General features: G+C 45.1%; 1 protein-coding gene across 1 annotated transcript; it reads left to right on the forward strand.

Moving 5' to 3' along the window:
* Nucleotides 1–13,841: 13,841 nt before the first annotated feature.
* SYNM (synemin) lies at nucleotides 13,842–104,148 on the forward strand. Its single transcript, XM_085644515.1, has 4 exons — nucleotides 13,842–14,788; nucleotides 39,874–39,998; nucleotides 67,848–67,921; nucleotides 98,022–104,148. The coding sequence occupies exons 1-4, from the start codon at nucleotides 13,988–13,990 to the stop codon at nucleotides 102,278–102,280; spliced, it is 5,259 nt and encodes a 1,752-aa protein (XP_085500641.1). The 5' UTR covers nucleotides 13,842–13,987; the 3' UTR covers nucleotides 102,281–104,148.
* The last annotated feature ends 40,031 nt before the right edge of the window (nucleotides 104,149–144,179 follow it).

The raw sequence follows: 144,179 nt of genomic DNA on the forward strand, positions 1-144,179 counted from the left end.
GTTATACAGAGTAGTCAAAATCAGAAACATTCTAAGTCTTAAATGAGCCGCAAAATCATAAAGAAATTAAAAAGCATCCTTAGAAAGAAATTCTACAAATATTTCTGTTCCAGCCTTCGTTGCCCCCACAGAACTTTTCAATGTCTGTGACGGTGCCGGTATCCAACCCCAGTGCGCTCTCCTACAGTAATCACGGGGGTTCCCTTGTCACCTCATCTCTGGCCTCCCGCACATCATTGAGAGACACAAGCATGCTCTCCCGCAGCAGGCATCCATGCACAGAAATGTTACATCTCCCTCTACTCCTCAGAGACCTCCAAGTACAGGCAACGCAGGTAAAGGGTGTATGTAACCTTCATGTCCCCATAATGTTGTTCAGTCTTTTTTCATAAATGTATTGTGACTTGCATATTCATGTGACTGTGGGCTCCATTGTAATAGGAATAATGTCCTCGGCCGTCACCTACCCAGCTGGACATCCAGGCGCGGTGCGTCCATTGGGGCGTTGGGGCGTTGCCCCCCCCGCACCTGCCCGCGCCCGCAGCTCTCTCCTCGGTGTCTCTGAACTTAGTTTACTTAAGTTCAGAGACGCCGAGGGTGGGGAGAACTGACAATGCATGTCAGTCAGCATGACGTCGGACCGTGGGCGGTCCGGCGTCATGTTGACTGACATGCATTGTCAGACAAGCCAGGGAAAGGCAGCACTGCAGCACAAGGGCGCATGAGTGGGCATGGAGAGCTAATTTTTAGCCCGTGCCCAGTCATGCGTACTTGTGTTTTTACTGCCTTGCGCATGCCCATTAATGTTAATATTAATGTTAGTGGAGATTTATAAAGCGCACGTACGCCGATTGGCTTCATGGCGCTAGAGAACAGATTAACAGAGAGGCAGGAGCTAGCCCTGTGTAAACAGCCAGGTTTTCAGGAGTTTCCTAAACAAGAGGAGGTCAGTACAGGATCGAACTTCAAGAGGGAAGGAGTTCCACAGTTTGGGGGCAAGAGTGGCAAACCTGCGTCCTCCAAGCCCCTCGGTCTCCTAATGGGCAGGCGGCGGGCGTAGCGTAAGCTGTGCCCCCAGCCAATCCTGGTGCTGCAGCAGCGCCAGGATTGGCTGAGGGATTGCCGCTCCAGTGCTGACGTGGTGTTCCGGTTTGAAGGGGGCAGAGGTGCCAACGCGGACCAGGAGCAGAGGCGGTCAGGTAAGTTTTTGTTTTAATTTTATTCAGTTCTCCCGCTGCTGGCAGCTGCCTCCCCCCCTCCTTTGTTCTCCCTCTTCCCTCTCTGTCTCGCTCCACACTTCACAAGACATCGGTTCTCGCCATTATCTGAGGGGACATTGTTAATATGAAATGGCCGCACCGCATGAAATAGATGTCCAGCAAATGCCCTCTGACCCGGAAGAGCCAGGCGTTTACCTCAGTGACCAGTCCTCCTGCTCACATTAGAGCCTGGGGTTGTCGATGTACTTCTTTGGCATTAGAAGTCAGTAAGATTGAAAAAATGTATTAAAATAGATTCGAACAGATTTAACGCCCTGAATAATTCCAGACAACTAAAGTAACTTTAAGGTAACCTGCCACACAAACTGTAAAACGCCTCAAGTGGGAGTAACATTCCCACCCAGCTAATTTATTATAGGCAGTATTGTACAGGATGAGTGAAAGGGGTGGCATGTGCAGGGAATGTGAATAGGTTGCTTGCCAGCATGCCCTGTAAAAGAATCGTCCCTTCATGCCGGCATTAACTCTACCTATCCGCCCCCATACCCCAGGGCAGCTTCCTACAGAAGACCGTCTGTGAGGTTATTTCCTGGGGCATTTTAGCGTTCCCTGCTGACATCGGAGGTCCGCTCGACCCATACAGTGCTGGGAAGGTGGTGACTGGCACACTGGCAGAATAGAGATGCCACACAGTCGACTGTGCCAGGGGGCACCTTGGGGGCTAGGGGTGTGGACAGGGAGGAGGACCCTGGGAGGGGTGCAGGGGTGTGGACAGGGATCTCTGGTATCCCTTCGGCAGCTCTCAGTTAAAAGGGAAGCACAAAGGATGTGTTTACAAAATGAATAAACTTCTAAGTGGGGCCCGGAAGGTTCTGCGCCTGGAATCCTTGGAGGCGCTGGCTCGGCGCTCCCTGCTTCCCGCCGTGGGAGAACCCACGGCTGGTTCTGTTTATTAACCCTTTGAGTGCCACGCCCTTTCCCCCTCCTGTGCCGGGCGTTGCATTAGCGGGCGGGGTTCATGACGAGATGGTCTCGTCATGGGCACCGAGCAACCGTGCTCCATGACGAGACCATCTCGTCATGGGCACAGAAGAGGTTAATGAGCAGCTCAGTGAGGACACGCAGAAGGCCGTGTGTCTTAAATGTCTGCAACTCTTCTGGTACTTCTGTGACTCTAGTAGCCCCACAAATGCCTTGGTAACCCCTGCTGCCCCTGTTCTGGAGTTCTAAGGCACCCCCAGCAGCAGCCACCCCCCACACGCCTGAATACCCTCACGGGTGTCCAGCAGCGCTATACAAATCAATATTGAGTGATCAATGTCCAGGCTTCAGTGCACGCGTTCTCGTGTAAGGGGTTGCCTGTTGGCTTCATGTGGGGAGTTGAACCGCGTGACACGAAGGGACACATCTCTCCAAAGCGTGCACTATGAGCCGGGTGAATGACCATGCAGTGGAATATAATCATAACTTGAAGGAACGGAACCTGCGCCCTAGTGCCAGCTTCAGGGCTTGATTTTTTTCCATCAATTGAATAGAAGAGAGCCTAATATGAGAAATTGTTTTTTGTTTTTTTTTTAAATAAAGATCAGATACATGATCAGGTCCGCAGTGCAGTACCACAATCATTTTACGCCTCACCACTTTCAGATGTCACCAGCCGCCCCTGCGGATATCGGACATTGTTTTCCTCGTCTCCCCGTTATGTTTCCTACCTACATCCCTTACCCCTGTTTACCATTCCCCTCTACCTGTCACTCGCCACAAGACGTTTGTCTTGGCTATGCTACGCGCTATTAAGTCACATTTCTGTGTAATCTCATGTTTTCCTCCTATGTCTATACTTGGCTCCTGTAACTGATGTAATTTTGCTACCTGTAACTCGCTGATCCTCATGTAAAGCGCTTTGATACCTCCGGGTCTAGCCAGCGCTATATACAACTTTTCAAATAAACCAATAAATAAATATTTAAAATTCGGACGGTATCCCTGGTTAAATGTGAAAATCTTCCGTCTCACCTCGTAAAATAAAGGGGTTCTTATACACATTTCTTGCATAATAAATTAAGAACAGAGCAGGTTCATGGTGGCATGATAACAGGTGAAATTTTTTGGTAAATTAGAATAAACCACGTCAATGTTTCCGTTGCTTTTATAGTGGGTGGGTGTATTTTGCATTTATACAAACAACTTTATTTTGCTATCCAGTTTTTACACTGTTTTCAGTTCACTGCAGACTTATTTGGACACTCGTCCGGATTCACACACATGTTTATTTCCCCTTTGATTTCTAAAGTCGGCCATGAACGTTTTCAAATCTCCTGGAAGATGCACTCTCATCACTTGCTGTAGTTTTTCAAATAACTTGGCGAATGACGTGCAGTGTTATGTATTTGGCACAAAGCCCTCTGCAACGATAAACAGACGTTCGCTAAAGGAAACTGTGTCCCTTCACTCCATCAGTCTATAAATCACATTGTATTGCTGTTGCCTGTCCCCGTGTGCTGGCTGTCTCAACCAGGTCTCGTGCGCTTCCATACTGCATTCCACATTAGTGCACAGGGATGGCTTGGATCCGGGGATATACAGAATGACTTTTTAAACAATCTTGTATCCCAGGCTAATGAGAAAGTGGTTCCAGAACTCTGTAGAAGCATGTGGAATGTTCTGCATGACGACATTGGGAGGAGAGAAATCTTAGAAGAGTATAAACCGGCTGAAAGTTTGAAGTGGAAAATGCAACACCTTATTAACCAGGTGGTAACAAAATCATGCCTGAAATGTCTGTAATCTTGTATTTCTGGCTTGTTATTTCTAGTTTTTTAGGTCTCGCCTGACCCAGCGCATGCGCTGGTCTGGCGAGACTTATTGAGAGGGCTCTAAAAAGTGCTACTAGGCCAGCCTAGAGCTACAGTGCATGTGCGCGGGTGCGCACGCTGCGCTTTACCGCGATTACTTTCACTTTCGCGGCCGCAGGGCCGCTTTGATGTTTGATCGTGATCGCGATTACTTTCACTTTTGCGGCCGCACGGCCGCATGGCATAGCCAATAGGTCTCGCTTTTGGGACCTTATAAGTATTTAGTTATGCAACTGTTGCATGGCTAAACACTTATAAGGTCCCAAAGGCGGGACCTATTGGCTATGCCAATGCTTGTTTCCTCTCCTTCAGTGTTTCACAATCTGGTATATCATGACATAAAGTGTAATGTGGTGTTCGCCGTGCATTTTTACAGGGCCGGATAGGGAACAGAGGGTTACCCTAGAAAATATTGTTATGTCAGCGCCATATTGCGCTGCGGAAGTTCAGTGCGCAAGCCAGGCTGTTTTCGTGAGTATTTTGGGGTATTCAGCACCTGAACAGTTCCGGATTAAACTCTGTAGAGGCCCCTGGGCAGTCGAAATTTCACTTAGCTTCACTTCACTTAGCTTCTTTTTTTGTGAGTGCCTTCAAAGGTACTGACAGAGTCGCTAGATGGGGGATGAAGCGGCCACAGTAATTTGCCATCCCAAGGAAGCCTCTCATTTCTGTCTGATTTTGCCGGATCGCCGCGGCTCTGTTCGCCTCCACCTGCAACCCCTGCTTCGAGAATTTGTATCCGAAAAACTCCTCATTGGCGTAAAATTGACACTTGTCTCGGTGTAGTGTTAATCCTTGATCCATCAGGCGTTGAAGTGTTGCTCGCAGACGCTCGTGGTGTTCCTCAAGAGACTTGGAGAAGATCAGCACATCATCGCTCACTTTCAGCACTCCTACCAAGCCAGATAGCGCTCCTCGAATAGCGTCCTGAAATACTTCTGCTGCAGACGATACCCCAAAACTGAGCCTCTTGAACCGTTTCAGTCCTACATGTGTGGAGAATGTGGTTTTGTAACGGCTGGCTTCATCCAGCATGAGTTGGTGGTAGCCAGAGTTAAGATCCACTTTGGAAAACCATTGGGCTCCGTTGATGTCGGCCACTATTTCATCTATTGTCGGGGTAATGTATCTTTCTCTCCTGATCGCTGTATTTGGCAGTCTCATATCCACACACAATCAAATCACCCCTGGCAGCTTTGGGTTCGGAGCAATGACGAGTGTGGATACCCACGGAGTGGGACCGGACACCTTCTCTATTACCCCCGCTTTCTCCAGCTTCTCCAGTTCTGCTTCCACTAGTGGCCGGAGATGAAAAGGCACTCTACGATGTCTCAGTGCCACTGGTTTGACAGATTTATCTATATGCAGTTTCACCTTGACACCTTTCAGGCAGCCTAGCCCTTGGAAGAGACTCTGGAATTCACCCATGATCTTGTCAGCGTGAGATTGGTGTATTTGTTTGGCATACATCACTAGACCGAAGTCCTCGGCCGAGTGACAGCCCAACAGCATTCCTGCATTGTCCTTGGTCACATCAAATCTGGTAGTGGCTGACCGGTCCCCATGAGTGACCTCTACTTCATTCATGCCCTGTAGCGGGATAGGGGTGTCTCCCCCATAAGTGAAGATTCTCGCTTTGGTGCCTTGTAGCATTGGCTTGGGGTTGAGTCGCTCATATTATTCTGCATCCAAAATGTTACTAAGGCCCCCGTGTCTATTAGGGCTGTGACTTCATTATCCCCAATCCGTATCTGACACATCGGCGGCGGTCTCTTGCAGGATGTTTACCGTCTGGTGTAGGCAACGACAAACACTTCATCATCTTCATCGTCTTCGGTTATTCTCCTCTGTTGCAGTTGGCTCTCTTCTTCCTCCTCCTCATTCGCCCCGTGTTCAGCTTGCCTGTTAGCTCCGAACCTCTTTGGCTTGTTGCTTTGAGCCAACCCTTTGGTTGTATCTCTGCATACCTTCGCAAAGTGTCCAAACTTTCCACACTTGAGGCACTCCTTGCCGTGTGCCAGGCATCCCCAGGCAGGATGATTCTTGAGACCGCAACTGCCACACCCCGACTGCTCGAGCGGCTCACTGCGCCTCCTCTGCCTCGGCTGGGACCTTTCCGAAGGGCGTCCACCGCCTCCTCTTTTACTGCCGTGACCCCCTGGGCACTCCCACTGGACCTTCTCGCCAATGCAGACTCCATCTCCAATGGCATGGTGAGCAAAAAAACAATGGATTTAGGCCCAGATCCCTGTACTGGGGTGAATGTATGACATTGTTCTGCATTCTGTCCATCAATTGTTGTTTTTGCATTTGTCACCCCGAGTGGGAAGGGTATGCTCAGACGTGAGTCCCTTGCTCTCCATGCCACTGGAATCAAGCTATCCTGGCTGACGAGGGCTGAAAGCCCGAAACCGGTCCTAGGATGCTTGTTTCCAGTCCAGGGAGGACCTGGCTTGGCAGTTCGGGCTGGACTGTTCCCATGGGGCACAGGGTCAAGACTGATTTGCATATGGCTGGGTTCAAACTGGAATGGCATGGTGAGCAAAAAAACGATGGATTTAGGCCCAGATCACTGTACTGGGGTGAATGTATGACATTGTTCTGCATTCTGTCTATCAATTGTTGTTTTTGCATTTGTCACCCCGAGTGGGAAGGGTATGCTCAGACGTGAGTCCCTTGCTCTCCATGCCACTGGAATCAAGCTATCCTGGCTGACGAGGGCTGAAAGCCCGAAACCGGTCCTAGGATGCTTGTTTCCAGTCCAGGGAGGACCTGGCTTGGCAGTTCGGGCTGGACTGTTCCCATGGGGCACAGGGTCAAGACTGATTTGCATATGGCTGGGTTCAAACTGGAATGGCATGGTGAGCAAAAAAACGATTGATTTAGGCCCAGATCCCTGTACTGGGGTGAATGTATGACATTGTTCTGCATTCTGTCCATCAATTGTTGTTTTTGCATTTGTCACCCCGAGTGGGAAGGGTATGCTCAGACGTGAGTCCCTTGCTCTCCATGCCACTGGAATCAAGCTATCCTGGCTGACGAGGGCTGAAAGCCCGAAACCGGTCCTAGGATGCTTGTTTCCAGTCCAGGGAGGACCTGGCTTGGCAGTTCGGGCTGGACTGTTCCCATGGGGCACAGGGTCAAGACTGATTTGCATATGGCTGGGTTCAAACTGGAATGGCATGGTGAGCAAAAAAACGATGGATTTAGGCCCAGATCCCTGTACTGGGGTGAATGTATGACATTGTTCTGCATTCTGTCCATCAATTGTTGTTTTTGCATTTGTCACCCCGAGTGGGAAGGGTATGCTCAGACGTGAGTCCCTTGCTCTCCATGCCACTGGAATCAAGCCATCCTGGCTGACGAGGGCTGAAAGCCCGAAACCGGTCCTAGGATGCTTGTTTCCAGTCCAGGGAGGACCTGGCTTGGCAGTTCGGGCTGGACTGTTCCCATGGGGCACAGGGTCAAGACTGATTTGCATATGGCTGGGTTCAAACTGGAATGGCATGGTGAGCAAAAAAACGATGGATTTAGGCCCAGATCCCTGTACTGGGGTGAATGTATGACATTGTTCTGCATTCTGTCCATCAATTGTTATTTTTGCATTTGTCACCCCGAGTGGGAAGGGTATACTCAGACGTGAGTCCCTTGCTCTCCATGCCACTGGAATCAAGCTATCCTGGCTGACGAGGGCTGAAAGCCCACAACCGGTCCTAGGATGCTTGTTTCCAGTCCAGGAAGGACCTGGCTTGGCAGTTCGGGCTGGACTGTTCCCATGGGGCACAGGGTCAAGACTGATTTGCATATGGCTGGGTTCAAACTGGAATGGCATGGTGAGCAAAAAAACGATGGATTTAGCCCCAGATCCCTGTACTGGGGTGAATGTATGACATTGTTCTGCATTCTGTCCATCAATTGTTGTTTTTGCATTTGTCACCCCGAGTGGGAAGGGTATGCTCAGACGTGAGTCCCTTGCTCTCCATGCCACTTGAATCAAGCTATCCTGGCTGACGAGGGCTGAAAGCCCGAAACCGGTCCTAGGATGCTTGTTTCCAGTCCAGGGAGGACCTGGCTTGGCAGTTCGGGCTGGACTGTTCCCATGGGGCACAGGGTCAAGACTGATTTGCATATGGCTGGGTTCAAACTGGAATGGCATGGTGAGCAAAAAAACGATGGATTTAGGCCCAGATCCCTGTACTGGGGTGAATGTATGACATTGTTCTACATTCTGTCCATCAATTGTTGTTTTTGCATCCATCTCCCCGGCACGTGCATCGGCTAACTTGTGAGACCTTCCTAGAATGAGTATGTCATCTAGGGATGCCTTAGGATGAGTTTTCTCAGGTCCGACGACTTACAGCCCTGTATGAGTTGCGCCCTAATTTCTAGCTGTTTGACGATGCCCGTACAGGAACTGGCGAGCTTTCGCAGTCACGCATAAAAAATGTCGACTGACTCTTCTTCCTTTTGCTTCGCTTGGCGTAGTTTAAAGTGTTCAAAGTCAGGGTTGACTTGCGGGTCAAAGTATCTGTCCAAGGCCCTCACGGCTTTGTCGTAGTCATTTCTGTCCCATATGCAGCATGGTGGACCTCTTGACAGCCGTATTTGTTTCTCTGACCGCAATGAAATAATTCTCCAGTTGCCCAATCCATTTACGCCAGCGCAGCGCCACTGTAGCCGGGTCTGCCAATCGGCTGAATGGTGGTAAAGAGTTGAGGATGGTGCGCAGACCTGTGTTGAGGGGTGAATTAGACCCTTGTGTGGTGGTTACAGGCCACTGAAACACTGTCTGTCTAAAAGTAATGAACATGGATGTGCAACAAAGGTCTCACATTGAAGTGGCACTTTTATTCATCAAGTCATTAGCACAGCAGAAAATATATTCATCAATTCATTAGTATTAGGACTATTTAAAAGTACAATAGCAATTAGTCAGAAATAGCAACACAAAAATACATATTTGTAACGCTCTAATGCCTAGAAGGTAAACCCTTAAATGAGAAAATTAACCATGCAAGAATTTACAATTTCAAAGTATATTTAAATGCAATGAAAGGGTGAAATGTCATGGTCCTGGGGCACTGAACCAGGGCAGCTTAATTTGAGGGGGTGCTTCTGAAAAACTATGACAAAATAGACGTGTAAACGATAGAGAAAAATAGCTTTCTGATTTATATGAAAGAAGAACCCTTTTTAAGATTCAATAATGAGCCTGGGAGTCTTAGCAATGTCTTGGCATTTAAAGACACATTTCTGGAGTGAAGAACAAACTCATGCAATGCAAATATATTTTAAATCAATGGAAATACTTTCAAAATGCAAAGTACACTTGACTGCAATGCTAGGAATGCACACATTAAGTTAGGAGGAACAAACATTATTGCTTTGCAATTGCAATAATGTTTTAGAATAAGGGCAATGCAGAGGAGAGAGAAAGAGACAATTTCAAAGTACAATAAGCAATTAGAGCTTCAGCCAAAGATGCTTAGATAGAGGGCTGAAGGAGACCACACAGGCGTCAGCGGTCCAAGGGGTCACTGCAGCGTACCCCGCTGCAGTGACCCCTTCGAATGGACTGAGGAGCAGATTCTTATACTCTTTCAATGATGAACCATTGACCACAAAATGACGACATTATCAGGTGTCTTTGACCTATAGGACATGACTCATTTTGGTCACTTCTCGGAAATATTTAAGAAAACAGAAGTGCCACCCACGCTACAAAAAGTTTCTCCAAAGGTCACAGGATGTTTGACCATGAATCATAATGAAAATGAACATCTATTGACCAGGATTTGCGTCACTTCAGGGAAACTTTTATAGGAAAGCGGAACATTTAGGAAGATATATGTTGCATGTCTTAGTTACATTAAAGCTAGCAACAGATACAACAATATGAAAGATGACAGTTGGCAAGTGGCCCCAACCATCAGGTATTGCGTGATGTCTCTTTTAGCTCGGGTAGTTCCCTATTCTTGCGGTTTTGCTTTTCTTGTGGTATCTATGTGGGTGTAAGAGAAGAAGAGCACATCGAGGGTGCAGGGGCCCCGGGGGAGCTGGGCTTCGCTGAGGAGATGTTGTGTGAGAGAGACACTTTGAGGCCTATTCATAGAAAGAGAACAACTGGGACAGTTTGGGCAACTTAACAGATTCCTTTTATGCTATCTGGTGGGGGCTTATCAGGGTCTCATGCCTCAGGTGTGGGCAGAATTGGCCTGGGGTACTATATGATAAAAAATAGACTCTGCTTCACCTGGCTCCGCCACCACATGATTCCCTCTCTCTACCTGTTGAGACCTTGCGCCTCGACTCTGCACTTTCTCCACAGGCGCCCTCCTGTGCTGATACCACCAGGTATTGCTGCTGAAGCTGGCTGAGCTGCAGTCTTGACGGACTCCCCTCTGCTCTGATCCACCACTCCTGCCCTGTGTGTGTGCCTCCCACTCCGGGCTTCTATCTTGCTTCCACACACACTGTTTCTCTCCTTGTGTCTGCTCTCAGGCTTCTGTGTGCCACTGCTCCCTTTAACAGGAATCAAGGCTTCATCCGCCTCCTTCCTGGTGTTCCTCCTGTCCCTGCCGGCTGCACGTGGACTCACCACTGCTCCCCAGGTCCTCCATCCCGGCCCCAGGCCATAAATTTGTGCTCGCCAACTTCAGCGCCTCCTCCCAGATGTGCACGCAGGCCTTGGGAGCCAGCCGCTACTCTCCGCAGGCCCTCACCATGCTCCGCTAAGGTTCTGTACGCCATTGGGAGACGCGTGGACGCGCACTCACCCGCAGTTCCAGCACACGCTCCCTTCGACCTCGGCTCTGGTCTCACCGCACACCAGCAGGGGATCGATGCTTCCCCGCCTGCCGCATTCATGCCTCGTGTCGAACCGCCGCCCCCGGCAGCATCCGGCGCCACGCGGCGAACTCCACTCCGCCAACCACACGAGGTGCACAGGGTGCACCCAGCGGTGATCTTTCCGCCTCGTCGCCAATGTAGCGGGGTGGGGAGACAATACCTCGGGGGGGGGCAACTCGGGCCTATTGCAGGGACGCGCTAATAACGGAACACCACTCCAAGTACTTTTTACAGTCCATCAGCCACTAGCGCTGACGTCACCATTTATTTATACCTCCTGGTCCGCGCCTGGCCCAGGAGGGTGAAAGTGTAACATTGTATGGGACATGCCGGGTGGCTCACTACATCCAGCTGCCTGCACATAATTTGTGAAATATCAAGTCCAGAACTGTGGGTACCTTTCCTCCTCAGCTGGTGCACTCTGGACACTCTCTGGGCTTGCAGAGACCGCGTAGGTGCAGAAAGACATTTACCCATCAGCCTTCCATTCCAGCCTTCCATGTTGCAGCCTTATGTTTCTTTATAAGTCCTTAAGTTGACATGTTTTGCTGCTGACGCTGTGACTAGAGTGGCCTGCTCTGTGACCATTGCCTTCAAGGAGACTTTGGCTCCATTACCCTGCAGATAAACTTAAGGGTAACAAGCCTGGGTGTAAACTGAAGACCCACCCATGAATGAAATATGTGCAAAATAAGTCACCACATGTCCTAAGTCCATTTTTCACCATTTTAGGGGCGCGGTAAGAGCAGCACTGGAGCATAGAGTATGAGGGGTTGTCTTTGTCATTAATCCTTTTTTCTTCCAGTGACTTGAGTGCAGTTACAGTCAGGATAGACCCAGACAATAGTTTGTTTTATGGCGCTAAAACAGATCACAAACCAGTTTGTAGTGCTGCTATCAAGCGTCCAGATTAAATATGAGGAAAAAGCCAGGTGGGCAGGTCTGTGGCTCCCCCTTGTGGTTCTTCTGAGTCTTTGCTGATCTTGTTGCTCATTCCATCTAAGAGTTCAAGATGAAGAGAAGCGCCATGATGTTGAGCACTCGTGCTGGACTTGCCAGTAGGGGCCACACCTCTGTCTTTACTGCAATGTTACTCTCTGTTTTCATCTCATCAGAAGAAATGGCATGTGTGCTCGGATAAAACGGAGTCACATATATATGTGTGGCTTGTAGCTAGCAGAAACTACAAGCTACAAGCCACAGTAGATGCGTTTGTAAACAAACATTTTGCTATGAAATGCGTAGACTGGTTCAATGTGTAATTAATGGGTGTTCTAGGCAAGCAAATATGTTGGACAGATAGTCACGCCAATCCATTGCTTGCTGCATATAATGTTGTTCATGTGCTGCACACATATATGAATGCTTTTGTATTGATGAATAGCATATTACATTTCTGACATTAGTCTTCCTCTGTGAATACAGTATTATATGGAATAAAATACCCCCAAATGTATATAATAAAAAACAGGCCACCTAGCTGTTCATGACTTCATAGGAGTACTCAGCCTGGGTCTCGTGTTTCTATACATTCATGCAGTTCATTGAAGGCATCCAACGTTAATTAAATACATATATTACTTAAGTAGTCTTCTGAAATATGTTACTATTAGAAGTTTATTTTATAACTCTTAGAATAATTTAGCAATGTCACCTTTCGATATTGCTCACATTCTACACACCCACTCGCCAGCTCTGTTTCGCCAGCCTCGCCCTCGCCACCGTCCCACACATCCGCCAAGCCACCGCCGGAGGAAGATCCTTCTCCTACCTGGCGGCCAAGACATGGAACTCCCTCCCCACCTACCTACGGCTGACCCAGGACCTCCTCTCCTTCAGGACACAGCTCAAGACCTGGCTGTTTGAGCAATAGCGGCTCCTACCCCCCCCCCCCCAGCGCCTTGAGACCCTTGCGGGTGAGTAGTGCGCTTTACAAATCTGTTGATTGATTGATTGATTGATTGATTGCTTACAAATAAATCGGTCTTTTTAGATTGCTCCTTTGAGCCTATTGTCCAGTCCAGTTATTCTGTTGGAGAGCAATTTCCTTTCAGCCAGAAGGCGCCGCAGTGCCAGCTGCCATCTTGTCATTGAGGAGGTCAACAAGAGGTGCCTTCCTGCACTCAGGGACAGCTGCGATACATGGGTTGTTGGGTAGGGGGATCCCAGAAGCCTGAAATGCTCACTAATCAAATCAATCACTCTATTCTTACATCCTACATGGCTCTCTGTACATCGCTGCACTGAAATAGACATCTAAATAGAATACAGAAACAAGGAACAGTTCAGACGTAGCCCACATCATCACATCCCTCAAACAGCACCTTGTCTGGAATCAGCAGGGGTTTATGTCAGAATTTTTGCATTTGACATAAATATTGCGTCCTAAGTATAGTTTACAAACATATTGCTTCACTGTGTGCATACTTTCTGTTATCAGCGCAATATTTTGTAGGCGAAATTTAGGGCACGATATTTCTACTGACGGTGTTTTGACGACCACATTCTGGAACCCAAGCCCCCTCAGGCACCCGGCCTGAATAGCTATTCTTGCAAACGTTTGGTCAAAGTAACATTATAGTTATAAAAAACGACCAGTCCGCGATGTTTTTGGTTTCGTCCGCATCATGGTCATCTATTCGGTTTTCAGTTTCAGGCTTTTTTAGTTAGACAACTTATTTTAAGCGCTGAACGATAGCTCAGGTTGCAGTCTATGGAAATATATATATTGTGATGCCATTATGTAAAAAAATATGAATCTTCCTAATTTAAAATTCAGCTTCCTCTTTTCGCTCGGTATCCCTCAGGGCTCCAGTAGAGGGCAGTGTCTCCTTGTCCTAACTGAGGATGGAATCTGTCCCTGCTGATGAGAAGGAGGCCTGGTGCCAAGCACACTCCTCCTCGTATAACTTTTTCCAGTGATTATTATTCCAAACTTGGTGGCGGGTGCAGGCGAAGGCATCAGTGCTGGCGAGTGGTGCAGCAGAAGCAGCACAACTGCCGCACCAGCTCTTCTGAGCAGAAAGAGCAGCCTGCCTGTCTTCCTCCTGGAAAGACCTAGCCATGTTCCACTCCAGAGCGGTGGTGATGGACGAGCAGGCCGTGCAGCTGCAGGAGCTCAACAGCCGCCTGGGGGTCTACCTCTCCAGGGTCCGGCAGCTGGAGCAGGAGAACCAGGTCCTGGTGGACGAGATCCACAGCCTGCGGCTGGACCGCGAGGTGGAGTGGAAAAGGGGCTACGAGGCCGAGATCTCGCAGCTGCGCCGGCAGGTGGAGGAGCTGACCCTGGAGAAGTCCCGCGCCGAGATAGAGCGGGACAGCCTCTGGCAGGAATTCCAGCTGCTGCAGCTCCTGTGCGGGGAGGTCCAGGCCATCCGCAAGGAGCTGGACCTGGAGCTGGCCCGCCACCGCGCCGACCTCCAGCAGGCCGAGGACGGCTGCCGGGCGCTGGAGGAGCTGCTCCTCCGGCTGCAGGTGGAGCACCGGGCCCTCGCCGAGGCCTGCGAGCACGAGGTGTCCGAGCTGAGAGGCGGGGTGCTCGGCCTCACCGTGCAGCTGGTGAGGAGGGAGCACCGCGCCGCCCCGAGCCTGACCCTGCAGGAGGTGGAGAGCTATGCCGTGCAGGTCTCCGAGTCCTGGAAGGAAACCTTCCGGCAGTACCAGCTCAAGGTGGAGGAGCTGGAGGACATGATAGGAGCGAGCGGGGAGAGCCTGGCAGGCGTGGAGGAGGAGAAGAGGCTGCACGTCCTGGAGATAGGGGAACTTCGGAGGGAGGCGGCGCAGCTGGACAGGATCCGCCAGGCCCTGGAGGAAGAGCTGAGGAACATGCAGGGGAAGTTCCTTGTGGAGGTGGAAGAGTACCAGGTCTGTAGTTATGGGCAGATTGTGGCATGGCTGCCTTCCATGCAATGCCACCCAGCCGATGCACCTGCCCTCTTTTCCTCGCACATTTATTCCACGATTAGGGAAATGCAATCTAAGCCAGTCTTGTTATTCCTGGCAAGATGTCACCCAAATCTCTCAGTTGAAGTCATGAGAATTAGCGAGCCCATAGCAATGAAACTGCCCCTTTCCAGTGTAATTCATCTTCTGGCACTGTTCTGGTTCCGTTCCAGTTCTAGCACACTTCCTGTTCAGCTCCGGTTCTGGCACTGGTTCTATTGCAGTTCTGGTCCTGCTCTCGGCCTGGCAGTGTTTTAGCTGTCTCCCAGGGGTCCAACAAGGATCCTGTTCTCTGACGGTGCTGGCCCTGTTGGCCTGGCTGCTTTATTTGTAGACCCCATTAGAGGTCATTTACGGCCATGGCACTGTGGTGGCTTTATTCAAATTCTGCCATTGTGTGTTATGTTCTAGTTTCTAAAAAGTGGCCATGTTTGCAAATCGTGGCAGTTTTGAACTCGTAAAGACATGCTGTATAGGTGCTATGCAAGGCATGGAAGACTGCATGGATATGTGCTTGCTGCAGACAATGTTCCGTTGTAATATCAAGGAAATCAACAGTAAAAATCGTCCAACCAGAACAAACTGGGCCACAAACACCCAAAACACTGGCCCACACACGGGCCTGTCAGTCCGGCCACGGGGCTCTGCCTGATTTCCCAGTAGGCCAGTTCTACTCTGCCTAGTCCTCCCATTCTGAAGCTCGTTCGGTTCTGGTCCAGTTCTGTTACTGCTCCAGGTCTCTCCCAGGACTACGGCTCTTTTGGTTCTGTTCCAGTTCTATCCTTATTTAGGTTCTATTCCAGTCTTGGCCCAGTTCCTATCTGTTAATGCCCCACCTGTTTCCAGGATGGCGCCAGTCTATTTATGTTCCCATTACATTTTTGTTCTGGTTCTATCACTTTGTGGCCCCGGTTCTTGTACATCTTCTGGGTCCTCCTATCAGTTTCTGGGCCTCTTCTGATTCTGTTTTATTTCTGCACTGATCACGTTTTGTTTCACTTCGATTATTGTCCTGGTTCTGTTCAATTTCTAGCACAGCTCTGTGTTTGTGTATTTCTGACACTAGTTATGGTTCTTATTCAACTCCAATTTTGTTGTTATTCGGTTTGTTTCCATCTGGTTCTGTGGTGGTTGTGCGCTTGCTTTGTTATTGCCCAGGTTCACTTCCATTTATATCATCTTTCTGTTTTGCTGTCATTTCTAGTGCTGTTATGTTACCTGCCCAGTTCTCTCCCAGTTTGTTCTGGATCAGTTCTGTCTGACTCAGTCATTGAACTGCTGTCTAGTCTGGTATAGGAATACTTTTTTCTCTCAATTAAATCATGCAACTTGACATGTAAACGTAACTGACTCTACATGCTTTTCACTCACCTCCAAGCGAGACTCCTTAACCATAACCCTACACCTGTACCTGTAACTCTCCCCAAAAATGACCCTGAGCTTCAAACTAACCATTATTCTAAACACGGATTAAGGGTTTTCCCTTACCCTATCCCAAGTTCTAAGGAGCAATCACTTGCCTCACCCCATATCGTAGTGTTAACCCATGCAACTATCCTTAACTTCAGACGGTTTCTAGTCCTTACCCATCTCTTAAACCTAAAATATTCTGTCTCTATCCTCTTCCATTCTGGTACCTTTACTCTAATATTGTCTGGTTTTTCCCCAAAAATTTCAAATGATTTAGTTTTTCTTCTTTTGTGTGTTCTTACTTTTTTGATTGGCACTTTTTTCTCCCTTTTTATCTGAAAGGGGGGAGATTCCGTTCATATTTAGTTTTTGTCCTGGCTGTGTTCCATTTCTAATAACTTTCTGTTTTTTTTCAGTTCTGTTCTCTTTTATACTCCAGTTCTGGTGATGTCTGCTTCCATTTTCATCGCTTTTTCTGGTTCTGTTCCATTCCCATTACTCTTCTGGGTTTGCTTCGGTTCTGTCTCTCTCCCGGTTATATGCTGCAGTTCTGAGCTGGATGTTTTCTATAGGACATTCATTCGCCCTTTTCTCCCTAATAATACCGATTGCCACAGGCTTGGCATTCCTTTGGCAGTCTCGTCACAGAGGCCATGACCTTCTTGGCATCATAGTCTGAACTCTCTCAAACACCTGCATATATTTGAAGTTCTCTTTTTGATCGCCAGAAGTTCTAACTAAAGAGGAGGATTTCAAGCCTCTGAGCCCCTTTAGTGAACCCAAACTTCACTCCCTGAATTCTCCTCGGTTTAAGCATTCAGGTTTCATTGCATTACAAGAAGACTCATTACTGTACCGTGAAACTACAACTTTAGGGTGTGGACTTAAAGTGGCTATTATACAGGTAGGAAGTGGCTCTACGTCTGATTCGCATGCATTGTTACATCGTTTACAAAGACAGTTCCAGTGAGCAAATAGTGGATTTATTCACTTGGGATCTGTGTTCTAATCCGGGCATCTGCACTTGACCAACAGGTGTGACCCTGGGCTAATTATTTAATCTTCTGTTGTTATTTGGCCTCTAGTTTGCCAAAGGTGGAATCTCTTAGAAACAGGATGGCCCCAGAATTAACCATGAGAAAAACAAAAAGGTTATTTAAGTGTTCCTTCCATAAGTTATTAGCGTTTTACTGCGCTGCGCATTACATAAGAATGTGGCATTAACATTTCCATATATAGAAATGTTTATGTGTAAAATTAGAATCAACTATGTTTTTATCTCCCCCTACGAAACCTTAACAAAGTCTTTTATCTGTCGCTCCCTGTTATTTCGATCATGATTATGTTATATGTACCTATTTACAATAGGCGATAGATAGACCATCGTTGTACATCGAAAAGAGCCATGACATGCCACACCATGCTGCTTAAAGCAGCACGAACTATTTACAAAACACCACACACAGTTCCGAAAAACCACACCCTGGATTCCTGTCTTACATCCAGCAATGTCCAGCACACACAAACAGACACCTCAATAACAATAACCTACAAATGCGTGCGTCACTTGCACTCCCCAGGCTTTATGCCCCAAACATCAAATCATACATCAGCCGATCCATGAACGAGGTATACTCCCCGAGCCAGAACAGGGCCACAACTCCAAAGACAACAAATCGCCACACGCGGAATGAGTCTCCAGTTTCCACGGTAAGCTCAGTAACAGGTGGAAAGCCACCATCCTGCAGAAAGCACCACAGAGTCAGGCCAGCGACAGCGTGCTAAACAAACACAAAACAGTTAGTGACGGTGTCTATTCACGCTTTCCCAAAAAAGCAGAATGTTGGGAGGCACACTTAAAGCGAAAACTATTTCTGTCTCTTATGAACCACGAATGTGTCATTTGTAGCAAGGCCGGGCAGATTGGGAAGATGTGCGAGAGCCCAGAGGGTTTGGGGATTTTGGAGATGGGAAGTTGTGTGTTTATTTTGTGGTATCAGCAGTTCGCCGTGTGACCATGTGACTCCTTGTCGTAGCTACACACGTGTTTCCAGTTTTCAAATCATTGTATCAGTTTGTGATAGGCCCATGGGCTCACGTTAACTACACCAAAACTATCAAGTTCGGAATGCGCAGGTGGGTGACGTGGGGTGATTGGGTGAACCCAGCGTTAGTGAGCCGAGAATGGGTACTGGATGGCACTCAGTGGTACTCTCCATGTTACGCCTCCCTGAAATCGGAAGCTGTGCTTTACACAAGATGGCTGCTCACTGCTCAACACATTTTAAATGCTTAGCATGTTCTCCCATAGACCATCCACCTCTCATAACAAAATATTTTGACGAGATTTCTATTTCATTTTAAGCAATTAATTAATAAGTGATTCCACGCAACATTTTGTCACCCCCTAGATCTTCGGATGCATCTAACCAAAGCTAAAGGTTATATAGGACTATGTCACCAACGTTCCTGAATACTGACTACAAATGATATTACCACCCAACTGAAAACGACTCATTGGGCGGCCCCATCAGGATTTGCACATTGTGCCTTGCAGAATGTCTATCATACCTTTTTTCAAACCAACTCACTAGCCCAGGTTTTCAAACCATCTCCGGGGTTCCTCCGCCCGCCCTCTAGCTAAGTTCCTGGATACCCTTAAGGGTGATTAGTGCGCTATGCAAATCGGCATAATATAATGACCTTTTCGCTGATACTTTTAATTCAATGCAACATCTCCCAGTAAATCATCGCATGTGTTGAGGGCCATAGATAGACTTCACAGACCCCACCGAAGAACACCATTATTGTGCCTGTTCTGCAAGTGGAACCATGATTCTCCTCTCTGAAGTGGGGCTGGTCCTTCCCAGGCCCGAGATGGAGCTAGGACCTCGCGGCACTACATGCCCCAATGGCACACTTCCACTGGCTCCTGGTACGTTGAGAAACATCTGGAGCAGGGGGCTATTTCAGAGGCACTGCAAAAAGACAGAAACTGACGAAGAGCGAAGGGCTCACTGAATGTGAGTGATGAGCCAAAGGCTGTCACGTAACTTGTGATCTAGAACGCTAATTTGCATCTTGTGACACTTTTTTACATCTTATGATTCTAATTTATGTCTTGTGACTCTAATTTGCATCTCAGGGACAAGAACACCACAGAACGCTTCCTGGTTAATGCTGTCAAAAGTCACTGGCAGATCCTCGAGACTTTGCAAAGTATCGTTTACACATTTTCTGAAAAGGGCAGATCTAAATTGGCAGAGTAAATATTGCGGTACTTTGTCTGCAATATAGTACGTGTGCGGTGAATTTAATAACTACACTTGAACCATATAGGTCTTATTACCATTCCATAGTGCTGTAAATACCATATGTTAATAATACACAATTTAATTGTATTGTTCATACAGTTCTGTAGTGAGGCTGTCCAGTGTGGGGGCTATTCTATCACCACTGGCCATTGAGGTAACAGCGGTTTATTGTCTTCAGTGGAGAAAGGCATATGGGTTGGCTTCTGACTACTCCATCTCTCCACACTAGTATCAATTGTTTCCGATGGTTGCGGCTGGCTTTGCCGCATCAGAAGTATTAGTGAGCGATCAGTGAACGTTGCGAGGAGCAACTTTGTATTTTGTATTCAACACATTAGGATTGACAATATTAGCCAAAGGTCTACACAAGATCTTGAATCGGGGACTGAGGAACAGTATGCGGAGTGTTTTTCGTAGGGGTGTCGATTTCACAATGTATAGATAACGTCATTATTTTGCATTATTTGCAAATTGTGAGGGGAATATTGGAGTCTGCACAGATCTGTCTAGATGTACATTTAGAAGATCATTTAAACCACTCCCCCATATTGTGTGAGATATTAGTAGTTCATTACGTTTTTATGGACAATGTCAAAGAAGTCAAGGGGGGGAGGGGGTGTATCTGGACCATGTATATTCGCAATGGCTCTCTCCACTGGCGAATCTGCCAAAAGTACATGTGATCCTTTTCTGGGTTTTAAAATTAAGTTATTTTTTTACAGATTAAGGTTACCACACTTCTAGAATGGTCATTGTGGGAGGAATATTCCCCGCGGGCTTCCCACTTTTCAGCATATGAAGTTTGTGTTCCAGGGTGTAAGTGTGTCTTGTAACATCGCCATATCAGTGTTATGTGCCTTGTAAAGAGTTGCTTTATCATCCGGGTATTATTAAGTCAGCAACCATTCTAATTTAGGAGTCTAAACCTAGCCTTGGAGTTCCCCGTGGGCCAGCCCCAGTACCTTTATCGCCTACAATGTCGGGTCGTGTTTAGAGTGGAAGTTGATACTCTGTTGTGTGTAGGTTGCCGAGTTTGCCAAGAAGATGTTGCAGTCTTTGTGGAACTATTGACGCTTCTTGCTCCCCTCAAGAAAACTCCAAATGCCAATGATAGTCCCTCCTAACTTTAACCAGAGGTGGCATGGAGACGAGTGTCAAAACCAACCCTCCACCATTTACTGTGTGCTGCATGCGTGAGAGGCCGAGCGTGCCAGCTTAGATGGTGAATCTGAAATGTTTCAGCCTAAGAGGGTTAGCCGTGATAATACTTCATTAATATAACTGTCATTTACCAGTCTATTGAGTCTCTGCTGCGATTGGAATGTTCACCAGTTAGCTGATGTTTATATTTAGATTGCATATAAAAACCTAGTAACTTAGGTAGTCATTTGCTTAAGCAGTACCAAACTTGTGTACACAGGGTGTGTGCTGGAGGTGGAGGAGAGTGCTCCAGATGGCCATTCATTAGTAGTGAATCAGTCACTCCTTTTATGAAGGCCAGGCTTCTTTTAGTCTCCACAGCCACATTTGTACCTCCAAGTCGCCATTCTTCGCTGACTCTGGGGTGGGGTTTACTATGATCAAGTTGAAGTCTTTCTTGTGGAAGGCTATTTTCCCATATGGGGTCATTCTTCCACATTGTGGGCTCAACCCAAAGCCCACTTTCAAGCAATCTTTGAAGATTGGGTTTTGTAGTTTAAGTCCCCTTCGTCAATTGGTTGGTACAAAGTCACAATTGGTGGAGGGGAAGTATGTGTTGTAGGGGTGTACTCTGGGCCTTTAGTTCACATCCCCCGCCCACCACATTTTATCAGAATATCTACTCACCTTTACTGTTGCGGCGGCAGTGGAGGTGCAGAGGTGGGTGTCATGGGTTATTTCTGTCTAGGACTGGTGTTCTGGTATTTGTGTTGAATTTAGATGCAGTGCGCACAAAGAGGAGGGATCTGTCACATTGGCTGCCACCACTCTCAGAGCTCGAGCAGTCTGAGATTTGCAGCCTTTCTTGAAAGAAACTTAGCTGGTTTTATTTTATTCCTCTTTCCTTCTCTCTTACCTTGTTAAGGTCTCAAATTGTTAAGGTCTCTTATTGGAATACTTCTAGCCAAGTTCTCGAGCTCACTTGCAGCGTCTTCTGTGCACCGTGTTATCAAGTTATCCTGAGGTATGCCTGGTGTGTGCTCATCTCCACTAATCGGTCGCTTTTCAGCATCTTATCTGTGGAAGGTCTGGGTGCATGGAGTGTCTCTCCACTTTAGCCCTTACCATCTGTTTCGCTGTGTCCACAGTCCGTCTGAAGCTCATCACAGTGTTCTCTGTCTTAGCAAATGTCTCATCCCAGTGTTTCTGCGCATTCCAAACTTCAGTTTGTCTGCACCACGTCAGCAATGTATTTCATCATAGACATGCCAGTCCATGTGATAGCAAATTCAAAACCAACTCCTGGGCTTATGGTGTCTACGTCTATGACTCCATCTTGCTCCATGGCACTCTGCCCCCCCCCAGAGAAAAGTAGATTAAAGCTGGCCTAACAGAGTGATGTTACTTCACAAGAGGATAAGGAGAGTCCACACACTTCTCGGCCTTCTCAGCAGTGGTACAACACGTTTAACAATGGAGGACTGACAACATTGCTTCTCAGAAGCAAACAGGCACTCTGAAATTGTGTCTATTCTGTGGTAGGGCAGCATATTAATATCTAATTTATACAAATGCCCATGGTATTTTACCTGGAATCACTCATGATCAGAAGGCCATATTCAAAGTTTATACTTTTGTTGTAAACAATTGGTCCTTACTGAGCTGGAATTCTTTCACATATTCCTTATTCTTAAGCCAGTTTTCAATCTTTTTAAGACAGATCCAGCCAACGTGTTTCGTCCCCATATAGGGACTTTATCAGGGCAGCAAGTGTCTGTCTCTTAGTTAAACTTCCCATTGTCCGGTATTCAATTCCAATCGAATTGTATTAGTACAAAATGGCTCGTACGTCGGGCAAAGAAACGTTTACATTTTCCATTGGTCCCGTTGTAACGGATCACCCTGAAACGTTTGATGCGCAAACTAGTCAAAATGTAGCACCTTTTTGGAAAGTTTTGTCAAACAATGCCAAAGTTATTAGCAACACAAAAAAAGCTTTCCCTATGGAACGACTTAACAAGCTATAAATACCTAGTGGCGACCCCAAAGGCCCTGCAGCTGTAGCTGTAAGGTATTTTCCAATGTGGAGTAATTTTAAGTTAATAAAGCCTTTTGTTATTTACATAAGTGTTGACAACTGTGCCCGATGGCCATTAATCAAAACACTAATTATATTAGTTGTTTGGGATGATTTTTTATTGATCGGTAGCTCCTAATACAGAAAAGGTTGGAGACCCCTGATTTAGACAATTATCTTTTTACAATGCCTTATGGTAGTAGGTATCAGGTTGCAGATGAGGCTCAGCAGTAGAGAAAGGAGCCATGGTTTCCATCCCCTAATGCAAAATAACCATTGGCAAAGCCAATAGGCCAGGCATTGCCAAGCTGTTGCAATGGTTATTGTCTTTATTAACAAGAATGTGCCACAAAAAGAAAAAAAGAAAAATTTGGCCACCTAAACATGGCTGCTGTATGAGGCTTGCATTAAAAATGTAAATTAAAAAAGATTCACTGATGTTTTATAAGAGATTTTTTTTTTATAGAAAACCTTTCAGTCTCGACATGCATTTTATTATTACCATTTGTGAAGGAGTCAAGAATAAATCACCAGCTAACCAAGCACTCAAATTGCATGCCGCTGCAATGTCACCTGCACATTTTATGACTTTGAAGAGGAGATAGAAATATATCACCATCTAACTGGGAACTTGAAGTGCAGACAAAATAACTAGTCGCTATTTAAAGGTAAAATAAAAAAAAATAACTACAATTTAAAAGCACACTTGGACCAAGGTTTATCACTGAGAGGAAGGAACAATTTTTAGGTGTATGTGAACAATATGCACAGGCCTTGTGCAGTCACTCAAAGTATAGAGAGCCGGTGTGTAAAGTGACCCCTATTCCCTATTGATGTATTATGCACTGGGTGGAAGCAATATGTGAATGCAGTTAAACTGACCAATGGATGAACCCGCTGACAAAAAAAACCTTTATGGATGTATATAATGCATGGAATTTATCGAAAAATGATAATCTTCCTAAAGAGCTTAGGCTGTCTCAAAGGCCAGTCCTAAAAACTAGCTAGAAAATGGCCAGTCAGTATCTTTTTAAACAACAGTCATGTTAGGGAATTATTTGCTGAAGAAACCAAATGGGGAAATATTCTACAGAAACTATAAGACACAACTTTTAATCCCACAATTGAAACAACCATTGTTTTCTTACAAAGCATTGGGAAATTCCCTGTAGTGCTCTTTTCCCCTTGAGCAAACAAACAATCCAACGAAAGTGGTTCCAACTTATTATGGAACATCCACTCTTGTTCCAGAACAACCTTCTACCGTGGGCATTGGCCAGCCATAGTGAGTGGGCAAGATCCAAGTGCATAGAGGCAGCTCAGCTGACAGTATGAGCCACATGAAAAGGGCACTCTCTGCTTCTATCGGATTTATACGCTGCAGATCTCGCGTACATCATGGGCTGCTTATAGGCCATAGTATGCCAGCTTTGTATGGCGGGCTCGCCTTCTCATCATGGAAAAGGTGGTATCTATTGTCCCTGTTTAGTTACTGGGCTAAAGTCCAAGTGCTGAGAGGCAGGTCACCTCACAGTGGGCGCTACTTGAAAAGTGCACTCTCCTGAATGTATCTGACTTTAATGTTGTACCTTGACTACAACACAAAGCGGCAATAGGCCCTAGGAGCTGTGCAGTATGGCATGTTTTGTGTTGCGGGTTTACGCTGTGAACATAGGGAAGGTGGTATATGGTGGGTCTCTATAGTTAGTTACCGGGCTAAAGTCCAAGTGCTGAGAGGCGGCTCAGTTCAGAGTGTGCAGTGCATGAAAAGTACACTCTCTGCTTGTATCTGATGTCTATGCTGCGTGTCTCCGTCACAGCACGGGCTGATGATAGGCCATAAAGAGGTGTGCGCCATGACACGGACATTTTTCATTGGGGCACTTAGGATTAGCCACGGGTTTCCTCTTCGAGACAATTTATATATAATTTGTGTTTCTTTAAAAGAAATCTCTACCTCGGTCTGTCTTTGGTGCTTAAGAGTTCTTGTGGATGTAGTCTGCCCTGCAGTGCGCCTCTGCAACGCATGCGGCAAGAATTACGTCTGACGAATTGCAAATGAGAACAACAGAGATCATGGCTGTACTCAGAAAGTCCATCTGGGCACACTGAGGCGGTGTAATGGGGCGCATTATATACCACTGTGCACAGCTCGAGTCGAGGCATGTTTAGAATGCAGCGTTCACATGTGTTACACAATCTCACACCTATTATTCTGGAGGAAGTAGGCATGATTAAAAGGTTGTTTGCCATTCGTCCATCTTAAGAACGTGGACGGTAATAGGTGTGGTGCCAGTCGGACATTTCCTGCCATCTGGCTTTCTATTCTAAGTCTAAAATGGAAGCAGAGCAGCCGATGGATGCGTAAGAGTTCAACCCAAGCACGAGGAATGGAGGAAGGCGCTTGGAGATCCGTTTCAGGAGAACAGTGGCCAGCACAAATCCTAAAAAAGTGTGAAGTCAGGCTTTAAACACAGTGCAACCCATGGGAGACTTTGTTTTTACGGACCCTGTATTGTGTGTGTGTCTGATAAATGAAGCCTAATTTGACGGAGTTACATGAAATCTCTCCAGAAAGCAGACATGCAACTGAGTTTGAGGATCGGTTTTTTGCAATCTTTTACAAAGCGACCAATAAATAATGCAGCAAGACAATCAGATTGGGACTCAGTGCATTTTAGGAACACGTAAGTGTAATCAGTGATGAGTTTTAGATTGCTCGCACTCCACACATGTGCCACCTAAACCAACAAGGCCGAACTACCTCAGCACTTCATTGAAAATTCAAGATTGGAAAGCTGACAAAAGGGGCCGAGCAGAGGGATTATAGCGCCTAAACAGGTTCGTGAGGACCAGAGGTCACTATTATGAACTGAACCAGGAGCCAAGCACAGCAAGTTCAACCTTATACTTGCATGGATTGCCAATCAGTAGATGCTTTTACAAGCCTTTATTGCCTCAATAAAAACCCTTCTTTTTTCAGAGTGCTCATGTTTGTTGGAGAATTGGAGGGGAAAAGGCAAAGTAACCCTCCAGGATGAGGGCCGTTAGCTTACTCAACTCGGTCTGAACACCAGGACCTGTCTGAGTTTCAAGCCTAGAGATCTGCATCCCCGGGTACCTCCCATCGATTTAGATAGGGAGGGTTCCAGTTCATCCTCCACTGAAAAATATATTGGAATAGTGAGGCGGTACAAGTCATAGACCACATAGGACACCATTTCTGATTTCCCCCAGTTCCTAAGTTGGGGAATGTGGAAGATTTGTTTCCTCAATGTGACAGGCCACCTGTAAGTTGAAGGACATGATTTTTCGAAAGTGGACATTTGTGGAGCACTCTAACTTTCCCAAATTCCCGCAAAGGAAGTTGGTGTTGGAGAATTAAGAGGATATTCTTCCACATTCTGTTAAAATTGGTCCCGTTTTGGGAAACCATGATCGTCCATACTTGCTAACAGCTTGGTGCTCGGAGCTGTAACCTATACTACGTATTCAACACAGTTTTTTTGTCAAAGACTTTTGAGACTTATGTTCTGCCATGGAGGAAGGAGAAACCTTTTATGATCTTTTGGTGCATATGGAGCAGAAAGAAAGGTTCCTTTCAGATGTTTCCCGTAATGTAGCAAGATCATCTGCTACTATTTCAGGGACCCCAGTTTTGTCCAGCAGGAATCTCTGGATGAGGGTCTGGAAAGCTGACACGACAGAGAAATCTTCTTTATTAAATATATATTTTGAAGGTTAACAGCTCTTTGGAGATCAACTTGATGTAATGGTAATACACGTTTTCAGAGAAGAGAAGGCATACCTTTGTATATAAAGACACGTTTTTGAATGATTATTCCAGCAGAGATTGGAACCGGAATTGATACCACTAGTTGGTCGATAGATGTCTGGTAGAGGATTCTAATTAAAAAGGACCCAAACCCTCACCCATCCACCTAGGTGGCATTCTACATTACTGGCCTGCCCCTCAGTCAAAACTCCCATATGGCAGTTCGAGTGGACTCTCTCAGTTGGTAGGAATGTAGATTTATTCCTAAAACCAGTGTTTGCAAAATACCGATGAAGAATGTGGGAGGCCTGGAATAATGCCCTCAGTCAAATCTTTTGGTAGGATACGGCCATTTCTATTCGACATTGAAAATCTCTGTTCAAGGGGTTGGGACAAAACCAAGTGCCACTTTGAGTACAATAGGTTGAATATTAGTCAGGACCTAGTCTGTCATGTTAATCCCTACATTTAGATCCTGCTGGTGCTGGGCTGCGATTCCTTCCACTTACTCTTCAGCACTATTTGTGTGTCTTCTTTTCTACCTGTTCTGTTACCCCACTGGACTTTTGTTGTGGCTTTTTGTTTTTCTTTGGCTTGTCTACAGGCTCTTACTAAAAAAGGAGGTCATCAATGTGGGAGTTGCATCCTGGGTATGGGAGTATAAGGTCCTGGACAGTACCAGAAATGATTCATTTAAGGATATTGGGGACCATACAAATGTGGTTGTCCTGTGAAGTCCTCCCCTGCCACTACGGTTTCGGTCACCTGAACTGAATGGCCAGTACTGAGGGGTGGGTTGTCTCTGTTGACTTCTTTTTGAGGATTTGATTGATTGACATTTGTGACATAAGGGTGTGTTTTCTCATGGAACATCTGACATAAAAATCTCTTCTTCTCAAAAAGATTTAAGCCTAAGAAATCAATGAAGAAGACGCATTATTTTGGACAGACAGGAGTACCTAAGCAGCAGTCCTGACTATTGTCCAGACGATGCTGATCCATGTGCTGTGGGAGGAAGGATGCAGAGGCTTGTCGCCAATTGTGAAAAAGATGTAGTGGTTCATTGGGCACCAAACATTATCAAGAGAAGATATTGAATGTACTTCAACCCTTTTCCTCCAGATTCGAGAGCCATGCCTACTCCCACTCCAAGGAATGTTTCAAAGCTCAAAGCATTGTGGAAAGGAGGATTTTTGTTATCAAGGAAATGTGCCACAATTTCGGTATCTCCAGGGAGTAAAAAGGGCTTATTTGATTGTATTTCTGCTCGAGAAATCTTCAGAGGGATTTCGGCCATTATTGGATTTGAAAAGTGTGAATACTTTGGTGTCGACAATACACTTTGTGATGGAGTCTTTGGAGAAGATCATCACAGTTGTTAAGCAACAGGAGTATCTGGCTACGTTAGAATCATAAGATCCTTATCTCCATATTGAGATCAATGCAGATGCTTGAGGTTTGCAGTGAATCTTGTCCATTTCCAGATCAGATTGCTTAGTTCGGGTTGAACTCAGCTCCCAGATTATTCAACAAAGTCCCTGCTCCCCTGGTAGCATTTCTCCACAAGGAAATAATTCTTCCTAATCCATATCTAGATGACTGGCTTCTTCATTCTGCATCAAAAGAGCAGTTATTAAGGAATATGAAAAGGGTCATGCTGTTCTTTAGAGAGCAAAAGTTCTGAATAAGCATGGAAAAGTAACATCTATTCACATTTCATTGGAACGATATGTTAAAAATATATACAAGATAACCTTACCAGAGAAGAGGATAATCAAGATTCCAACTCATGCCAGGAATTTGCTCTCTCCATCCTCGTCAAAGGCAAGAGTAGGATTGCGAGTACAAGGGGACATAGTAGGAACTGTATTTGTAGTCCCTTGGGCCAAGCTCCATTTACAGCAAATTATGAGGCACATTCTAACTCACTGAAATACTATGTCCCAGTACTACGACCTGGAGATTCCTTTAACACCCCTTAATAAACAAGCACTGAAGTAGTGGCTGACCCCTCTCAACTTGCTGAAAGAAATCCTTTTAAGCATCTCCAGTATGGGCAATTGTGGCGACAGATCCCAGTGGCCTAGGTTGGGATGCCTGGATGAAGGATCATGTTTAAGGCTACTAGGTCACATTATCAGAGAACTCTCTCTTCCGACTGGAGAGAACTGGAAGTGATTTGTCTATCTGTGATGGGATTTTCTGCTCTTCTAAATGGGAAAGATGTGCTGATTAGAACAGACAACATGATTGCAAAGACATATATCAACGGACATGGGGGCGTGGTGCCATTTAAATCTCTATCCATGATCTCAGAACAGATTTTCTGCTGGGCAGAGAAGAACATCATCTCCATTTCAACTATCCACATTCAGGGAGGGATGAACAAGCATTTAGATTCACTAAGCAGGAACTTTCCTTCATCACAGAGTTTTTGTCTGACTCCAACAGTATTTTCTAATCTTTGTCAGGTTTGAGGGAGTTCTCTTCTGGATCTTTTTGCCAGCCAGGAGAATGTTCTTTTGCCAAGGTTTTGTTCGAGGGAAAAAAATATAGGGAGCTTGTGGGGTGAGATAAATAATACTCTACTGCCCATGTCTTTAGAGGCTCTTATACACCTTTCCCCCAATCCACTTGAATTTGAGGTTTCTGCTTCAGACGAGGAGAGAGAGGATCATTAGTGATAATTGCTCCATCTTGGCCCCACCCGTCGTAAAATCTTCTGATTTCAATGTGCATGAGTTGGATTGATTTGATTTGATTTATGTATTTGTATAGCACGACGAATGCCCATGGCGCTAAAAAACAGTAGATTGCAAGGTACTGGCGGGAATCCAGGAAGATCAGTTGTTAAAGAGCCAGGTTTTTAGTGCCTTTCTGAAGGACCAGAGTGATGGGCTGCTCTTTATGGAAATGGGGAGCTGGTTCCAGATCTTAACTGTCCCTAACAGAAAGCTTCTGCCACCCCAGCAGGCCTTCTTATATTTAGGTGTCTGCAGAAGTTTTGTATGGACTGATCTTAGGCTTCTGGCCGCTGCATATCATTTCAGGTGTGTCCTCAGAAAGTGCGGCCCTATACCCTGTAAAGCTTTGAGGGCCAGACATTGAGATTTAAACTCACTCCTTTTTTTCATCGGGAGCCAATGGAGAGCTCTTAAACCGTGAGAGACAGATTTAAACCTAGGGATGTCTAGTATCAATCTGGCAGCGGCGTTCTGCAGACGCTGCAGTCTTAGTAGATGCTGGTATTGAATTCCCAGGAATAGTGCATTCCCATAGCCCAATCTTGAAAGGGCCAATGCTGTGATCAGAGTTTTAATTGCATCGGGAGGAATGAATGGGTGAATTTTTTTAATAATTTTTAGAATAAACCAGATAGTGGAGAAGAGCTTGTTAATCTGATTACTAAATGTTAATTTGTCATCGAAGATGACTCCAAGGTTTTTAACGTTGGGCACTAGGGTAGGACAATCTCCCAGATCGGCAGGCCACCACCTGGGTGACCAAATACTTGTGACGGCGCCCAGCAGCAAGACTTCGGTCTTTCCACTGTTCAATTTCAAGCAGTTAGACTGCATCCATTGGTTGACTTGTGACATACAGCTATTAAATCGGTCGGCGGTCTCCTCCACGTTGCTTGAGACTGATACCACCAACTGTGTGTCGTCTGCGTAAGAGATGACCGAAAACCCAGACTGCCGTATAATCGAAGCAAGAGGAGCCACATATACATTAAATAACTTAGGGCTCAGAGACGAGCCCTGAGGCACCCCGCAAGGCAGTTTGAAAGGCTTGGATGAGAAGGCTCCCAATTCAAAGGAGAAGGTTCTGTTGGCAAGGTAGGACAATAACAGTGAGAGGGCAGAATCTCGAATCCCCAACTCCGCTAGTCTACCGGCTAATATTTTGTGGTTCACCGTATCAAAGGCTGTCAATAGGTCTAACAGAATTAAGGCAGCCTTGCCCCCTGAGTCCAGTATTGTCTTAAGTTCTTCTGCTGCCATAACCAAAGCTGTCTCCGTTCCATGTCCTTCCCGAAACCCATATTGTGAGTGATCCAAAAGATTTTGCGAGGAAATATGTACTATAAGTTGTGCGTTGAGAAGTTTCTCAAGTACTTTTGCGGGGAACGGGTTCCTAGAAATAGGACGATAGCTGCTGGGGTCATTATGATCGAGGTTTTTCTTTTTAACAGAGGAAGAAGTAAAGTTATTTTCCAAGAGTCTGGAAAGATGCCTGCCTGAATTATGCTATTGAACACCAAACTTAGGGATTCACTTAATAATTCTCGAAACAAATGGAATACTTTTGGAGGGCAGGGGTTTGTTGGGCCTCCTGATCTAGCGGTTTTTACCACCTGACTGATTTGTTCTGGTGTGGGGTAGGAGAAGGAGAAAGCTGGAATGGTGGCCGTAGGATCTAAAGCTTTCGGAGAAATCTTAGCGACTGAGCTGGCACTGTCCCTAAAGGAATTGTACACCATCTCAACCTTATCTATCAATGACTGACCCAGTAGATAGCAAAATTTGGCACTACTTTCTGTCTGAGTCGTTACCGGTAATTTAGCTAAGTTCTTAGCTATGGAAAAAAGCTCCCTGCAGGAATTCCCTGCCTCACAGATCTTTGCCGTAAAGTATTTACATTTTTCCTCTACAATCATTTTCTTGTAGGCTGCCAAAGCTTGTGAATACTTGGCTTTCTCCTACAGACCGTACTTTACTCTCCATTTTCTTTCAAGCCTCCTACATACTTGTTTTTGGGCTCTGAGCATATCTGTGAACCACGGTTCAGATGGACTTTTACGCCGAGAGCGACAACCCTTTGTCGGTGCTAAGGTGTCCACTGCTGATTTAATCCAAGAGGATAACCTATGGAGAGAGGTGTTAATATCTGCTGTAAGGTCTGGGGTGGTGCTTGACAGTAGCGATTGTAGGGTCAATATTGTCCCAGTGTCGACGGGTGACCGAGACCGGTGTGTTTACAACTATCGGGGAATTCTGGTCTGCATTTAAAGTAAACAATATCGCTTTATGGTCAGACCAGGGAACCGGAATCACTTCTAATACTTTAAACGATGAATTTGAAGTGAAAATCCTATCTAGGGTATGTCCAGCAGCTTGGGTGTTGTGCTTGATAATTTGCAGTAATGAGAAATTAGCCATTGAGTCGACCAATAAAGCTGTGTCACGATCGGCCAACTTTCCTAGGTGATAGTTAAAGTCTCCTAGTATCGTGAAATCAGATACCTCTAGACTAAATTCGAGGAAGGGACTGATAGTATTTAAGAAGGAGGTCCGTGCTCCTGGTGGCCTATATAGAAGTAGGCCTTTTAGGGTCAATCAATCAATCAGGGGTTTATAGAGCGCGCTACTCACCCGTGAGGGTCTCAAGGCGCTGGGGGTGGGGGTGGAGCAGCTCCGGATCAGTCGAAGAGCCAGGTCTTGAGGTCCTTACTGAACATGTGCAGGGTCGGGAGTGTATGATGTTCACAGGGAGCTCGTTCCAGGTCTTGGCCGCGATGTAGGAGAAGGCTCTCCCGCCTGCTCTGTTGCTGCGGATGCGGGGGACCTCTTCCAGGGCGAGGTCGGCGGAGCGGAGGTTTCCTCTTGGGTACGTGGAAGGATAATCTCTCTTTGAGGTATTTGGGTCCGGAGTTGTTGAGGGATTTGTAGGCGTGGGTGAGGATTTTGAAAGTGGTCCTCTTCTTGATGGGTTGCCAGTGGAGGTCTCGTAGGTGTTGGGTCATTTGTGTTGTGGCGCGGTGTCCCGAAGATGAGTCTGGCTGCGGCGTTCTGGATGGTTTGGAGTTTGTGTAGAAGGGTTCTGTTGATTCCGGCATATAGGGCGTTGCCGTAATCCAGTCTGCATGAGTGCGTGAGTGACGGTCTTTCTGCAGTCGGGAAGGGATCCATTTGAAGGTCTTACGGAGGATGCGCAGGCAGTTGAAACTGGTGGAGGCGACGGCGTTGATCTGGCGGTTCATGGAGAGGGAAGAGTCGAGGATGATACCAGGTTTCGTACGTGGTCTGTAGGAGTGGGTGGATTCCTGAGGGCGGTGGGCCACCAGGTGTTGTCCCAGGCAGAGGTGCAGGGTCCGAGTGTGTGTAATTGTTACTCAAAGAGATCTGAAATGTTAAGGTTTCACAATCTTGTGAAGTTCCGGCTGGGGATCCCGTCGCAGGTGTGTCTTCTCTAAGGATGATAGATAATCCACCCCCCTGTTTCTTAACTCTATCTGCTCTGATGATAGTATATCCCGCTGGTAGTGCTAATGCCAGATCAGGGTCTGACGGCCCATCCACCCAAGGCTAGGTCTAGGTTATGTATGCTAATCAATTTAGCAACCTCTGTATTGTGTTTCAGCAAAGACCGTGTATTAATCAACATAGCCCGAAAGGTTTTGGATGCTTTTTTGTGTGATGGTTTTTGTAGGGGGCAAGAGCCTTAACTTAAACTCAGCTGTAACTCACAGTGTGGGCACTGCTTTGGCTCCTTTTGAAAGTCTATTTGTGGGCAACCAGTGTTACTAAAGTTTATATTCAGCCCAAATATTTCATCCCTTGTGAAGGAAATAGACTTTGTTTTGTGGGGAAAATAAACAAGGGTTCTGGCACTAGGCGCGGTCCTGGCACGGACAGCGTGCCGGCGGTGCGCCCGCTGGGCGCGTCCGCTCTATCATCGGGCTTTGTAGAGTGTGCGTCGGCAAAGACTAGCCGGCTCACTTGAACAGCCCGGAAGTAGGATAAATAGTCAGAAGCCTAGAGAGACGCCTTCCGTTCAAATGGCACTTGCCACAATGGACCAGGGCGAAAATGGGAGAGCAAGGAGCAGGAATGTCAGTAGCCAAGGACGTGGGAACCGACCAAGCCCCTGGTAACAGCCTAACTCCCAATAGCTGTACGTTAGAGGTGAGGTGAGCAATGTACAGTGAGAAATGGTATATAAAATGTTTTTTTAAAGCACACAGAGAGTATAAAATGCGATTAAAAAAATCTAAAACAATCTAGTAGCTACACGCAGGTTAGGTAACAGGATAATGTGCGGGAGCGGCAGCAACCGAGGCAGACCTTACCGCTTCTGTGCTACCAACAGTTCCTTCCCCTCTAGCCTTTCCATTATTCCATTGGGATATTCTGGATAAGCTGCTCTTAGCGGCTTTGAGGTTGAATGTTTAGGACTTATAAACAAGGGTCTTTCTGATCAGTTAGTTTTGACAGTACAAGCTTCCAGAAAGAATTGCACTTTGAAATCTTACTCTCACTATTGGATTTCCTTTAGGAAGAATAGTGCCGCTGGCGTCCAGCCTGACGTGGCTTCTCCAGGCTGCCACGAGTGGGCAGTACGCGCAACGGCACAAGTGACCTTCAGAGCGGGGAAGGCTGGCAAGCTGCCGCTCTCCCTGTCTAAACTTACCTTTAGGCAGCTGGCCCGCCGGTGGATGTCCCACGCCTCCATTCTTCCATCCGAGAGTGCCTTGCTGGCGGCAGTCTATTAGCACATCTCATTCCTGGGGAATTCTGGTTGCCAGAATTCCCTCTACAGAATTATATCCTGCCCCATCTAAGATGGCCTCTTTGCCTTCTTCTTCACATACCATTTTTTTCCAAATCCTAAATGGCGACTCCCGTTTTTGATGTACTTTCCTGTTTTCCATAGTATGTAAAGGAGCGTGTCCTTTCTCATTTGTGTCTCACGGCTTCCTAGTGTTGGGTGTGTTTTCATGCTCCCGATTCCTTTCCTGGTGCTCCTTCTTGAAGGAATTATCTGCTGTGCGCCCCCTAGTGTTGGCGACATCGTGGTCACCCTTTTCTCTGGCAGATAAGAGCAGCCAAGGCTGGGGCCTTTCAGTCTCCTCGTTGCTGACATCCTCCAGACTAGCGTTGAGATCCTGACAGGAAGAGGTGCATTTCTAGAGGACTGAACTCTTTAACAGCTAACGATGCAGATTTTGTCATTTCCATTGGATCGTTTTCAGTTGGGCCACAAAGTTACACTACTCAAAGTTCACAGAGCCTTGTGGAGTATTCCAGATGCAGATGGGTTGGTCTGTCACATTTTTTAAGGTTTTTGAAATCTAAGACCATCCTGTAAATAATTTGTTCCTAGCTAGGATATTTGTTTACTCTTGGGTGTCTTTAAAGGTTTACCTTTTAAGTGTTTGAAATTTATGGACCTTAAGTTCTTGATGTTAGAAACTTTTATTTTGGGTGGCAAGCAGGCATTACAGGATTATGCAGAGCCTTGAGTTGAATTAGATTTTCTGTGCAAATGGGGTTAAATAGTTTATTTAATAATTTCTTGACTGCATATATTCTTAAATCGTCCTTGTGCTTACTTTGGTACATTGCACAACATAAGAAATCATGTCAGGCAGAGATGATGAGGTTATGTAAGGAATGATACGAGGGAGCAGGACTCAGAGTAGTGCAATTAACGATAAGTAGCTGAGACATTACGCATTTAGAGCTTTTGGGGTGCCTTTTATTCTGACTTGCACCACACACTGCTACTTCAGTACTGAGACCTAAACAGGTCTCAAAATGCACCTGCATCCCAATTTTGATAATGGAGCTCCCATAGTCCATCTTTATTCTAAGTGCCCCCATCGTTCTCCTGAGACATCCTCAGAGCTCTCATGGTGTGCCTCCATCTGAACCTGTCTGATGCGCCTCTGCCAATGTCCTAGCGTGCATTATCCACTAATATCCATGTACAGAGAAATTCACCCAGGGCTCGATTCACAAAGATGTTTCAGTGATGTACTCCTGCAGTACTCCTGAATTCCAGGAGGAAGTCAGGAGTGCTACAAGAGGGAGTCGTGCCTACTCATACACCAGTCTTTGTGAAGCATGCTCAAAGTTCTCACAATGCTTCTGACCTGAGCCTGCACTTTTCTTTCAACTTATTCAGCAGAGAGATCACAGAGGTCTTATGTTTGTCATTCTTTAAAAGGGTGAGAGGTCGTGGATGCCGTACATGGGCTTTTTAATGCCATCGGGGAATGTAGCAGATATGCATTCTGAGAGGAGTGCTGGAGAACAAGATGGCAGACATGGGTATGTGGAGGTTTAATGTATTTGCGGTGAGGAATTTAGATATGGATATTCTTTGGAAGGGTGGAGGTGACAACGTTCTGGGTCGGGTGTATGTTTCACGGCAAAGAAGGAGGTTTAGTATTAATATTTTTTGACGAATAAGGACTTGCTTGAATACCTGATACCAGGTGTGTGTGTGTTGGTGTTTGGGGACATCCAGATACCAGATATGGATTGGGGTGTATTTTGTGTGGTGGCAGCGTGCCTCGTGTGAGGCTTCCTTGGAGAGCTGGTTGCACTTTTTAGAAGCGGGCGTGTGTTTTTGTGGAAGGGACATGACAATTGACATGGGTAGATTTGCCAGTTAACATTGACTGACAGCCACACAAAGTCCAGTCCTAGGCTTATGTTTAAATAAGCATCAATTAGCTAGTTATTTCCTTAATCCTTTTCAACTGAACCAAATGGGCCAATGTACCTGATAATGTATTCATTGGTAAAGAAGGATGGACACGATAGTTGGTTTCCTGGTGAAATAGGGCCACAGAGTAACCCAAAGTGTGGGTGTATTCAGATGTGAGCTGTAAAATGTCTTTTCAGCAGTCTGTGCTGCAATATTTTGGGGAACCTTGATTGTATTAGCATTCTGTCTTTGAAAGAACATCACACTTTAATGTGCAAACTGAAAAACGATAATAAACCCCAAAAAAGAATTACATATATATAAATGATGTATAGACTTTAATTATAAAGGTATGAATGATCCCAATATAAAAGAATCAATTTATGAAAAACTCCAAGTCCCTGAGCACTATGTATAATACGGCTCCAGATCTGCATTTTAGTGATTAATGAAGTTCTGCAATAGGCTGAAAATGAAGCAAAACTCTGAGCGGCTCCCGAAATCCCAATTGTCCCTCTGAAAAGTTATACCAAATAAACTCATAGATGCGATGATTGTAGCTAAAAGGAAGAATCTATCCACCGTAACGTGCAGTCGTAAGAGTGACATTCTGTAAGACTGCAAGAATACACACTTTTACCATGGAATGAGTACAAGCAAAAGCAGTGATTTACGTCATCATTTTGAACATGTCTTTGTCACCCAATCAACTACAACTCTTAAAGCTACTCAACAGAAATGAACGCTCATTTCTATGTTTCTCTAGGCAGTGGGATGTGGGTAGCCTGGACTACTAGAATTATGTGGCAAAGGAGCACAAAATTAAGTAGCAGCATTGACTAAAGGAAACACAAATTATGCGGCATCAAAATGCAAGCAGTGTTGCATGCTATGCAATTCAAGGCCACTTATTCGTCACATTTTGTGCGTTATTTTTCAGCTACTTTGATGCTTTAATGTACATTGATACAAAAGGGTCTGCAATTCTATTAAAAAGCCTATGCTTCTTATACCACATCCAGCAGATCCTTATTCTGCAACAGTTAATGATTTTGTTTTCAAAAGAAACATAGAAACGCTATTATATTAACTGTTCTTTCTATGCCTTACAGAAGAATATCTTGTGGAAAACATTTACAATGTTGTGCTCCCCAGAAAGACAGCTTATATGTGCACACATCTTGTAATACAAATAGTGCATTTTCTGTTCTTTGCATCCAACTGTGCACACTGTGTAGCCCTGGGAAACACCACTAATAAGAATTAGCCCCACAAGGACACTATTTTACATTTTATTTTTATTGTAAACATATGTAACTAGGAGGCATTCAAGGTTTAGACAACGAACTTTAAAAATACATACGCGTATCTGATTGTCCTCTTGATGTAAGTGCCTGTGATGTAAACATGAAGTTGCATGAAGTGTCGCACAATTATTTTCAGTACAAAAAAGAAATGCTTTTTTTTGCTTTATTCTGGTTTATGGTTACATATGTATGAATGTAATTTTCTGCTAAAAAGCATTTCCCCAGTGCATAAGTGGGTGATGTTAGCATCATCTTGGCAAATTTATCGTCTCTGTAATGCCTATGCACAGCAATCAAAAGCTGACCGGTTAAACTTTCCAAAGTATATATGTCCAACACTGCACAGTGTATTCACCTCTTATAATAACTTTTCATTTGTTTGAACTGTAATGAAGTTCAAGGTGATGTAGAAACATGCTGGACCAGCTGAACAAACATGACCCTCTTTTGAATTGTGGGAAGCATGGGACATAGATTCTGAGGCTGAGACTGGTTATTACGTTCGTGCGTATTTTCGCAGAGCCCTGACGAAATTTAGTTAACACAGGCGTAATTTCGGTAATTTTATGTTAGCTTATTACCCAAAAATCCAGAAAGTTATGCTACTACAGAACTTCACATAATTAAGCACCATTTACAGCTGAAATTTAGTATGAGTATACTGGTGCTACACAAAAGACCAGAACATGAACAGCTGCTGTTTGGAGAGGTCGTGTTTTTTGCGCTATTTCTGCGTGAAATGCGCCCTCGCATACAAAATGGAAGGGAGGAAGTAATTCACTCTAAAATATAGCACCAAATGCCGGTTTTAAAATTGTGTAATTATGTGCAATTTTGTGTATTGGTTCAGACATTTAGCGTAATTTCACAAAACAAAATTGTGCGCATCCGAAATTTTCACCTACTTAAAAATATATTTTTCTTTTCAAAATGCAATTGTACTGACTTAAATAAATAAATAAATCTATAAATATATTTATATATACATGTATACACATGCATATATATTATGGATATGCAGATGTGCAGATATATGCTATTCATTACCATAATGAGTATGGGAAGGGGCATCATAACTCACAAAAGCGTTTTTGGAGAAAAAAAATATATTTAAAGTAAATGATAATTAAGAGCGTGCAGTTAACTCTCTCTCTCTCTCTCTCATGATCCCACCTCTACTCCATCAACAATGGTAATAAGCGTATGCAACTCTCAAAGCATCTGTAGGCAGAGACTTTCCAAGGGGCATGTCATTCAAGGAGGCAATATAAAATTATCGCCGCTTTAGCGTCCGTTTTCGGACAAAAAGCGACAATAATGTTATCGCCTAATCAGCAAGGTCACGCTATCGCGTGAATCCTTGCATTATCGCCTGTTTACTGAACGCCCAGCTTTGCAGCTCTAATGAGATGCAAAGTGGGCGTTCCTGCCCTGACATAACTGGAGAAATGTCACCAAGCGACATTTCTCCAATTATCAATGGGCACGCTAACCTGCTGAGCGACAAGCAAAGTAGCGATAACCTCTGTTATCGCTACTTTCCTTACGCCTGCTTCAAGACTGACTTAGCCATGATATCCTATGTAAGGTGGATATCATGGCTAAGTATGCCTTGCCCTATCATCAAGCTATAGCCAAAATTTGTGAGATTATCGCTGGATTTCCAGCGATAATCTCACATTTGGCAGTTAGTGCTTGGAATGTTATCGCTTTTGAGATTAGCGTTGCTAATAGTACGCTATCGCAGCGATAAAATTCCACGTTACCCGGCGGTAATTATCCTAGCGCTAAGTGCGCTTAGCGATAATTATCGCCAGTCCTTGATGATATGCCGCCAAGTTAGTTAGGATGTACTATGGTAACAGGTTAGAATGTAACCTTTGTATTGTAGTCATATAAGTGTGACAGCATCTTTAGGATGGGATTTCAGGGCTGCATACCTGAATGTTTTTGGGTAATCTAGCTGATCTGTTAAAGGGAAGTATACTTTAATAAGAGAAGTGCACGATTTCGAGTCCGCTTACATTTGTTGCAGCAATGGAGGCGTGTGATTTGAGGGCAGTTTCGATTTCGAAAACAGGAATGGTTGTTGATAGTCAGTCTTTTAACACTATACTTTTTTAGTTGATTTATTCATATATTTATCCCATCTTCAACATTCAAGTACAAAATAGGAAGGACTCCCTCTTCCTTCACGTATTTATGCAGAATGTTCTTGTTCGAATTTTATGGGGCTATTTTGGAGAACATCTTGGGCAAAAATGTCCAGGATCTCAGTCAGACCACCAGGTGCTGCCCTAACAGAGGGTCGTATGACAATTATAGGTATCTCACAGCTTTGATAGCGAGTCTGGTGACATCCGTTTGTAAAAAGAAGGAAAAGCGGAGAGGGTGGAGCTGAAGATTGTTAATGTTGGAAACTCGTTCTCCTTGTAAACACTGTTATGGCTCTTGAGGGTCATGACTCCATCATAACACATATCTTGATTTATAATGCAGCAGTAACAGTGCAACTGCCCCATCTAAAAGGAATTGTTTATCTTTAGATCATAATTGAGTCCTTGGAGGACGAGAAGCAGACGCTTGCCCTGACCGTCTCTGACCGCCTGAAGGACTACCAGGAACTGATGCAGACCAAGACCGGGCTCAGCTTGGAAGTGGCAGCTTACCGGTAAGGATTTGGTTTGTAGTTTAAGTTTACATATAACCCGTCTTCATACAGGGACTTGTGCAGCAGTGGACTGGCCTTAAGTGAAAGCCAGAGGATTCTCAACAGGTGTCAGTGCTGAAAAAGCAAGGATGAAGCATGTCAAGAACTTGCACTTAACATGTGACTCTCTCTTTCACTTTGGGAATTTCAAAGATCCCAGCCTGTCAGCAATTCTCAAAATTTTCGCATGGACCTTGGAGGCTTCTGTTCTACCTAACTTTTAATGTTCGAAAACATTAATCCACCTGAACACATTCACATGTGTTGGAAGACCTGACCTTCCTACCCAACGTAGAGAAACCCACAATCTACAGAGACTCGAGGCGCTCAACAGTGTGAAGTATGAAATTACATAGCATGATATGAAGTCCTGACTTTCATGTCTATTGCGAACCTTGGCTTTAGGTTTTAACAAAAACAATGATCTACTAAGAACTCAGTGGAAATAAACCTTTAAAGGTGGTCACAACCCAATTGCCATCACGATTATAAATACACAGAACAATCGCTGATAATTTGACGGAAACCTAGTCTGCTTTTAAAATGCATTAACATTTCAACCTCATTATTGATTTAAGGGGTCTTCATCAGGACAAGGTCAATTAAGGGCACTCAAAAAATTGTGCAGAAAGAAGCAGAGTCTTGGATGCAGAGACGGAAACAGCCCTAAGGAACACCAAATGCAGGGCAGGGGTGAGGAAACCCACAAAATGTGGAAAACACCAAGAGTAATCGGGCAGAGAAAGTCCTGGGCAGTGACAATCAGCGGTACTGGGCTGAGAGCGCCTTGATTGTTCTTGGCGTTTCACTGTTTTTGTTCATTCCTCCCCATTGCAATGCATTTGGTGCTGTTCAGAGCTGTTATGGTCTCCTTCCAGAGTACAGAATTGAATCTTTCCACTACCACAGTCAACATTGTCCAGCGTCGCTCGCCCTATTGCTGTTGGCATTTTACTGATTTGAAATTTCAGTTCATCACGTGTATAAGGGGTACCGTGTTCCTGCACCTGGATTTTTCGGGTGCAGAAACTGCAGGTTCGGATTCACTGTTTTAATTTAAATCACAAACGAACAGGACTGCATTGCAGACCGGACCCATTTTCACAGCCCCTGCCCGACCTCCAGCCAGTGCGTGGGAATCATTTAATGCTCGCCCGCCCGGCAACGAGGCCTGTGCCCGTTCACCCCCACACCTTCTCCTCCACCTCTGGACACTCACATCCATCACACTGCTTAGAGCAGGTGGAAGATATCACATTCAACCATTCGGAGTAGGGACTATCATGCCGAATTCCACCCAGTAATTCTGGGTCTGCATAGTTATTACCACCCCTGAGGGGTGTAACTGCAGGTATTCCATGCGGAGAGTTTGGCGTCAGCACTTCTGGCCTCCCAGAATCTTTTCATGAAATTCCACAATACCCGTAATTGGGCCCTGAGTGTTTTGAATATATTAATAGCAATGAAATGAACGAAGACCGAGCTCTGGCTGATTAGACCTTGAGAAATGACTACAGGGCCTGTATTACTAAAAGGGTGCACTTTCCCTGTTTGCGCAACAGTGCACCTTTCAGCATGTACGCCAGATACAAACAAGGAAAGTGCGTCCTATTATGAAGAATGCGCTACCCTCAGAGCTGACGTGAACTTGCGCTTCCTGGAGGCAGCGTGTCGAAGTGAAATACGGAGCAGCTGTTTAAAAGCTGCTCCATGTTTCTCTTTGCAGGCGGCAGCCAGCCCAGCCTGCACATTCAAAAGGGATTAGTGATCCCGCTGCAGGCAGGTGCAGTGAGTAACGGTATCTGACTGCAGGGGGGATCTCTGAGGGGTCCAAGTGACCCCCTTTCACCCCCCTTTAGAGGGCTTCTTGTGGCACACTTTCAGTGCACCTCCTGAGGGCAGGTTTGCCTCCACGCCCACGTTGGTAATACGGCGTGGGCGCAGAAGCAAAGTGATTCCCTCCTTTGCATGGCGCTTTGCCACATGGAAATGACGGAATGCCCTCCCTCCCTAGCACTGGCACTACATGTGTGCCAGCGCTATCCATATTCCAGAAAGTTTTCTCACAAAAATTCTATTTTATTCCTTCCCAATCTGTCATGCAAGAAGTGCAAAAATTAGTACTAAAATTGAGCAGAGCGGATGGATGTCGCTAATAATTGTCTGGTAATGTGCTCTAGCCATCTAGTAAATGACGATACCCTGGGGTTCGGTATTTATCGGGTGCGATAAATAGCACCTATTACGAGTTGTTGGGGAATAGCGTGGATTTTGGTGTTTAACACACGAAAATCTACTTGGTACAGTAAATACTATAACATTTCCCCTGTTAAATTGCGGTAGGTTTGACCTCCTGAAATTTAATGCAGCTAGAGTTATTTACTCCTACCTGGCGGCTAAGACATGGAACTCCCTGCCCGTCCGCCTGCGGCTAACCCAGGACCACCTCGCCTTCAGGAAACAGCTCAAGACCTGGCTGTTCGAGCAGTAGCAGACCCCCTCCCCCTAGCGCCTTGAGACCCTTCCGGGTGAGTAGTGCGCGATATAAATTCCATGATTGATTGATTGATTACTGTATCCGATAATTATCGGATGCGTCAAATACCTTTTAACTTGTAATTTCGCCTGTGCATAAACAGGTGTTTATGCACAGGTTGGAATATAACAAGCAGCTCATAATCAGGCCCTAAGAATTTTACTGACTTGTTTATCCTTGATTAAAAAGTCAGTAAAGTTGTTTATAAAAAATAATAGCAGGCAACGTCTTTGCAACAGATCTACAAAGGTGCAGGCATGGCCAAGATACCAAGCAACAATCAGTGCTGGAATAGCATATCAAATCGTTGAAAGAAGTAGGCAAAGGTTTCTGCAGCAAGCATGCAAAGGAACAAGCAGAGGCTGGTCACTATGCATGTAGCATACAGTACCCGAGGGGCAGGAAAAGCCCACGGATATGAAAGTCACGTGACATGTAAGATACCTTCTTTTATAGCACCTTGCTTCCAGTGGGCGAAGGATATATCTCCATGGGGCAGGCACGCATGTCAGAGGTGTATACAATAGTAGCAAGTTCAGTGTGGATGCGTGTGTGTCAAGCAAGAGTGACTCCCTGTGCCTCTTCCACAGCGCCCACCATATGACAGTGCAATTACCGTCTGATCTTGGCAGGAAGAAAATGCATTCCAAAGAATTTTGGTTTAAAAACTGCAAACGTCTAATGGGAAAGGCCTAAATTATGGCTCTCATGCTATTGAAACCGTGCAGAATAAACATGTCAGGGCGTGGAAGTGATTTGGACAGGAAGATGTGTACATTGCAGAATGGAGGTGGTGTATCCCCTATGCAGGATTATTAATGACACATCGCTTGTGGTTGTCTGTCTACTCATTACTGAGACCTCACCATGGTCCATCAACCAGTATGATCTGCTAAAGCGTATTTAGTCCTTTCACTAGAGAGACTTCCTCTGAGATACTGTATCCACGCGAGTGATACATCACATCTAGTACTCTTTCTACTGAATAGAGACGCCTCTTGTAGGGTATTGTGTTAGTAAATTAGTAAAGACCCACCTGGGGTATTGAGTTTATTCAACAGTGTGACCTCATCTGTAGTGCAGATATCCATACATTGGTGATTTTGTGTTTGGGGCATTGTATTTACTCATTAATGAGACTTCACCTGGGGTATTCCTCAGTAGTTATTCATTTTTAGTATTGCGTCTACTGACCTGTGATACCTTATCTAGGGTATTGTGTGGGTAAATTATTGAGACCTGGCCTGGGGTATTGTCTTATTGCCTCCGGCAAGATGGTAACTGGGCGCAGTTAGGGGTTCCCAAAACATCAGCACCTACCCGTCGTAGCGCCATCAATACAGGCACTGTCGGTTCCCCAGCAAGAGTGACTTTAACCGTTTAGAAGCCTTGTCAGATATAGATTGACTTAATCAGTCAGTAGGATCTAATTCTTTTTGTGAGTCTGCCCGTGAGGGTGGGTGCCTAGTCAGTGAGAGTTCAGTCACGTCTTACAGGTTGATTTCCTGTAATGTGACGGGTTTACAGCCAAAGTTGGTCTGCCCAGAGTGGTGTGCTTTTATTAACACCTACAATGTGTACCTATTCCACCCGCAGAGTACAAGCCTCATAGATTATTTTTTGGTTGATGTTCAGCTTTAGACGAAATTAATTGATATGGCCATTCTTCCCGGCAAGACAGCGACCACAATGCTCTATCAGCTCTTGATATGAGCTCATTGGTCCCTGTTGATCTGGCTAATCATGATGAGCCCTTTGATAGAATGTTAACCATGACCACTAATAGGCACAGGGTCAAATGGAGCGCTTTGTCTTGGGAATCAGTTCAAGAACTATATAGATTAGTTGCTGATGGTAAAGGGGGTTGATGCTACTACTAGAACTGACATTGGTGAAGGGGGAGGTCCTGACCGACATTAGTACGATCCACAATCAGTTGTTTGTGAGACTTAGAGAGTTTTTCTATGTGGAAATTACACAGTCAGTTAAGAAACGTACTCCACCCACCTAGTACAACAATCAGTGCAGCAGAGCTAGAGCGGCCCTTAGTGACGCCATCAAACAGCAGGATAGGCCACTGATACAAGTAACACAGATGGAGTATAGAGACACCATCCAGTAAGCAAAGAGAGATTAGGAGCTCAGGAAATCGGAGGGCCTGTTGGCCGCGGCAAGAAGTGGTGATCATCATTCTTTTTGAAGCATTGTCTCTACATGCTGTGTTGAAGGTTTCTATACCGTCGATAATTGTATTTCGATGTCTGATTGGGTTGCTCGCTTTTCAAAATTGTACTGCTGAACAGAGTGATGCCCATATGCAGGTAATAATTAACTCATATATCGACAGTCATGACGGGTCCCAAAAGGGGATCGATCTTAGTGCCGAGCGACGAGTTGGGTGATGTGGGCTTTAACCCTGAGGCAATTAAACAACCTGTATGCAAAACTGTTCTGTATAAAGCACTAGGGCTTGACAAGGTATCCGGGGATCCCTTTTTGGACAGGATTGATATTTAGTGTCCCTTTTTTCCTTAATTTTTAGTGCCATAATGAAGGGTGTGCCAATTCCACCAACCTGGACCGGAGCAGAGATTGTTCCCATCTTTAAAAAGGGCTTGCGCGACCTCCCCTCTAACTATAGGCCTATAAGCCTTATCTTATTGATAGTTCCCAAAAGTTCTTTGCCAGGGTCATTTTGGGCAGGCTGCAAGAATGGATGAGTGTCATAGAGATATTGACCCCACTACAAGCTGGCTTTAGAGAACATACCAGTACAGTGGACCAGGTGTTTCAGCTTCATTTGCTGTACTGGAAGACTGCTCTATTAGGGGGCCGGCGCCTCTATGTGGTTGCTTTTCGTAGACCTATGGTCTGCATTTGACCTATTCCTACATTCACCCCCTGGCAGATTTTGCATGACATTCGAGTCCCAGGTCACCTATTGGATATGAATAAGAGACTCCACTGCAATACATTTGCACAAGTAAGATGTGGGTCAGCAGGGGAAATGACAGATCAATTCGCATTTTACAGAGGGGTTAGGTAGGGCTGCGTTCTTGCACCCACCTTATTTATGCTGTTTAATAATGACCTGGTTACCTATGTGGACCAATGTGAGTCTTGCAAACATCAGGGTTACTGCATTCTAACAATTCTTTGTATTCTTTGTGTTTGGAAGCCTTTCTGCCATAGATACACATTGATCATAATAAATACAAATGATGTGATGTTAGTATTGAGATGAGTTGAAACCTGTTAGTGGGTAGTGGATGCTGAGACAAAATATTACATTATCCTAGTAGCAAGAAAGGGGTGTCTTGTAGCTTGACTGATAGATCTTTTCTGTCACCTCTGATGGCCACCACCTACTAGCCTTGATGATCAAAAAGCATAAAATTACATTTCAGATGAATCCCAATGATACTTAGATTCATCACTGATTAGAAAGTGAACCTGAACGCCAGGCTTACATCACACATTTACCAGAAAATATCCATGATTGGATAACATCGTGGCTAGACCATATCTGTGATTGTATGAAAGAGTGGTTAAGCCATAGCTATCGTTAGATGAAAGAGCACTAGACCATGTGTAGGATTGTATGAAAGAGTAGGTAGTCCATATCTATGGTTGGATGAAAGACTGGCCAGACCACATCTCTGAATGGATGAAGGAATGGCTAGCTAGACCATACCTATGACCGGATGAAAAAGTATCATGAATGCCTCAATGGCTCCACAATTGAGATTGCGCTTCTAGATGACGAGTAGGACACAATGTTACCATTCACCTGACTTGCATCAATAGCATCAGCTCTCCACTGTATAACAAGCATTTGCAATGCAATCGGTCTCGCCTTGGGACCTTATATATATTTAGCTATGCAGCACATTAGCCTGGGTGCTGAAACATCTACTGTTCTTTAACATGGAGGGAAAGTAAGCACCAAACTGCGTGACACACCAGGTAAGGGAACACATGGAGCGAAATATTGCCTTTCAGTGGTAAATGGTATAGTTCAAAGCACTGTTTTTAATATAAAATCAGGGCCTTCGGTGGTCATATCACTGAAAATACAAGATTTGAAAAAAATATTAATGTCTACGGGTGCTCGTGGAAGTCAATTTCTAAGGACTGGAATCTAGAGAATGCTAAAATGATTCTGGTATTTTACTGACCTCTGATGGTCGTTTTCTATCAAGTAAGTTAAATAGACGCAGTTGCCAGAAACATTTAAAAAAGAAAGTCCCTCAGCAGGAAGCAATTCTGGTATTTTACTGACCTCTACTTGTCGTTTTCTATCAAGACAGTTAAATAGAGGCAGTTGAACAGAAAAAAAAGTCCCTAAGCTGAAGCAGACAAGTCCTAGGGCTGATCTCCAAAGCCCACAAAGTACATACACTTATATGTATACACTAAAGTATATGCAAAAGGTCTTGAATGTTTGACCTAAAAAGGTAGATATGTTGGGTAAACTTGCTGGCTCATATATACTTTTTCCCCCAACTTAAATGTAACATTGTGGGGTTCTCCACGTCCTATAAAGCGTGTGGAGTGGATTTCACCAGATCCTCAGCGATGACACATCTTGACCAATGGAATATAATATACAAGGTTTTGGCAAAAAAAGGTTGACATATTACAGTGAGTCCCACATCAGGCACACAGAGTGTGCCTCATAAAAATAAAGCACAAGAATATATAAAGCATACCTTAAAAGTAGTGGAAAGATTGTTGTTACTTTTTTATCTTTAACAGCTAACAGCTAACAGCCATTGACAACGCCAATCGTACCTGCAGGTTTTAGGTGCATGTCAGTTGTTGTGTCATATATCTGGATGCAATAACATCTCAGAGAGAAAACAAAATACCGGGCTTCGGGAAGCACCCACAGCTGGTAGCTGCAATCAGCCATGTAGAAATATGTACAGACAGATCTTTAAGTAGGATGAGAAAACGTGTGTGTCACCCGACTGGTATTTTGGCTTCACTATGAACTGTTATTGCATCGAGATTTATAATTCAACAACTGACATACACCTAAAACCTGCCAGGACTATTGCGTTGTCAGTTCCTGTTAGGTGTTTAAGATAAATGAGTAACAACAATGATTTGTCCTCAATAATTAACATTGGAAATGTTTCAGTTGTAATATTGTGAGACTGTGAATTAAATATTATTAAGGCCTGTGGAAGGAGTATTGGTCTTCAGTTATGCACCCTTTATTGTAGATATGTACGCCTTTTTTCCTCCACCTTCCGTCCATCTGCACATTTTCAACCTCATCCCTTTCCTCTTCAGCAGCCTCTTTACACTCACCATTGAATGTACTTCTTTGCATCTCCCTCACTTCACTACCCCCAAACATACACTGCACTCACACACATGTAAGCACTTTCTTTTACTCTTTCCTCGTAAATATTTTCTCTGTGTGGTCTGCAGAGTCGCCAACCCACTGAAAGGCACTATGAGAAGCTTGCACTGCCTCCAGTCTCAGCGGGGCCCCTCGTAAACATCTGCAATGACTCATAGTTTACACTGTACAAAAATAATAAGATGCACAAAAAACACAAAAACACAACATGATGGAAATAGCTAACACTCTTGGGGAATGCATGATCAAGTATACACGTGTAATAAAAGAGGAACTAAACTGCTCACATGCATTACTTAATGTTTTTAACATTCATTGTTCGTAAATCAATCCATGTTTTTGGCATTAATGTTAATGACACGTAGAAAGGGCCCATTTTAATGCCATGTGACAGAGCAAGATCACTAGAATATCGCAATCACAAACATCAAGCATGCTACAGTATGTAATTGACTTTAAAATCTAGATATATCGAAAGTGGGAATAAAACATTCTAGAACCATTGCGCTGATCAATCCAAATAAAAAAAGACCTTAACCCCTTGCGTGCTGGTTTATTTCTCCCGCTGTGAAGGAGAAATAAACGGCGTTCGGGAACACGACGTCTCCCGGCCGTCGTGCGCACACGCCCACCGTAATGCACGACGGCCGAGAGACGTCGTGCGCACGCAAGGGGTTAATAAGCAGCAAGTATGCGTGCGATATTCTAGGCATGCATACTCAAGCATTTTTTATGTTTTTTGACATTTTTCTGGTATTCCGCAAATCAGGACACTATAAGCCCTTATTTCTCCCTTTGCACTTGACTCGGATATTTGGATCAACTTTGCAAGCGAACAAAAGCCCTGTTCATCTTTTGGATCAACTTCACCAGGGAACAAATACAGCAGCTTCACTAGAGGGGCGAGGGACCTACAGCCATGGCCTGGTGTGTCACAGAGGGGGAGGTCAGCAGGGCCAGGTGTCTCAGCACACTATACCTTTAGCATTAACACTTACCATTACCGTGGACAAGGTGCCAAAGCTCAGGCACGGTGCTCACATCTAGTCCTAATCTGTGATAAATGGGAAAGGATAGAATCTCTGCCTGTGAATATCGGACGTCTGGCCTCAGACAAGGATGCAGTCTCTAATGCCCGAAACCATGACACTCACAGTGTCAAAGGCCTACAGTGGATACCACTATAAACTACCTTGGCAATGGAGGGCTTTAAAAAGATAAACCCTACATTGTGCGTCACATTACAGAAAGTTGATTTACTGCCTGTCTTCTGTCTCCTGCTTCAGAGCGAGGTGGGACAGGCAGCCCAGATTAAAAGAGATCGATTTGTTTTGAGATAAAACCGAATCTCTAATGAAATCAATCTGTTTAATGTATTTTGTAGTAAACATGTTGGCAGTCGTGGCCGGCATGGCTCGTGGGTGGTGGGTGCGGGGGTTCATGTGGGGAGGCGGGGTCGCGTGAGAAGTCGTGCAAGGGGAGTTTGATTTTAAGAAATTATAAATTGAAACGTATCATGAGGCTGTGTCACGTGTCTTCTCGGCTCCTGCTCTCCTGCCTCCAACAGGAACAGGAGGCGGGTAGCCAAGCTCCCGCCCCTAAGCCAATCACAATGCTGCAAGGGACTTATGGGGTGGGCATGTTCTCCATGCAGCCTGCATTGCAGGGCAGAGTGTGCATGACTGGTTTGGGCAGCCCGAACGGGCCGACCAAAAAGTATTTGCGCACTCAGGGTATAGTATGCCCAGACGTGGGTCCCTTGCTCACTTTGCCACTGGATTCAAACTAGCCTTGCTGATGAAGGGTGTTACCCAGAAACCGGTCCCAGGAAGCTTGTTTCCGGTTCAGGGAAGACCTGGCTTGGCAGTTCGGGCTGGACTGTTCCCATGAGGCACAGGGTCAAGACTGATTTGCCTATAGCTGGGTCTGAACTGAGGTGGCGAAGTGACCTAAAGAATGTTGATGGATTTAACCCAGATCTGTGACTGGGGGTGAATGTCTGAAAAGTTTCACCGCTCCGTCCATCATCTCCTTGTGTTTGCTATGTTCTCCATGCAGCCTGCATTGGACTGTGGGGCTGCAGCAGAGCTCATTGGTGCCCTTGCTTTATGCAGCCTTTCATGTGATTTGTGCAGATGTCTTTTGAACAGTTTTGCTTATCTTTCCATCTGGTCGCAAGGAGTGCACTGTCACTTGCAACAACAGTTTCATGCACTTTTATGGGTAAGAGGTGGGAGTTTCCATGGGTTGCAAAAACGAGGCCTTGATATATGCTCACCTGAAAGTTCCATATTCAGTTACTTTTATCTGAACCTTTGTTGAATTTTTCTTGAGCCTTGATTTAGCCTATGCCTCCACTGGAGGTAAATTCAAGTGTCTGGCCAGTGGTCCTTGTAATGCGTAAACTGTTCAATGTTGTTCAAAGGATTTGTTAAGCTTCCACAGATTGATAAAAACAGAGTTTTGGTAATTTTGCAATCTGTACTTGTATGCTATGCAAGTGTAATGATGATGTTGAAAAACAATTAACGGTATTTACAGATGAAGGAGCAGGAGCAACAAAGAGACCATGGAGGGAGCATATAAAGGGACCTTGGGAATAAAAGTAAAGACTGTGGGAGGGTGAAGTGAAAGATACATGGGAACTCATAAAGGTGGAACCAGAGCCTACCCTTCACAGAGCTGAAGAGCAGGCATAGGACATTGAAAAGGGATAGGGAGCAACACAAGAGGAACAATGGTGTAGGGGTTAATTGAAATATAGGCAAGGCAAAAGTGAAGGAGGTATTTTGGAAATATTGAATAACAAGGAGTGCATAGAAAAAAGACTGGAGAATTGAGTATAGAAAATTCCAGAGGAGAGAGACCTGAGGGCGTGCAAAAGGAGTTTGGAAGTGAGGAGGATGGAAAGGTCAGGTTTTACAAACAAAAGTTGAAAGTGGCATGAATGTGAAGTAGACCCAATGCGTGACTATGATAAAAGGAAACATGCTGAAGCTCAGAACAGAAGATGAATCTGATAGGGAGGGAATGGAGAAGACAGAAGGGTGGCCAATGGAAAGACGGTGAGGAAAAGGAAGATTTCAGTTTTGGAGATATTTTGATTCATGGAGCAGGTGGACTTCCAAAACTGATTGGCAGGCAGAAAATCAACAGACACGTGCTGTGGAATGTATGAAATAAGGGAAGAAGAGAAAGATATGAACGGTTTCCAAAATGCAACTATAAATGAGCTGAGAGGTGGTGTAAAATATCAAGCATGAAACTGTGTGTGGGAGGGGTCCTGAAGAAATAAAGGGATGAGAGTAAACATCAACGTCACCGTGTTCACAAAGAGTGGTCAGAAACGTTGTAAGATAGTCATTGAGGGACAGTCCAAAAGATGCCCATGAAGGGGAGAATTTAACGTAGAAATGGATAACAAACTATATCGACCTATGTTAAAAGGCAAGAAAAAAAGAAAGCAGAAAAGAGTTTAACCTAGCGAGAAGCATTAGGAGGTGAGGAAGTGATGGAGAACAGAGTGGGTTGAATGGATCAGACCAAAGAAAAAAGTTAAGATTGTGCCTCAGGAATAGTGGAGAGCAATACATGGGCCACGTTGTGGAGTTTAGAAGAGACTTCTTCCTCAGGAGGTTTCTAAATAAGGTTTCCTAAAAAGAGGTCATTTTTTGATAGTTCAAAATAGATGCCTGTGGGTGGAGATGGGCACTTTGGCAACTAACGCATCGTGGCCCACAGACACCTAGGGAAGTGTCCCGGGCCGAACGTAGGGTTATTTTGGAAAATAACTAACCCTTCACACTTGATGGAATAATTTTACTCCGAATTAGATTCACCTCATGGCTCTATGTCGCTGGGGCGCCTTATCTCCAGTCCTTTGTTAAACTGTTATAGTCTGGTACTTTAATCCAATTAATTTGTTTGTTTGAAATGCATCAAGACCGCAATTTCAGGAGGCGTTTCTTGGTTAACTGAAAAAGGAGAATTTAGAAAACCAGGATTCCGGGGGTGGGGGCTTGGGAGTGGGGGCGGGGTTGGTTATATGGTCACTATTTCAATTCTGCTAGTCCCTGCCCAAATGCTGTTTTGGGAAGTCAACTGCCCCAGTTCATGGTCTGTTTCAATCTTCATCCAAGGCCCATGTCATCCTTGGAGAGTGCACACGGTTGTGAATTGAAATTATAGGAATCTTTCCCTTTAAACACATAAATTGCACCACGCACAATAGAAAGCTGAGCTGGATCCAGACCCCCCTGGCCCGCCTCATAGCTTATTTTCGGCTGTAATATTTGCAGCTCCGAGCTTGGCTTGCTTGCCGCGCCGCTGCCCTTTGCCATATACAATGCCTTTCTGGGAGCTTATTTTTAGTGACTTCATACATTGCTCTAGCAACTGCACAACTGTTTTGCTAACAGCGAAAGTATCCACATTCCCATCTTCCATCTTGCCAGGACTTTAACTCTTTCCCTGCTTCTGCAGCCTGAGATCTCATTCAGCTCTATACAGTGCTTTCAATGAATTGTGATTTGAGTTTACTTTAGGAACCAACATTTACACGAGGACTGACAAAGGCAATCGTTTCAACCTATGCATACAGAAAGTTTTCTTAAGCTTTACTAAGTCATCAGATTGGTTCCGTAAGCAACAGTTCAAGACACTCACACAGACACCCACACACAAAAAAAAAACACACTTACTGTACAGTAAATAGTGAAGGCAAACTTGCCTCAAACACACAGAACCGGTACAACACAGGCAGCCGCATTGCATAATTCTCTCATATATTTAGCACACACAGCAGTGCGTAGTTTCCTCACGCACACTAACATGCACACCCACACACAGCAGTACTGCAAGCTTATTTCACGCGGAACAGATACAGCTCTGGCGGTAACAGTGAGAGTTTCCCTCATACACAGAGAGGCAGGCACCCCACCTTAAGAGTGGGCAAATAGTGAAAGAGGGTGGCAGTGGGGTGAGATTGAGTTTAAATTTAGTGTTAACATTTAAGTCTCTAGAATAATGTTATTGTAGGACTCTGCTCTCTCTTGTAATCCTATACCATCTTTAAAGTTGTAATATTAAAACTGAATTGTGGTTAAAGACATTAAAGAAGTATTAAAATGTGCAAAAATAGCATTGTAAAGTGAAAGAGAAAATTAGGAATAAGCGTGTTTTAAATGTTGAAGTTATGCCAGATTATGCCCCTTACTAGTTATCGTGAAGGTACATGATGTGTGCCCAATTCATATAGCCGTTTGCGCATTTATATTCAACTTGGTTTTCCAAATTACATGATTTTGGAGTGTAAATTTACATTTGGAATTGACAGAGCATGGCTTTACACTCATAAACTGATTTTCTCACATATAAAATTACACCTATGTAGTGCGGCCTATCGTAGCTAGTAATTCTGCTTTCATAGTTAGAAGTGTCGATTCAGAGTTTTGATGCTATGGAAAGTTGAACACCAACAAACTGGCGAATTGGCAGGTTTTCACAAGCAGTTTAAGCAGTAAAGGAAGAATTTTTTAGGATGGGAAAATATTTTCCCTGTGGAGAAAAATAAAAACATGTGCATGTTTGCTTAGATTTACAAATATTTAAATACACAAGTGTGAATACTTACAACTGTAAATTAGCCAATTGAGCTACAATTGTTTGGGCCTGGACGGTAAACTCAGCTCTGCATACATAGTTTGCAGAGTTTTTCCCACTCAGGGCTCCGCGTAGAGCGCAGAGTTCTGAAAAACTCTGCGTAGCGGGGCGGAGCGGAATTTTTCCTTTCTCGCTGTTCGTCAACGTTAAGTTGGCGTGTGAGGAAAATCCAATGCTAGACCACCGCCCGGTGAGATTTCTGAATGCTGGGGGTCGCGGCAGGTTGTTACCACTGAGAAACCTGCTGATCATGTTGAGGAAGCTGCCGCTCCAGTAGAACATCTACTCGAGCGGCAGAAAGAAGTTGTGTATTCAAGCGCTGCACATGGTGTAATTCGCTCAGATTTTACAGCACGGGACAAACAAACTGCGCTAAAAAGCAGTGTGACTTACCTCATTCCGTCGCCTGCGGAACTCCAAGGAGCGCAGCAGAGTATTTTTTGTCACTTTGCGGCGTTCCACGTAGCGCAACCCTGTGAACTCCACCCAGGCCTACAATTGTTGTAACTTTGGAAGACTACTCCCATAATTTTATGTGTATCAATAACATTACAGTTTCGTATTTGAATCAATTCTAGGATCAAATTTAGTTGGAGATGGAAGGAGTTAATGGACTGTGGGGGTGCTTGGCCGGGTGGGAACTGATGACTCTGTAAGAGAGGTATAACGGCCCACAGCTGTGTTCATTGGTTGAAAATACTAATTACCATCCAGCTACAAGGTTGGCACTGCAGCAAGTAAGTCCGGAGATACCCTGCAGACCCAGCAATTGTGTCTTAGTCCACATACATCAGTTGGGTTGCACTTTCTATTGTGTAATTCAAGACTTATCTCCCAGAATGCATTAGCTTGTTGAATTAAAGCCAAAACGTTGCATTTAGTAACTCTTGGTAGGCTGAACACCATAATGCTTATAGAGAGATGGTCCATCATAAATGCTATTTGGGTGCTAAAGAGTAAACGCTGCATAAATACAGATTTCCACCTTCTCTTTCAGAGAAAAGACCCCCTGTGCAAATAACTATGACCACCGAATGCCACAAAATAATACCAGTTGCCTTAGAATATTCTTGTCTTGGTAATCAGGAAGTAGGAACCTCTTCCGGTGTCAGCATTTTATTAAAAGGAAGACAACGATGGTTGTCGTGGATAGCTGATACACTTATCTTTCAAGAAGGGGGAGATTGCCGCAGAGCATTAGATAATTGCCATGACAAACTGTGGTCTGCGCTGCTTTAGTGTTTTGAACAGGAACAGTTGCAAATCTGCTGCCTTCCTGACAGGTTTCCCTTTTCTGACTTTATTTATTTCCGTTGTTAAGTGTCCGGTGGGGCAACGACTCAAGTGTGGCTTAACAATCTAAAAAATAGCATATTATACACATGTTTCTGCATATTTGGTTTATGCCTGTGATTCCTAAACCTGTGGTCTATGGACCCTGGGAGGTCTGTGATGCCTGCTCAGGAGGTCCGCAAATGTTTAGAAATTAAATATTATTAGCATATTAAGTACATATACATGAGAAAGCAAAATTGAAAATAATTTAATTTTAAAACACTCTGTAAATGTGAAGGGATTTGAAACTAGATACTAAAAATTACGTTTGAATCTTTATCTTGGTTTGTGGGAGCAGCTCAAAAGTAAAAAGGTTGAGAATAATGCTGTATGCTGTCTGGTACGTTTTCATGCGTATTTGTTTAACCAAAAGTGTTTTAAACAATATCAGGATGCACAGAGTTACATTTGTGCAGTAAGGTTTAGCCACAAACCTCAAGAGGACTTGTCACTATAAGAAAAGTTTTTTCACCGTGTAGAGTAATTGTTACATGCAATCTGTGCGGCCGCAAAGAGTGTTTTTCTCATGTCAGTTGAGCTGTACTATGGTATAAAACTGGAATTTAACTTTGCGCTGTTGCAGTAAATATGTGAATGTGTGTTTATTAGTATAGTTTCTCTAAAGAACGTGTTATTGCGCCACGTTTACTTTCTTTATCATGGCATATATTCAAACACTTTTGTACACATTGGCTATTCAAAATCGGGATTTCCAGCATCATAATTTCTGTCAATCACTTTTTAATTTTTCAGTGACTATGAATGTTGGGTGAGCCATGTAGAGCAAAGCTTGCCTTTTGCTGGTTTGGGTAATTTTCATGTAGGCATCACAAAGTTAGAGGTGAAACTTTAACTGCTCAGTACCCATGTGTGTATTACGTATATTTCCGTTCGTATGTATTGAGAAACTGAAATTGCAAAGAGAAGTTTTTGATTAAATGGCCATTTAAAATAAAGTGTTTATACCTCCATTCATTGCTTATGTAACTTATGACTGCCTTGGTAGCCTGTTGCGTTCCCAGTCCAAAAACAGGGGAGAGTATCAATTTTAGCTATATTTTTGCGAGGTCAGAGCACCCAGGTGTGCGACCCTCGTGTCAAATAGCCAGGCAGGTGGTATACCCGCTGGCCCCTGGCTAGGATAAGAGAAGGGTTTCAGTGTTCTTTTGAAAAATTGCCCTTCTTCTTTTGCTTCAACCTTTTCACAAGGGCAGGTGGTTAAACCTCTTATACTTACAGCTGCCTGGTATCCTGGTAACAGAAGCCCCGCCCACCCCAGAACCTACACAATGCAGTCCGCTGTGCGACTGCACAGCAGACACAGACAGCGAGCGTGGTCCGCGCCAATTCAAGCCCCTCTGCGCCCGTCGGTGCCTAAACCATTCCCAGCGCCACAACCTCTGGCCCTTTCACCCTTCGGAGATATGCCATCGCCGAACTCTACCCCCTCTACCCAAATCCCGCAGCAAACACTGCCACCGCGCCAAACTACGCTCCGCAGTAGGCCCTTTTACCTGCACCCACTGCCACTTCACCGGCCACTGTACACACATCAGCCCACCAACCAGTCCCACCCCAAACACACAACACACACTACCTGAACAAAAACACCAATTTGCATGCACCTTCCTCAAAACGCTCACTATGCAGGCATTCCACTGAATTATGTGACTTCATCCCCACCCCGCACCTAACATCGTCTTTCTCACTGAGACCTGGTCAACCCCTTATCCGCCCCAGACATTGCCTCAGCGATCCCCGACAAATATAAAATCACTCACCAGGACCGCACCAACAAGCGGGGTGGAGGAACAGCCATCAGCCACAAAGAAACCATGCAGTGTACCACCACCACCAACAGCACCACCACCCCCATTGAACATCTCAACTTTAAGCTCCACACGGACGACAAGACAACCATCAGAGGCACCCTCGCATACCGACCCCCAGGCCCACGCTCCCACTTCTGCCACACCATCACATACTTTGTTGCACCCTGTGGCGAAGAGCTGCCTAACGATCCTGCAGCCTCGAACCTGTCACACAAATACTTGCCCCTTACCTGTCTCCATGTCCCCTCCTCTGTTTTCAGGCCCCGGATACCGCTCCTGATGAACACTGGCCCTTTAAGGCATCACCGTCAGCCACTCACGTGATGTGGTCACATGAACCCCTACGGGTTAAAAGGGAAGAAACGGGAGGAATGTCGAGCCCACCTGGTAAACGCTGGAGTAGGATCGCCGAAGAGTCTCCTGGAGAATGGAACGTGCAGACCTTCCTCATTTCGCCTGGACTCGGGGAATTGTTGACCCAGCGCAACACGGAGGAGGAGTTCGCACCCGTGGAGAAGCCGCCACCCGGAGACGACGAAAGGAGGGAGCAGGGCCCTTCCCGGCACCACGCTGAAAGCGGCCACAGCCCAGGAGAGTCATGGCTTCACAAGGTACGGGGTCAGCTGGGGGCTGTCTGGGGTAGGGGAAGACCGGGGTTACAGGGCAAACGCACTGGGGCTCCAGAATAGCCAGAGTACACCAGGATTAGTATCACAGCACATAAAGCTCTCCAGGCAGCAGCGCGACTCACGGTGGTGGCCGGGTGCATAGCCCTCACTCCCTCTCCCTGACTTGTCATAAAGCGAAGAGACGTCCCTTTGACCAACCCTTCCTTTCTTTTCTTTTTTTTCCCGGACCCGGTCCTTTTACTGCGCAACGAGTTCAACACTTCCAGCTTCGGGACTTTGAAGCCCAGACAAACTGCTCTCTAACAGAAAGAGAGTGAAGACGTTCTATCACAAAGACTTTGTTATTCAGGGACATTGTCCTGTGCTTGTGACGTAACAAATAAAAAATTATTTAGAAAACCACTCCCTGTCTCACTGTCGCCTTCTCCACCATGCCACACGCCCCTGGTCTTAGACTTCAAGGACTACATCTTCCTTGGCAACCTAAATTTCAACATCGTTGACCCCAGTGGCAAAAACACTGCACACCTCCTCGACAGTATGAGCAGGCTTGGATTGCCCCAGATAGTCCACGACTCCCACACACACCGCAGGACACAAGCTGGACCCAATTTTTACCTCCAGCAACTGCGTCAAATACAGCCATATCACAGAACTCACATGGACTGATTACTCCATCGTCCACTCAGCATCTCTAGCCCCCACACTGCAACCCCTAAGATGACCAACGTCCACCACCGGAGGTGGGACAAAATCTCAGAAACCAGTTGGACGAATGCCTTCAACACCTCCAACCCTGCTACCACCACCAATCTCGAACAGGGAGTGAAAAACATCAACGCCTGGTTCACCAATTGTGCAGACATCATTGACCTCATCAAGAGCAACATCCAGAGAAAATCCTCCAAAAAGGCCAACTTGTGCATCCAAGAACTCAGAACAGTGGAACGAGACAGCAAACAGTTGGAGAGGAGATGGCACACCAGCACGGACACCTCTGACAGGGCAGCCTTAAAGACCTCCCTCAACCTCTACCACCACCTGCGGAGAGCAACAAAGAAGGCAGCCCTTGCCACGCGCATTAAAACCAGAACCAACAACACCAAGGACCTTTTCAACATTGTTAAGGAATTCTCCAACTTCGCTGCTAGCGAAAACAACATCACATCCTCACAGGAGCTGTGTGACAACCTCGCCCACTCCTTCCACGGCAAGATCGCAACCATATACAGAAACTTCGAACCCCAACCCATACCAATGGACTTCCTAGACAGATATGCCACCACCGTAACTGAAATGAACCACACACTGAACTCCTGGAATATCCTCACTACCCAGGACACCACCTCCCCCATGAAATCCATCCACTCGGGAGCTACCACAGACCTATGCCCACACCACATCTCCAACCTCAAAAACCAAAGGATTGGCCAGGAACTCACCACCCTACTCAACACCTATATCACCACCACAACATTTCCCAATGCCTCAAAACACTTTGAAGTCATACCACTACTCAAAAAACCCTCCGCTGTCCTCAGCTAACTCAAAAACTACCAGTCAATCTCCCTGCTCCCATTCCCAGGAAAGGTACTGGAGAAGATCATTAACAATCAACTCATGACAAACCTGGAGCAGAACCAGCTACTTAACACCTCCCAATCCACCTTCCGCAGCAATCACAGCACCGAAACCGCCTGATCTCAGCCACCGACTACATCAAAACCCTCCCCGACCGAGGTGAAACAGCAACTTTGAGCCTCCTTGACCTCTCAGCAGCTGTTGACGTGTATCACACCACACATTGATCAAAAGAACCACCACACCCTCAGATGGATCACCTCCTTCCTCACCGGAAGAGCCCAGAGGATTCACCTCCCACCTTTCACCTCTGAACCCAAGAAGATCACCTGAGGTGCCCCCAGGGCTCATCCCTCAGTCCCACCCTGTTCAACACATATATGACCCCGCTGGTTAATATCGTCAGATCCCAAGGTCTCAACATAATTTCCTGTGCAATCAACACCCAACTCGTCCTCTCAGTCATCGGCGAGTACACCACAACCAGAACCAACTTCCACAAATGAATGACAAATTTCTCTGACTGAATGAAGAACAACTCCCTGCAGCTGAACACAGACACAAAGGAAGTACTGATCTTTGGCAACAGCCGCAACACATGGACTGACTCCTGGTGGCTTTCAGACCTAGGACCCACACCCACCCACTCCCTCCAACCATGCCAGAAACCTCAGAATTATAATTGACAACAAGATCACCATGAAATCACAGATCAGTGTTGTCTCCTCCTCCTACTTCCTCCCTCTGCTCATGCTACATAAGTTCTTCAGTAGCTACCCCTACAAACAAGACACACCATGACATCACCAGACAACTTGACTATGGCAATGCCGTCTACGTAGGAATCGCCACACACCTCCTACAGAGACTTCAGACCATACAGAACGTCGCAGCCGGACTCATCTTCAGCCTTCCCCGATGAACCCACATTACACCCCAACTCATGAAACACACCTGGCTCCCTGTACAGAAGAGATGCCAATTTAAGCTACTGACCCAGGCACACAAGGGTCTACACAACTTAGGACTTGCCTATATTAACCACTGCCTGAACTTGTAAGGGCTGTCAGATGTTCCGTAGGAGCGTCAGGAACCTGAAGAGAATACCTCCGCCTTCCCCAGCGGTCTTCCGACTCTATCAGACTCTAGAGACTCGGAAGACTCGCCAGGGGAAAACAGGGAAACAAAACAAGGGAAGGAGGGTTCGCACTTCAATGGTGTAACTGGCGTCTGGTTCAGCAGGTAAGAAGATCTACGCCTGACACACACACCCTGTAAAACAAAGACTGTGTAAACACTGCCACACACGAACAACCCTTTTGTAAAACTCAACCCTTGACCTCCCCTACCACTGTGTCAGGAAGTCTATTCTTGTAATGAGAAGGTGTCAAGGGTTCACTGTAATATCCTAAGTAAAGGAGAACACAAAGTTAGGAGAGAGTAGGAATCAACCCCAGAATCTATCCTATACCTGCTGTCTGCTTACCCCCTGTAATGTAGCTGAGGAACTACCAGCTCCCTGGATTCTATTTTGCCTGGTGACCACTGTGGAAGGTAGGTGTTCTACTGAAACAGATGACACAACCTGTCAGAATATAGTCAAAATACCCACTGAGTTCTCCCTTTTTTAGGTATAACATACAGTTATTTGATGAAGAAGGTAGCGCTGTGCGCCGTTACCGTGTTTCTGTCGTGAAGATAGTCAGCACAGTGATTCATGCAATAACCCCAGGGAGCGACAGGATACTACTCCAGGGGGAGAGGAACTGGAACACACCCCACTAGAATGGATGCTCGAAGGAACACCATCAGGGTACTTTTATCTTGAACCACGCCTGGCTGGTAGAAGGAGCAGTGACAGCCAATTGAGTGCGTGTCTTAAGGAGGGAACAATGAGGGTAAAATAAGAAGGGGAAGAACTAGGGCAATAGAAGCCGGTAAGAGCGGAGCAAGACACTCTCCAGACCACGTGGAAAGCTCTGGGCACCGCCCGGCGTGAAGGGACAACAAGCGCTTGTATCTTCAGCACAACTATAGCGCCAGGAAGTAATGCTTTCACTAGCCAGGATTACCGGGGTACCTCTCTCTGTGGTTGAAGGGAAGAGGGGCGAAGTCCGCTCCGCTAGCGGTGGTGAGGAAGCGGGCAGGAACGAAACGCCACGGAGATTGAACAAGCGGCGATCTACAGCAAGCCGGCTTCGTTCCTTAGAGCGAAGCCGGAACCAGGAAATACGTTGACGGAAGTCAGGCAGCTGAGCGTCGGGACGGAAGTGAACCTCGAGGCAAGAACGCTACGCGCGTTTCCTTGCCTCGAGGTTCCTTAAATACTACAGCGTCGGGATTCGCGGACCTCAGGGCATGACAGAACTTTCACCAACCGTCAAGAAGACTACGCTCTGTCTCCCTTTCACTTGCCCATACTCTGCGCATCTACTGAACCAAAAGTAGATGACTCTCCTTCTCTCACATGGCAGCAAACATCTGGAACAGCCACCTCACACACCTCTGGACCATCACCTCGCTTCCGGAATTCCGAATGGCCCTTAAGACCTGGCTGTTTGAATAAGCCTTTGGGACCTCCAAGCGCCTGGATATAAATCCTGATTGATTGATCCTGATAGCAACTTCAAAAAGGATCCAGTGCGGCAGTGACCTGCTGCGGTGGTGAAGGAGGACCGTGGTAACTAAAAAATGGTCTGGTTCTTTGTTGATAACTGTGGCTCAGTGTGGTAACATAGGTTCTGTGGAAGGATGGTGTAATGAGGATAGTGGAGAGTGAAGCAGAATGTGAGGGTGTAGAATGTTTGTATTAGAGTGGTCACCTGAGGACTGTTCAGTGCGGAGAGGGGAGGTGTGTCTCTCGTTGCTCCTGTTGTTGGGCCTGTGTTATCAATAAACAAGCTCAACAGGATACTTCATCTTGGTACCTTATTCATGCCCTACACTGAGCTTTCCTACGCAGTTTTAAAAACATATGTTATGAACTCGCATGTTAATATTTCTCCAAATTATCCAGATTTTAAACCGAACATTTCACTAACTTGTAGCTTTTGAGAGGATTCAAAAGCTACAAACTGTTGAGATTTCCTTGTGGGCAAAGATATGCTAAAACCGTGTGAACTGGGTGCAGTATTCCTAAATCCCTTCCTCAGTCCACATTTTTAGGGAACCCCCAGAGGACTACTCAGAATATTGCAGTATTCCTGCATGTCAAAATTACTAATATCTGTAGTATTGGCAATTCTAGGAGCAGAAATACAGTAAAGGTATTCCTGGCCAAAGTAAGACGAAGGGCCATATTATCAACAAATGGCGATAACATTATCGCCGCTGCCCTTGTGAATTCCCATAGAAGCCCAGGTTCTGTTGTGAACCTGGGCTTCTTTGGGAATTCTCTAGGGCATATTATCGAGCCCATTATCGCTGCTTTAGTGGCAGTTTCCTGCCGCTAAAGCGGCGATAATGTTATCACCGTTACTTGATAATATGGCTCGAAGTCCTTACTGGGTAAAACAAGCAGGAGCCTGCCACACTCATCCCAAGCTTTCTTTTATGGAATCTGTTTCCTGAATTTAAATCTAAGAGGGTGGAGGGAGAGATGGGGTGGGATTCCCTGTACAGTTTTAAATGCATTTATAAAAACCTGGAAGAATGTGTTATGTTTTGTGTAGTAAACCATAACTGGCCACTTTCAGGTAGCTTCCTATTTATTTAAAACCATAACCATAACTTTAATAAAACAGTATTTTAAGGGCGTTTTTTTTTAAATACGTTAAGGTGCTATGAGCAGATAAAACCATAACTAAAAATAATGTATGTACATATATTACACAGTCATATCTCCAGCACACACCATTGGCGCGGCATGAGTCGACCCATACCTGTCCTCTCTCCGGTGTACACTTTCAGGAAAAGTAAGGCCCACTAACAGATCTGTGCCCCATCGCCTGCATCCACTGTCTGCTGCGGTCAGCCCCACAGCAAATTCTACTCCCTGTAAGTACTTTCTACTGCCACATCTTCCTGAAGGTGCAGAGCGCCAGGACACTCCTTGGAGTAACAGTGTGCTTTAGAAATGCCTCTTACATTACATTACATATTATACGTGTTTTGTCTGCTAAATAGGCTGGTATTCCTTTTATGTGTTTAAGAGACTTTTGTTCTGCTGCTGCTGTTCTGTGTTTATGCCAAAACCTGCACTACCGTTGCCAGTGGTGTATCCGTTCTACGTATATTAGGGGAAATGTGATTCCTTATTGTGCTGTGGCCTTTAAGTTTTTTATAAGGGAAGCTTGCACTGCTGCCTGTGGTGAAGGATTCAATGTGTGGAAGCAGGAGCACTCTTGAGTGTCATGTTTGTTCTGCTGTTTTTGATTTTAGCACCAAACACCCTTTAACGTTCACTGCTACGTACTATATAGCATGCTATATTGAATGGAGGGATCAGCATACAAATGAAGGCTACTGGTTTAAATGAACGACTAGAAGCATAAAAAAAGGAAATTACAGTTATTTCTAAGTGTGAGTAATTATTTTTTTAAATAAATAAAAATGTCAACATTAAAATGGCGAAAAAACATGAAACTTGGAATAACCATAGAGTTTTTTCTCATTTTTAGAAGAAAGTGGTTTCTATAAATGCAAAAATCTGGAATTTGGGATTCACATGTCACAGGCTTGATCTTGCTGTATTAACAATCCTAACTAATTCAAATGTATTATTTCTTACTAATTATGTATCTGTATTCCATAATATATCTTGGTGCTAAGCTAAAAGGCCAGACAGAAACCCTGATAGAGATATTTCTTCGAACGCTTGGCGCTTAGCACTTGCTTTATTTACTTTGGCTTTTTCTTCTTGTTGGAAGATTAATTTAGCGTTCGATACTGGAGCCAACTGTGATGAAAGTAAATTAAGTTTTATTTAAAAACTGTGATGAACGTTTTTGAGCTTTTGAAAAACTGTGAGGAAACTTTAAGAGTTTTTTTTTGGTGTGATGAAAGTTTAAGAGCTTTAAAAAAACTATGTTGAAAGTTTAAGAGTTAAAAAAATAAATGAACAAGAAAATAATGGGAAAAGGAAACCCTTGGCCCCGTGCCTAGAATCTTACATACAGGTAGGTACACTGGGCAGCAAATAGGTTTGCATGTGTGCATGTTCACCTGCGTGTACAAAAATATATGTATGCAGTGGCATAGCCAATGTGTCATGGGTCTTAGTGCAAGAAAGGGAATTGGACCCCTGACTGCTGTTTGAATTGCAAAATACAGTAGTAATCAGGGTTCGGTGGCCCCTCAGACCTCTAGGCCCGGTGCAACAGAACCTGCTGTGCCATTGGAAGCCACACCCTTGTACATATGCACCTATGTGTGTGCACCCATGTGTATGTGAATACACTTGTGTCTATGTGTGTTTCTCTCATTGTGTGTATGTGCCTTTGCATTCACCTGTACATATGTATCATAATATGTGTGTGTGGGTGCCTGGGCCTGTGATGGCCACCCCTGCATGTAGTATGCACCCGTGGCTTCTGGTGCGACCTTTGGAGTTTTATTTTTGAAGCTCATGGAAAGTTCTGGTATAAGCTGGGCATTCTAGACTTCTGAGCGGAATCTCTGGTATATGGGGTGGGCATTCCTGGCATGCAGTGTGCACGCCTGGCAACTATTGGGCATACCTAGCAGGGGATGGGATTTCCAATATGAATGGTATCACTGGCATATGGTAGACATCCTGATCATATTTTAGGATTCCTGGCATCTGAATGGCTTCTTTGGAAAATGTTGTTCATCAATGGTAATCATCTCTGGCATTTAGTTGTCATGCCTGTCTTATTGTGGATAACCTTGCCTTTGTTGGGCAACAGTGGCATATGATGGCCAAATATCAGCATCTGAAGCAATTCATGGGCAAGAGAAGCAATGCATGCACTTGTGAAGATAAACCTAGAGAACCAAAAACTATTAATGGCATATGACGGTGGGTCATCAGCAGAGCTAGGGAAAGCAATATCTGTGCTTCGGTGTCTGTAGCACAGGAGAGAGCACCTGGCATATATAAGAAGCTGATATTCTGTGGTCTCGTAGTGGCAAAGAGGGATATAGCTTGCTCCTGGGGCCCAATGTTATGACAGCGGAGACGGGGCATGGACATGTTTATGGTGGCGGAAAAAGTAACATACACCAGCAGATGCTGCCCTTGAAAGCTCTGCAAGATTTGGGGCGGTTGGTTACGATATCACTTATTGGAAGTACCAGATGATGATGGGGTCGGAGCCAGGACATGCTCTAATGGGTGTGGATGTGAGGTGGGCCAGTATATTGGTGCATGGGACTTCATGCTTTTGTTTAATTCTGCATGTGTATTGCCCGATGACTGTCTGGGGAGAAGGTGGTGGGTGGAGGGGGGGGGGGACTATTGTTTAAGGTTCTCGTTACTTCTGTATTAGCGCTGGAGCTATATTTCCAACATCCTTTAAGATGCTTTTCTGTATAATTGATGTGCTGTCTGGAAAACAAAACTAAAATATATCCCCCACCCCCCAAAAAAAGAAGCTGATATTATGGGTTGAAAATCATGTTTTTAATCACTGTAAACTGGTCTTAGAGTGAAGTAGTTTATATTTTAGAAAATAATATTTTGTTTAGGTGAAAAGGAATGTAATGGCCAAAAATGGAAAGTTAATGTTGATGGCAAAATTATGTTCTAAGAATGGCATGCTTATGAGAACGCCCATAAGACGTTTCTGGTCTATCAGACGGGAAACTAAGGGATGGCTCTGCTGTCCAAAGCTTGAGTCTGTGTGATTTAGGTACATATAATATTTTCAGACTGCTCCTTCCCAGTAGATTCTAAGCGATTCTGTATGATTTATGATCTGTGTGGAAGAAGCCGGGAAGAACAAGCATTGGCAAGACCAAGCTGTCTCGCTGAGGGTAAAGAAAGGGATATTTAGTTGAGATTGGTGATGGATTTGGTCCTTCCAGGTGACAGTAATTGGTGTCCTGCAATACATTTTATTTACACATTTTCTTAGAAACCGTGTTATTTGTTAGAGCAAAAGCACATGCTATGGGAACGGTGTCACAGGGAAACGCGCACACATGGTACCAATGCAGTGCAAACAGGCAGCCACGTTTCCTTCGGAATCTGTTAAATATGTGAGATCTTTCTCACAAAGTTAATATGAAAATGCTTATTTTTTAAGCATTGCTAAAATCGCAAAGTAGTTTTAGGAAAAAATGCTTAAGTACTGGGGATTGAGCCTGTGAACCATAGACTCTACAGCTACACTAAAGATAGACTTTTAGTTTAAGCGCCTCACAGGATGTACCTGAAGTAAAAACAGAGTCAGCATACTAGAGCTGCTTGGTGCTGATAGACCTGCTCCCAACGGGAGAAGGAAGGGACAGAGGTGGTATTATGACGGGGCAGTCGGAGCACCTGCAGGAACATTGTTTGCAGTTTTGTTAGGGAACAAAGGCACACTAATGTAAGAAAATGAAGAACGCAATTGGCTTTTAAAATGCTGGATTGGCTGTGTTAAGTACAGACAACACTTTTCTATATTTTCACGATGGCCAACGAGTTGCATGATGCAATGTGTAATGCGTCATCATGTCATTTAGCCGCCACTTTGCATAACGCGACATGATATTACAATACAAGACCTGCAATGCCGTGGCCATTTTCAAACTAAAGAAAACATTGTTTTCTACACGTTGTGGATGTGACATGACAACACAATGCCCACTGCGTCTCGCAATGCAGCAGCCACCTTGAAAGAATAGAAAACAATGTTATCTATAATTTCATCATTGCCTTCTTCACCATTGGCTTAGCCAATGCTAATGGATTTAAAAGCCCTCTGGCACTGATTGGCAAGGCCAATGGTGGCTACCATTAGAAGACGATGGAGATAGCGGATATGTGGGCCAGCGGTAAGAAAGAAAAGAGGGTAGCGGCAGGGGCGAATACTATTCAGGAGACGACGGAGCGAGTGGGGTTCAGAAGCAACAGTAGAAAGACAGGTGGTGGGTAGAAACATATTCAGATGACTGAGCAAGTGGGGATCTGAGAAGGAAGCAACTAGGAAAAAGGGTTGGAGGAGAAAAGACAACAGCTCATGTGTATATAGAGAGTGCTAAAAGACAAACAATATGTAAAAGCCTGGCAGAGGAATAAATAGTCCCCTCACGTCAGCTGTGTAAGGGTAAGGATACAACACAGTCAATCAAGAAGCAGAATTGAGAGGAAAGCTGCGATTCCAAAGCAGAACACTGACGTAGACAACAGTGCCATCCAATGAAAGAGCCTAAAGCACTTGGGAAAGTATAGGGTACAATGCAGCCTGCAACGGGCACCAAAGACTGACTGTAAAATGGGATGCAGAAGTTTTACATTCCTGTAAGATATATTGCTTGTGGACGAACTCTTATGGGATTTAATCCGTAGCCAGCACCACTTTTATGTTATTTTTCAAATTTTCTTTCGCGGGAGAATCAACAAACACTGGCAAAGGCAGCCTCAGTCTGTGAAATGCTGAATAATTCAAGAGGAGCGTGGGGTTTTGTATCCAATCTCGTTATAAATTGTGCTGTAAAGTGTACCACTTGGCTTTATGTTTCCCAAAAATTATATTTCTATCGAACAACAATCGCCCAAATATAGGGTGCTTGAAAATTCGCAATAATGTGTTCTGTTCGGTAGACCTGAGGAAAGCAGCAAGATTTCATCATCTTGAAGAAAAAAGTTGAATTTAAGGTCCATTGTTGATTTGTAAAAAAGGCAATTATTTTATGCCAGGCTTGATATTTCTCTTTTTAGATATGCTTCCTAAATGTGCATTTCTTTTGTGACAGGGCTTTGTTGGAAGGTGAAACTAACGAAGGGATGTTCACATGGACCGAAGAACAAATAAGGAAAATACCCCAAGGTACAATTATTATTTATATATGAGCAAGGAATAGAACAACTTTTGATTCGTTTTTAATCACATCATTGATGGGATTCGTTTTAAATTCCATCAAAAATGTAGACTCAATATGGTACTGTTACTACTTGATTTGAGTTCAAATTAATCAACTTGTTTTGAAAAATATGAGAGAAAGGAACAAGGTGAAGCATAGCTAATTCTGTGTAAACATAGAAAGTATTCAATAACTAATTATCAGCTGTGTTTTAAATCGGGAAACAATACGTAAAGCACGCCAAAAAAATGCAACGTAAGCATAAGGTTTCGGGAATGTAACTTTTTGTCAGGAAGTGATTTTGACAATGAGCTTTTGAGTTATTTTTATTATTTTATTTGGAAAGAATACACCCTTAAGTGGATATTTTGAATTCAGCCAGAGTCAGTCGGCCAAGTTCTATCCTTTGTGAACAACAAACATATCATTATTAATTGATATCTAGAAAAAAGAGTTTATGTTTAATGGCAATGCTAAAATGTTTAATGCCAATGCTAAGTCCAGTGGCCGAGCCCCTGGAGTGGGTGATTGTTAACAGAGAGCTGTTTAGGACTCAGAATGTTTTAGGGAGGATACGTACACATTGCACAATTTAGCGGCGCTGACTTCAAAGGCCAGGAAGGTGTAAAAGAATGGGGCAATGCCGCTGGATTGAGCATTTGTGTACTTCACCAAAGCCTTGGATAAGGGCTACTAGGTGCATTTGTGGGCAAGTTAGAGGCATGTGTTATTCCCTCCCCCCCCCCCTCCATCTTTAGCCCTGACAATTGTTACTGCACTGTGAACCTGGACAGTGGTTGGTCGAGATAAGTTGTGAAATGGTCAACACTGTGAAGCACTGGTGTGTTGGTCGAGATAAGTTGTGAAATGCTCAACACTGTGAAGCACTGGTGTGTGTTGGAGTCCTGCTGCACCCTATTCAATTTACATATTTTCGATATGGATGAGATCTTATACGACAACATGCTCCCCTCCCCATGGCCCCCCTCCAATCATGACAATGAGCACATCTCAGATCTCTATTTTGCATTCAATAGTCAGGGAAACTGGCTTTTGAACCAGGAATCTTTGGCAGAAGTAAATGACTATGGCTATTTATAACACAACATGCAGTAAATATCGTGGACTGTCTTGCATCAACTTATTCAGCAAACGTTTGCTCTGGCATATGGCACCTCTCTTAGGCTTTTTAGAAATGGAGGTCTCTAGATGGCAGAGGTAGGTACCTTTGTCCAAGTACGGACCCTTGCTTCTAGTCAGGGTAAGAGGAATACACACTCTAGATAACCCCTGCTCACCCCCTTAGTAGCTTGGCACGAGCAGACAGGCTTATCCCAAAGGCAATGTGTGAAGTATTTGTACACAAAACACACAGTAATGCCACAAAATGACACCACACCAGTGGAGTTTACTGCATACATACATGTAGTAAAAGAGCACTTAAAAACAGTTACTCCAAAAATAAAGCTTGTAGAAAAAAATAGCTCCACCTGCGGCTATTGCGACTTCATGATCGCAATAAATCCAAAATACGGTGTAGACCGTGAGGTGTGCGGCATCGGGCATTGAGCCACGTGGACCACCAAACACACAGTACCTTTGGATAACGAAGTCTATGATGATGCACGGCGTGGTGGAGGTGAGGCATCGGTGCCGAGGCTGGTTCCCTGGCTGCCACGGGGAGGCGAGTCGTCGTGTCCGCGAGGAGGCAACGTGTCAAATCCAGGACAGGGGCAATCGGTGGTGAGGGGTCGGTTCTGCTTAGGCAATGTGAAGTCGACAAGTTTGTGGAGTCACCCTAGGCGGGTATCGGCGCCGTGATAACAGGATGCAGGTGCTGGAGATGACAGAGTCGGTGCGAGTGCTCGCGTCGAGAATGCTGATTACTGCAGGTGTTGGCAGGCGTCAAAGGGAATTGAAGCTGCAGTGCAGGCTGGGTGGTGCGTTGTGCACTTCACGAGCGGTGCCCCTGGCCTCGGTCCAAGTCAAAACGACAGAGCGGCATTGCTGATGGCGTCAGAGACAGGTTTTCTTGCTTCTATCAAGTTGCTTCCAACTCCCAACAACAGGAACAACCTCCAGAGGCCCAAAACTGGAACATGCACCTCCTGGCAGGTCAGAACTCTCAGCAATAGAGTTCAGGGAAGCTGGGGGTGAAGTCTTTGTGTCCCTGAGACTTCGGAACAGGAGTCCAGCACACACAGGCCCTTTGAGATTCTTCTTCAAGCAGGTGTCTCAGCAAAATTCCAGTCTTTGTACTTTCTGTGGCAGAAGCAGCAACTGCTGGCCAACCTCACACAGCACACAGCAAAGGGGCAGTACTCTTTCTCACACCTCTCCAGCTCTTCTCCTTGGCCTTGAGTCCAGACGCGATCTAAAATTGTGTGGTTTAAGGGCCACTAATTATACCTCATTTTGCCTTTGTTCTTCTTTGTGCAAGTGTCTCTGAGCCCAGTCCAAACCCGTTCTGTCCATACTGGTGCATTATGACCACAGGGGGTGTAGACACCATTCTGCGAGGGAGACAGGCCCTATTCAGGTGCAAGGGAAACTCCTCGCACTACTCTAAATGCAGCCAATGTCTGTTCAGCTCAGTTCTGAGTCATCCAGGAAGGGACAGGCAGAACTCAACACCCCCAGTGGCTGTCTACAGTGAATGCAGATCCCCAGCCGCTGTCACCCCAAAACCAGACAGTCAAACCACAACCAGGCAAAGCACACAGAATGGTTAGACAAGACAATGCCTACTTTCTAAAAGTGGCATTTTCAAACACACAATTTAAAAAACATCTTTACTAAAAGATGTGCTATTAAATTCTGAGTTGTGCGAGCCTAAACTTTATTCTTTCATCTTGTACAAATGGGAAGTTATACTTATAAGATGTTACAAAGTATCTCCCTTGCTATCCTATGGGACAGATAGCCTTTCAATAGTGAGAAACGAAATTGCCAGTATTTCACTATCAGAACATGTCATACACACCAGTGCATGTCCTACTTTTCACATACACTGTACCCTGCCCATGGGGGTACTTTGGGGCTACCTGAGGGTCACCATCCCTGGGAGTGTCAGCCATTTAAAATGGGGTCGCAATTTGCGAGTGGCTCATTAATATTCATGAGCCTCGCATTTTGCGCCCCATTGGGAATAGCAATCAGTGATTCTGACACTGTTGTACATTCCAAATTGCGACTCGCAATTTGCGACTCGCAATTTGGAAGGGTCGTACATCTGGCCCTTAGTCAGCAAAAATGAAATCCAGCACAGCATCAAAAATACAGGAGGTACAGGGCTCGACAAATCCACTCACCCGCTCGTTGCATCATGTTCTTCTGAAGACACCCAGTGTAAGCCCTTGTCTCTAAATACATGACTCCCTGTCTCAAAGGCTTGAACTGGTTTTCCTCGGGAAAAAACATGCAAAACCTTCAACATCTTAGCCTTTCCATGTTAAGCCAGAGGCTTCCTGCTAAAAATGGAAAGGCTGAGATGATGAAGGCTTTTCATCCCAAGTGTTACAACACTTACTAAATATGTTGGCGATATGTTAGCAAAAGAGTTTGATAAGTCTTTGTATGGTGTGTTAAAATGTCACAACTTAAATTGGTTAATGCGGCTGTAAGGAAGGCATCCCTGTGCATCAAATGAGCTAGCGAACATTACTTCTTGATTTAGCACATTACGTGCAAGCTTGGCCTCCACACGGGACCTTTATAATAAGCCAGTGTTATGTAATGTGCAGGGGCCTCATTTATACATGGGCGGTAATAAGATATCTTACAGACAATGAAGGATACCCCATCCGCCCCCTCATCCCTATTCTCTCCCTAGCTTAGATGACAATGGAGTAAGGCGTTTCCAAAGGCAGATCCATCAACAGCCCTCCATCACCAACAACCTTTTAGTGGCAATACTGAGGGAGGGCTGACCAATTCAGGATGACTGCCTCGATGACATTTGCGCTGGCGTCCTTGCTGTCTGCGACCGCCGCTCTGACAGTGGTGGTCCCAGAGATCCTATAAATGTCTCCCACACATGGGGAAACTACTTCTAGAATGTGGTCTACGATAATCTGGGATTTCCGATGATGGGAATATCTTCAGGAATCAGAGAAGTGATGACTAGTTTGCTGAGATAGCATGTTGCCATGGATTGTTTTCCCCAAAGTGGTGCACACCACAGAAGGGGGAGCTGTTTAATGAACCAATGTTTGCGGCGGATGACTTTAAATTATGTGTCACAGACACAACCGATGTGCCTCAGGCACGGCAGGCATGCAGTGTTTGAGCGTCATTCATGTTTAAGTTGGAAGAGTCATCAGGGTGTTTCTAAAACACATTTTGGTCTGAAGAGACTCACCTGGCATGTGACTGGCTGCCTCAAACGTCATTAAATAATTCGTCTCATTTCCCTATATGCGGGATAGGTGTCGGTTAAGGATGCTTGCATCCAGGCCTGGCTGAGAATCCCTCAGTGAGGTACGTTTCACTGAGCATGTGCATATGATGCTGTAGACTTCTGCAGGTCTGTCAATAGTTTTTGCAGTGCCAGGCTCAAAAACTTCACGCAAGGCCCCTCTGGGCACTTCGTTTTAAGTGTTAAAATAAATATATATATAATGAAGTAACCAAACATGGCAAGTCCAGCACTTGATGACATCTAGTGTTTGGCCGTTTTGGCTGCCACATCAATAATAAAGAGTGCGATCTTGCTCTAGAAAGCTGTTTATAGGTACAACTGGAGCACAGAGTCCTGAACAGGTTTGGCCCTGGCGTGTACATCCTTCTCTGCCACGTGTCACCGTGTGACAGCCCTGAAGCTCTGAGATGTGAGGAGAAGTAGGAAACATTATTCAACACCTTACAATGATTCAAAAGCTTTCTACCAGCCTACCATTCACCAGTAAAAGGCGAAAGGAAGGTGCAGTCCTTCAGATTTAGTCAATGTATCGTTACTTGGGACATAGCCCCTCCCACAGTGCGGGGCTCAATGGAAAGTTATTTCAGTCATTGCAAAGATTTGTTCGATGTGAGTGAAGCTGGCAATGTGCAGGTGTGGAAGGACAATACTCTTACTCTCTCCATCGAACACAGTCTAGATTTATTGACATAAGCTGAGAGGGCACTACGGGGCATATTATCAAGGACGGCGTTAACATTATCGCCGGTTTAGCAGCAGAAAACTGCCGCTAAAGCGGCGATAATGGGCTTGATCATATGCCGCAGAGAATTCCAATTGAAGCCCATGTTGACACCAGAACATGGGCTTCTATGGGAATTCTCAAGGGCATATTATTTAGCCCATTATCGCCGCTTTAACGGCAGTTTTCTGCTGCTAAACCGGCGATAATTTTTAACGCTGTTCTTGATAATATGCCCCTACTTTCTTATCTGTTTCAACCTATACTTTCATTAATATGCAATGAATGAATAAGACAAAAGACAGACTAAATTCATTGATTGATGCTGATAGGACGTTACTTTCATGACAGATTACGCAAACAATTCTCAGTCTGAATCCTTTTGGGGAAGAGTTGCTTCTGTTGCCACCGCATCAGACACCACTGTCAGAGAAGAGCCAGTGCAACTTGATGTAACGGATGAGGATGCTCAGCACTTAGAATCAATGTAAACAGGTATACGAAGGCTTTAAGCAGCTCCCCCCCTCTCTCACTCCATCCACCAAATATCTCAAGCCAAAGACTGATCCTCACCATGCCACCACCTGTATCACCATTTAATATCCAGAAAAATATGGATTAAGTATTTTCTGTGGATCTTGAACTGGACCGTCCAGCCTAGATTGCCTTTTAGTTGAATTTGCTGCTTTCTTCTGACAGACTGTTCTTTGCTCAGAGCTTAAAATTGCCTGCTTAGAAACTAGCCTATGAAGCTTGGACGGATGAGGGTTGGGCCTGGCTTGAAGGCCAAAGAGCACTTTGATCAGAAGTTTCAGAATAAAGTTCCTTTAAATTAAAATGTATAGCCACCACTTACCTCACCCCTTAGAATAACCTCTCACCAGCCCGATTATCCTCTTAAGCGAGGCTTTTTGGACCACACAGATTACTGATCTGCTTTCCCAACGAAAACACATAGTCTACTTGAGGCTAAAATGGCCTAATCCATATGTTCTATTTTTCCTCAACACATAATTCTGCAAGCAGATCAACCGACTGTTTGATATACCCAAGAGATGAGGTATCAGGTTAATATGATCCTCCATATTACATGCAGAGCAGTTGCCATTGAATTGAAAGGACCTTTCAACTACCCAACAATTTGAACCTTATAACATTTGAGCAGCAAATTGGTCAAGGTAGTATATTGATTGAGGAGGGGTCGAGGAGTGCATTGTTTGATGTAAGAGCCTTAGTCCTGTAGAGTTGCAAGTGAAGATCGTTTCCAGGATGATGCCAAAGCAATTAGATGTGAAGGTGATATGGATGGAGTCTCTCACAACTTGCATGAAAGTCTGACGTGGTGTAGTGACATCAGCCCTGATCCTCTGTGGTAGAGAACAGGCTTCAATGTTTATCTCCTTGAGCCTTATGGGGCTTGGTATTCATTAAGAATCAGTGCATTACATTGGTGGTGCTGGAGGAAACAAAAAGTAGTAGTGGACGTCGCATATGAGGTTAGTCATTTCTGGATAGTCGAAGTACTTTGTGTTCTTCCACTGCTTTTTTCTGAGGCACTCTTTTTTTTTCTTTATGGTTGAAACACATTTCTAAGAGTGCATGTGTTTTTTAGTTGCCTCCCTTGCCTGTTTGTACCCTCCATGTCTGTGTGGTTCATGTGGCTTACCCCATTGGTTCTCTGTATGCCCATTTGTATTGCTTTCATCGTTTGTGTTGCTTGCATCCGTTTTTGAGCTGCCTCCCTTGCGTACACATCCCCTCCATGCCTGCACCCCTTTGTGTTGCTTTCTCCATTTGTCCTGTTCATGCCCACGTCCTTTGTGTTGATTCTCCATACAAGTGCCTTACCTTTGACAATACATGGGCCTGGGCTCAATTTTACTTCTTTTGCTCCTTGCATATTCTGCTTTGTTGCCCTATTTGCTACTGCATACTTCTTGTTGTTTTGTTCATCTTTCCCCTTCATGGGTGTTTTCTTCGTGTTGCTTACCCACATATGTCGCCTCTACGACCTCGTCCTTCGCCTTACTTCTCCCCAGTTATTCACTCCATCCTCGCATTCTTCGTGTTGCTTCCTTTTCTCCACGCTTTTTTTCTGTTTCACACTGTTTATATTTAGGATTTGTAACTCTGCAACTTCCTATTATTCTAGCACATTTTGTCTGTACTTTTGAAGATTTTCTGCATGCATATTTTTATGGCTGACTTTATGGTGGAACAGTCACCAGACAATTATGTGAGCATCACTAGAGAGGGGCTTGGGCATGTTGGGAGCCAGGAGTACCTGTTTTGATTGGGCAGAAGTTGTGTGCTTCAACAGAAAAGTGCTTGCCCTCCGTGCAGCTGTGATCATTTTGTTTATTTATCCAGCTGCCTAAACTTGAACTTTCAGGGGCATGCACATGGCATTGGCATGCTAGTTAAATGTCTTAGGTAACTAGATAATTTGTGCTGCTTTTCTCTGGTAGCAGGACAGATGCAAGGAGGGCAGTCAATAAACTACACACATTTTAGGTGTGGCTTGACATTGCAATTGTCACCTGAGCTTTTAACCAATATTATTGTGAAGTTTTTTCTTCGCTTCCACACAAATACCAATGCTATTTACTGTTACGCTTCAAATTACCATACGTTCCATTAAAGCCAGACCTATTGGCATTGCCAATGCTTGTTATTTTACTTTACACTTGCTCTCCATGCTGCCTACCCCATCTGCGTACTTTTGTTGTTCTTTCCCTATCCATCCTCTAATAACCACATTTCTTCAAGTTGATTTTTCTATCCCTTTTTCTCCATGCCCATGTTCTTTGGCTTGATTCCACTGTTCGAGCTCTTTATGACGGCATCCTTTTTGTGGCTTTTTCTATACATTGTCCATCCCTGCATCTCCGTGCCCCCATTCTTTGGGTTGATTCCTATATCTGTGCCCTCTATGGCTGCATCCTTTGTTTTGGTTTCACCCATATGCATTCTTCCTTTTTTTTGTTCCAACTTTCCCCATGAAAATAAATGTACTTTCATCACTATACCACATACAGACTATGCTCCTTCATTACCCGATTCGACTTCTCCATGACCACATTCTTTGTCTTGCTTCCCCCATCCATTTTCACTATTCCTGCCTCCTTTGTCTTGCTACCCCTATCGCCCCTTCCACAGCTAAGTCCTTTATTTTGCTTTCCCCGTACTTCCCCTCCATACCCACATTCTTCGTGTTGCTTCTACCCATTCATTCTTTCTCTGGTCACATCCATCATATTGTTTCCCCCCTGCCCACGTACTTTGTCTTTCTTGCACAGAAATATTGTCTACATGCTAATTTTGCATATTGTGCCTTTGGATCCCATGCTTCAGTTTTCAGCACCAACAAAATGCTTTTTAATTAAAATGATATTGGATTTTCTTGGCACGCTGACACATTGCATAGAACATATTTCTTTATTTTTTTTTTTAAACTTTTGCTGTTAATCTTTTGTGTAGTATAATGTTTATTGACATTTCCATAGATACAATAACAACATTGGTTGAACATACTGTATCACAGTTTCGATTGCAAGCAAGTCGTAAAATGAAGCCCCCCGGCACTCTCAACCCATCACACACTCTGACCATTTTATGCAAAGTCAAAATCCATACAGTATTTTATCTGCGGTATTTTACAGTGGAGTAAAGATCTTCGTTGGCAACATAGTTCGTCTGGTGGTGTCAGCAGCCCTGAGGCATTGCTGCCCAGGCCCTCATATCTTTCACTCATTTTTCATCCCTATGCGTCTTTCTCATGTGACACCCTTCGGCAGTTACCCAATCAGCCATATCTTTCAGCCAATCATCTATTTTATGCCGCTTCGGAGACAACCATCCTATTACAATCTTACGTTTTGCTAACGTCAGCCCCAGGATAAGGAATTTTCTACTTAATTTCTTCTTCTTTCTAAAGGGGATATGTCCCAACAGGCAAGGGCCCAACTCTCTAGGAATCCTCCACCCCATAGCCATATTCAGTTTATCAGCATTGAGTGACAGTAAGTATCTATGTTTGGGCAGCTCCAGAGTATATGCAGGAAATCGGCAGCCTGCCTTTTATCGTGGGGACATTCCGCTGAACATTCCGGGTTTATGGGGTTTCATCTACTGGTACACCTGGTGGATCACATTATATTCCAACAGTTTGGACCACACATTTGTGGAAGTGGCTTTTACCCCTCATGAATTTCCTCCCAGGCTTTCGCGGAAAAGGTTTGCTGGGTACGTTCGCGGAGTTTGCAGAGTTTTCTGCACTCCGCGCTCCGCGGAGCTCGATGAGTGCAGAAAACCCGGTTCACGCTTGCCAATGATAAGTTAGCGAGCGCGAGTTGCTGTTCGGGTAGAATTTCTACCCGTGCAGCAGGAAAACCAGCACAAACTGCAGTTCGCACTGCACTCTGCCACTCGCGTAACTTCACTGAGTTTTTTGTAACTTCACGGAGTTTCGCACAGCAAAACTCCACGATCTATGCCCAGGCCTGGTTTTATGTGCAGTTTTATACATTTTCAGACACTTTTAAATTCATACTCTGCCTTTCTGGCTGCATTTTATTTCCTGCTTAAAAAGGCAAATCTCAAACAATCGAAATTGTACACATACATTCAGTCACTTTACAGTGCATTATAATAACAAAAACAAATCACACATACTAAAGTCGCAACCTATTGGTTTTGCAAATCCTTGTCATAATTTCTAGTGGATTTTAAGTTATGCACTTCTTTAAAGACAGAAATAAGTATACTCCTGCTTGTTTAAGGCTGGACATCAGTAAAGTTAAAAAGAAGGACTTGTTTCTGTCAGGCACTATACTTTGAACAGTGCTTTCCAAGCAAATTGTAAGAGTAAACCAAGAAGAAAAGAGCCTCTACCCTACATCTTGTTGTGCAGTCAGAGAGATTTAGCTGAACAAAATCCTGCATTGGGTGTGTTCCCTACACTATTGAAAGTCCGTTTTGGAACTTATAGGGAAGAGACGTCAACTAGAGTCCAATCCTATTAGAGGCTCCAGAGGTAGTCGGCAATCCACAAGGGACTGCCTGCAACTACAAGTCAAACTTCATCTGCTGCTACACAATCACTGTGGTACATATTCAACGGGTTAGGGTGGGGCAGGCAATACCCACCACATTGTGAGGAATGCGGCAGGTGTTTGCGGAAAAAACGACACTCCTCAAACAGACTTAGTAATAATATCACTAAACAGTTCACAGGGTCATATATGCTGGTTTTCCAATCCTCCAAATCGCCAATCAACAGACTGGCAATGGTTAGCTTCCACACTTTTAAAAAAAATTGTTTTTATTGATATTTTCATATATAGCAATCTTACAATATACATCAATGGTCTGCACCAGTCACGGCGCTAATAATAGATATTGTTAAACAAAATCTGAACATTTAACAACAGGTCAGTGCATAAGTCAAGTTTGCATGAACAGCTATACATTTCTCTACACCAGAGAGACGATAACTAATTACTTTAACATGGTCCTATTTCACATTCAGCCTCTGCACCTTCATCTACTGCGGGGATCTCCCCTGTGTGCCCATGGGAGTGTTCGAGTTGAGTGATTACTCCTGTTTTGCTGCTCTCGGACGGACTAGGTCTATAGGTGTCATCCGCTGCCCTGTTGCAGAACCAATTCAACACTGTGTAGTGTAGTGGGTACAGAATGAAGGGAACATAATAACATGACCTGAGGATACTACACACTGGCTCTCAAATGTCCTTGAGCCTAAAGGTGATAGGCATTAATTCCCAAAATAGCGATAGTTCGGTATGACAGAAGGTGATATCCTGTAGCCAGCTGTTGACTGATGGGGCGGTGGCTGTCCCCCAATGCATGGCTTCTCTACGTTTTGCCAACAGTAGTAGCATGGTGAGCAGACCGCGGGAACCCGCTGGTGTATCTTTTACATATCCCAGTATGCCTAATAGGGGTGCAGGCTCAACTGATGTTTCCAAAATGTCGCCGATGGTGTTGAAAATAGCTACCCAATATTTCGCTATGGGTGGGCAAGACCAGGCTAAGTGTAAAAAGGGAGCGGGTAAAGTCCTGCATCTCCAGCAACTAGTGTCGGGTCTAATCCCCATCCGGTGCAAATGGGTGGGGGTATGATAGAAGCTGTGCAGAAATTTAAAGTGTATCAGCCTTAACTTGTAGTTGGGAGACAACATGTGTAATTGACCGCAACAGTACTTCTTTTGCTCCCCTGTTAGCGGAGGACTTAGCTCTTAGTTCCAGTCTTCTAACGCTTTGGGTGTGATCACCAGGTGTGTGTTTTGTATAGTGTTGTATAGATGTGTGATGAGTTTGCGCTGTGACGAGCAAGTCAGCATTTGTTCAAGAGCGAGTAATGTAGGTGGAGGTTCTGGAAAGGACACATGCTTGCATGCTGCTCGTAAGCGATAATACAGGAATAGTTCTGTGGATTTTGGTTTTGATCCCCCCTCCTCAGCCGGAGGAGATCTGAAGTTGCCTGCAGGGTATAGATCGGCGAATGTATTGAGGCCTAACGGTTTTGCTAAAGCCATCCCACCCTTGTCTCATAGAGGAGGGACGTGTGGGTTAAAGGCCAACTGCATGGATGGGGCATAGAGAGTGTCCAGCTTGGCTCAGTTTCTTAAGCCCTACCAGCTCCAACGTAGTGTCTCAACTGTGTCGACCTCTTCCCGGGGACCCTTGTAGGGTTGATTGATATACTGCTACAGAGAGTGGGGTTGGTGCAACTCTGTCCATCTCCACTGCCACATGGGGCTGGAATGGCACAAGGTGGATCCAATAGTGCAGAAACTGGGCTTGTGTATAGTCGGCATAGAGTTGGAGGTCTGGGGCTCCCAGTCCACCCTGCGTCAGCGTAAGAGTTAGTCATTCCCATGATATTCAGGCTTGTTTACCTGCCCACACCAGGGATACCATCAAGGAATGTAAGGTTTTAAAGAAGGCTTGTGTGAGAAGAAGGGGTAGATTTACAAATAAGTATAGGAATTTTGGTAGTACCACCATCCTAGCTATCTCTACCCGCCCAGCCAGAGAAAGTGGCAATCATGCCCAAGATTGCACCTTACTCTCCAACCCGGCAATGGCCTTACCGTAGTTCACTAACCGCAGTTCTTGCAAGCCTCTGGAGAGCCAAATGCCCAGGTAGTGGACAGGGCTGTCAGCCCGTCTGAGAGGGAACTCCAGTGAGAAAGGCAAAGTGTCATCTGTTAGTGGGAACAGGAGTGATTTGGCCCAGTTTATTTGTATACCAGTCAACCCACCAAATTGGAGGAGCTCGCGTAGCACCGGATTAAGATTATCTGATGGCCTGATGCTGTATAGAGTTATTTAATCTGCGTGTAAAGATATTATAAGCCCCCTGGAAGTAAAGCCCAGTCATGGTGCTGCCTAAGACGCGCGTCCAATGGTACCATGGCAATCAATAATGGAGACAGGGGGCAGCCCTGTCTTGTGCCGCGGGTGATTGCCAACGGTGATGAGATTAAGCCATTTAATCTGAGTCTGGCGGTCAAAAGAGTGTATAACAGTTTTATCGGGTTTATAAATAACAGGCTGAACCCTAGTCTAGTCAGGATGGTGAAAAGAAAAGCCCATTCCGGCGAGTCAAAAGCCTTGGCCGCATCTAATAGGGCCACCAGGGCCTTACAGTGGGGATCAACATAGTGTAGAACGGCGAAGAAGGTGCGGAGGTTATGAGCAGTGAACCTCCCCGGTATGAATCCTGATTGGTCAGGGTGCACACCCTGGTTGCCAGAAGCTTTGCGTATATTTTTGTTTCAGTGTTAATCAGTGAAAATGGTCTTTAGAAGTCCATCTCGTTTGAGGGGGGCATGCCCGGTTTAAGTAGGGTTAGAATAATGGCTTCTCTCATTGTGGGTGGAGGATACCGGTCTCTTGTGCCTCTTCGTATAATGTTAGCAGTTGGAGCTCTAACTGTTCGGCGTAGCATTTATACAATGTAAGACCGTCAGAGCCAGGCGCCTTACCCCAGGACAGGCTATTGATTTCTTGGACAATGTCTTCTTTTGTAAAGGGTTCTTCTAAAAAAGCCCTGTGCTCTCTTCCCAAACTGAGCAGTTCAAGAGAATCCAGATATGCCTGGAGCTCATCCGAGGTTGTGCCCGAAGTAGAGGTGTATACTGAAGCATAGAAATTTGTGAACTGCTCCATGATTCTCTGAGATCCTGGTATCAATTCTTGGTTTGCTCCTAGTATTTCTGTAATGTACGTGTCCTTGTTAGCTATGCGCAGAAAGTTGGCCAGTGTTATTCCCGGTCTGTCCACTTCCCCATACTTCCTAGCCTGAGTATATTTCCCTTAGAATTTCACTTCTCTCTGCGCCTCCTCTTCGTATTCAGAGATCTTGGATCTAATGTCGCCCAACAGGCTAGGCTCCTCCGATCCAAAGTACTGCAGCTCGAGCATTCCGATGTCTGTCTCGAGTTTCCCCAGAGATCCTCTTATGGACTTTAACTCTCCGGCTTGTCTGGCTATGCATTTCCCGCATATCACGGCCTTCAAGGCCTCCCATAGCGTGGATTGAGTCATGAATGATCCCATGTTAGTGTCAAAATAGTCAATTACGTCCCCCCTTATTTCCTCGCGGAACACTGCGTCAGTGAGGGCATGTGCGGGTAGCCGCCAGCTGAACATGCGTCTGGGGCCGTCCGTCAGGCTTATCCGGAGTAGGACCGGTGCATGATCTGATAGTGTTCTGGGTAGATGTTTAACATCTACGGTCCAGGCCGCGATGTCCCGAGACACGAGCCAAAAATCTAAACGCCACCAGGCATTATGCTGAGCTGTTATGCAGGTGCCCTCTGTTTTGTCCGGATACCATTTCCTTTATATATCTATGAGATTGCCCTCTAAGACAATGGCGTTTAGCTGCTGCACCAGCTTTGGGATGTAATTTACGAGTGCCCCCCTTTACTGTCCAGATCATCATCCATTAGTGCATTAAAGTCCCCACCCCATATTAAGCTTTCGTTACCCACGGTTTCGATCTTGGCTCATATTGTGCAAAATAAGCCAGTGGTGTCCACATTCGGCCCTATATACTGTCACTAGAGTGATGTTCACCATGTCCAGCCTACCCGTCACAATGATATACCTGCCCTCTGGGTCCACATGCGACTCACTAGTAGTCCATCCCAACCCTTTTCTAATCAGTATCGATACCCCTCTGGAATAATTTGAATAGATAGAGGAATAAATTGGGTCTCATCTTTTGTTGTGCAATCTAGCATGTGAAGTAGTGTTTAAGTGAGTCTCTTGAATGAAACAAATATCGGTGCTGTGTCTAGCTAAGTACGAGTGTATAAGTCTGGTCCTACGATAATTATTCAGCCCCCTTATGTTCCATGTTAGTACATTATAAGAGGTCATATTGTACCATTGTGTTGTTTGAATCTGCAAATGACTGGATGAGAAACAATAGGGCGTCTAGGGATAGTGACTTACCAATACGCGCATGCCGCTGAGGACTTTGTGACTTAATGCTCCAAGGTGAAATACAGACCATGTGAAAAGGGCTGACTGCGGCTGCTTACTCACACGTCTCAACACCGACCTTCTCAACAAATTGAACAATCCCTTTCCTTCCCTTCCCTTCCCTCCCCCCACCCACACCAACCCCCCAAACAGGTTGTGCATAAGTCCCACCCCCCCTTAATAGCCCCAAAAGTAGTCCCACGACTTTTGCGTGGAGACAAGAACAGGGAACTCTCCCTGGGGGGCATGACTTTACCGACATACACCCCTGCCCGGCCGCTTGGTGACCGCTTCTGAGTGTGTGAGCCAAGAGATTTATTGTTCGCCTGCAGGACATAAGCTGCGGCATCAGCATAGCTATTTACGTCAATTTACAACCACATTTTCAATGAGGGCCTAGCTACAGAGATTGCATACATTGACATAATATGATTAATCATCAGTAGTATTTAGTGCTTGACCGGCTATGCTATTCTATATCACTCAGTCTGGTCTTGAAGGGGGTTTCTGCAGACCCCTGCACCGTTTTTTTCCTCTTACCCCTGATCTGTTTTGCAAATTTCATAGCCGACTTGGTATCTGTAAAATAATGTGGAGAACCCTCAAACGACACCTTCAACTTAGCTGGGTATAATAAAGCGTACAGGACTTCCGCTTGTCTGCGAAGTCTTTTGACCGGCACAAACCCCCACCTGGCTGCCTGGACCATGGGGGTAAAATCCGGGAACATGGAAATGTTATTTCCCTTGAAGTTGATTTTTCCTCTCTCTCTGGCAAGCCGCAGAATAATGTCCCGGTCCCGGTAAGTTAGTATGTGTGCGAGTATGGGTCATAGCGATGATCCCACAGGGAGTCAGGGCCCAGCGTGCAATGTGCTCTTTTGACAATAAACATTGTTGACAGATCTGAACCGAATAACTCGCGCAGCAACTCCTCAATGAAAGTTTCAATTTTGTCTATGGCAGTAGTTTCGGGAATGCCTGTGATACAGAAGTTATTTCTTCGCGACCGGACTTCTAAATCGTCATTCTTGGCCCTTATGATGTTCAGCACCTTATCCATTTGAAGTAATTGCTCTTTAGTCTCTACTTGGAATTCATGAATTTCAGTGGATCGGTTGTCAAGATGGTCTAGCCGGGACTCGTGTGCATCCACCTGCTTTTTTACTTGATCAAGCCGGGAGGTGAGAATATCTAGTTAGGTGTCTATAGTTTTTAAGCTAGTCTTCATGTCTAGGAGTAATGCACGAAGATCATCACCACTTCACACCGCTCCATCTTGTGCACCAGATTCCGACTCTGTATCTGCCTAATTTCGGTGTGTCTAGTTTGCTGCTTCCTCTCAAATTCGAGTTTTGATTAGTGTCGTGCTTGCCCATCTTGACCTTGTAAACAGTTAAAGGCTTGACTGGGCACCAGCGGTCATCTGATATATTTTACAAGCCGATGCCCACACAAGCCCTGCATTAATGTTTTATTACAACTTTGCAGCTCACCCTCGGTACCGCACCAGGGGGCGAGTCGCCTGTCTCAGGGTAGGCCTTAGTGCAGGGAAATGGATTAATCTCCTGCTGATATGCCGCAGGAAACCCATGTGTCCATGTGCACCACTTATCCACCAACCGGGTAGCCGCTGCACCCCACCGGGCCTAGATCCACTATCAAGGCTTACCGGACCTACAAGCTGGTCTACAGCGTGTTTACGATTGGCTCACACAGTCAATACAATGCAAGCAGGGTCTAAGTTACTTGTCACTGGCCCAGAGCCGTTGAGGGGTGCTCACCACGTTGCACAGTGTACCCACAGATTCTTGTTTGGCCACAGCACCTTGCCTCAGTCCACAGCTATCAGTACTCCCAGCTTAGTGCTTCATTCAGTTAGCGGGTGTTAAATCACAACATGTGGCAGTCTCTCCTCCACTCCGTCCCGCATGCCCACAAGGCCCACCACGACGAATGCCTGAAGCACTTAAAATGGCGGTCTCAAGTTTTTATTCTTGGTCGGACCGACTTGGATTCCCGGGCAGCCAATAAATCAGGGCCCAAGAGATACGGGCAGCTTGACTGGTCCGGTTTCTCTGCTTTTTCAGTTGTTTGTGGCTCAAGTGCACAGCCAGCCCTGCCATGGCCGGCTCTGTGCCGCTGCACCTCGCTTGGCGGGTCGCGCCGCATCTCTGGGCCCAATTTCACTTCTGGATTCAACTATTACGGCATTTCCCAGGGGTGAGTGGGTGGACCGAGGCGGCCCCCACAGCAATTGGAGGAAGGGGGTGGCACCAGCACAGGGTCTCAGCAGCACCGCAATAGAGTCCCTCCACGGTAGGCCAGTTCGCTCCTATCATGTCCCACTTGTCACGTCTACGGACAAGGCCCGGCGTAGACTTCACCTTCCTCCTCGGCACGCTCAGACTAAGATGGTGGCAGTGAGCTCACCGCAGGCCCATCCACCACACTGTCGCAGATCTCCAGAGGCCCTCCACATGGGGGCTGCAGCAAGCCCAGCACTCTGCCTGCAACACGCCCCAGTCACATTTTCGAGGGGCCATTGCGCACAGAAGGGTCGGTCACAGGTTGGAATTCAGGCCGCAGCGCTTCGGGCCGATACTTGGTCTCTCACCTGGACACGGTAAGCGATTTCGCCCCGACTTACTCTGCTTTGCCGCTGGCATTCTTTGTTTAGGGGGAGTTGTGGGGCGTGCAGACAGTGGCAGCGCTTAGGGCAGGCACACTTTGGAGAGCCGTCCTGCGTTCCGATCCTTCAGTAGGTGCCCTGCCTGCAGCCTCGACACTAGGCCCCAGCCTCTGTACAGTCTCTCAGCTGGGCCGCAGCTGATTTCACAGGTTGTTTGCTTCACACGGCTTGTCAGACGAACCGCGTCCTCGTCCCCGCCAATCTCCGGTTCTTTGTAGTCTCGTTGTGCTCTTGGTTATGCAGGATGGTGTAGGATTTTGATTGCGGCCGGCGGAGCCCTCTCAGTGAGCGGCCATCTTGCTGCCCCTGCCAGCCACGCCCCATTAGCTTCCACACTTTATCAAAACAAAACCGATTGACATAGCCTGAAGAGTCATTCCGCTTCAATCCCAGAAACAAAGCACCGAGTAGAGCAATCTCCCCTAGAATGGTATCTTTCTGATAAGGAGCCATGGTCTATATCTGTTATATGATGGAACAAAGCAGCAATTAAAAACTTCATTCAGATTCTGAGCTAGAAAACTATCTGAGGTACTTTAACATTGCATGCCTTCAAAAGACCTGGAAAGAGGAAAAATTGCCACTGGGAGGCTATGTGAGAATGTTTTCTCCAGCAGAAAAATCCGAGAAGAATGGACACCCAAAAGGTGGCTTATTGATTTATGTGACACTTGATAAAACCTTTAATTTAAGCGCCTACCAATTAATTCTCTGTCCATACTTAGCATAATAATACATCAGTTATAATTTTAAACATATACATCAACCACAGCTCTTCGCAAAAATATCAGAATATGAAGGTGTTAGACAACCCTCTTTTGGAATTCGAAATCTTGCATGCTGGAATTCCGTGAATAGTCACAGGTGACTTTATTCTTAACTTGGCCAGTCATTTGGGAAGAAGTGGCAGTCTAAAAAGATCAGATATGCACTGATATATTTCAATCCAACTTTCCAAGTTGAGTTCTGTCAATAAACTAGACCATGAACTTCTCTGCACCTTGAAGGTTCGGGCGTTAAATGGACGTTGTCACTGAGAAATAGAAATGAGGGCTGTCAATCTTCACTCAGATTATGTGTCACAATCTGAAAAACGTCAAGAGCTACGAAATGCTTATAAAAAAAGCAGTCTTGGAAGCCAAAAAATACCCAAGGTGACCAGGACTGGAATGATATTGTGCAAGCCTACAAAAACAATAATACAGAATCGCTCTAGTCCCTAATAAACCGTCTCGATAAAGATTCATTGGGCTTGGTAGGCAAAAATGTCATGCAAGGAGCATGTCTGATTCATATAGGTTTTCTATACATCAGTCCGGATTTGAACCCTTCTTGTATACCTAAAATGTGTCTTATTATGCCCTTAATCTTCTCTCAAAGAGAAATCAAAGAGAGGATTGAGAAAAGGAGAGGCAACAGTGCCTTCTGGCCCAAATGTGCTCACAGTGGCTATATTAAAAAAAGACTGTGATTTTTGGAGTGCCCTCTTTCATACTTTGTTCAATTTCTTTTTAGTTATTTATTTATTGATTGATTGATTTTGCAGAGAAAAGGACAATACAAACCAGACAAAAAAAAACATTGAAAAATAAAGACAGTCACAGTGTACATACGCATAGATCAGGTAACGTAACATATCACAATACAGTTCCATGGTGTTATACATTCAAGGAAGCATTGTACCAATCAAGTGAATCGTTATACAACCATATCTCTAAACAATTGTGCTACAGTAGGAGGTGGCCCATGGGCCCAGCGCCTAGCATCTCTGTGCTTAGCTATCAGCAAGCTCATATCAACTAATCATCGTTTTTCTTTCCGAACCTGGTTAGAATAGCCAAGAAGAGCTAATAAGGGGTCGGGCAACAGAGGCTCTTCTGTAATATCGCTCAACTTTTGGAATATTAGTACCCAGAATTTAGCAATATCGGGACACAGCCAAGCCAGATGCATGAATCCTGCTTGTTCCGTACCACATCTCTCACATCACGTAGTGTCCCGAAGGCCATATCTGTGCAATCGGGCGGGAGTATAGTATACCCTATTGAGGAATTTAAAATGAACAAGACGGTGTCGACCATTCAGGGAGACGTGCTGTGTGGCTTTGCAGCAATAGCGTCATTTGTCATCATCAAGTGGAACCTCCAAATCAACCTGGCTTTAATGAAAAAGTTCTTCCGGTAATCTTGCGCCATGCTAAAAAACTTGGAGACTATGTTACAGTGGGACTCTGCCCGCAATATCAGGGAGAAGGGGGGCACTTGGGGAGGTTCCATCATCTATTCTCCAAGCATTATCGTGGAGCGCCTGTCTAACCCTATTAAAATGAAACATTGTGAGTGGGGTGACATCTTGCTTTTCTAAGATTATGTCCATCCCTTTCTGTCTTCGAATAAATCTCCTATTTTAAAAATATCCAGAAACACCAGGGCACGTAGGACTTCAATATTCACCGGCAGCCATTGACACCACCCCACTGGTGTGAGTGGAGAGTACAGTATTGATGCAGCTTGTCTTTTCATTAAATTCTGCCATGCGTGGGAAGTGGCGTTTATGGAGTCCAAGAGACTCGTGTGCCAGGACAGCACTAGGTACAGTAAAGCAGCTAGGGGGGAAGGCGCAGCCGCAACCCTTTCTATATGTAAGATTGGGGGAGGGGATTTTTGGTGCAGCCAGTGAAATGCGTGAGAACATTGCGCTACTCGGTAGTAGAGTTCCAAATCCGGAGCACCAAGTCCGCCCATAGAGTAAGGTAGTGTCAAGATGTCCCATTTGACCCGAAGCTGCTTATTAGCTCAAGCTAATCTAACCAGTAAAGACTTAATGCATTTAAAAAAGTGAGTTGAAAGGACCACAGGTATGTTTAGAAATAGAAACAGGATTCTGGGTAGGACTACCATCTTCATTAAAGAGATGCGGCCTAGGAGAGATAATGGCAGCCACACCCATCTGTTGACATCATCTTCTAATTTGGCGATTGCCCTGCAATAATTCTCCCTGAACACTATCTCAGAGTTTGTGTGTACTTGGATGCCTAGATAGCGCACAGAGTCACTGGACCAGTTCAAGGAGAAATCAAGTTCTATCGGCTCCATGGCCGTGGTGAGGGGGAAAATAGTGGATTTAGTCCAGTTAATTTTAAGACCTGAAAATTCACCATATCGTACCACTTCCCTTAACACCGGGGACAGATTAACCTCTGGGTCTCTAACATACAATAGCGTTACATCGGCATAGGTGGAGATTTTTAAGTTGTATTCAGGGAAGCAAATCCCTCTTTGGCTGTGATACTCCCTAAGAGCGCAGGCCAGGGGTCTTTACTATAGCGTAAAGAAGGGGCGACAGCAGGTATCCTTGGCGAGTAGCCCTAGAAATTTTAATAGGAGAGGTCACAAGGTTCCCCACCCTAACCCTAGCTGTAGGGGAATTATATAAAAACTTTCACTAGCTGTAAAAAGAGATCACCTACTCCCATTTGTCTCAAAACCACCAACATGAAGTTCCACTCAACAGAATCAAAAGCCTTTTCGGCATCTAAAGAAATATTGCAGCCACCTTGATCTCCAGTTGTGTGTGTTGAATGGTGCCGAATACTGTACACAAGTTGTGCATAAGGGTGCGACCAGGGACAAACCCTGCCTGCTCTGGACTAATCAGCAGCGGTACCAATGGGGCCTGGTGGTTTGCCAAAACGTTTGCAAATAATTTAGTGTCAACATTCAACAATGACAACGGCCTTTATGATGAACATTCGTCAGGAGGCTTGCCCGGCTTTAAAAGCGTAACTAGCAGGGTCTCTCGCATGGATGGGGGCATCACTCCACTCTCTCCCATCTCCTCTAACAGTGTAACCAGGTGAGGAACCAGGAGCTCCCTAAACTCCTTATAGAAAGCAACTGTAAAGCCGTCCTGTCTCAGGGCGCTCCCGGAGTGCATGGATTTTAAAGCATCATGAACCCCCCAGGACTCCAAAGGCCTCATAAGGTATTCTCTGTGCTCATCAGCTAGCCATGGGAATTTAATATGTTCCAAGTAATCCAGGATTGCAGCCTCCTCACCTGCCATCCTAGTTCGATATAGATGTGAGTGATAATTACTAAATATGTCCGCAATGAAGTCAGGATCCCGTAGTATCTCACCCGTTGTGGTACGAATTTCCATGACACTAGCTGCTTCCCGTCTATTTCTCAACATAGCTGTTAATGTAGCGTCCGGGCGCTCCCCCTCCCCATATGTTTTAGCTACTGCGTATTTCCCAAAAAACTTGACCTCTCTGTCATCGGCATCATGATATTCCTCCAGAGTTTTCTTAAGCTCCTCCGTGACTCCATGGCTCCCACACTCCAAGGCCTCCCGTTCCAAGGCTGCCAATTCCTTTTCATGCGATTTTAATTGCCCTCTGATTGAACGTAGAACCCCTGAATGCTTGGCTATAGCTATCCCTCTAATGTAGACCTTAAAGGTCTCCCATATTGTAGCCAACTGGGGTACATAGCCAATATTTGTTGCAAAGAAGGTTTCAATAGCCTCTGTAATTTCAGATTTAAATACATTGTTAAGGAGTGTGTAGGGCTGGAACCTCCAGGTGAATGGCGCAGGTCTTTTTAGTGGGCTCTCAAAATCTAACTGTATAGGTGAATGGTCTGAGTACGAGCGTGGGTGTATCTCGTAGCCGGGGATCACTAGACTGAAGGAGCCAATAATTGATCCTGGTGTGCAGATCGTGCCGGGCTGAATAGTGCGTGAAAAATCCCACCCGCGAAATCTCAAGCTCCAGACATCAACCATGCCCAATTCCGCAATAGCATTCTCTATGGCTTTTGCAGCTAATGACTGACGCCCAGCAGGGCCTCCGAAACGATCCAGCACTGTATCAAGAACACAATTATAATGACATACTGTTATATGTAGCCTCCCCGCACAAATCCATCAAGGTAGTGCTCGACATCTTCACGAACTTTGGCAAGTATTCGGGGTATGCGATCAATTGGCACAAGTCCGTATTGTTTATGTTGGGGGGCCAAGTCCCCCGACTTCTGGCTGAATGCACCATAGAGGTGGCGGAGGAGGGGTTTCGATATTTAGGGGTCTTTATCACATCGGACCCAGCTCTTTTTTATAACTCCAATCTGGCCCCCCCACTGGCTAGTCTACGTGCGGATGTGAAGCACTGGAGATCCCTGCCTCCCACGCTGTTGGGGCGTGCTTCACTCTTTAAAATGTTGGCCCTCCCTCGTTTTCTCTACATACTCCATAATTGTCCACACAGAGTCCCAGACTCGTATTTTAGAGCAGTCGAGGGTGAAATCCGCACGCTGTTGTGGGATGGGAAGGCTCCCTGGGTCGCACTGAAGAAATTGACAAAGGGCTGGTATGATGGAGGCATAGCGCTGCCTGACCTGCAACTCTACTACTGGGCGGCGCAATTGGTGACTGTCAATCACTGGCTATATCACCCCCCTGACGACCCAGCATATGCCCTTGACCGTTATCAAACTGATCGCTCCGGTTATCTGTGGGCCCTGTACACTAGAGATAGGAAGAACAAGAAGAGATTTTTTGGACCTACCCAACACACGTTAGAAATATGGCGTATAGTTAATTCTCGTTTGGGATGGGCGGGTGTTCTCTCGCAGGTGATGCCGCTTTGGTATACACAGAAGCTGGGCATGTTGTGCTATCAGCCTGGGTTTGACAAGTGGGATCTCATAGGTATCTCCGCAGTGAAGGACCTGGTTAAGAAGGGAGCTATACTTACATTTGGTGACCTTCAGAGTCAATATCATCTGGCTCAGGGAGAACTATGCAGATATTTACAGATTAGACACGCGATATGGGCGGCCTTTCCGTCCCTTAATGATATACCAGAGTCGTCACCATTGGAGGACCGGCTGTTAGATGGGCCTCTAAGTTCTAAACTACAACTCTCCAGATGGTAGAATGTAGCTCTACAGCAGAGAATAAGGCCAAGAAAGTATATCCATGCAAACAAAAACACTTACAGAAAGTCTGTAACAAGGTAAAAAAACCTCCTTGCTTTGTTAGAGAAGAGAAGCAAGGATGATAAATGAATAAATGGAATCAGGGATACTACTGGCATGATGGTGGTGGGTGACAAGGTCACAGTGGAAACATTAGCTAAGTTCCTGGGAGAGCTATCCTGGTCTAAAGTTTCTGTAGATGAGACTGACATGATGAACTTTGTTGCAGATTTGCCGACTCCTCATTTTGCCTGGAAAAGAGAAAGATGCTGGATAGGGAAATTGAAATTGAGGAGATTTTGACTGCAATCACATAGATGTAAAACAGCAAGGCAGGAGGTCCCAATGGATCTCCAGAAAATTAGTGACCACTTGAAATGAATGTTTGTTGAGGCTAGTGAAATCGTGTTGCTTATGAAGAACCTACACATAGCCTGGTGACTCTAATGAGGAAAGTAGGGAAGATCCCTGTGAATTGCTACCTTACCAGTGAAATGCATTGCTGAATACAGAAACAAAAATACTAGCCAAAATACATATAAACAGACTCTACTCATGCATTGACACCATGAACAATATGCATGCCATAGCGACGAGACATAACCTAAGGACACTCTCTCAAGTACATGTACGTAGTGTGGTCGACAGGTTAGTTCCTTGCATTGTGGACCCAGAGCGGGGAAGGGTTGCAGAGGCCCGGGAAATAGCATCCACGTTCATGAAATACTAAAATACTTTTGAATTTTATATGTGAAACGAGTAAGGCCACTACAAGAGTTCTCCGCACCACTAATAGCAGACTTGCCATTGCCCACTCTGTTAGCACCAGATGTAGCTGATCTGGACCGCCCCCTTGCACTTGTAGAGATAGACAAGGCCCTCTCAGACATGAACCAGGGCAAGACGCCAGCTCTGAATGGGTTCCCCATTGAATATTACTGGACATTCTGTAAAAAACTACTTGTGTTTTTTTTTTCTAGTTTTATATAGCGCGAACTAGACCCGAGACATCGGGTAAAGGAGTGCTTTATATGAGCACCAGTTTCGTTACATGAGGACACATTCATTTTTTTAGGCACAGGAGATTAAGTGATTTGCCCAGAATCACAGGATGTTGAGCGTCATTGCCGAGACTCGAACCTGGTTCCCCAGCTTCGATATCGACCACCCTAGCCGTAAGGCTACATCCTCTCCCACTTGTTGCCCTTGTATAACAAAGCCATAACAAAGGGCCACTTCCCGGAAAGAATGAATGTGGCGACTACAGCGGTCCTACACAAAGCCAAGCATCGCCCCAAGGACTATGCCTCCTACCACCCAATCTGCCCCATCAACAGCGAACTTAAGGTATATGCCAAGGTATTGGCCAATAGACTCCTCAAGCTTATACATAAGGTGATTCACCCTGACCAGTGCAGTTTTATGCTCCAACGCAGTACAAGGCACTGCATCCACTGGATGCAAGTAGCTGTAGCTTACCATCATCGGCTTACAGTGCCTAAAGCCTTTCTCCTCCTAGACTTTGAGAAAGCGTTTGACTCCTTCGGCTGGGATTTTCTGTGAGATTCCCTTTCTCACCTGGGCCGCAGGCCCTGCTTTGTCTCATACGCTCAGACACTATATGCTGGTCCTATGGCACAGGTGCTAGTGAACAGGGTCCTATTGCGGGCCTTCCCGATACAGCGTGACATCAGACAAGAATGCCAGCTAGTTCCTCTCCTTTTTGCACTAGCAGTGGAGCCGCTGGTGACATGGGAGTGGTGGGACGTGCTTGTTCGAGGGTTCCAATGGGGGGAAGGTCTAGAAGACTGCTTCACTTTATATGCGGACAATGTACTGCTCTTTTTCTCCAACATGGTGGTCATGGGCCCTAGACTACTCTGTATTGTAGACCTTTATGGACAGGCTTTTGGCCTGCTCGTTAACTGCTCCAAGTCCCCCCTGTGCCCTGTGACTGGAGCTCAGGGGATTAGTAATTGCTAATGATGTGTTTCCCTGCACATCCCCAATAAACACTCCTGTGGTTAAATTTCATAAAAATAAACCATTCGTTCAATGGAGATGTATTTCAATTTTTTAATCGTAACAGTTTTTTCAAAGCGTACGCAATGTTCAATATCACATTACATCTTCGGGTGATCTTTTTTTATCCTTGTAACCATAAACCCAATGCATTTCAGGCTGAGCCCTTCATCAGGGGATGTTTCCTGACATGTGTGAGTTAAACCAAATACATTGACTCCGGTAGATGCGCTCAGCGTTCACTGAGCTTCGGCATTATCAAGTATGTGTGAGTATCCTGGAACGTGAAATAAACAAAAGACAAATACGCAAGTTCACCCGCGGGTTTATTCTTACTCTTACTCAAGTGTGAAGGATTTCTAGAGTGAGTTACTATTTTTAGGTCAAGTCTAGGCAGCGCATGCGCTGCTCTGTGAGGCACGCTATATCCATAATATGTGCTTAAAGCACCTCCCGTGTTTTCTATTGGTTCCTGTTAGAGCCCTTCCTAAATGCCTGCTTTTGTTTGGTGAATATGCTTAATTACACTAAATGTACAGGGTCTATTTCTGCTGTTACTTGAACTTTTAAAAATATGATTAAAAATAAGAATGTTATGCCTTCCGGCATCAAAATATCACTAAAATGTTAGATTCACATTTAAACTAAAACAAAAATTTGCTCTGTACACTTAATGGTCTGTTAGGTGACAGAACAACATAGAAAGCCCTTTTTCGTTGAAGTTTGGGCCGTAGTGTTGAAGCTTCACTCTCAGAGATTTGTGAGACTGTCATAAGCAAGTCTTTAAAGAACTTTATGCCTAAAACTGCTGAATTTGTACACAAAGTCAGTTGCACAGTAGGAATAACAGTGCTGAAACATCTATTGGGTATTTCGACTTTCAACCCTACTCCCATTTTACTATGCTAGATGCCCTATTCAAACATACTTGCAAACCTATATTAGATCCAATGCTGGAGAAAATTCAATTATTCATAAGCAAATGTAGTTCACCCATAGTGGTATCTGTAAGGAAATGCCTCTTTTTACTTGATCCCCCTAAAAGCTTTGGTCTGATGCTGTTGGTTTTTCGAATCTGAGAGTGCACTGAGGCATGCTAACCAGGCCTTAGTGCCTGTGCTTTGACCCTTCAAAGTGTATATTTAATTGGCTTATACACAATTAGCATAAGTTAACTTACTCTTACATCCCTAGTGTATGGTACAAGGGATACCCAGGGCCTGTAATGTAAAGTGTTCCTCGTGGCAGCGAGCACTTATTGGGCCACCATGAATGTGACAAAGTAAAGCTTATTTTCCAGCCTGCTACTGCAGACTGGTGGAGCAGTTTTAAACTGCTAAGTTGACCTTGCCATTTAAAATAATGACAAAGTCCAGACCTTCCTTTTATATATACGTAAGTCACCCCTAAAGTAGGCCTATCAAGCCATAAGGCAGGGTGATGTATATTAGGACATGTATTTTTGTATTGTCATTTTTACTGCACAAAGGCTAGAAGCCCCATAGGCAAGTACAGGGTTACACGCTGACAACTCAGCTATGCTAACATCTGAATGGGGCTACTAAAGTTGGGGCTTCAAAGTATCTAAGAATTGTTGCATTACAGCCAACGTGATGCCCAAGAGGAATTTAATGTAAATTTAGAAAGTTGTCACTCTGTTAACCACATTTTCCAGTGGCCATTTACAGTTGCTGGCCACAAGACAGCCTTCTGCTGTCCTGAGGACAGATGTGAACAACTCCTAGGAAAGAACACAATAGAGGCTTGCAGTCGAAAGAGGTGTTACCTCTCCCTGGCAGGAAACCACACAAGGTGTGAGAGAAAAAGTGAGCTTCAAAAGGGCCACCTTTGAAGGGTAAATGATGGACACGCACGAGGGGGGCTGCTTTCTTCTGTTCTGGTAGACAGGCTGGCATCGGGGAGAGCGAGGGGAAAACATTTGCTAAATTGGTTTTGCCATGGAGGTGTAGCCATCTGTTATCTTTAATTCTAGGGTCAGCTACCAAGCTCCACACACTAAAAGAAGGGTTCTGCCATTTTAGGATTACCAGAATGTTGCACTCTGAGGTAGCTGGATACCACACATTGCTGTAGGTCATCATCAGGCAGTAGGGGACCTGGTAGCCCGTTGGCTAGTAGTCACTACATACCCCGAGGGCAAATTGTGGGCATAAAAGTGGCACTCCAGGCACCCAGACCTGAGATCACATCTGTACTGGTGAGAGGACTGATGAAGGACTGCCCTGCTGTTCCCCAGACCTGGCAAAGAGATGCTGCACCAAAGACTGAACTGCACCGGCTGCTCCTGGGGTAGCAAAGATAGAACTGTGCCTGTGGTGCCCTGCTCGAGGAAAAGTTGTTTCTTGGGCCCTAAACAGAAGAGGTGAACTCTATGAGTCAGTTGGCTGACTTCCTGTTCCAGCTCCAGGACCACAAATGTGAAGAAGCCACCATGACAAAGTTGTTAACCACAACTGCTTGTTCACAGCTGACCAAAGCGCAGTTTGGGACACTGAACCCTGACACTCAAAAGTTGCACCCAAGTCTGCTGGACCCAGAAAGTCATCAAAGTGCAGTTTGGTTGCCCAGATGGACACTAGCCACAGTTAAAGGGAAGCGCTGGTTTTGCTGTAACCTGAGGCCAGTAGACCAGTGGGAACTGGTTTTTGACTGGACTTCACCTGGAATTTGAGGGGCATCGACTTCTTTAGCCAAAGCGCCCCACTGTGTTTGTGGTCTGAGGTGTGTCCCAAGGAAGACCCCCGTCGACCGGATCATCATCCTCAGCATTTTCAACATCTTCAGCATCCTGTATCCCTGGCATATGGATAACTTGCTCTATTGATGTCTATTGCAGTTTGCCCATAGGGCCTGGAACTGGACTAGAGACAGTCGTATGATAGAAGCACGCATAGTTAACCACGTGTGCCTCTACCACACAGCCCAAACCACGAATGCGTCTTAACCATGCATTCCTTTACCACGCAATTTTGTGGTATAGGCATGAATGGTGAAGGGTTATGTGTGGCTAAGGTTGCCGACCCCACCATTCCTAAAAATTACCCCAACTACCCGATACCCTCTCACTGCCCTAAAGTCTAAAACCCTGTCCCTTTACTTACACTACCCCACCCCCACCCCGTGCTGTACCTTAAAATACCCCTACCCCCATCCCCACTCACATCATCACAGCATCTTTCTGCTTCCATCTTCACTGTCTTTCGTACCTACAGCAGCTAGACCGGACACTGCCTTAACCATGCATATGCGTGGTTAAGGCAAGCGTGGTTGTGCTTGTGTAGTCGGAACACCTGTTGCTAAGACCACGGTGTTCCGACTGTTCCCCTGCTTTAATTGCAAGGTTACTCTCCTGCTAAGCCTCATTAGCCCCCTGACTTGCACCCTGCTGGAGTTGGTCCTCCAAAGCAGGCCAGAGTAACAAAGCACAACTTTATTAAAAGTTTTCAGGGTACCCACTAATCATAGAAGTTTGAGTAAAAAGCAGAGGTTTACAATTTATTTAAAACCCTGTATTTCTAAAACTCTTTGTTCGATTTTGTTTGTTTTGGCGTTGAAAAATGCATTAAAATATCCTTATCAATTGATGTCAGATTTCCTTTGTGTTGCTTGTCTCTCTTCAATCAATCAATCAAACAATCAATCAAACAATCAATCAATCAATCAGGGATTTGTGAGGGCCTGAAGGTGCTGGGGGGAGGATGGGGGTTTGGAGCAGCTGTCTCATCCGAAGAGCTAGGTCTTAAGGCTCTTCCTGAATGTTTGCAGTGTGGGCGATCGTCTGATGCTGGGGGGAGTTCATTCCAGGTCTTGGCTGCGATGTAGGAGAAGGCTCTTCCTCCTGTTTTGGCTCTGCAGATGCCAGGGATTTCGGCCAGGCAAGGTCGGTGAAGCAGATGTTTCTCTTGGGTGGGTAGAAGGAGATTCTTTCATTGCGGTATTGGGGTCCGGTGTTGTGAAGGGATTTGTAGGCGTGAATGAGCAGCTTGAAAGTCACTCTCTTTTCGACGGGGAGCCAGTGGAGGTCTATTAGGTGCTGGTTGATGTGGGCTGGAGTTTGAGGAATAGAGATTTGTTGATTCCGGCATAGAGGGCATTCCCATAGTCCAGTCTGCTGGTTATGAGTGCGTGGGTGACGGTCTTTCTGGATTCAGTTGCTTCATTACTTTAAATGCGCTAAGGTTTTATATATGAGTCTAACTGGACCTATATTGGTTTGTGAGTTCATTACACGGTGAGGTTGCACAACCACTGCTTTTCCTCATAATTCTTTTTTTTAATTCATATGTAACTTACCTAAACTCCATTATTAGACAAATATGGCTGCTAATTACGTACTTAGAATTGGCTTAAAAGGTGAATAAATGTTGACTTTGCAGTACCTGCATAGGAGTGTGGGTGAACTCAAGTACTAATCAATCTAAAAAAAAAATCTTTAGGGGATGAAAAAAAAAGAATGAATTTATGCTCTTTTTGGAGAATTCCCAATATGATTTCGGGAAATATTCAAACAAGTGAATCAATTAAAGATACAAGTGTTTGAGAATTACATTTACAGGTAAGTAACTTGATTACATTAAGTTAAAAAGAAAAGAAAAAATGAGGACAAGGTTATATGATTAAGTTGCCTTCATGTTTAAAACAAAAACAAAAATACGAATTGTTCACCGTCTTTTTTTTTCCTTTTTCAGGTTCTCGAATTGCTGTTCACGAGCATCCCACTAACTACTCACTACAGGAGGGTCAGAATTCTAGAAGATTCTTCCCAGCCGTTCACAGCAACGTTGAGACTAGACATCAAACTCATACATCTCACGTCAGCAGGGCTGGAAGTACTGTGAAAAAAGAAGCTCTGGTGTCTGGACATCGTCCATCATCCACGGTCAGAGATGAAGCCTCTTACCAAAACAGTACCAGAAGACACGCTGGGTTTGAGAACTTCACCTCAGGACAGAGTCTTTCAAGTCACAATGAAAGTCATCGACCAGTCCCCCCTATTAGAAAAAGACACAATGAAAGCTATCGACCAGTCCCTCCAATTAGAAAAGGTACTGCTTCTGTAGTGCAAGAATCCAGCAGTAGCTTCCAGATGTCAACCAAGGACCTTAAGAAGACCCTGCAACCAGGAATCTCACAAGCCACTGAAACAAATATGGAAAAAGATAAGAAACCTTTAGGTTATGAGCAGAGTTGGGAATTGAAAGGAACAAAACAGGTTAAAAGCGAAGCGCAGGATATGTTGAAAGAAAAGGCAATGGGAGACGAGCAGTACACTTTTACTAGGCATGACTTGCCAGGGGAGGAATCTAAAGAAGTGAAAGCTACAACGATTGAGAGATTTGTACTACTTGAAGGAAAGCCAAATAGACAAGAACAAAGTTATGTTTCTGAGATCAAGACCAAAAATACAATTGTGCTGGAAGGTGAAAACGTTCAAAAGGAAGAATTGATCACTACTGATGTGCCGATAAAAGTAATGGCAGCTGGAAATGTTCAAGAAGAGAATGAAGGCGAGAATCTTACTCAGAGGGAGAGAATCTTGATGGTGGATGAGCAGGTGAAATCAAAAGGAGAAAGTGTTACACATGAAGGCCTAAGGACAATAGAGATTCCGATAAAAGTGACGGGTGCAAGAGAAACTCATGGGAAGCTAACTGTCATTGATCAAACCCAAGAGGATGCAAACCGTATTGTGAATAAAGTAGTAAAGGAGTGTATAGCAGGTGCTGGTGTGAGCTTTGTTGAATCAAAAGAACTGATCAGGGACTATGAGTCAAACAAATATGAGACCAGTGGCATAATGGAGGAGAAGAGCAATAAAGAGGAGGGTTGGGATATTCACATTCCTGTTAGAGTTGAAGCCCTTGAAAGGGAACAACTATCTCAAAATATCAGCATACAGGCACCTGTCAAAGAGGATTCACCTAAAAAGGGTAAAGAAGACTTTGACAAACCTGTTGAAAACGTAGTGTTAAACTATCCAGAAACAGACACAGGCTTCAGCGCTGGGAAAGATGTCAGTGCACAGCACAATTCAAAAACTTCAACAGCTTGGTCAGATGAGTTGGCTGAACATGTAACTGTGGCTGACATTCTTAAACATGTTGGCCAATCTACTGGCCTGCATTCAACCGATGAAACCTCTTCTGATGGGAAAGTGACATATTCTGAAACCAAACAACTTGCCAATGATGGAACAATGACAACCGAGATTATCATGCAGACAACAACAGAAGAGGACTTTGACCTATCTGACGAGGAGGAGCTTGAGCAACTTTTGAATAGTAGTTTGGAGAAAGCAACCCTGAAGCATTTAAAAGGAATGCAGGCTGAACATTTTTTTGAGAATATTCTACACGGTGGCTTGAAAGGAAATAAAGGTGTTAGGATTGAGATAACTGAAGAGCCTCTGGAATCAGCGACTGATGAGCTAGGTGAATTTTCAGTACCGTTTGAGGTACAGGAAGCAGATGAGTCTACTCCAAATGTGCAGGGTAAGGAGGGAAGTGATGAGGAAGCTGCAGGTGCATCTATAGCTGCTCTTGGGGGTAAAGACAAAACAAAATCCAGAGAAGATGTGACTCATGTAGAAGATGTAACAGATGGTGGTGATACAGGTGAAGACCTAGAATACATAGTCTCCACTCCAGATGAGTTACCTGTAACATCTGGTGAAGATGGTGACTCATTGTATGGACAGATTCACATAGAGGAAGAGTCTAGTATTAGCTACTCCTGGCAAGATGATTTTTCGCAGAGCTCACAAAATAGGAAACATACCAGTAAACTTTATGAGCATGATGACAAAAATCACACCCTCAATGAAACCATCAAGGAAATGCGTACTTGCCTAGTAGAAGAGAACATTTCAGGGAAAGAACCTATTCACATGGAAAGTCTTGTGATTGAAAAAGAAATTAAAATTCCACAAGAGTTCCAAACATCATTAACGGGTCTGTTGTCTAAAGATATCAGTGATCCTAAACATCAACTGAAGGGGGCACTTGAGCAATTAGAAGAGAGTCTTCCTGGAATTTTAAGGGAAGAACTGTCTGCCTTAACCAGTGAAGATCAAAAAGATGTGAACAGCTTAGCAGTAGACATTAAAAAAGTTCAACAAACCACAGACAATGGTGTGATGACCATTGTTGCAGAAATCAATGTCTCACAAACCATTGACTCAGATGATCTAAATATATTAAACAATCTTCAAAGTAGACCAAATGTCAGTGAAGAGAAAATATTGCAGTCTCCAAAAGAAGATCCGTATAGAAATCCTGAGATCCATGATCAAGAGAGCGTTGGAAATGCCATTGTAAGAGATGTGTCCAACTTTGGGAGTAACATCATGCTGTCATCTTCTGATCAACTGCCTGGCTCACCCAAGATTAACACCAGCAATGGTTTATCGCATTCTACTGCAGAAGAATCCCGCCAAGAAAGTCCTACTCCTGCTCCACCACAGCCCAGTCCTACAGGAGAGGGGAATGAAATGTACATGTCAGCAGACATGAACACATTTGTAAGGCACATTAAACTAGGTCCCAAAGAATTTCACACAACCGAGCACATCATTTTTGAAGGCCCCATCTCTGAAATTCTGGACCTTGGTATTGCAGGAAACCATTCTTCAACAGATGACTTAATAGATGCTAATAGTTCTGTCATCAGGCATTTAAAATTAAGCCCTGTGGACATTACTACTACAAACTCATCAGTATATGATACAGCCTCTTCTGAGACTTTGGACTCTGGTGCTGCCCTTTCTTCAACAGATGGGGCAACTGAGACGAACAGATCTATTAGGCATATTAAACTTGGCCCAAGAGAAGTGTATTCTTCTGAACAAATAATATTTGAAGGTCCAATCACTGAAGCACAGGTACTTGGAAACATGCCCCCAACAGAAGGTTCAGATGACTTCAGTAGATCCATGCAGCAGGTCAAAGTGGGCTCAAAAGAAATTCAGACAACTCAGCAAATTGTATTTGAAGGGGCTATGTGTGAGCCTTCTGATAACGATAGCAAAGAAGACTTGTCCGCATACACCAACAGGTCCATAAAGCATTTCAAACTAAGTCCAACTGAAATTCAGACGACAGAACACATCATTTGCAGAGGGCCGTTGTCTCACTCTACAGAGCATATTGGTATAGAAACGCTTTCTGAGGCTGGAATCAGCACATCAATCAGACACATCACTCTAGGTTCAGGAACACAACCAACAGAGCAAATCATATTTAAAGGGCCTATATCTGATTCTGCAGCCGATAGTAGCACATATGTGAGACATATTAAATTGATCCCCCAAGACTTACAAAACAAAGAGGATATCATTTTTGAAGGACCTGTTTCTGAATCTCTTGGTGACTTAGGGGAGGTCTCTGCTTCAAAGGAGAATGCAGAGGTGGAAACCTCAACAAGGTACTTTAAGATTGGATCAAGGGAAATTAAAGCCGCCAAAGAGGTAACATTTGAGCACACAGTTTCAGAAGAAGGAACCAGTGATGCCATATGTCTTCCTCCCAATCATTCTGCGGAAGCCAACAGGCCTATCCCCCACATCAAGCTGGGTCCAACTGAAAAATCATTCTCCTTTCAAATGGATGTAACACAATTTACAACAACCCCTTCCACAGACAGAGGGACCCAGGAAGCAAAAATGATCTTTTCAAGTAGGAAATTTACAGAGGGTCCAGATGACAATCTATCCGAGAAAGCAAAAGAAGGCAATCAGGATGACTCCAAGGCTGCAAATAGTGAAGCAGCAAATGTTGACATAGTGCCTGATGCATATGACGACTATTTCCAAGCCCATGGACAGAGAGTCATTGACACATCTATGTTTGATAAAACTGTGCAGCTGCAAAGGATGGTCGACCAAAGATCGGTGATTTCTGATGACAAAAAGATTGCTGTTGTGTATCTCGATCACGGAGAAGATGTCTAGTAGGGAAAGCATGGTATTGCTTTGTTTGGACACGTTTGCAATGGACACTGTCATTGACGCCTCACTTAATCCGCCTATCTCTTTTTCAGTTTGAAAAGGATTGCGAGCTGTTTTGATCAGCTTCCTACAACCGGGGTTTATACTGGAGGGCGCCCTCTGGTGGAAATGGTTATGCAATGGAGGCTATTATCGTCTACTCCTAAACTGCAGAGTTTCTTATGGGCAATCACCATCCTATGTCACAGAATGCCTTCATGGACATGCCACAAAACGTATCACATGCTTTTAAGCACACCTACACTTATGAAAGAAATTAAATTCCTTTAGAGTATTTTATTTTTCTTTTGCCATATATATTACATTATTGTATTTATTGCCCAACCGATCCCCTTTACACAAGCACGCATATAAAATGAGTTGACTTTTTATCAGTTTCTTTATGGGCTAGCAAAACTTTGAAAGAACCACTAACTACTTACTATCAGCATCATATAGTCATCCCTCCCCATTGCAGTGGCTAGCTGTTGAGATGCGCACATCATTAATTGTATGGGAATGCACGTATTATTTCACTAACAGCGTCTCGCGAGAGTTCCATCAGAGCCTTTTACACCTACTTCAGCATGCGTGGAAAGCAGGGGCGGCCTGTGGCAGTCACCAAAAGTGCCCTCAACGTTTCCCCTTTTCTGGATCCTTAAGCTCTAACACAGAGGGGTATTTCAGCTCCCAAAGGAGGTTTTGCTGTAACTACATCTTGTTATTCAGCAGGGTGACACCAGTAGTTGGTTATAGTACTGTGCAAGAATAACTAGACACCTTAGTGCCTGCCACTGTAGTCTGCCTGGCACCTACATATAGATCCGTTCAAAATACACTTGCTAGAATTGGCAGGCCCGCAACCAAGGCAATGCATTTAAGGCGAAGCTTCTAGTTCTCTTCAAACTTAAAAACTTAGAAGGTGTTGATTATACCCTAACTGATTAGATAAGTTCTGTGGATTCTTGATTAGTGTTACAGGCCAAATAAGCAGTTTCTGAACGCTAAATACCCCGTGGTACCAGTAGCCCTGCACTACTACTAGCATAGAAATGAATGAAGACCCATTTTAAGCAGTGGGGCTTGTAAAGGGAAATAGTCCTTAAACATAAAAATTCTTGGTAACCCTTCTTACGATACTGTATGTGCACAAGCAATATAATTCCTCCACGGTCCCCATTCACTTTGCTCTCCAATTCCTCTCAGAACTGAATGTTGTGATTGTTGTAAACTATGGAGTAACAATACTTGGTATTAGATCAAAAAGTCCAAAATTACAAAAGCTTTTAATAGATATTTCAGGGTAAAATGTTTTCTCAACCTAAAATGTATGATATCAGCACTGAGTAAAAAAGGTAGAAACATGCAATGTTTTTAACAGCTGCGAAACTGACTTTCAGTTCCCTCACAACAACTGCCTTGCTTGATAACTGTGTGTCATGGAAGTGGTGTTCTTCTGCAAAGAGGCATCCTCACAGGGGAAATAGGTGGCAGGGTACCTATAATGTGAGGAAGTGGAGCGGGTTACAGCGAGTGTCCTCACAATCCCCTGCACTTTGGGTGCCTAATAGAGAAGCTGTATTCTTTGAATTTGTTCCCCAATTTTTTTTCCATTTGTAAGACTCATTTCTGGAAATTTAAAACTAAGTGACAACTACTCACAAAAAAATCCTTGCATATCGGACCCTTTTTGAGGAACACTTGTGGCATAAAGTTAGTTGAAATCAGTTGCTCTTTTTTATCTCTGTGGCACTGATAACAATATTGTTGGGTCTATTTTAATTACTATACATTTGAGTTATGTTACTAACAAATTAAACTTGTCAAACATGTATCCAACATGAACTTTTCTTTGTATGTATATAAAACCATATACATCTTCAATACTCATTACAGTGCAAATGTTTTAGACGATTGTGGTTTAACTAGTGCTTACTTTTTTAAAACAAATATTGGCAAAGCCAATAGGTTTCACCTATGGGATAGCTATTAGCTGTGTCAATTTCCTTTAGCCATGTTGTACAGCAGTATAGCTGCTATGCAGCATGGCTGAAAGTTGGGGCAAAAAGCGCTATGATGTGTCCAGCATTGAACGCGATAAACAGTGATCCATTTTCCTAGTATGGGATTTTTCTGTGCCTTCAGAAAAAAAGTTTAATCAACTTACATCCTAGCTGAAGTTTGCTGTTTTGGGCCATCTTGAAGACAGCACCAAACAAAGCCATGCAGAGGAGGGGGCACGGTGCCATTTGCCTCTTTGTAGCATTCTGACACCTCTTGGTGTGAATTTTGGACTTTCTTTCTGATGGGACAGAAGGGGCAAGCAACAAAGAGGGTGAAGGCAGGGGTTCACAGGACAGGGCAAACAACAATGGGGGAGGGGCAGACCGAACAAACAACGAAGCAGGAAGAGAGTGGGGGGGCAAGCAACAACATGGGAGGGGGTGGTAGGAAGGGGCACAAGGAAAAGGAAGAAGTACCTCTGAAAACTGTGAGCAGTGTAAGGGTACTGGGTAAGGGAAGCAGTACCTTGACCATGCTCCAGGTTGGGACAAACCAAGTAGATGAAATAAAGCCTGCACCTGCTGACCAAAGAGAAGCAAGGAATTAGGGTGATGATGAAGCATACCAATAGTAAGCAAGGGACAGGCTATAAGTCACCTTAGTAAACAAAATGTCTTGCAAGCAGCAGTGCATACGCTGTCTCAAATGAAACCTAAAATATAGGGTGTGAGTGGGATGGGGGCAAATTGTCAAAGAGGCAAAGGTGCCTGGCAAACAAACTAAAGTGCATAAATCAACCGGCAGTGCGCCCAAAACATTTGTGTCCTGCCTGAGGTGAAACAGCCTTTACCTTTCAGCTTTTACCACACAGGGCTTGATAGTTTAGGGGTGGGTAGAGGTAAAGTGAGGTGAGGGTGACTTGAGGGTTCAGGGTGGGTAGAGTTAAAGGAATTTGAGGGTGATGTGAGGGCTCAGAGGTAGTAGAGGTAATGGGAGGTGAAGGTGACGAGGAATCAGGGATGGGCAGAGGAAAAGAGAGTTGAAGGTGACTTTGGGGTTCAGGGGTGGGTGGAGGAAAAGGGAATTATAGGTGACTTGGGAACTCAGGGGTGGGTGGAAGGTAAGGTGAGGGTGACTTGTGGTAAAGGGACTTGATAGCTCGGGTGGGAAGAGGTAAAGGGACATGAGCGTGACTTGAAGGTTCAAGTATTAGTAAAGTTAAAGGGGAGTAAGAATTACTTGAGGATTCATGGGTGGGTAGAGGTAAAGGGAGGTGAGGGTAACTTGAGGGTTCAGGGGTGCGTAGAGGCAATGAGAGGTGAGGATGACTAGGGGGTTCAAGGGCGGGCGGAGATAAAACGAGGTGATTTGATTGGATAGTATGATATGGTACAGCTTAACTTTGTATAGTGTAGTGTGATATTGTATAGTATGGTATGTATGGGGTGGTATGGCCCATAATTTTATAGTATGGTATAGGCTGTTATTGTACAGTATGATATGGTATGCTATGGGATGGGATGGTTTGTTATTGTATAATATGGTATGTCATGGTCTATTACTGGATAGTATAGTAAGGTATGGTATGGACTGTTATTGTGGGAAACATCGTTTACAACGCGGGGATTACATCGCGATGCCATTACATCGCGGTTTTTACAACGCAAGTCATTACAACGACTTGTGCTAGATGGCGCTCTATGACAAGGAATAGTATAATTTACTATCCAACACCTTCCCTACTGTACGTAGACTGGAGTTGGAATAGTAAATTATACTACTCCTAAGACTTACGTTGTCAAAACCGCGATGTAATGTACCGCGATGTAAATGTATGCGTTGTAACGTCATACATACTGTTATTGTATAGTATATTATGGTATGAGTATGGTGTGGTGTGCAATTGAGGCGTAAAACCTATGAACTGCGTACAGCATGCATGCACATGCATTTAGGCAAGCACCGCTATTATCAGTTGGTACAGTTTTAAAACATGTAACTTACGCTGGCTTTCCCCAATTGAGAAGCAAGGCAGCAGTACTCGGAATGCGACCAAAATGAGGACGGGTTATAAACGAACGGACCCTCAGTGAATGCTGCAATGTGTAACTTTATTCAAATTTAACAAATTCTGTAGTGTTGTTATGCAGCTCAGACAAGACTGGCCAGAGAAAAGCGTCTTACCGGAAAGAGAGGTTTTGAAGAATCTGGAAAGCAAACAAAGATCGAAGAAAACAGCGGGCCCAAGGCGAAAAAGCAAAAACGAAGTGGCATGAAAGTAGCTAAAAAACGAGATAGAGCGGCATAAGATAGTGTAAAAAGAACATATAAACAAACAATACAAAAAGTAATGCAATCCAAACGCAAGCAGCCTAATCAAGTAATCCATCTGTATCTGAGTCTTTCACCAAAGCTATATCAACGCCTGCTTCTTCATCTTAAGATCACATACAGAATTGTAGCTGGCTAGCTGCCAATAGTGGAGTTGTTAAACATTGATCCCAAACCCATCCACTATTGGAAACAGACTTTTCTAGATACTTTTTATTCACTGCAACTATGTCACAGCAGTGAGAAACAAAACTTGTTTTCCACTCCTGGGATGTGACAATGGTTACTGCCTATTCACAGCTGTGTAAATTAAAGTGCCAAGCCAAATTATGGTAGGTAATGGGCGGGCTAAAAACTCAATTTTAGAGTTTCTTTTATTTTTTAATCAATGGATCGTTGCATGCAAAACCTCAAAAAAGTGTTGGCCAAGAGTTTTTCTACAATGCCCTTCACCACTGCTGCCAAATGTAAGGGTTGCCAGATAGCAAGCATGCCTAAATTTGGTTCCACTGCAGGCCTCTTTCCTCCTCCACCATTACACGAGTTTCTTTATCTCAGTTGTACAGATTCTTTTTCCTTCTTTCTCTCTGTCTTTATCACTGTTTTCTCATCTTTCTCTCCCCCTTCTTAAAACCTTTATGCCATTCTCCCTCTTACTGTGGGTCAACGTCATGATGAAAAGAAGTCCCTGTCTCCAAAACTGAGTACTGGTGCCCCTCACATGCACAAACTTAACACAGAGTTTGACTTAACTTTTCTTGCTCAGGACAAAGGCCTACTTTACATCAGCACTGGTGTTATCAATACCATGGTTATTGTAATTGCCTTATGGGGTGTTATAGTGGCCTCATTATTAATCCCATTTAGATATCATGGGTATGGGGAATAACATTCAGATATCAGTGCTACCTCACTAATTTTAGTGTGATATTCCTGACGTCTGGGCCCTTCTGCCTGGACACATTCCACCATGTTTAATCTGGTGGATTTGTCTCCAGAGTTACCCATGTCAATACCGCACCCATTATTACCAATGGTCTTGTAATTCAGTTTTAGGCAGAAATTCAAGATCCTCCGAAACTAATATTAGGCGTGCACTTGTAATGTGAGCCAAGGCGTTTTAGGAAGCACACACTTTATGTCTTCTGGCACTGTGTACAGAGTTCATGAGTAGAGTGTATTTTGAGGTTTATGTTCCAAGAACATTTGTAGATGTACAATCCGAAAGCTACATTGAGCCTTTCAACGTTACTCTAGCACTTACATGTATCAATGCATGCTTCTTCCTCTTAAGAGCACCTACAGAATTAGAATTGTAGATGGCGAGCTGTCAGTAGTAGAGTTTCTAAACATTGATCCCAAACCCATCCACGAATGTGAACAGACTTTTCTGAATAATGTTATTCACTGCAACGATGTCACAGCAGCGAGAAACAAAACTTGTTTGCCCCTGGTGTGATGTAACAGTGGTTACCGCCTATTCACAGCCTTTGAACTAATTTATTTCTATATGATGGGGAAAGGACTGTATACAACATAAAATTGTATATGGGTAACTGAATAATAGAAAGTTTTTCACCTCAGGATTGACATGATAACTAACTTTAACTTTACTATTGTCTATTTAGCGTCATATTTAAGGTCACTTAGAACCCCTCGGTGAAGAACATTATTGTTACTCAGGCATACCCAATTCTCTGTTTTCCACTGATGGGTTCCAAGAAATATCCAATAAGAAACTTCACTTTATTAACAACTGTCCACCTATAATTTTATGTTGTGAATGGCCACCCTAAAATCTCTTCCCCTGCTCAGTTCTTCATGAGAAGGGAAGAGGAGTCATGGTGGATACTTGCACATACATCTTTATTGCATGTTCAAATAAAAAAAGGCTCATTCTCAGTTTCTGCTTAGACCTCTTGACAAGAAGTCCACTTTCACAACAGAAGTACTACCATGGCAAATTGGTTCCTAGGAGAAAGATGACTTCTGAGTTCAGTGTTTATTTCCTGGAGGCTCAGACGAAAATGCCATGAGGAGGCAACTAAGAGAAAGATAGAGCGATCATCTAAGGTCAATATTTAATCCCAGGAGGATCAGACAAAAAAGCAGGTCCTAGAAGAAAGATGGATTGATAGTCTAATGTCAATAGTTACTGCGCTGAGACTCAGACAAAAATGACCAAAGGAGGCATCTAGGAGAAAGATATAGTCATCGTCCAAGGTCAGTATTTATTCCCATAGCCTCAGACAAAAATACCCTGGAGAGATTGTGTTTCAGGAAGCAGCAGTCGACTCCGGAGAGAAAAAAGAAAATATTACCGAGGTTCTTTTTTAATTCAGGTTTTGAAGAGTATACTTGGCTCATAGCTTTTTGGAGTCTCCAGTTTCTGTAATTTGCCCTTTAGATCCCAATACACTTACCGTTATTATGGGTTATGATGGGGAGATCATTTCATATCCCCTGTGCCTTACCATATTTAAATTGATTTGAGGGCAGTTAACCAAAAGTGGACTCACATGAGATGTAGTGCTTGCTACACAATAACCTATGATATTTAGCCTGTACTGCCCTCATTTACTCACTCACTTACTATCAGAATACTCAAATACAGGTTTTATGGGATCTGAATTATATTGCCTTAAATGTCTCTGTGTCATAGTTTCCATAGGTATGGCGTATCCTGCTGATTCATGCTCTCTGACATACAAATCTGGTTCCCTAAACAGAACAGTGAGGTCAATGGTTAGGGCTGCTGTTAGCACCCCTTTCTGAGGGCCACAGGTCAAGAAGGGTTTCTGGCCTAACCGTGGGGGTTCAGGCTTTTACTCCTGATGTCCCGAAGCCTAACTTGCTATGTATTCTTAATAACTGGGCCCTTCTGCATTTGACTCTCAGGGTTGCATGGTCTGAGCAATCAAAGGCTCCCTCGGGGTAGGTGTGGACACGAGCTCACAGCTTGAAATGCATGCAGCAATACATCATTGTCCACCCAAATATCTACTTTTATCAAGGAAGAGAAATATTTTATTTCTAATGCTAACCACAAAAAGGACATGCACACACAATGTATACAGTCCTCCTCTGAGGTTGGGGCTCTAGTGCCTCTCTGGAGGATCCCTATCTCACTCACTCCTCAGGTTAGTGATCCGGGTTATTCCCCATTAACTATTCGTACCATCCAGGGTATGCCCCACTAGTATTCCATCTCAAGAGTCTACTACAACGCTGATTTATAAAGTCAATAGTGTTCCAGGGAAGATAGGCACTTGATGATAGCAGAAATTTCCCACAGGGCCGTCAGGCCCAAACAAGTCTTGCCCCCACTGGCAGGAGGGAAGCATTCGGAGTCCTGGAGTGCACCCCATCCATGGGTGCTTGCAGCGGATCCAGTCCCAGGCAGGTGAGTCCCTCGTATGTAGATTCAGTGGCTGCCCTCGGAGGGCGCAGGCTCTCTCCCTCACGGTCAAGCTCCTGCAATGATCAGAGGTTTCTTGAGGCTTTCCTTTCAGGGCCAATCTTCACATGCTCATGATGGGGAAATGTTATGACAATCCTATTCTCAACCTCACTCATCCAACAGGATCAAAATAGTCGCAGTCCTTATTGCTCCTGGGTTATCACCGTTCATTGTCCATGGGCTCCAGCCCCATCAACAAGGCAAAGCTTTCCATGGCAGCCCTTCCAGGCATACGGGGTTTCTGCACCACTGCTGCACAAGACTTAAACCCTTACCGCATGGCTGTCTTTCACCTCGGCAGCCCCTCCTGGTATACAGGGTCGCGCACCGCTACCATACAAGACTTCCACCCTTACCGCACAGCAGTCTTTACCATGGTGGCCCCTCCCGGAATACAGGGTTGCCACAGTGCTACCACACAAGGCTTCAGCCTTTAGGACATGACAGTCTTTACCGTGGCTGTCTACACAGAGGCCCATCCCTGTCATATGGGGGTTACCGACTCATTCCTGCACACAATTACCCAATCTGTGCAGAAGCTGTCAACTCACACCTCACACAGCAGAACTCCCCACTGGACTTCACTCCTCCCAGAGCTCCCCGCTTCCTCACAGGGCACACTAGTTTTGGCAAGTAAGCAGGTGCTGGTGCTCCAGGCTCTAGGGCAAGTGGTCTTGTATTCCCTGGGTTATGTCCCCTCATCTAGCAGCGAGATTAGCAGGCCTTGGCCCCCCACTCCTGGTCACAAGCAGAAGTCTTGCAGAGCTTTCCTTCCTCACACAGCTTGTCTGGCTGCTTGCCAGATGACAATTTGTGGGGTCTCAACCTCCTCTTCTTATAATCCATTTCCAGGCATCAAATGTGATTTAGGGTCTACGTCTTTGAAGTGTTATGATAGAGTTCTGCATTTTTTAAAGTGAATACTCCTCTGCAATCTCTTCCTCGTGAAAAGCAGTCATGTGTCTGAACCTGGTAGTCCCAATGCACAGGCCATGGGAGTGTCTAGAGTTCACACCTGTGAAAGGGCCTGGCCGTAAGTTCTGGACCTATTCTAGAATCACAATCTGATTATTATTTTTAGTAGCATGTAAGCGTAGAGGGGAGGAAGTTGTTATTAATGCCAATCAAGTTGTTATTAATGCCAATCAATTCAGCTGGAACTTCTCTGGGCACACAGTAACCACAGACAACTACGTAAGGTTAGTTAGTTTATTACAAAGCCAAGAATAACTGGACATAAAGACACCGTAAATCGAAAGTGTAAAAATACATGGGAATCAGCATAAAGCTAAGTCTGCGAATACAATTGAGTTGATGCAACATGCACAAAACAATTAACTCAAAACAGAGGATGCAGAGGATCAAAAAGCATGAGTCCAAGTTTCCTTGCATTGAAGGTTGATGAGAATAAAGCATTACTCTATCCCTAGACTTGCACTAAAATGGCATCCCTACTTAAGGATTCTCTGGAAAGGAAATGAAAATAAGTCACTCCACCATCGATGGGTCGGATAGCATGAAGCTATCGAGACAGAGCTCGTTCTGAGAGGTTCGCTCTCTGAAGGCAGAGAAGAAGTGAACACTTTCCCTACTCCAACATTGCATTATTACAGGTATTTTCCAAAGAGTCCTTGCAGGTCACGCCATCAACTCTGAACACAATTTCATAGATAATTTTCCATTACGGTGTTCCTGAAGTGCAACATGTTGACATTGATTCCCAGGCCATCTCCAGTGTGAAAACACAACAATTTCTCTTATCAGCTTTAGCTTACGATGTATCTCCTTCACTCTCCTTGCTTTCTAAAACACAAAGACATTCTAGCTAACATGGGGGCTTCTTCCAACTGCAACACAAAATGTGAGAAAGAACGAGATACACAGCACACATGAAATGCAACTGTTAATTCTAAAGCGAGAGCTTCCAGTGAAATTGCATCTCAGGCCTTCAAAATTCTTCTAACATAAGAAAAATGGCATGTGAGCTTTATGAAATTGCATAGAAAATTAAGGAATGTTCAGTTAATATTTCTATCTGCATGTAAAATGACACATTAGTAATCACATTTAATAAATGAATGATTGTCAGTTGCACAACACAAGTTCTTCACAGTAATGTTTTCTGCTAGTTACATTTACTTTCCTAAGTTAATTCTGCATGTTACCATTTAATGACCTAAACACATCACGTTCATGCTATTACATTTCAAAATTCTAACACCGCACATTAATACAACAAAGGATTATATGCAGATGTGCTCTACAAGTGTGATTATAATGCACCCCTACAATCAAAATGCGGTTTCCGCTACATCACCTGGATGTCAGCCACAGTGATATGTGCATCAAAAGGTTAGCCCAGGGCTCCCAGTCCTACTCTTTGTTTCTGTTTGCCCCACCTTCCCGAGATATGCCCAGGCATGGGCATAACAAAGGCCCCCACAGTGCAAGGGGGCCCAAACTCCCATGGGCCCCCTCAGCACAGTACGCTCACTGACTGGATTTGGGACCAGTTAGTTTTACAGTTACGCTCCTGCGCACATGTACCAGCAATGTGCGCCATGACAGTCACATGAGTCATTACACATGGTGCAGTGCATGCTGCGCAGTGCGCGCCACTGGGTGGTCTTCAGGGCGGGGCGGAGGCCAGGGTGTGACTATATTGAGGCATGCTCAATGTAAACTGCACATGTGCGGTGGGACCATAATATGACAGAAGCCTGCACCTGCTACCGAATCTGCAGGTCACAGGTGAAACGAGTAAAATTAACTAGTAGTCACGATACCACAATCACGTCTTGCGGTGGGGGCTGCTGTATTCAGGGACCCCAGGGTGCGAGATTCGAGCCATTGCTACTGTGAGACTGAGCCCCACAATTGCCTTATTGTTAATGCCCGTGCTCATCGGTAGGGATCGCTCGCAGCAGGCTTTCAGTCTACTGGCATACATTTCAAAACCTCAGCCACTTCTGAGATTTGAAACCCAGTAAAAGAACACCTCCTTATTAGCGGCATCACTGCATTAACCACTGCTCGGGTTTCACACCAACTACTCGGTGGAACTTTGGGTGTTTTACTGCAGAGGAGGCGTTAAAACCCGTCTGCCCAAAGAGCAACAATGCTGGAGTCAGCCCCATTTGTAAAAATAAAATATCAAGCATCGTATAGGCTGATCTGCGCAGCCCTTCTTCCAACCCCATGTACTGGCGCACGTAGGTTAGTTAGCAGCTTTAGAGGCCACTATGTCTGCTTGTGTAAATCATTTTTGGTATTGGATTTACAATATTATGAGGGGTGTTTGAAATCCTTCTCCAGCCAGGGCCTGGTTTAGCGCTGGTGGCGCCCCGTGCGGCAGGCGTTTTTGGCGCCCCCCAATAACCTCACTCTACAAGGATTTCCTCACTACCACACTCCAACAGGGCCCCATCTCTCCATAGCTCCTGTCTCGCATGCATTTCATTTGATTATTAGTGCTACTCATACCAATGTAGAGTGTCAGAGCACTTTACATCAAACACACACACACATTCTACAGAAACAATGTGAATCGACGTTATGGGAAATGTTACATAAAACAATGGGGATTATATTGTGTAGGACTCGCATGACATCGGAACCAGTAGGCAGTATATTTTAAGAGTTTGGTCTGGAAAAGCACAAATTCACGATTTAAAATGTACCACAGTAGTTGGGGTTGGCTTTAGTAGTAAGAATACATTTCTACCCAAACAAACCATTTTTAGCTACATTAGTATAATGAAAGACTAGGGAAAGAAATTATATTCTAACCTATATCACGCAGTCTGAATGCATCTGAACTCTTGGACGACAGATCATAGGTCTCTGAGCTATACTAGAATTGCAACTTATGAGCAGCAAGTAATAGAAGAATATCTCTGACACATGCAGTGACCCACTGAGCTATCCAAATAAAATACAGTTCTGTGATCTGCAGCAGGCACATTAACCCTCTGCGCTACTTTGTAGTGAGCAAAAGCAAATGAAAATTCTGCTGGCTTAAACTTTGTGTGACAGTAGCATCTTACATTTATTAGTACTATCAGTGGTTTCTGTCAATTTTTATGAGGATAATTTTGTATTCTACTATTTGAGGGTAGTAAAAATAATCCTCAGAAAGCATATTTTATTGGCGCTGGGGGAGGTCACATTTTATTAAATATTTTCTTAAAGCAGGGGAGGCCAAAACTTGATGTCACTGTTACACATCATCCATCAAGACAAAATACTTTGAACTTTTTTGTACAGTTATGTAATTGCAATTTGACTGTTTTGTAGCTTTAATGCACAGCTTGCATAACATCTGAAAAATGCGCCAACTAAAATGTAACTTTCAAGAAAGCCTTTTTTGAACTTCTATTTGAGAATAATTGAAATGGAATTCAAACAAGAAGGTGTTGGATGTCACGTAAACACTGTGATGGGAGTAGGGATAATTCATGGGACCACACTGACCTTTAATACAGTGTCGAGAGCATAGCTACCTTTGCGTGCCACTGCTAATATTATCATGGAAAGGGACACTGCTCGAATTAAGCAGGTGCTCTGTGATTTTGTAAGGGCACAGCAATTGTGGCACGTGGGCCGACACTAAGGCTATGTCATCCAAAATGGCGTGAACACGTGTGCCTGTCTTTTATTTCCTCGAGGATCAATGTTGTGGAACTCAAAGATCCAGGGTTTTGGCGCCCCCTCTCCTAGACACCCGGAGCAGTGGCACCGGTCGCACCACCCTAAAGCCGGCACTGTCTCCAGCCCCTCTGTAAGGTAAATAGAGAAGCATTCAGAGTTATGTACATACATACAACTAAATAAGCAGTCTGAAGTTAAACGGGTGGTTAAATCTGCATGAGACGTAGTGGTTAATTTTGCATGAGGCGTGGGTGTAAATCATTGGAGGTTGGCAATTTCTGGTTGGAGGAAATGAATAGATAATGTGTATGCAGTTTTGTGCATCTGACAATGCAACTGCGTGTACTGTGCTCTGCAAGTGCACCCGCCGCCTCTCCATATGTTTTGCAGCCACATGCAATGCGTGACGCCTATTACAGCACAGCTGGAGCTTCCAGTAACTCAATTGCACCATAGGAGATGGTTTTATTTCGAACAAGAAATGCAAATGTAAACTCCAGCCCCAACAATTATGAGCCCGTTTTGCTTAAGGTGCAGAGGCGTAGCTAGAGCTTGTGGCGCCCGGGGCTATCCTTCAGATTTCCGCCCCCCTGGGGGGGTGCTGGAGAAAAAGGACGGCGAGCACCTGAAAGAGGTCCGAGACACACGTAGTATCGCCGCTAATAGTTACCTCGATCATGCAAGTTACATGCACATACATGACACGGTCCAGGGCTAGACAGCCCCTGTCCCCAAAATATTGCCGCCTCGGGCGGACGGCCCCCACCTAGCTACGCCGCTGAAGGAAAAGCAGAAGGAAACCCAAAACTTACATCAGTTCTACCTACTCTGCTTGTGACATCTCACTCATAACATCACAGCTTGTGCGGGACCCTTTTCCCCTGTCCCCTATCTACCCCGTCCGTGACCTCTGCAATGTCTGCAGACCGGTCCACCAAACTGGGTTGGACCACGATTCCCCTGGCAGGACCTTCAGGATACTACAGGTGAGTCCAATGCACCTGATCACCAGACTAACTTGAGTTCTGCAGTTGGTGCAGTACCAGCCCTGCAGTGGAAGCCTTCTCACACCACCCAAGCCCCCCATGAGAGCTCAGTAGACGCCATCCCACGTGCCCCTCCCAGGAGAGAGCAGTGGAGCCATCCATTGCCCCAGCCGCAGAAGAACTACATACCCTGACCCCACCCATCGCAGGAGAGAGCAGTGAACCATTCTACTCCTACCTCCCGCCAAACAGAGAGCATTCAACACCAACTCAGTTTTGCTACAGTATAGTAATGTGAGTTTTTAAAGACTGTCAGTGTTCCAAAAGCATTTCAATAAGCTGGAGTGTCAGGCCAGAGAATGCAGTAGAATGTGAAAAATTCAGTTTTTATCTGGCAAGAAGGGGGATCTAACCCGTGGCCCATCGTAGAGACAGCCTTGACCCTGCACCTGTCACTATATTTTGTGCACAAGTTGGTCGCACACTGCTCGTCACACCAGCAAGTTGCCCCAAAGGACTGTGGTAAATGTAGTGGCGACGGCGGGTACGCCTATGCCACGATGTGTAAGGAGAACAGTATGTGTTGCATTTAGCCATCCCTGGACACGTGTTTCGAGGTAGTTGCCTCTCGTCAGCAGGGAGCAGGTCAGTGTAAAGGGGTGCCGTTTGGACTGCCAAAATGTAATTAAAAACAGGTCAAGTACCTCTCATGGCGCGCAGGTGCAGATCCAAGGCTCGTCAGCCCGTAGCACCCCTTTACACTGACCTGCTCCCTGCTGACGAGAGGCAACTACCTCGAAACACGTGTCCAGGGATGGCTAAATGCAACACATACTGTTCTCCTTACACATCGTGGCATAGGCGTACCCGCCGTCGCCACTACATTTACCACAGTCCTTTGGGGCAACTTGCTGGTGTGACGAGCAGTGTGCGACCAACTTGTGTACAAATTATTACGGCTCCCTTGAGCCAACAGGCTGACGAGCCTTGGATCTGCACCTGCGTTGTATTGCGCTACTCATATCAGTGTAGGGTGTCACAGTACTTTACATAACGCACACATTACACAGAGACAATAAACCAGTCTACGGGGAATGTCACATAGGCCAATGAGGATTACAAGTGTAGGAGTCACACGTCATCCATACTGGTGGGCAATATATTTTACAAGGCTTTGGTCTGGAGAAAAACAAACTCAGGATTTAAAGAGTACTCCAGTGGTTGTAGGTTGGCTTTACTGATAAAAATGTATGACTTCCCAAACAAACTCTTTTTAGCGACATCAGAATAATGAAAGACTGGAGAAGTTTGAACTATATCACAACACAAAAAAAGGTGAAGTTTGTCTACAGCTCTTTGATGGCACTTCTGAGGTCACTGTCCTATTTTAGGATGGTAACTTCTGAACGGCAAGTAACACAAGGATCTCTGTGACAAAGGCAGTAACCCACCGAGCTACCCACATAAAATACAGTTTATCTGCATTTAAAAACTAGCAACAGACAAATGATTGCTCTCCAGCAAGATCATAAATCCCCAGTTATCTGAACATTTTTTATTATTGTTGTTTATCGGTTGCAGATTCATTGCCATTGCCAAGGCTCAAGTTTGGGTGGGACTGGCCCACCCGGCCCACCCCCTAGAACCGGGCTTGCACTACACTCCAGTTTGAAAAACTGCCCATTCAGACCCATTGTGCTCTCCTACCTTTAAAATACACTTTATATTCGTAAACGTGTCCCATCCAGGGGTGTCAGGCACCATAGCTGATTCATCCACGTCATCGGAGAATGGTGGTGGGGTGCAAGAATCCATCCCAACCCCTGCACGCTCTCTCCCTGGCTGCACCGGAAGTAGTGGGCTGCTCGACGTCACGGTGCACCCGCTGGAGCTTGTTTCACCGCGCGTCCAAATAGCCCAATCTCGCAACGTGGTGCGTGTGCTGCAGGCGGCAATTTGTTGCTGTTTTGCAAGCATGTGAGCAGTGCTTGTACTTCAAACGGCGGCCGCGCGGCACTGGCCCGTCGCGGCGGCCTTGATAATTTATTTGGGTACACTGACTGTCAGTGTCCCCAAATAAATTATAAAGGCCGCCGCAATGGGCCAGTGCCGCGCGGCCTCCGCCGCCCTCAAAACAGTGCCGCCTGGGGCAGACCGCCCCCACCGCCAACCCCTAGCTACGCCGCTGTTAAGGTGTGTATAAATAAGGAGGATGTTCTCTGTTTTAAGTAAGTTACGCAGTGTAATGATGGGACGTGCGTGGAGTTGGGAAGCACATTTAGCGATGTGCAGAACAGAGTCGAGGACTAGCCTGGAGTAACACATGGGGTATGTGAGGCCCTCTGGATGGCACATGGGAGGGGTTCTAGCCTGGAGAAGTGCGGTGTGGGCTTCAAGCTTTAGGCAGAAGTGCATTGACAGAGCTCAGTATGAATTTTAGCATGACAATAGCACAGGGTTCAGGAAGCCAGGTTAGGACGCATGACATACCAAGGCCTCAAGCTTCTGTACATGCCCTTAGCCAAGAGTTTAGGTTTTCGGTAGCACAGCCGCCAGCAAAACCAAAATAAAAAGGGGCGTTAGGAGGAGATGGAAGGGTGATTCTCACCCTGGATTTTTTAAAACAGGTAACAACGTAGAAAGATAATACATGTGTAAAGCATTTTATTGTTATTTTTTATAGTGTCATGTTATTATTTTACTTATTTTGTGGAAATGGTGCATTTGTAAGCACAATTGCCCAGTGTGTTTGGTCAAAACTGGATGGAGCTTGATCAACGTTACAGACGATTTTGTGTCCTACTGTCCCTTAGTGGCATTCCAGGGAAATCTGTGGCAATCGCAAATACTTTTCTAGGTGCACACTTAAACTGCGAATTTTGTGAAAAGAAATATGATTTAATCAATGTTTTAAAGTAAGGTTTGTGGTTCTCCCAAGAACGTTAGAGCCAAAGTAGAATTAAACACTGCGTTTTGAAGCACTTTGCACCAGAAACATTGGTAAAATCTAGATCAGACTGAAAGACCGGGTCAAGGAAGATTTATGGTATGCCCCAAGGGATTTTGAGAAAAAATATGTGGCAAAAATACCATATTACAAGGACCCCTGATCTAAAGCATTTATGAAACTGAATAATATTAAAGGTGGATCTAAAATACGTGAATCTATCTGTGCAGTGGCATAACATAGGCTCCCGCGGGTTGGCCCCTGCTGGCACTGCGCCTGGGAGGCAGACCCCTGGCTTGAGAGCTCCTGACTGGGTCCAGCGCGTGGGGCTCCCCATGTTCTTTGCAGGGGTCCCCCTCAAGTTTCGTTACGCCACTGTGCCCAGGCCCCTTCCTTGTGACCTCTGAAACAAAAAGCACACTTTGAAGTGTACAGGGGAGGCCCGGTCCTCCACTCCCCAATGTCTGTTCCACCCAGTTTACAGGAATTCAGCAATCCCAAAAATCTGTCTGGGGAATCTCTCTACCTCCACTCCATTTTTCACCATGAAGGCCTGGGTGTCCCAAAATGGAATCCAGGGCGCTCCATGTATTGTACCATCCACAGGCACACATACACCCTGTGCATGTATACAGCATACACATACTGCAAATGCACCTCCAGCTCATGCATACACCTTGCACGCCCTACTCAGTACTGCATTGTCCATGTGTGGCACTCTCGCCAGGCACATATATGCCCAGAGCAGATACACCACTTATGCGCTGCACAACACTTCACACCATTCTGATGAAGTCAAGGGTTAATTAAGTGCATGGCAGCAGAAGTTTAAAAGGTGAATGAGCCTGTAGGCCTCTCTCCAGTGACACAAGTTAACAAGCAGTGGCAAAGCCAGTAGGTCTCACCAATCCGAGAGCTATAGGCATTGTCAATGTTAAAGCTTTTCTTTATTCAGCGCTGGTATCATTGACATATGGGTTCTCGACAGATGAAAGGTCCCGTAGCTGGTGTTGGCTGTTATGTCACCACAGAGCACTGGGGGAGCGCAGTTTTGCATATTAAAATCACCTCAACCTGGTGAGTTATATACAGACACAGCTTACAGAATGAAGCAACAGGCAACTTATTAGAGCACCAAAGGCAAATGAAAGTAAAAAAAACACATACATTCTTTTTTTTTTATATATATTTATTAAGGTTTTAATTGTCATGACACACGTATATCATACAGTGCACGAATATTTCCGTAATTACCGAACAGCGTGAACAGTTGTAATGATCATTGCACATTCTGTCGACATGTTACAATTCGAAACACAGTCCATGACACTTTAAACATATTACACAAAATAGCCCCTCCTCCTTCCCCATGAACCCTCATGAAATTGCATGTAGCTAGTATATAGATACAACACACTCAGACAAAGTTCGGACTAGCAGCAACACTTTTGCATATAAAACATTTCTTATATGATCTAACGTCTTAGACACCTCCCACACGGTTTGTCATATATAAATGCAGGACCCCGTATCCTCCAAACCCCGACTACATCTCCTTTACAATTCTTTCGCCTTAAAGTCTTCCAGTATCGCATTCCATTCTAAGGAGATAGGCTTTTTGCGCAGTCCCCGGTCTTCTTCCCTCTTAAGCTCAGCGCCTTCTGCTTTGCCCCATCTCACCACCTCGCCATACCACTCCATCACCAACGGCGCCGTAGTGGCTTTCCAGCGTTTACTGATTGCACGCCTGGCCAGTATTAGCGCTAAGTTAACAAATCTGATCATGGGGTTGCCACTTTTGGATTTCATACCCAACCCCAGTAGAGAATGTTCCGCCAGTACACCTCGCCTTCCCGGCGCCACTTCCCTGAGAACCTCGTGCACTTCCACCCAATAGTGTTGTAAGCGCAGACACGTCCACAGCATATGGAACAGGCCGGCACTAGGGCTCTTGCATCGTGGGCATGCGTCTGACGCGGTCGGATACATTGTGTGTAGCCTGTGGGGGATCAAGTAAGCACAATGTAAAATCATAAGTTGGATCAATTTAAACTTCGCATTACGTGACACCTTTCTGGGATATTCTAATACAGAATCCCATTTCTTATCAGTAAATACCCTATTCAGGTATGCCGACCACCTATCCCGGAGTGTCTGCAGTGACATTCCTGCATGTGACCGAATACCTTGGTATAGCCATCTAGTCAAATGGCGGCCATTCCCCATTAAGTATTGTAAATGTACCAGTGCGTGTGTCGGAGGTTCCTCACCAGTAGGAGCCCAAGTGGTTCTAATATATCGCATTATGGTAGTGTGTAGTAGGAACAGAATGTTCGGCGCTTCCCTCTCTTCCACAAATGTATCGTGATTCATCAGTGTGTGATCTGCAAACAACATCCCAACAGTATCTACTCCCGCCTCCGCCCATGTAGAAATGTGTCTCCATGAAACTGTTCACAGCGGTGTAGTTATACCAAGTAGTGGTATATTAGGTGCATATGGAGTACGTGTCTTCGTATAAGCTAATTCCCTTTTCCAATATATTATTGCCACCTTCAGTAACGGGGAAGCGGATGGCGCGAGCACTCGACCGGCCAGCAGCAGCGCATGCAAGTTGCCTCCATTCCATTCTCTCTGTGACATTTCTTTTCTTATTTCCTGGAGGTTGCGCCCCACAATCCAATATGACAACCACTGCAGCTGTCCCGCATAACAGTATGCCCTGAAATCTGGTGCGCTCATACCCCCACCCTTGCTGGACTGTTAAAGTTTGGCTAGGCCTACTCTGCGCCGACCCGGACCCCAGATCAGCTCCACCAATAGTGTATCCAGCAACTTCAACACGCTCATCGGAAGCACAATTGGTAAGTTTGTGAAGTAATAAAGTAACCGTGGGAGCATCACCATTTTGGCAATAGCCACTCTACCGGCCACCGAGAGGGGAAAAGACGTCCAGAACTTTATTGACCTCTCAGTGAGTTTATCGCATGGGTTACATTGCCATCTATGACATCTACTGGTTCCCTATACACTTTGATACCCAAATACGTAATCATAGTCGGCGCTTCCCGGAATGACCACTGGCCAAATTGTATAGTGTCCTGCAGCAACCCCTCCATAAACGCGAAGGCATATGACTTAGTTTCATTGATAGCAAGCCCTGAAAATGAGTGAAATGTTTGAAATAGCACAGGGAGGGGCGAGGAGACACCACCAAGGTTTGTGAGATATAGGATAATATCGTCCGCATAGGCGGAGAAAATATGCGTATCATAGCCCGTTGTAATACCCTTATGGAGCACCAATCTACGAATTTTCTCCAGTAGGGGTTCCAGAGCTAACACAAAAGTTAAGGGGGAGAGCGGACAGCCCTGTCTCGTACCTCTCGCCACTGCATATTGTCCCATGTGAGCTCCAGCAGTGGGGTTAGTGTATAAAAGGGAGACCCATTGTATGAACACATCCGGTATCCTGAATTTCAGTAGAGTTCGGAACATGTAGTCCCACCGGAGAGAGTCAAAAGCCTGACGCATGTCTAATGAGATACACCCCTGATGTTGAGGGTGCATTCCGGAGTGCGACATAAGGTGATGCAACCGTCGGATGTTATGGGCTGTGCTGCGGCCCGGTACGAATCCGCACTGATCCATGTGAATCAGTCGGGGTATGTGGCCTTGGAGCCTATTAGCTAATAATTTACTTAAAATGTTATAGTTGGTATTGAGTAATGAAAGGGGTCGATAACTTGCAATATCCTTACTGTCCCTACCCGTTTTGGGCAAAGAGACCACCAGAGCCTGAAGTGTGGTAAGTGTCAGAGAGCCAAGTTCCAGAGACTCCTGATACATTTGGCGTAGGTGTGGGACTAGCAAGGGCATATAAGTCACATAAAACTCAGCTGGCAGGCCATCCAGCCCCGGGGTCTTATTCCTGGGAAGTGCCCGGATAGCCGTTCTATTCTCTGCCTCCATCACTGGGCTCTCGAGCTCCTTCCTTATCTCATCTGATACCTGCGGGAGGGGGAGTTCCTCAAAGAAAGAGTCAAACTCGTTCTGATCAGGCTCTGCTGGGGCAGCATATAACGTCTCAAAGTATGATTGAAAGGCCACATTTATTTATAGTTGTGTGGTTGCAAGAACACCCTCTTGTGTATTAATTTCAAGTATCGGAGCCGTCTGTGGGGCGTTGCGTATTATCCTGGCCAACAATGGTCCTGTCCTATCAGCCTCAGCATGCTGTTTTGGGGTATGTAAGGTGTAATCTAGCACACGTAAGTCTTTCAGCAGTTCTGCATATTTAATATTTGCATCCTGTAATTCCTCGTTCCCCGAAGCACTCTGTACAACCTCCTGTTCTAACTCCCCGAGTTTATTCTCAACGGCTTTGAGCCGATTAAGTACAGCTGCAGGGGCCCCTACCTGTGTACTAATTGCAACTCCCCGCAGCACTGTCTTAAAAGCGTCCCACTCAAGCTGCTGCGTGCTGGCAGTATGTGCATTCACATCAAAATAGTTAGTTATTGCTGTGGATAGCGCATCCCTGAACCCCGAATCCTGTAGCAGAATGGGCTGCAGTTTCCATGTCGGAACGGGTGTAGGCACCCTCCCCTATTTCACAACTACTTCCAACGGGTTATGATCGGAGAGGGTTTTACCTAAATATGTAGTGTCCAACACATTAGCTACCAGTGACAGCGAACAAAAAATCCTGTCAATACGGGTGTGAAGGCCATGAGGTGGTGAATAGAAGGAGTACTCTTTAGCTGTTGGGTGTTTCATGCACCATACATCACTCACTCCCCATCCATCCGCCCATCTACGCAGAGCCTCAGCCTGTTTCTTGCTTCCTGTATTGTGCAATGGCAGGTGGGACTTATCCAGATCTATATCAAGCACTGCATTGCAATCGCCACCCAGCACCCAAGGGTAAGAGTCCCACCCCGCCAATGCCGTGGATAACAGGTCCAGAAATCTATCCTGCTCCAAGTTTGGGGCATATATACTTCCCAATACCACGTGACGCCCATCTAGAGTACCCAGCAGGAGCACATATCTGCCACTCACATCCACTCGCTGTTCTAACAATGCAAAGGGGGTGCCATTCCGGATCCAGATTCCGGCTCCCCTAGCAAATGCTGAGTATGAGGTATGGAACAACTGCCCCCTCCATTTCTTTTGCATTTTAATGGCTTCAGCCTTCGTGAGGTGAGACTCTTGCAGGATAGCGATATGCACCTTCCTGCGGTTAAGCTGCGCTAGGATTCTATGTCTTTTGTGTATGGAACCAAGCCCTCGCACGTTCCAAGACGTGAATGTGTATGTGCTAGAGTGCGCCATCTATGCCGATCTTACGGAGAGGGACCGGTCTTGTCTTCTCTGCCCGTGGTGGAGTGTGTTGCGGCCCTTTAATATGGTTCATGTCTAAACTTCCCAATACTAGGTTCTCCCCAAAAATGTTAGAGGACCAAACTAATAACCAAAAACGATACCAAAATGCAGTTGCCGTAGGGGGAGCAGCAACCACCATGCTATTGCACACTGTAGCCCGCATGCAGTTACGTTATTTTCAGCGCTCCAACTCCTGCCCCATCATCTCAAAGTAATCTTAAAGAACGGTACCCAGATGCGGCATTATGTACATTGGAACACAATAAGTAGCAACTTTCATCTTTCGGAGGGACCACTATATTACTTCAACATTCGCCCACAGTCTGTGGAGTAACCAATGGAAACAGCATTAGACCATGCTCAGAGTCTGATTGGATTGTATCGTCCTCCAATGAGTGAACAGTCTTATCTCAGGTTTGGGCGTCATGATCCGCTCGAGCCGCCGCTGTCAGGAGAGCGTCCCTTTGACTGTCCGATATCTGCTCCGGAGATGGGCTCACACCGGTCCCGGCTCCACGTTTCCCTTTCCCTGCCGAGCTTGTCGTTCCTGTAGTTCTCTCCAAGGACCTCGCAGATCGACTCGGTGACGCCCCGGTCTATGACACAGGTGGTGTAAACGTAATCTCCAGCCAGTCCTCCACTTCCTCAGGATTATCAAAAAATAGTTTTTTTTTGCCATGTATAACCTTCAAGCGGGCCGGAAAGAGCAGGGCGTATTTCAGGTTGTGTTGTTGCAATTTCTTTTTGGCATTTTGAAAAGTAGCTCTCGCTTTCTCAACTGTGATCGTAAAATCCGGGTACAGGGAAATTGTCTTGTTCTCATAACGGATGAGGGCGTTCTCCCTTGCAGCCCGCAGGATCGTGTCCCGATCCTTGTAGTTTAGAATTCTGGCAATTAATATTCTAGGCGGGGCCCCCACTGGGGGAGGCCTGGACGGCACCCTATACGCCCTTTCTACACTATAAAGTGCCGACAGGCCCTCTGTCGCCACGTGTTCCCGCAGCCATGTTTCCACAAATTGGGTGGGATTACGTCCTTCACTCCGTTCCGGTATGCCCAGCAAGCGAACATTGTTGCGGCGGGAGCGTCCTTCAGCCTCATCCACCTTGTCCTGGAATCCCCGCAACTGGCGTTGGAATTGCTCCATTTGGGAGGTATGCGTCGTTTGTTGAGGTATCAAGTCATCCAGTGCAAGTTTGTTTAATTTCACCTTTTCAGACAGTTTCTTGTGGTCTGCCTGCAGGAGGTTCAAGCTAGAGGAGAGTGTCCCAATTTGCGCTTCAATCGCCCTTCGCGAGTCCCGTATCTCTTTTAGTATAAGATCCAGTTTATCATGGTGTTGGTCAGACCCCGTGGGAGGCACCACCTCAGTGTCCAAACCTGCGACCCATCATCACACACAGCAGTATGCGAGTCGCCTGACGCAGGAGGGTCGGGTTATTTTGCCCTGGGGCGGCCCATTGGAGCTATAAAGGATACTTTCACTCCACAAAATTCAGGCGAGGAAACACTTACTTAGGAGTCCCCCTTCGCACGTCACACTGTGCAAAGCGTGCAGGCTACACCACCACCTGGACAGGACCGTCCCTTTCTGAAGATACGCAGTCAGGCGGGAGGGGGCCCCACTCCCATCAGCACACGCCAGGTCTCCCGGGAAGGACAAGTGTCGTAGGGCATCTCACGGGGGGATCACTCCAGGAGTCCACAAGCGCGCCACAACAGCTGGGCTAAAGCCGCCACCCAGCCGGGCCACTGGGGCGTTACTCCGCAGCACGAAGCAGAGCGCAGGGCAGCAACGCAGCGTTGGTATCAGCCTGCACCCCGCCAGCCGGGGCACGTCCCGGAACCCCTGTCCGCACTCCCCAGTCAAGTGTCTCGGGGGCCACAGCCGAACGGCCCCTCCCTAAAGCGCTCATCCAACACCTCCAGTTCCCACATAAACAGTGCAGCAGCGCTGTGGACTCGCCTGTATGTGCCGTCCTCCTTACCACAGCTGACAGTAGCCGGCCACACGTGTATCAGCAGCGGAGCTGCTTCTCCGCATCAGATGTGCAGGGCCATGACGCAGTATCGCACTACACCAGGACTTAGACCCACTGATGGGCAGCTGGCAGGAAATCCCCCCTCGCGGTCCACCAAGGGTATTACGGCAGTCCCGTCTGCCCGTATGGTGCTCCTCACAACGCACCAGCAGCCTCTCTGTGCACAGCAGCTAGTCGTTGCTTCCCGCAGCCCGCCGCCGCCATCTTGCCGCTTCCCGGGCAGGCGACCTCTACCGTCTCCTTTCCCGCACACAGTGCGCACCATCAGGCGCCTTCACGGGCTGCATGAGCGAGCGCGGTACCGTCAATCATTGCCTCCCAGGTGGTGCACATCAATCCCCGGCAGCTCCGCTCACGTCCGCCGCCCAGTCCGGCTGCGCCCTGCCGGATCCCAGCTCTCAGGCAAGGCGGCACGGACCTTCCAACAAACCAATGTCGGGTCCCTCCACAGGTAAGCCGTCAGCACCACAGGTGTTCCGCTGTACTCTGCGGCTGGGTTATAGTCCTCGTTCCATCAGGGTACTGGTCAAAGTGTCGGGGCTCGGTGCAGAGCTCCTTCAAGCAGCGTCCGCCATGCTCAGCAGTTGGCCACGCCCCAAAAACACATACGTACATAAAAAAGAATAAACATATACTTGGCTGTCCTCCGCACAACAAACAATATGTATTCCTTAGAACTGTGTATCTCACATTATTGCAGAATACTACTCATTGTTGAGTGCGTGTGTTCTCTTACTATGCTGTGTTAATGCATAATTGCTACTCTCTGGTCAAGATGGACTGAGGGACCTTAGCCAATCAATATCTGAAAGCAATCCTTAATGGTACATAATTCTCGGTTAGACACACAACGTATTTACAGCTCTGGAGACTTGATGTTCTTAGATACTGTGCCAGAAAGTGAAGTAGTGGTTGATTTGATTGGTTTTCATACAAAACTGCCTATAAAAATGCATGATATTTTCACCAATTTAGAGCTTCTGCAACATAGCAGGGTACAGAGTAATTGTGTAGTACTCTGATGACCACATTACTCCATTTTCTGTGCACGTTTTCTGGTCTCTGGTAAAACCACAGGATTGATGAGATAATATTGTGTCACAAACAAGCCCGCATTCAAGAAACACATCGCCCATGCAGCCGCTGAACTAAAGGACACAGTGCCCAGAACAGCCAATGAATAATAAACACAGCACCCAGAGCAGCCTTTGAGTTATATACACGGTACATGTGAAGCCACAGACTAAAGAAGTGCTGCACATATTGGGTGATGCACAAATATTTCTATGCACAGTAAATTTGCCATCTAGCCATTTTCAATTCTAAAATATATTTTTGGCAAATTGTTCCATGTCGCCTCTTTCGTGATCATCTTCATACCACACCCAAAAAAGACCATCTGCTATAGAGATACATTAAAGCAATCTGTTGCTGATGAGCACAGGTTAATAGGTTACAGCGAAGCCACTACTTTAAAATTCATAGCTTTAAAACCAGTAATGCGACGATCAAGATTTAAGAACGATCACATGAGGCCCGCTCGAGCAAAATGAACAGTACTTACTGCACACAAGTACCAGCTGGAACCAAAGTTTACCTGTTCTGACGTGCGAGTTTGACATTAATTGTACCAATGCACGTCCAGAACATAAACACTGTAAATAAATACATAGGGCACCAACTGCTACATCACAGGGCTGGGCATGCAGGGGAGAGATGTCCGCTCTCCACTGTGTAAACAAGCAATGATGGACGGAGGGGCCAAGCCACGATGAGGGCACAGGTGAGGGGACGATCAAGCAGCAACGGGTTTTGGGGCACGGTACATGCGTCCTCTGAAAGCAGCATCTGACATTTGATCTCGGTCTTTGGATGCTCAGCAAATCTGACGAGATAAGAACAAGATTTACAGGCCCGTTTACAGAAACTGAGCCTGTAAATTGTTTTTCAACAAAGAAAAAGTAGTTCCTAAAAATGCTAAAATTGAAGCAGTGGATTGATATAGTAATTGGTCCATGCTCTTGGGGAGGGATAAACACAACAAAGAGGCATGACGCATGCATGCTATGGACAAATAGGGAGAAAGTATATGAGAGCGACGAAGAAGCCAGCAAATGTGAAGACTATGGGCCGGCTGAAGCCCACAAAGTATATAAAACATGTCTCGAAAAGACAATGCAAGTGCTGTCTAACCGAGACCTAAAAAGGAAATGTTTACTCAACTGATCACTACATGGTAAGCTGCCACCACCGTGCCCGTAGTGTTTACCGCCTGGTGAAGGCAGTAGCCTTCTATCACAATGAGGGCAGCGCTTTTGGCGCCCCTCCCTGTCCAACAAGACAGCAATCTGTGAGACAGGCCTATTTCATGGCTCACACACATGATCTGTGTTTGCCTATGGCAACAATCATCAGCATCAGAGATCCAGACATCAGCATAGTTGGGCACTCAGAGTAGTGGAGCATGACCATTACCATCCAGAGGACTTTTCCATCCCAACTGATTCTCATGTTGCTACCTAAGGATGATGCATTGTGAATATTTCCATAGAACATAGTCACTCAAAGAATCCAGAACAGTGGAACATAGAGTACAGCTGTATATAATCTGGCTCAATTAGAGCCCTACTACAGTACTATTTTTAGACAAAAATATGTTATAACCCAATTAACATAATTGTTGATATTTAAGTGCATTTAGTGGCAGAGAATTACTTCTGAAATACCGCATAACACAACGGACACACCATTATTGGCTTACACCCCAGACAGCTGTTGTAAACCAAACATAACTAAAAGCAGTATGAATGCTATCCTAGTTAGTTCCTACTTAGTTCCCCTGAACCCTAAATCAGGAGGTAAGGCTGAATAGTAGCTGCCTGACCCTCTGCTTTAGAAGTGATGCTGCCTTGTGGTAAAAGTCAGCCTCAATGCAAGTTAAGTGGAGATTAAAATGTCTTTTCCCTCCCGCACCAAAATAAATGTTCCCAGTTCCTCACCAACAAACAGTGAGTGGTGTGAGACTGGCTGAGTGGCTCTTAATATGCCTTCGCTTTCAACTTTCAGGACAATAGATTTTTCCGAAGTTAGAGCCGCACTATGAGTTGATTAGTGCGGTACTACCAGAGGGCAAACTGCTTCTGGAAACTATGAGTGGTGTGTTTCTAGACTTGAAATCACTGGGTCTAGAAATATCCAGGCCTAGTTTTAATAGAGAATAAGAGTGCTAGCCTTGCTTTATGGCTGGACTTGCTAGCCCACATGACCCAAGTGCTCCTAAAGAGAACAGTAGGGAGAGCAGTTGCTACCAGTACATTGTGCAATGCTAAATGAGCAGGACCCAAACCCAAATGAGCAGGATCTTTAAATGTTCTAAATGGCAGCAACCCCTGCACCTCCACAGGATCCCCTGCATAAGCAGAGTGCAGGGAAGAAGAGGGGTAGGCAAGCAATCCCTGCAGTCTAGCTCATTAAGACCCTCATTATGAGTGGCCCTTTAAACTCCAGAATATATGTGGCAATTGCTGTTACTGCGCATACCAGAATTGCAGGTGTTATAGCAAACCCTACAGCCCCGCGGTTTCCCAGGTTAACTTTTGCATTTCAAACTTGCTGAGATTTACTGTGTTGAAAAATGCCCCTGACATGCAGTAAGCGCCAAAATCCTATGAAATGCCCCATTTTTGCATGCAAACCTCGTCGCATGGAATAATCATCATACCCCATCATTTCTGAACACCTCTGTGTCAGTGTTTATCAGATGCGAGAATTATTGCCTCCAATAGCAGGATACTTGTAATAAGGTCTGTAGTAATCAAAATTTCCCTGCAGCCTCTGCTCCTCCCTTGTGTTCTTTTTGGTTCATTGTACTTCTATTTTTAAAGCAGTGTTTACAATTTTGTGTTTTTTCTTAGTGACAGCTTTCAGGTAAAAAAGTTAAAAAAAAATAAAGGTGATACTCTTTTCACTTTATAAATCTTACAAAGGTCTCAGTATACAGGCTCCCTTGAAATGACAGGATGGAATCTTTGACCAGAACTGTGATGATCCCTGCAATGGGGGCGGGGTCAGTGAGCTTTGGGCAGGGTCAAAGGTGTGGCTAAAACACAAAATATTCTGTACTTTTTTCGGTCTCTCACCTTCCATAACTATGTATAAAATACCACACAGCTTAAATGAAACATACATTTAAAAGAAATAAGATAATCCATGGGAAATACAATGTAATACAGTATGAAACCTCTATTAGTTAATGCACTGCAGAGGTCTGTGTGTGTAACCAGAAAGCCACAGAATACAATCTTGGTTGGGGCAGTGGAGAAAAGTGACTTGTATATTTTTGGTGCTACGAGGCCCCGGCCTGTGACAGAAAGCACTGTGAATAGGTAAGTCATTATTTTAAAATTGCATTACACACAGTAAAAGATAGACTGTTACAAAATGTGCAATTAGGGTTAAGATAAAATAGTGCTTACAAAATATAGATTTCAGTAATACACAGATTGTATGTAATGCAATTTTATTATATAACTGTCTTTTAAAAGCACACACTTTAAAGCTAGGTTGGTAACTGTGACTCAAAAATAAATCTTTGTCATCTCAAAGCTTTAAGTGATCCCAAGCACCCTCTGCATTTGCAGATTAACCAGTTGGGCACATTTTAATATCTTTCAGCGCAGCAGGCGCCCTAGCAAGAAGGCTTGTTTAGCTTCTTTTTTATACCACCGGAGACTTTCTTAATAACACTTCAGCTGACGTATTTAAACTATCGCAATTAACTGCCCCAGGGTGATTTTCATTTCACAAAAAGTAGGGGAACGATGATACATTGAAAAAAGTATGGGCACATCGTGCCCCTCTTATCCTGCCCATTTCAACCCCTGGTTCTTACTCCCCCCAATTTGTTCTTGCATCATGAGGGGCTGTCCACCGCTGCGTTCTAGTTCCTGTCTCTGTAACATTTTGCGAATGAGGTGGAAGATTACATTGCTTATGCACATTCTGCTCCTGCTTTGTGCGAGGATGAGGATTACACAGTGGCTGCCTGGGGTCTACCTGACCCCTTTTTAGGTCGCCGCCTACCAGACAGCACAGTAAATGCACTTACCTTCCAGCCAGTAGGGTCATGATTTGAATGTTGAATAGTGCAGCAAGTGCAGTGGCACAGGGGCCAAAAGCTCCAGGAAACCCACTGAACACTGATTACTGCTATATTTTACTACTAAACAAGCATTCACAAGTACAGTTATCTCGCAGGCACTAGGGTCATAATTTGAATGGTGCAGCGACACGGGCCAAACGCTTTAGGAAACCCACTGAACAGCAATCATATATTTTACTACTAAACAAGTAGTCAAGTGCAACTACCTTGCAGGGACTAGGGTAGTTTGAATGGTGGAGCAGGTGCAGTGGCACAGGGTCAAAAGCTCTAGGAAGCCCACTGAACACCAATCATTGCAAACTTTGACTACTAATCAAGCAGTCACTAGTGCAGTTACCTTGCAGGCACTAGGGTCATGTATTGAATGGTGCAGAAGGTGCCGTGGCACAGGAGCCAAGAGGTCTAGGAAACCCACTGACAGGGCCGGACTGGCGTTTTCCCGGTAGGCCGCTAGGGTGGGGGACGGTTTTGGGCCACTGGGGTGCCGTTTTTGTTACCGGGGTTCGGCAATATCGGCCCCCTGTAACAAAATCGGCCGAAACCGGCCCTCGCAAACTGCTCTGCTGCACTCCCCCTCACCCCAGGGGGGGCGGCTGAGCAGTTTGCCAGGGCCGGTTTATGTTCCCAGTCCGGCCCTGACAGAAGAACATAAGTCTACCCTCACATATAAATATCACATTGGCAGTTAGTCCAGCATTTCATACATCCCGCAGAACCAAGGAAAGTTTTTTGGGGAAAAAAAGATTTTTACTTCATTTATTTATCAAAAGTTTTCATTTTTCATTATTTTTATATATCTGATTAATAGCTGGGGGTCGCGTAACTAGTTAGCATGGAGGAGTCTCGTTCGTTATCGGAATTACGGTGGTGGTGGTGCATGGCCGTTCTTAGTTGGTGGAGCAATTTGTCTGGTTAATTCCGATAACGAACGAGACTCATCCATGCTAACTAGTTACACGACCCCCAGCTATTAATTAGATATAGAAAAATAATGAAAAATGAAATGTTTTGATAAATAAATGAAGTAAACATCTTTTTTACAAAAAAACTTTCCTCGGTTCTGTAGGATGTATGAAATGCTGGACTAACTGCCAATGTGATATATATATGTGAGGGTAGACTTATGTACTTCTGTTGTTGCTTATTCCCTGGTTACTTCCCTCCCTTATTTGCTAATTTCAGGGTCCCTTTTCGTTTAATGTTGATATTCCCAGTCCGGCCCTGCTCACTGAACAAAAGTGGATGCCCTGTCGGACCCAGTGCATTAATTATATCTGAGTGCCAGAGGGCTCTCATGCTCCTGATATATGCATGACACCTATAGTATACTGGATAAAAAATTGCTTTCACAAAAACTAAGTGGCAGAGTAAAGAAAATCCAGTACCTGTCAGCACCCTCCCCACTATTAATGGAGTTTGAGAATGTGGTAGTTCCTGCTAGAGTACCCATTTGGCGATTTATCCCATAGTCAGTCACAGGTTTTTCAGCAGACATTTAACACGTACTTCCAGCTTTAATGGTAAACTACAACCACACGGGCAAATGAGAGGGAGGCCGTGAAAGCAGTGTTAAGGGGTGAATGTATGAAGACATTTTTTCATGCTAAAAGGAAATTACAAAATACCCCAAATTGCACAAGAAGAGAGAGTGTTCGAAGTACAGAAGGAAGCCCAACTCTTAATAGACTGGTAACTCCCAAAAGAGGATTTGGTGATACTTGGGATACTCTGGATAAACTCACAATGAAAGAATAGTGAAGAAATAGAAATAGGGAGAAGTCGAGTAAGTTATTAGCCTGGCTATTAAGAAGGAAGGGACCATCCCAATGATATGAGCCTTATGTAAGCCATATGGAACCCAGAGGCGTAACAAACTCTTGCAGGGCAGGTGGCCCCCAACCTTCCAGGGGTCCCCTCAACCCTCCAAGGGGGCCCTCTAATCAGTCGAAGGACCATGAAAATATCTAAGATATATGAGACTCTGGGAACACTCGTCACATTGTGCAGAGGGGGCCCCATCATTTAAATTGGACAAATTAGAGTAAGTTTGGGAGGATGGAGGCTTGGTATTGCCCCATCTGCAACTTTATTATTTAGCTAGTCAGCTTCAGCATGCAGTTAGTACTCCTAATGAGCGGAGGAGATATTCCCCCACAGCACCCATACTTCATTCATAAAACATGGACTATAGCGTGCAGAAGTGTCGTCAGAAAAATAAAATACCAAAGTTCTGATGGAACCAAGAAAGCAAAGCAAGTGAGAGCTATCCTCCTTATAAGACCTTACTTGTTTCTTCAATCCAAGCATCTAACCATGCACCCTTCCAACCACCCACTGATATTCACCATTTCCCGTTTACATCCTTTTATTCATTCTTTCATCCATCATTCAGTATTTCATCATTCCATACACCCACCCTTTCACCCATCCTTTTACGGATCCACGCTTCGTCCATCCTTTGACCTATTCATCCTTACACCCATCTTGTCACCCACCCATCATTTCACTCATTCACCCACCCATGTATCCTTCCATTCACCACCCATGCACCCTTTCATCCACCCACACAGCTTTCATTCACCCATACATCCTTTGACCCATAGATCCTTTTACCCATTCACCCACCCAGGTATCCTTCCATTCACCCACCCATGCACCCTTTCATCCACCCCCACAGCTTTCATCCACCCACACATCCTTTGACCCATACATTTTTTGACCCATTCATCCACCTACACATCTTTTCACCCATTCACACACCCACCCATTCATCATTTAATTCACCCATGGATTCTTTCACCCATCCACCCTTTCAATTATCCACCCTTTCACTAACCCACTTATCCCTTAACCCATCCACACTTTCATTCATGCTTTCATCTACACATCCATCCTTTCTCCCATCTAACCTTTCACCCATCCACCTTTTCGCCCATCCTTTAACTCACGCTCTAATCCCTTAACCCATCCACCCTTTCACTCATCCTTTTATTCACCCATGTATTCTTTCACCCATCCTTTTAACTATCCACTCTTTCTTTCACACATCTGTCCTTTAACCCATCCTGTCACTCGCCCATGCAGCCTTTCACCCGTTTTTACACTCACCAGTGCATACTTTACCCATCCATTTTACACACCCACCCTTTCACACATTTTTTCACTCATCTTTTCCCCTACTCATAAATCCTTTTGTCCATCCACCCTTTCATCCACCCACGCATCCTTTTATCCATTACCATTTCATGCATCCTTTCACCTACCTATGCATCCTTTTACTCATTCACCTTTTCACCCATCCTTTCACTCACTACACAGCCTTTCACCTGTCCACTCTTCCCCATGCTTTCACCCACACTTTCATCCTTTCACCCATTCTTTCTTCCACCCATCCTTTCTCCCACCCACTCATCTACCCTTTCACTCACCCATACATCCTTTCACTCATTCTCCTTTTAACCTTCCATCCTTCTTTCCATTTCCTATCAACCCATCTTTCTTTGGTTAATTAGTAGCTTTTGTCTGTAAGTAGCAGACTGAAAACCTACTCCTGCTGTGCTGGTAAAGAGGGGGGGAGGTCACGACCCCTGTGGCTACAACACTTCAGACGGGTGAATCAAAACATGTTGGTGGTGCAGTGGAGAGAAGGTGGCTCTAATACCTTGGGAGACCTGTACCTTGGAGACCTTTAACCCATTTCAGGAGGAGCAGAAGGCACTCGGGGTGAGCCACACTCAGTTCTTACAATTTGACATACTTTCTAATATAGCCTGAGAACTCTGGACTATGTTCTGAAGTGCTCCAGAGGAGTGCCAAAAGAGTGGAGCATTATTGACACGGGGACAGGGTTGGAGATAAATATCCCTACTGCAAAAAGCCTTGAAGGCTGCCAGTGTAAGGATTATAACAAAACCCACACAGCACTGGGACAGCTTTGGGTCATTTCTACTGGCTAAGAAAGCAATCAAGCAAGGTTGAAAGTGCGAGGGATGGAGGGAGGAGCCAAGATGGCGACCGGGACGGCAGCGTAGACTCCCGGCTCCGTGAACCTCCGCATCCCGCACGGATATCCTGCATGAGATCCTCAGCCTGCGCTATGCGCTCGTATTTGTGAATGGGAGTGGCAACCGACCGTGTGACTCCGAAGTTTCTGGCGGCGGTACCGCCGGAGAAATGTGCCTTTGAAATTTGCGGCCCGTGCAGCCCCGGAGCCAGGACCTCGAGTGGACGCCTTGGCCGGGTGGCAGTTCAACAACAGCGGCCTGTGGTGACTGGGTGGAGTCGGACCACCGGAGCGGTGCACACCTCGGCCTACCTTTCGCCGTGGTCGTTCCTACCGCTCAACGTAGCGGACCGAGTGCATGCCCGGGGTGGCAATTCTGAGATTCTCCGGCGATTGCCCCTGCCTTCGACGGTGAGCTGCCCGGACGCCGCCCGTAACTCGCCCTGATTCTCGCGGGCTGCTCCCGGATTTTCGCGGGCGCTGGTCCGTGGTGGGGACGACTGTTGCCCGTGACCATACAACGGATACATTTTTGCCTGCCCCCGGAACCCTGTTTCCAGCGACGTGGACCTTGAGGCGCTTGTCCCTGGGTCCCGGTCCCAATACGGGTCGGGCCCACCCGGCGGCCATCTTGTTATGATGAAGCCTACCATCCTGTCCACCGGGTCACAGCAGGATTGGGAGTGTGTGACTTTTGGGAGTGTGGCGGAGCGATCGCAGAGAGCTGTGCTGGGGTACGGCGACCTCCTTGAGGCTCTCGGTGCCCTTCATTCCACCTTGATTCATGGCATCGGGGTCTTGGGGAGTAAGCTCGATGGTGTGGCATCAGCGTCGGGACGGTTGCGGCTTGCCTGTCCTCAGGTACACAGGGACTTCCCACACTGCACACAGGAGGACAATGTCGCGGCCACCCCTGAGATTAGTGAACAGCTGGAAACTCCGGACAATATGCTTCCGTGTGATCGGCTGGCTGTGGGTCTGATCTGTTCCGGAGGTCTTGGACCTGAGTGGGAGGTGGTGGCCTCGTCCCGTGCACGGCCTCCGGCGACCCAGGGAAAATTCAAGCAACAGTTGTCTACTTTGGCTGATTCCGCCTTCCTGGACCTTGTGTGCAGTGCAGATCCTGGGGCAACACTGGGAAAGACGTCCCTCCATGATGCGGACTGTGTTGGTACTCAGAGACTTCCACCCCACCTGTGTGCGTCGCTTCCCGGTCGTTTTTGGACACTCCTTTACCTTGTAACATGGGACATGGTGCTGGGTCGAGGGGTATGCATGGGCAGATTTGCAAAGAGTGGTCAAGGATAAGGCTGATCCTTCAGGGGTGGTAATCTAGTACACGGGCGGGCTCAGGGGTTGCGTGCTCTCATGGCATCGCTATTAGTATAATTGGTGCATAATGCTCCCCATCTTTCTTTGACATGGTCGATTCTGTGCTGCTTACTGTTTGCTTTGGGGGAAACTTACCGTGCGGGAGGGAGAAGCCGGGGGCATGTTTTGAAGGCCCTCCTCCAGTTTATTAATACTCTCTCTACCCCCCCGTCTGGTGGGGTTCTTTTCTTACTCCCTTTTCTCTGTTCTTCTATATTTCGGGTCTAGTTCCAGGGCGACAGGCACACTGCTGGGGGGGGGGGCCGTACTCATCTGCAGAGGTGCAGGGTGGGGGGTTGGGGAAGGGGATTCTTTAGTCTTTACCCTTTTTTTTTTTTTTTTTTTTCCATGGCCTCCTTTTTCTTCTCTGATTCTTCTTTGTTTTTCTTTCAGGGATCAGCGTGGTACAACTCCTTTGTTGTGAATCACTGCTTTTTCATGTGTGCCACAATTTCCGGGGTGTTTTTCTGGGCTTTAGGGCATGGGACTGCAGGCGCAACTGGTCATGATACTTCTCTACATCCTGCACTTCCTGTCTTAGCGCCATTGACTCGATAGATTGCCGTTTATTGTTTACGTTTGTTATTCTGCCTGCCATTTTTCGCTGCTGGGAAATCGTTTGGCACCTGATCCTTTTGTCTTTCCCTATTATAAAATGAAAGCCTTCCTAATCCTGGTGTCCTACTTGCGCCGTTCACTGGCCGAGAATATATTAGCATGGAGATTCTGCTCCCCGAGGTTCTGCCTGTGTTAACATTGGATCTCTGTTGCTTTGATTGCTTAGCGGCCGGCCCCGGGGGGTTGTAGGCCCATACTTGTTATTGGTTGAAATGCTAATAAAGGTTTTTCAAAAAAAAAAAAAAAAAAAAAAAAAAAGAAAGTGCGAGGGATTTCGAGCATTCCAGAGTCAAATTAATTCATTTCATTTTCCTACACAGCACATATTTAAATGTTCTGAAACGTAGCAAAATGTGTTCAGCGACCTTCCCCCTGCTCTCCGTGTGATGAAACAGAAGCCTCATCCATTATATGATATGGCTGTGTCGAACAATGGCTAGCTACTGGGGGAGTATAGTGTTGAGACTGTGCTTAGAATGTGTACCCAAACAATGTTTATTAAGTATGATTACAAAACAAGTAAACATGTGGTAAGGTATAGATTTGTGACTTTGAGATTAATCATGGCAAAATGTCGTATAGCCATGCACGGGCTTCATCACAGTGCTCCTGTGGTCTCAGCATTGGAAAGGGATATGAGGGAGTGGGCTACAGTCCAACATCTGTGAATGAAAACTGGCAACAAATATGAAAAAGTGATACATGATATAGATGCTGGGGTTATTATTACGCTGGGGGAACTGATAAGGAGTCCCAAATATGTGTCAAAATTAACCCAATGATAATAAATAATATGATTCATATAGAAAAAGTAGAATACACCATGATATATTGCCCATATTTGAAGAGGGGAGGAGGCGGTTACTTATGGTGACTGTGCATATGCATACGAGAGTTGGTTTGTTTCAGTTACTTGATCATAAAATTAATCTGACTGCAGCAATGTCCGAACTTTAATGATTGTATTGTTTATTTGCAAACTTTAAATGAACTTAATGAAACAATTAAAAAGGCTGCAACGAAAAAACAAATCTGCATAAATATTAACACTACAAACGTGCTCAGGGCACTAGAACCCACAGAGGATGCAGAATCTCCATTTTTGTATTTGCTCATTTGCATTCAGAGCTTGAAATGCACATATAAAAGTGCAGGTACTCACTAGCCACGAGTACCTATTTCTGTTGAGAAATGCTGGGACTCCCCCATTCTGAATATTGCATCCCTGCTGGGCAACGCTGGCACTAGAGTAACACACATTGATGGCCCCCCTTGCAGAATGTGATAAGAGGCCCTAGTCTCTGATATCTCACAAATATACACAGGTGTTGGTCTGAATGAGGGACCCCCAGAAGGGTTGAACTCCCTCACTGGTCCTTCTCCCCACCCCTGCGTACGTGCAACCGGGGCTGCAGTGGCCTGGGGGGTGGCCTCGCAGGTAGTCTGCGCTTCAAGTTAAAGAAGTGCAGTTAACCAGCCCCTGACAGTACCTGCTCATTTAAAGCGCCGGTTACATTACGTTGGTATATATTTATTCGTATACCTTTATTATTCCCATATGCCTGTGCAGTGCAAGCGAGCCCAGCTTGCTTAACAATGCTGCGTCAGATAGGACTGTTCCGTAGGACGCAACATGCCAGAAGGGAAGGACAGCCCGTTCCAGAATAGATCTGATTTCAGGCGGCAACAAGACGGCCGGCCAACAGCTGGAAAGGTCATGGTTATTTTAAAGACGCACTATCTTTCTTTTCAGATTTCAAAGCTCCCTGAAGGGCGAGGTCAGCCGACGCAAATGTGTGCGGTTCTCAACTTTTTTGGCCTACAAATCGTTTGGACACAAAACTATTTCCATCCCAAGGACACAGTGTCCTTCAGGACTTAAATGGTTCTCAGTCCAAGGACGTAAGCTAAGAAACCTGTTGTGTCCTTGAGAAAAAAAAAACCTTTAACCTACATTTTCTGATCTTCTTTGCACCTTCTCCTTCCGCCAAGACGCCCCCAGAAGCCATTTGGTTTTAAGAGCTGTGTTACACAAGTTCATTGATTCATTGATTCAGAAGAGAAATGGCCAACGCAAAAAACAACTACCCAGTATATATATACTGAAAAAACTAAAAGTTAAAGTGATGTTATAGTTAGGTGATAATAGTTAGAAGATAACATTTTGAAAAGAAAAAAAAAGAAATCACCAGTTATAGTGAACCGAAGTAACTATAAGTTGTGCCGTGAAGTAACAATAGCTCCCTTGCCATGCCCAGTGTAGTCAAAAAAGATGTAATTTCAAATATCCTTAGTGATGTTATCAATTGAACATGTCATGAGTGATTGTTATACCTGCTGCTCCACCAGTATGAGTGTGCTGTGTGGAATGTTAGTGCATGGTGATGCATTGGAATGTTGGGTGCCTGTGAGTGTCTGTTGGAGGATGGGGCTCTTCATTGAAGCTACTTAATAAACCATCTTATCTTAATCTACATCTCGGTACTGGACATCATTATATTACAACATTTTTGGCAACAATTTTAAGGAAGAACCTACATGTGTGCTGAGTGAATGAACATATCTTACAGAGAAAGAGTGAGGAACAGTAGAATACACAAGAAAAAACTAAAAGAAGAAACTACAGTACAGAAGTCATGAATTTGAACTACAAAGTCTTGAGAATCCAAACCACCCTAGAACCCCACCAGTGTCCTTTTCACCAGACGGCCCAGAAAGGGTGTGTAGAGACAATCTCAATGTGTATTGTGCATCACCATCCACTTTGTGTTTTATGGAGGCTGTGTAGGCTAATAGTAAGGTTTACGGCCTCATCTTTGCGGCAGTGGACCATGCAGCAAGGATCTGACAGCATATGATCATTGTTCGGTCCATAAGGGAATGGTCTGACACGAGTTTTTTTACTCTGCTGAGGTACGTTATGTAAGGGGCCAAACTCTTCGTGCATGTTTTGACACTTAATATTTTGCAGCATTTGAATGCGCCGTGAGGCATAGCACACATTCCCTTACTTTTGTCAGGAGGTTGTGTGGCAGTGCTGTGGGGAGATGTGCCTCTCCGACGCCGTCCTGTAGCGCGAGGCTGTTGGTGCATGCATGCACCTGGAGTCACCTGGCACTGGTTGATTCTACGTGTCGCCATCCTTGTAATGAAGCCTAGAGGCAAGTCCGAGGCTGCGCTTGAAATGGACCATCCAGCAAACCAGAGGACCTTACCATGGACTTGGACAGGTCAAGCGAGAGGATAGAGAGCAGGGTTTGCGATGTTGGGGGCCTGCAACAATGCCCAACTGTGTGAGCTGCGGGATTCGGATGTTCCCAGAGGCCCGTACACTCTGACCAATTAACGTGGAGGAATGCTCCGGTAAGATGAGGAGCTGTCTTTCATTTAATGCTTCAACACGGATGAGTCATAGTGGTGATGGCAGCCGAATGGTACTTTACAAATGCTCTTCAATACTAGGGTTGAGTTCCATAGTGATGAGGAACTCTAGGTGGCATGTAGCCGATACTTAGGTACTTATGTTCCTCTGTTGCTAGTTTCATAGTATTTGTTATTTCCAATTAGTGCTGAAACGTTCTGGAGGGTTTTACCTATTCCCTGAGTATGGTGTCTTGCGTGGGTTTGCTGATGTTTATGTTTTGCATTTCAGTCTCAGGACTGGTGAAGTGTCTCTGGTATGTGTGATGCCAGTGTGTTGGTGAGTGATACCGATTTGCGTTTTGCCGTATAGGTGGTAGTTGTTGCATTTCCATATTGTGGGTATGTGTTTTGAAGGATGACTGTGCGTGTATAAGTCACCTATCAGTGTTTGCTTCAGAGGTTATATTGGTTGGATGACGTTGAGTGAGTAAGTCATCCATTTCCATACTAGTAGTTGCTGTTTGTAGGATAACTGTTAAGGAGTAAGTCACCCATTTCCTGTTGATGTGATTGGGATTACTGTACGAGGATAAGTCATCCATTTCTTGTGTTGTGATTGCAATGACTGCAAGTGGATAAGTCACCAATTTCTTGATGTCGGTTGGGATGGCTGTGAGTGTTACCTCACCCATTTTTGATTCAGATGTTTTTTGTGGGATGACTGCGCAAGGTTAAGTTACCTGTTTTTGATTCAGATGTTTTGTGTTGGATGACTGTGCTAGGTTAAGTCAATATTTGCTTACTGTATACTGGCTTATGGTACACCAGTTTTTCCGTCTTTTAGGGGTGAAACGTGGGGGTGGATTTCACCCATTCTTTGCTGTTTTACGCCTTGTGTTTTGAGGTGAGAGTCATATGGTGGGTGATTCAGTGTGGTATTGTTGTGATGGTGTGTGAGCAGTTGTTTATGTTTTGATAAGTGTTGTTGCCTGCTGAGCCACTTATGTGTTGGATTTCCTCAGTGGGCTGCCTTTCATGCTAGTCTGGCTAAATGGAGTGTTTAGTGGCGTATTTGGTTTGGTATGAGATGAGGGACATGGAAGAGTGCATGGTTTTCTACTTATGTTTTGGGAAAGGGGGAGATGTGGGTGACTTTTAATATGTTTTCTTGCATGTCTCGTGGTTTTCTACTTATGTTTTGGGACAGGGAGAGTTGTGGTGGACATTTAATATGTTTTCTTGCCTGTCTTTTTTGTCTCTTTATGAGTTTGTGATATGGTCATCTGGTACTCGCAATATTGTTTATCTTTTATTTATTGCTTTTATATGCATGGATTTTATGTACATGCAATATCATGTCATCTTTCCATCTATTATGTTTTCATGCATGCCTTCTTGTTTCTTCATCAGAATGCGTTAATTTCCAACTCTGACGTTAAAATTTACTCTAAAATTCTCGTGACAAGGCTTGCGCGGAACATAGAGCAGCTTGTAAGCCAGTCACAACACGGATTTATCCCAGGCAAGGGAACCACCCAACATGTGAGGACAGTTATTACAATGTTTGATGCCGCAGGAACCCTGGGCGACCCTATCGCAGAATTGTTTTTAGATGCAGAAAAAGCCTTCGATAGGGTCGTCTCGGAATACCTTTGGGCAATCCTGAGATGGTGTGGTATAGGGGAAGGCTACATAACAGCTATACAAGCTTTATATAAAGGACCCACAGCCAGAGTTAGAGTGAATAGAGGGTATTCAGAAGTTGTTAAGATCTGTAGGGGGACAAGACAGGGTTGTCCCTCGTCCCCACTTCTCTTTGCTTTATTTCTTGAACCATTATTACGACACCTGGAGAGAAATGGTGGAATCCCCCCAATGGTCTTGAATGGTAGAACAGTTAAAATTCTAGCATACGCTGATGACGTGGCTATACTAACACGCGACCCTGCTATGGCTATAATGTCGGTGGAACGAGAAGCCACCAAGTTTGGGCACTTGTCGGGTTATAGCTTAAATAAATCAAAGACCATGATAGTCAAGAATAAACACACCGTCTGCACGGACCCTAGGGTGGTTATGTCAGCCACTTATTTGGGTATTGTAATTGCAGCTAACATCGATACTATTGTTGAGGTAAATATGACCCCTGTCATGGCTAAAGTAAAACTAGACTTAGATAGAGTGAATAATTTACATCTCTCCTTAGTCGGAGTCACTAATGTGGTGAAAATGACAATCTTGCCAAAATTTCTCTACTTATTCAGAGCAATTCCTTTATTCTTTGAATCTAAATGGTTCAACATGTTGGAGGGTATACTTAATAGGTTCATATGGGCACATGGAAAAACACGTAGAGCGTATAGATTCATGTCTCTACCTAGAGAAAGAGGAGGATGGGGTGCTCCCGATTTTAGATTATATTATTTGGCATCTGCCCTGCAATATATGCAGGGTTTAATCGGAGGAGGGGGGATTCTACAGAAAGTTAACTCTTCATCGACGGAGGTCTATGCAATTTTATTGGGTCAGGAGACAGAAAATCGTCTATTAGAACATACAGATTTTGCTTGTCTCAGAAGAAAACAATTCAAAACTTTAGATGCGGCTATTAAAGTATGGAATGCTTTTTTGAAAAAAATGGGGATGGGAAGATTTCATAGATATGTCAGACTGTATAACAATAGATCCTTTCCCTCCGAAATTTTTTCGGACTCAATCATGGCTGTATGGGACCAAAAGGGAATTAAGAAACTTGGGGATTTAAGAGATTTAAGGGGAATAGTGCAGTTCAGTATACTTGTAAGCGCATTTGATTTAAGTAATAGGGACTTCTTCAAGTATTTACAGATTAGGAGTTTTCTGGGTAAAAAGCAGGGCGGCTCAGCAGGGTATCAAACCAATGATTTTCTGGAGATTTTAATTTCTGGCGGGGAACATACGATTAGATCAGCGTATGCTATTCTAGTTAAAACTAAAGTGGATGATCTAGATAAACATAAACATAAGTGGGTGGAGAAACTTCAAGGAGGAATAGATGATTTCCAGGAGTCGCTGGAACTGGGATGTACTATACTGTGCTCGGCCTCCCTGCAATCGCAGCATTATAAAACATTATTTTCATTATACCATACCCCAGATAGAATTGCTAAATGGGGTGGTACTAGTGGGACTACCTGCCCTCGCTGTAGCTCATCAGAAGCAGATATTATTCACATGTTTGCTACCTGTCCTCAACTATACACGCTAATAAGGGATATTGAGAGTTTTTTTGCCCTGGCATTAGGGTTACAGGTATCTCTAAACCCCTTGCTGATTTTATTGGGAATTGGAAATATCGAGTTAGACAAAGAATTTTTATTTATGTCTATGGCGGTGTATAGATTAACTCTAGCTAGGGCATGGTTAGATGAAACCCCCCCCCCCCATGCAAACATGGTTGGCAAATTTAATCTGCCAGACTTCCGCAAAGATGGAAACACGCCCAAATTATCCCCATTCGTAAAAACCCTAACATCTCTCCTGAGGAACTGTCGAATTAC

This window comes from Triturus cristatus, chromosome 3_1 (genome assembly GCF_964204655.1).
Source record: "Triturus cristatus chromosome 3_1, aTriCri1.1, whole genome shotgun sequence".
Taxonomy (NCBI): Eukaryota; Metazoa; Chordata; class Amphibia; order Caudata; family Salamandridae; genus Triturus; species Triturus cristatus.

Excerpts from the sequence above, each read along its gene's own strand:
- SYNM (XM_085644515.1), top strand. The coding sequence starts at position 13,988 with ATGTTCCACTCCAGAGCGGTGGTGATGGACGAGCAGGCCGTGCAGCTG. Across the intron at positions 14,789-39,873 it reads TGGAGGTGGAAGAGTACCAG|ATCATAATTGAGTCCTTGGA; the intron begins GTCTGTAGTTAT and ends GTTTATCTTTAG. Across the intron at positions 67,922-98,021 it reads AATAAGGAAAATACCCCAAG|GTTCTCGAATTGCTGTTCAC; the intron begins GTACAATTATTA and ends TTCCTTTTTCAG.